This window comes from Cydia amplana, chromosome Z (assembly GCF_948474715.1).
Source record: "Cydia amplana chromosome Z, ilCydAmpl1.1, whole genome shotgun sequence".
NCBI lineage: Eukaryota > Metazoa > Arthropoda > Insecta > Lepidoptera > Tortricidae > Cydia > Cydia amplana.
Genome location: NC_086096.1, coordinates 35,054,308 through 35,176,203, shown reverse-complemented (window position 1 = coordinate 35,176,203; position 121,896 = coordinate 35,054,308). Strand labels below are relative to the sequence as shown.

Below are 121,896 nucleotides of genomic sequence, written 5' to 3'. Positions count from 1 at the left end.
TGAGTCTTATAATTTAAATGACATTTAAGCGATAGTTTTGGTCTCATAAATATTGAGGTTATTATTTTACGTAGGGTGTACTTTTTAAAATTATAGTATATAAATGGATTTAGTTGAAATAATATTAACCGTATTGTAGACTTTTAAGACAGTCACAGACTTTACAAGCTTTAAGCTTGTAAATAGGTAAAGTTTTTACATCTGCAAAAATGTCTGGCTTCTAAATTTTTTAGAATGTTACATATTAATATGCTAATATAAAGTAAACATTGGTAATAAACCACTACAGACATGTAAACATAACTTTGACGTCGACTGTACATGTTTTTTTAGATCAGTATCATTAGTATTGTAAACGACTTTTTGTCAAATTGACTGAGAATTAATAAATTAGAGACCTACGGTGTAAAAAGAATTCATACGTTATGTACATGTGCCTATACTAGATAAAATAATTTATTCAAGAAAAAACTCTAGTTATATATGTAACAAATCCACAACGCAGGCTTCGTCCGGTGGCCACAAATGCAAATCAGCAACATGCTTCGTCCCAAACACAACAAGGATGATATCCGCAACAGGCTTCGTCATTCTAAAATCTAAGTTGCCTATACTTGTATAATCAACAACATTAATATATAAGCATTCGAAAACCGTTTTAATACGAGCAAATCTCTCATCTACACAGAAAACTGTAATGTTTTCATTCAATCATGTGCATAAACAAAAACAGCCTCTTACCTTAAACGGAATAAGTAGGTATGTACAATAAGTATAAGTGTGTATATATTAATGTAGTTAACTTAAGCGTGCAAATAAATAAGTAAATAAACTCTTGGAACACAACCTATATGAAGCAAATTATAAACTATATATTATAAAAATAATCTTTTCTCAAAACTGGACGGCAAAGTCGACGTTGCCGGTTAAAAAATAGGTCGCGAAGTGTGTGGTTTATGGTCAGTCAATTAAAAACATTGCAGTCTCGATTTCGGGACTGGAATGTTGCATAAAAATTCAATTATTTGTCGTAACCTGTGTCTGAAAAATTATGTAGGTTTGGTTTCAATCAAAATTAGAAAACTGTAGAGAACATAATCGAAGTTATTGTATGAACCAAACGTCATCACAATTTCTTTTAACACATCCAGTGCCAGCGCGAGCTACGCGCTATGAGCGTAGCCGATATACGGGAAAAACCGTATGTAGCGAAAAGCGCCTACGAACAGTGAACCCGCCTAGCGGGTCGCTGGCAGTTAATGTGTTAAGCCTACATTCATTATCTCAGCTTAAATAGATTTTACCAAAGTTTCGTTTCACGAAAACCCGTGATTAAATCACATATCACTTCCTCCAGAACATACTTACACTTAGTTTGTTAGTTTTTGGTCACTATGGAAATAAAATATACCAGTAAAGTAAGATTCTACATACAATTTCAAAAGGAAATAATAATAAAATAAGGTAAGGTGGGGTAAGACCATCACCGGGTGAAGACAAACACATGTATGGAATCCTCATACTGTTTGTCCCTCGAGCAAAATAAACTATGTTCGTCTTACCTCACCTTACCTTATCTAAGTACTTAATTTCAATTTGGCAAATTCGTCTGCAGTAAATTCCGTACGCGGCCGCTTTTTGTCCAAACGACAGTAGGTACACTATGTCAGGCGTGTCTCACTCCGCGATTTCGTCGCTTTGCTACAGGTAGCTAAAAGTTCCGGCCCCAATTTTGGGGAAAGGCATAAGCCGCGCGTGGCGCTGTCGCCACCTAGCGGCCATATCTGTGCTGATCGTAACAGACGCGTTTTATTAGAGAGTGAGTCTTCTGTACTTAGTACTACTCGTATTATTTATTCTGTGACTATGTTTAACTTCTTCGATAATAATCGGTTGCTTTTAGTTCCAGCAGTATAAAACATCTGGAGATCTGTAACTGACTGTTGAAAAAAAAACGGACGGAATTTCCCACAGACGGATTTAGCAGTCCAGTCAGTCAGACACTATTGAACGTTTTAATATGTAGTAAATGTAGTAATGGTCCTTCCATAGGCTAAATTAGAGACTAAAATTAAAGCATTGTGAGTTTTTAACTCTGCCAAAACGAACGACGCATTCAGTAATTTATGAAAGGCATACTCGCAAGTCGCTCGCAGACGTAACGTTCAAATTAATATTCTTGACATACAATTAGCATAGCTTCACATAGAAGAGATATTTAACATTTCCAGCGAATGGTATGCACCTAAACCTTCCTCAAAACCGCATGAAATTCCGTTCAGTAGTTTTTGAGTTTATCGCAAACATTGATTGGGGGACATTGTTTTATAAGGTGTAGTGATTGTAAAAAAGTTTTGAACTTCACCGAAGTTACCACTTATCTTTACGTCGCATTCGGACACGCAAGGGATTATAGCCTTTATAGTACGCCGCGGAATGTACCGGATCACGTTCAAGCGTCGGTGAAGCGAGAGCAGCAAGTCGCTCGCAGGTTGGACACGCCGCGGTCGCCATGTAACGTGATGGAGTCAGGGTTCTCAAGCATGCCCATTTCTTTCTCGGCGACTTGCTCGAGCTCCACCCATCTGAAAAGTTATTATTTAAAGTTATAGTAAAGTAAATGTGGGAAAGACCGTCTACAAGCTCTTTCGTCGCTTTAAGGGTCCCCGGAAAGCTCGGTTCTCCATTCGAACCTTAGTTACGCTCTCATTTTAAAACGAGTAGTTAGTTTGCTCTGAAACTTTGTACTCACAATAGGATAAGGTATATCTATGTGTAAAAAATACAGCGAATTTAAAATTTTCATACAAAATTTGTTTTTGCTCTATTTCGTTTATTTATAAACGGGAGCTATATAAACTAATTACAGACCTAGATATACCTCGTGTCATTGTATGTGCAAAGTTTTATTACAATCCAACACGTGACTTTAAAATGATAACGAAATTCCGTTTGTATGGAAAGGTGAAAATCGGCCGAGTTTATTTTATTTGTATACTCCTCACAGTAGTAACTCACAGAAGGTCAGTACAGCAGGAGTGAGTGAATCACTATAGTCGATATACCGCTTGCAGGGAATCACCAGGCGCACGCGCACGCTGTATGTCGTCCAAATTATCAACTTGCGAGTTTCACTAGTCATCGTACTACGGGGAATACCACAAACTAAGCCTCAAATTGTAGTCGGGGAATGAGATGGCATTTGCTGGCTGTGTTAATTAAACGGACGACCTTGGATGGCTATTTCAGCCGTCTAATATAGTGCTTTTGCACAAATGTAGCTACTCATATGTACAAATGTATAAGTTGCGGAAAGTTTCCGAAAAGTTGGAAATTTTCTACGAAATTTCAAGAAAATAAAGGAAACTTTCATAAATAAATGTGAGAAATTTCCGAAACTTACTTTTGTGGAATTCGCAATTTACGAAACTTTCAAACGGCACAGCAGTACTCGCAGGTCACGAACACACTGTTGTAGTACTTGTGTGGTAGACTACCCGTACACCTCATGGCGACCCCGCTTACCTTTGAACAGCCATAGTGAAAGCTTCGACGACATTGTTATCGCTCTTAGCCGAAGTCTCAATGTACGATGCTATCTTGTTGTCTGCGCACAGCTGTTTCAGTTGATCGTACGTCACCTCTCGCTCGCGTGACGTCACATCTGACTGAAAAAAAAAACAAAACTGTTTCAAACATGTCGGGGAACTAAGCTTTGTTTATTTTTTTTAAATTGTCAAGGCAGTGGCGGTTTAGGGACCACATGTGGAACTTTAAAGATTGTGTTCTATATTCAATGAGCTAATTTAAGGCTGATGAGATTTGATTGTTGTGTCTTTTTAAGAAATAACCTACTTAAAGCACATAAATTGGTGCTGTAACTCTTACCATAGGAGATACTACTAGCCAATGTGAAGAAACAATAGTTTTTTAAAAATCTGTTACCTCATTCTAAAAACTTTCAGTACTCACGGGGTAAATTTTCGGAGTAACAACAAAGAGGTTTACTTTATAATAAAACTAGCGACCCACCCCGGCTTCGCACGGGTTAACAAATTATACCTACCTCTTGAATCACTCTACCTATTAAAAATAAAACGCATCAAAATCCGTTGCGTAGTTTTAAAGATCTAAGCATACATACAGACAGACAGCGGGAAGCGACTTTGTTTTATACTATGTAGTGATAAAAACCTAAATAGTAAAAGTACCTTGTTTCCTACAACCATGAAGGGGAACCTTTCGACGCCATTCTTAACTGCCGCATAGTGCAAAAACTCATTCAGCCACATCTTGACATTTTGGAATGAACTTCGGTCGTCCACAGAGTAAGCTAGTATGCATATATCCGAGCCGCGGTAGAACGGCGTCCGGAGGGATTTGAAGCGTTCCTGGCCTGCTGTGTCCCATACCTAGAAAAAAAAAGTATTATTAACTAGACATTTATTACAAACAAATTACCTATGATCTTCTTATTCGATTATTTCTAAATAAATTCATGGCACCTTTACAGCGCCGAGGTTTCCTTGTTTTATGCCCATCTTTAGAGAAATAAATAAGCTTTTATGCGCACGTTATGCGTTTGCTCTATTTCGCGTGTACAGAAAAAAATAAACAAATGCAGTGCAAGTTAAAAAATAGACAGCTAGCTCTAGTGTACAAATAAATATTTCTTATTATTCATGTAGAGATTCGCTCGTTATAAAAACTTTCAGTGTTACCCATATATGTATGTATTACTTCAACATTGTTACTAACAAATATTGTAACTGTGAAAGGAAAACCTCCTTTATGTTAGCACGCAAGGCCGAGCCGGTATCTGTGTGGCAATGAAACATACAATGCGCACCGCGCCTTTACGACTTACGTGACTCTTTATGATTAAAAAACCGGCCAAGTGCGAGTCGGACTCGCGCACGGAGGGTTCCGCACCATCAACAAAAAATAGAGCAAAAAAATCGTGTTTGTTGTATGGGAGCCCCCCTTAAATATTTATTTTATTTTATTTTTAGTATTTGTTGTTATAGCGGCAACAGAGATACATCATTTGTGAAAATTTCAACTGTCTTGCTATCGCGGTTCATGAGATACAGCCTGGTGACAGTGGTGACAGACGGACGGACGGACAGCGAAGTTTTAGTAATAGGGTCCCGTTTTTTACCCTTTGGGTACGGAACCCTAAAAACGGGTGGAGTGTAGAAACTTAAGGGGCCCACTGATTAACAGTCCGCCGGACGGTATCGGCCTGTCAGTTGTTCGGAACTGTCAACTTTTTGTTCTAACTGACAGGCCGATACCGTCCGGCGGACTGTTAATCAGTGGGCCCCTTTACGCACATTGAATTAGATGAGGATCCGCATGCCACTCCGGTGTGTGAACGAGACAGCCTTATGTACGTATTGTACGTATAAGCTCGCACACAGGGGCGGCGAGCGGTCCCGCATACGATGGGGAGACCACTTAAGTCAGAGGTTCCCAAAGTGGAGGGCGCGGGAAATTTGAACACGATTGCCTAATAGTTCTCCGTTTCCATGCATCGAAGCGAAAAGGGGGGCGTGGGAACTTTATTTTAGGCAGCAGGGGGGCGTGCCTAAAAAAAGTTCAGTTTATCACTTAAGTCAGGGGCTTAAGTGATAAACTGATAGATATATGTACGGCTCACGTCACTTTTGCAGTAATTAAGGTACTGTGTACTGTCTAGTCACTAGTGAGACAAGAAATGTGTGATGCATTAGTGACAGACAACATGTTTCACAATGTTCCAGTTAGTTAGACTATGATAATTCTGTATGTAATTTAATGTACTAGTAGTTCGCCCCGAACTGAGAACTCGCGGTTAACAAAAAATTATATAGCGATTGACTTTGATGCACCTACTTAGGTACTCGTATAGTGCGACATAAAATAATAGAAAATAAATGAGGGCGCCACTTTCTACGTAACTGTCACATTTTTGACGTAAAATGCTTACACATGGCAACAATTTAGTATGGACATTTTTGAGTTCCATTTTATTTAATTTCTACTATTTTATGTCGCTCTATAGGCGGCAGTGGATCAAAAATCGCGTGGATTTATTGCAAGGTATATGTGGAGCCCTTAACTGATTGATTTAAGCAAAGAGTAGTATGTATAATATAGTTGGCCAAGCAGATCTTGTCAGTAGAAAAAATGTAGGCGCGAAGGGATATGGTCTCATAGAAAATTTGGGTTTCGCGCCTTTTTCTACTGAGAAGATTTGCTTTTTTGCATCAATTTTGAAGCGCCATTTACAAGTTTAGCGTTAAGTAATATAGATGGCGCTATTTTTTCGAATAAAGGGCTTCGTATACGGCTGTCCCTCCCCTGGATTTAAGTCACCACCATAGAGATTAAAATAAACTGTATCTGTGCTAACCCGAAATATTTCCTGTCAAATGTCAAATACATATATTATGTTTATTCTATTTTATTTTTATCTTGCTAATTATTTCAAAATGGTAAATTTAAAAACGATATTATAAAAGTGTAAGTCGAGCACTTTCATTTGATACTAAACTCGACCATGTTTCTTGCAAAAAAATGACCAGAATAGCAAGACCTCTCACAAACAGCTTTTTGGCCTTCTAAGCTCTTCTAGCTCAATAACCTCTTGATCGGGCCTGCTCATAATTTAATGACTAAAATATAATTCCCTCGACTACACGTTTACCCAATTTCATTTAAATTAGAACAAATTTATGTAAGTTATTGAGTATCAAACTATCTTCTGACAGTTCAGCTTAAAAACATCGAAATGCCGAGACGTGCCGCTAGCCAGCCGCGTGTTCAAAGTCGAATGTAAGAACTTCGCTTCGCTTCGCTCGCTCGTTCGATTAATAGTATTTTTAATGATATTTCAAAGTGGTATTGAAATGTCAGTCTACCCTTAAAAATTATATGAAACGTAGGTATAACAATGTTATTTAGTCTACGGTATGATATGATACATTTTAACCTCACAAGATATCCAAATATGTATGTAATCTGCAACATCATAACATTTTCCTTATCTGGAGCCTCTAATTCACCTTAAATTATATAACCTTCCTAACTAAGGTCAAAGTGCAAACATCAAAAATGGACTCTATCATATTATCGAAAAGTATATTTTTATGTGTCACTACTATTGCAATAATTTTGCTTGTCTCTCTTGCTCATGTCACACTGCGCAACATTCTATCTCTATCATCATTATAATTCCGATGTTAGAACAAATTCGCTTGGCGGCAATAGCATAGGAGCCATTCATAAATTACGTCACTTCAAATTGGGGGGGGGGGGGGTCTGGACATTGGATGATGGTAGCATCACATAGGAGGAAATGAGGTCATTCGAAGCATGATTTTTGGATGATTTTAGGGGGAAGGGTCAAAAATAGATGAATTAGCACCAAGTATTAACTATAGAAGACTGACTATAGCTCAAGAATTACCCCATATGTATTTTTCAGCAAGTGATTCAACTAGTACAATGAAAAAGGTTGCTAGTGCATTGCATCTCAGTGTCATCAGAATTCCTATGAGTAAAATGCTTGCAGATGGTTTACTGTCACTATCCCTATACTCTGTTGTGCCATTTATCTATCAATCTATCTAACACCTCTAAACAAGCAATTCTTGTTTATTTACTTATATATACATATATATATATATATACATATATATATATATATATATATATATATATATATATATATATATATATATATATATATATATATATGTATATTCGGGGATCACATTCACATGACATTGCCAAGCAGAGAGAGAATAATGTTTACAAAAATATTAGTACATATTTACAGGGATTTCCCTGTTATATTGTGGTTTAAACATTTGTATTATACAAATTAGTAGTTTGTAAACTTTATGACACATAGAAACCAATTTATAATATTAATAGCATAACAATTAAGGTCATTCACTCCAAGTTGCAATCAAATTGTCAGTCAGCCAAAGAAAAACAAATAATTTTGATTACTAAATATTCAGCGCTTCACAAGTCACAACTCTGAGGGCCTATACAGACGAACTACAATTTGTATAGGAACTGCACGCCAATTGCAACATCAGCATGCAGTTCCCATACAAGTTACAGTCCATCTGTACCGGCCTTAAAAGACTTTGCTTAGAACATTGCTGTTCAACACCATAGCCACTTTAATCCAGCCTGCACTTAACCAAAGAAACTAAAACTACAAATTCACTTACTTGTAAAGTATAATGCCTCCCATTCACCTCTATGGTCTTATTCATGAACTCCACACCAATAGTATGGAAGCTGTGATCATCGAAATGGTTCGAAATGAATCGGCTCATCAGACAGGACTTGCCTACCCCACCATCACCCAAAATCACGATTTTCAGCAAGCAATTCTTCGGCCCGCTCCTCCCGCAATCACGATCACTTTCCTCGCCCATTTTTAAAATATCACCATTATATTCCAAGCACTGGTTAGGTCTTTTATTGATGCAACCTTGAAAGCAAGTGTTAAATTTACTGGTGTTTGATTAATGACTCAATATGATGGGCGTTGTAATGAGCTTTGATGCGAGCTCTGAGAGTATGCGTTATGGAAAGTTTTACTTGGTTTGCACAGTTTTCTGACTGAAATGTTTTTGTGCTCAGCTGATCGATTTCACGAATTAATTTCGCTACACAAATCAAACACACAGTAATGTGTAATCTTTAAGGAAACGTCAGATTTAATTGTCATGTCAATCTGAAAAAAGTTTGAGCAGAAGTATTTTGACACCATCGTCCAAAGAGTAGTATAATATATATATATATATGCCATCGTCATTGGAACGAAATAGTAGTATTGTTATATTTAAAAAAGTATACAAGCTCTTAGAATAAGAGTTCATTGTATAACTATAATATAATAACAGTAATTACTTAAATTAGTAATTAAAAAAAAGGTTTTGATAGTCTTCTTAAACGTACATAGTAAAAGTGCCATCTATTGAAAAATTCACACATCATGATAAACCTGAGAAAAAAAAGAAAAGTATTAGGTGTAAGTCTCCCTAGATGGCACTACTGGTGTTTTAGTTACAATAAATATTTAGGTTAAAATAAAAGTAATCGTACAATATCATAATAATTCTAAACAAAATCTACACGTTACACGTAACGAATAAACTGCAACAACAAAACAATAATTTCATACAAGTTTAATACTGCCATCTATGGAGTATTGTATTCAACGCGACGGAAATAGTTTTTTGGGATGTCATTCTAGAACACAATTTCACCGCTAGATGGCCAAACCATTCCTTTTCGGAGTGGCGACTCGCGAGATGTCACGTTCGTGCGCTTGACTGAGTTCATTCCGCTTTGTTTTGCGGAGACGGGAGGACGTCGCGTCACAGTCGCTCGCCGCTCGCCGTTCGCCGTATACAATGTTTTCCTTGTTAAATCTATATTTTGTGTGAATACAACTTTCTTTTCCCAAGTTTCGTGTTAACTTTAATATATCGCGTGCGCGTGTGTGACCGGTAAACAACTTTCCGAGTCGAAACTGTCTGGCGTCGATGTCAATATACTTGTCGGTGGCATTTAATGGGAAAGGTGTGCCGCGTCGTGCCGAGACCTGTCGGGTGGGTGCTGGCTAGTAGAGCTCGGCGTTGCGAGTCGGGAGTTTAGCAGCTGGAATGTTAGGAAGCGAGGTGAGTGGTGGCGTTAGACGTGGGGCAGCGGGGCGCGACGGGCGCGGGGAAGTGCATTCACCTCTGACCCGCGGGGCGAGCGCCGCTCAAGGTCGGTGCGCCGACTGAAGGTCGCGTCGTCACATGACAAGGGTAGCACCCCCGTCGCCTGATACACTCGTATGTCTCGTCCACACCCGTTGCGGGGCACTCCTCTTTACACGCACACGAGTAAAGGTAAAAAACACTGAGTGCTTTGTACTTTAATCATGAAACTACTATGTATTAGTTACTTATTACGATTAATTATATGTTTAATAAAGACTGTATAGCATAAGCGCTGACTTCGAAAGTATTTTTTTACCTTTTCTTGTTAGAATTCAATTTGACTTCTATCTGAAAAAAAAAAGAGGAGGTTCGACCAAAATGTACGATTTATTTCGTGTGTTTTATATGCTTTGCATTGCGAATGTTCTCTTACAGGATTTTAATGATTGCTATCTGTATCTGTAATGCAACTCGTATGATGCAATATTTTATATCGTATAGCCTTTAACCAGTTTACTAGCAGAAACGAAGGTAAATAACCTTGCAGAATATAGCGTTCTCTTTGAGTTTAACGATTTAACCAAGTATTTTTGGTCAAGATAAATATCGGTAACAGAATCTACCGTTATGTTATGTACATGCAGTGTAAAAGGTACAGGGTCGCATAAAAATACGTTGTCAAAAAATGTGTAGGAATATTTTTCCTACTTACATCTTTTACAAAATGTCATTTAAAATTAAACTACAATAATTTAACTAAAACAAATATATCTTCAAAATATTCTCCTTTAGCGTTTGTTAAATTGTGTAAAAAAAATTACCCACAATATGCACCTTAAATATATATTTTTTTGCCAGGTTTGGATTAAATTTGGTGAATAGATAAAGTTCCCTATTCTGCACAATTTCTTGTCCTAATACATTCCACTTCACTAATTTACTAAAACGTATGGTAGTGTATTTTTGTAACTCTAAATGTAATTAGGTAAATCAATAGGGATTTCGTATTTATTTCACCCAGAATGACGAGCTCTACAAACTAGCCAAATTGTATCCAAATCTGATGAAAAATAAAATACTTTATGAAAATCGTCCCATTAGCGATTCGCATTTTCAAATCGTATTTCGATGCGATTATCAAATGTCTCCTAATGTTGTTTGTAATTAGTTCTGCACCGTCTAAGCATTTCTAATCAGAACTGGTTATTAAAACCAGTTCTGAATCCGCCGTGACTAATGTAATATAGCCTTTAAAAATATATTAGTCTGTTTACAACAAAAAGTTAAACGAGTAAAACCTCTTCTCGACTAACTATACACTACCATTACATACAAGTTTTCGTACCGTAAAACAATTCTATAGTCTACATTTCTAAAAGCTCCTATGGCATGCTAAAGGTGTGATTATTATTTGGACGTCACATTTTGAAGGCAATGTCATAACTCCTCTCGTTTTTAGGGTTCCGTAGCCAAATGGCAAAAAACGGAACCCTTATAGATTCGTCATGTCTGTCTGTCTGTCCGTCTGTCTGTCCGTCCGTATGTCACAGCCACTTTTCTCCGAAACTATAAGAACTATACTGTTGAAACTTGGTAAGTAGATGTATTCTGTGAACCGCATTAAGATTTTCACACAAAAATAGAAAAAAAAAACAATAAATTTTTGGGGTTCCCCATACTTCGAACTGAAACTCAAAAATTTTTTTTCATCAAACCCATACGTGTGGGGTATCTATGGATAGGTCTTCAAAAATGATATTGAGGTTTCTAATATCATTTTTTTCTAAACTGAATAGTTTGCGCGAGAGACACTTCCAAAGTGGTAAAATGTGTGTCCCCCCCCCCCTGTAACTTCTAAAATAAGAGAATGATAAAACTACAAAAAATATATGATGTAGATTACCATGTAAACTTCCACCGAAAATTGGTTTGAACGAGATCTAGTAAGTAGTTTTTTTTTTATACGTCATAAATCGCCTAAATACGGAACCCTTCATGGGCGAGTCCGACTCGCACTTGGCCGCTTTTTTTTTATTTCTTAGTGATTCGGTTCAAATTGTTTCAAATGTCCTAAAGATCAATCGTACCGATTTTCATACCTTTACCACCATTTGCAGCGTTTTTTGGCGAACCGCTAGCGCTATGAACTTGACGACCATAGTCGTGGGAGTGAACTATGGGGACTATGGAATGGTAGTTGGGTGATTAAAAGGTACCCTTTCAAATGTGCTAACTTGCAAGGAGTTTGACGTGTATCGTGGCACTCACACACTCGTATGGATGTAATCACGTGACTTTTCGTTTGCTGTTGTACGATTGTCTTGATAGCCTCCTAATGAAATATGCCATACAAATGAAAAATCAATGAAAAATCCAATATTTGCCACTGACATTTTAACCTATAGCATCCTATAGTGTAGGAAATAGAGTTAGTTGATTTTGCGTTCTTGGAAAATTGAACGAAACAAAACAAAAGCGACTCATGTTCCAATTGAATAGGATTTCAATTTCATCGAACTGAAGAGGTACTATAGGTAGGACCTTGGGCCTTAGGAGGAAGGCTAATATTAGAACTATCGTATACTAATACGGTACTGTACCGTTAGAGTGGCAACACCGTGCTCGGATAACTTTGTAACATTAGGCGATAGACATGAAAGTTCATTTTGAGGCTTTTGGGTAGACTGTTTACTTTTTAAATTGAACTGACTTACAGGTAAAACCTCGATATGACAACTGGTCGGGATCGAGACTAGTTCGGATAATTGATGTTTTTTTTGCGACGAGGTCGAGCAAAACTATCACCTTTTTACATAACAGTAGAGTGTATAACAATTAAAATATACAAATTGTAAAATACCTACGTGTAAGTAAGAAAAAAATATTCCCAAAAAAAATGTGTCAACGTGTTTTCAGGCCACCCTGTATTTCTGTAACTACAGGTAAAAACCGGTAACAGTGCCTGCAATCGGCAGCTTAATTGCATCATTCTATAGAATAAGGTACATATGAAAGCCGCCTTGGGGCGCATTTCGCATTTTCTAGTTACTGGCGATTCTATTCAGGAATCGGATACCGATATTTTTTGTATGGGAAGGAAAACGGTATTTTTTCGTTCTTTGTTAATTATAATTATATTTCATTTCTAATTGGGCAATCTAATAATAGGAACTCGTTAACTAAAAACACAACTGAGTCCTACATTTCGAGTATAAAATAATTCTAAAAATATGGTTGCGTCGAAGTTTCTAAAAACTCTGACACTCGCCAGTCCCCGCGCAATTCTGACAAAGGATGAAAAGACCTAAAATCCGGACATGTCTATTTGCGGATAATATGTGACGTTGCACGGGAAAAGGTACCTTATGGCGGCTGGCGCTTACGTCGCATAGTATTGGAGCGTGGGACATGTAAGCCTCCGTTGTCCGTCCGTCTATCAGCGCGCTGTATCGACAGATAGAATTTTAACAATCAAACAAGTGTATTTGACATCTGTCAAAATACACTCTGGAGGCAATAGGCTTTAATATCCCCTTTTCATCCCTCTAGAAGACTTCAACCACAGACTATACATACAGGCTGAATCCCAAATGGTACTGTATCATCTTTTTGACGACGTATAATAAAAATAAAAACTGGCCAAGTGCGAGTAGGACTCGCGCACGGAGGGTTCCGCACCATCAATAAAAAATAGAGCAAAACAAGCAAAAAAACGGTCACCCATCCAAGTACTGACCCCGCCCGACGTTGCTTAACTTCGGTCAAAAATCACGTTTGTTGTATGGGAGCCCCAATTAAATCTTTATTTTATTCTGTTTTAGTATTTGTTGGTATAGCGGCAACAGAAATACATCATCTGTGAAAATTTCAACTGTCTAGCTATCACGGTTCGTGAGATACAGCCTGGTGACAGACGGACGGACGGACGGACAGACGGAGGGACGGACGGACGGACGGACAGCGGAGTCTTAGTAATAGGGTCCCGTTTTTACCCTTTGGGTACGGAACCCTAAAAAGGCTTGATTTGTCATCTTTTACGGTATATCCGGGGCGAAACAATTAATTTATTTAAGTTTAATTAATAAATTATTACTTAATAAATTAATTGGTTCATCCCGGAATTTCTTAACAAATTTAAAAGTTCAAAAATTTATAACTCGAAAACTACGAAAAATCGGCTAACATACATGGGGTATATTCTGATAGCACACGATGAAAGAAATCTAAAAAAAAAATTTGGAAGTCGAGGTTTGGACCACCCTGTATGAAACTAAATATTCTTTGTTATTAGGCAACTATGTACATCATAATAGGTTTAGATGTAGGTATATTATTTCAACAACCTTGGTTTCGTATTGATGTAACTACCTACCAGGGATGTTGCGGATGCAGATTTTTTGACATCCGCGGATGCGGATGCGGATATTTAAAGGCTCACATCCGCGGATGCGGATGCGGATGCGGATGTCAAGATTAGGTACATAGAAAACGTCAAATATTACATTTTTAGTATTTTTTTTATTAAAAAAAAACGAAACTTAGTATTTGAGCAAGAATATAGGTGCGTTATATTTAATAAACAGTAACTTGGCCGAATTTTCTGGATCTAGCCGATTTCGTTATAGGTAATGACGAAATTACCTAGCACTTACGCCGCCGCTAAGACGTTCCTGTACCGACTTGTTCGACATCCGCATCCGCATAAGCTCCGCATCGATTTTATGCGGATGCAGATGCGGATGTTGAAAATAATGCGGAAGTTCCGCGGTTGCGGATGCGGATGCGGATGTTCGCAACATCCCTGCTACCTACATACTGAAACTGACGGTTCGATTTTGCTCTAGCTTTGGCCGAAACAATTAAAACCTTCGGTCGAAACATGATTTTTATGCCGCAAGCGGAACCCAAATTTCGGTCGAACACCACCGAAAATGTATACAGTTTCGGCGTGATTGGTAGGCTCAGCAGTTTTTGGCCGAAATGGAACCTTCGGCCGAAGAATGATTTTTGTGCCGAAACTCGCCGAAATCGAAATATATCTGCGTCTTAGTCGCTCTAATATCGCAAGAGCGAAATGGAGGAACGGACATTTCGCTGTATACATGTTTACACAGTAAACCTTCTCCATGTTAGTAGGTACTACCTATAATCTGGTTTAGTGACCACAATTAGTAGTTTAGCTTGGACAGTTAGTTTATGGTATTGAGTTAGTTTTCCAGTTACACCGCTATGTTGAAACAGATTTCGCAAGAGCTGTTTGTTTTGCATGTATTTTGCAATTAAACTACGAGTTAGGGCTTGTCACAAGGAACTTCATAGCACACGAATCCGACGCTAAAAAGCCGCTTGCATACAATCGAAGTTATACTCTCACTAGCTTTTGCCCGCGACTTCGTCTGCGTGGAGTTAGTAATTTGGGTAGCTTATTTTTACCCAATCTGCTTTTTAACGATTCCCCATACAAACTTTCACCCCCTCAAAGGGAGATTTTTAGGATAAAAACTACCCTATGTCCTTCCCCGGGACTCTAAACTATCTCCATACCAAATTTCAACTAAATCGGTTCAGCGGTTATTGATTGCCCATACAAATTTCCACCCCCTTTTCACCCCCTTAAGAGGTGAGTTCTGAGATAATAAGTATCCTATGTCCTTCCTCGGGACTCAAACTATCTTCATACCAAATTTCAACTAAATCGGTTCAGCGGTTTAAGCGTGAAGAGGTAACAGACAGACAGACAGACACACTTTCGCATTTATAATATTAGTATGGATTTTAAAACAATTCATGCATGAAACTTGGCATGAGCATTACATATCTGGGGGCACGGCAGTGCCCCCGCCAAGTCGAGCGCGAAGCAAACACTGCCGTACCATCCTTTACTGGAACCATTTCGCCGCATTTTCAGGCCCCTATTTGAGAACCTCTGGATAAGACCAGAACGCAGAAATTATCGTCATCCAGTAAGCTATAATCACACTTAAAATCCAAAATTTCAAGTCTGTAGGTCATTTAGTTCCGAAGTTAAGCGAAACCAAAGTTTCGCATTTATGACACTCATTCATTCACTCACTCATGATCATCAGAATAGAATTAGTACTTCCCATAAACTCAGAGAGCTGAAATTTGGTACAGAGTTAGGGTTTAATGGCCACATAAAGGGTAAACCTAAAAATATTGCAATTTCAGTCACGTTTTAAAGATCTAAGAACTGCATAAGTAAGTTTGTAATCCCATATAAATATATGAGAATACAAAGTTACTGTTGCAGTTCCTACAAATAGTACGATGTGACTATGAATGAAGATATGTTTAGTTATGATATGTGTATACATAGTATGGGTATGAGTACCCGAAAAGAAGGACTGCCTACAAAAAGAGATGAGATCCCATCAAAAACATTACATGTAAAAAGGTGCAAGTCTCGCAACGCTTTTACTACAAAAAAGTTCTGAGATGTAATGTGAAACCAAGTCGGTTATTTTAATCAGTGCCAGGGGGTGTTAAAACCGTATCAATAAGATATCTTTAATTTGTAATACATATAATGACTTGGCAAAACTTTTTTGTAGTAAAAGCGTTGCGAGACTTGCACCTTTTTACATGTAATACTCGTATCTATGTCTGGTAATGGTAACTCGCACTAATTTTGTTGTATTACAATATCTAGCAATGAGAACTAGTACCAGACAGATTGAATGCTATTTGACTTTATTTGAATGTTTCAACCGACCGGACCACTGATTTTACGCTTACACTTACGCTTTTAACGCTTTTTTTGTACGCTTTTTTTTTCAATACCCACCTATTTTTAAACGAAAATACATGTATTTAATTAATTGCGTTAATTGGACATGAAATGTGTTTTCGTCCGCTGCATCTCCAATAATTTAAATAGGAGGCGGTGCGGCCTCGGGATTTTTTCACCGAAATAGACTTGTTTTGACTGAGTTTTTGATACCTACCGGTCGCTTCTTATACTTAGGTAATTACATACATTAATAAAATGACTTGAGGTAAAACGATGACAGCCCATTGCACGACATGAGAGATGAGAGATAATTATTGACTTTTTGCATTATTTAAAGCGCCGCTTTCCAAAAAATCTGTAAGTACAAATACTTTTAAGTAATAGGTACTCGTACACGGTTATCCTTCATTTCATTCAATTCATTCATTCATTCAATTTAAGAGCTGCCAGCCTATTATGGATAGCTTTATCCATCTTTATCCACGTGATAAAATAACTGTCACTGTTTAACACCGTGGGAAAGAAAGTGACGGACACCGTTTTATCACGCTGTCACGTAGACAAGAACGACCATCATATCCGTACTGCCAGCCTATTATGGATAGCTTTATCCATCTTTATCCACGTGATAAAATAACTGTCACTGTTTAACACCGTGGGAAAGAAAGTGACGGACACCGTTTTATCACGCTGTCACGTAGACAAGAACGACCATCATATCCGTACTGGGCTCTTGTCGGTGCAGCGTGATGAAGTTGCCTCCACCTTGGTCGATCCGAAGCCAGCCCTTTAGTGTCCTGGTACGACACGGCCCCTACATGCTCCTTCACTTGGCTCATATAACTTTTTCTATATCCTGACAAAATTCCCCACAGCCTGAAAAATCTGAAATTACCTGGACTATTCATTCTCCAACCCCCTGCAATAGTCTCTTAACTAGGCCTCAGTATCTCAATGTTTTTTAGGGTTCCGTAATAGCCAAATGGCAAAAAACGGAACCCTTATGGATTCGTCATGTCTGTCTGTCTGTCTGTCTGTCCGTCCGTCTGTCCGTCTGTCTGTCCGTCCGTATGTCACAGCCACTTTTTTCCGAAACTATAAGAACTATACTGTTGAAACTTGGTAAGTAGATGTATTCTCTGAACCGCATTAAGATTTTCACAGAAAAATAGAAAAAAAAACAATAAATTTTGGGGGTTCCCCATACTTAGAACTGAAACTCCAAAATTTTTTTTTCATCAAACGCATACGTGTGGGGTGTCTATGGATAGGTCTTCAAAAATGATATTGAGGTTTCTAATACCATTTTTTTCTAACCTGCATAGTTTGCGCGAGAGACACTTCCAAAGTAGTAAAATGTGTGTCCCCCCCCTGTAACTTCTAAAATAAGAGAATGATAAAACTAAAAAAAATATATGATGTACCATGCAAACTTCCACCGAAAATTGGTTTGAACGAGATCTAGTAAGTAGTTTTTTTTGAATACGTCATAAATCCCCTAAAAATACGGAACCCTTCATGGGCGAGTCCGACTCGCACTTGGCCGCTTTTTTAGTCTTTTAACTTTATAAAACACACTTTTTTGTCAAGGTAACTTTTAGGTATATCTTTTAACCCTCCTCTTCATTTACAAATACTACAGCGTAACCTTCCGTTTCACTGCCCAACTCCCATCTTATACAGCATCTAATGCTAATTTGAGGTTTCTGAAAAATCCTTTGACATTCACCAAGTTCCCTCGCCATCCTGACTAAGGACCAAAAATCCTGACGTATAGCAACCCTATACACGCGGACCCGCGTGCCGCTCCGGTATATAAGCAAGAAAGCGCTATGCAAACATGCAGATTGTCTCGCTCGCACGCACTGCCTCCGGATCCAACTTGAGGACCGCCTAAGCCTAAACCTATCATCGGTGGACCTTATGACTTCCCAATAAGGTTCACAATCAGTTAATATTGTACACTCCCTTATGTCTGTGTGGGTTAGGACGGTGACCTTGCTATCGACGAGACTCTTATAATTTCATTCAAACGTACGTAGAACGGGGAGCGACATTCGAACTTCAGATATTGATCTCTGAGTTTGACGCCAATACTAGCTCGGCTTTCCCGTGCCCCATGCCTACTGAATACTGATGTTGTCGGAATGTTTCCAAACTAGCGAAATTTCCACTTGGAGAAATTTCGGAAATTCTCATATTTTTGTATGGGAATCAAAAATTTCCATTTCCAAAATGAAAGTTTCCTTTGGTGCCTGGGTGCCTGTAAATATTTCCTGAAATGAAAAACCGACCAAGTGCGAGACAGACACGCGCACGAAGTGCTACGGTGTACCATTAGGCAAAATACGGTTTGTTGTATGGGAGGCCCACTTAAATATTTATTAGATTCTGTTATTAGTATTTGTTGTTACCTAAGTAAGTACATCATTGAAAATTTCAACGGTCTAGCAATCACGGTTCATGAGTTACATACAGCCTGGTAACGGACAGACAGACAGCGGAGTCTTAGTAATAGCGTCCAGTTTTTACCCTTTGGGTACGGAACAGAGATGTGACTTATTTGAAATACATACTTGTATTTAAAATGCAAATACAAAATGCAAAATACCTACTACTTCAAAATACCTTTTGAAAAAAAACTATTTTGTATTTTATTTGAAATAGTTTTTGGGACCTATTTTCTATTTTCAAAATATAAAATACTTTTATCACGACGACGTTTTTATCACACTAACGAGAGGCATTATACTAGCTGTAAAACATTACAAATCTAAATTAATGCTTTTAAAATTTGTCCGTTATAAACCATCATCCTTTCGGTTAATATGAGCAAACAACTAGAAATTTGCACTTTAGATAGAGGACTGATTGACACACTGTTTTCAAAGAATAAAGAGTCTTTTCAATTCGGATATTCTGAGTAATACTTTTTAATTCAGACTAGGTATTCACTATTCAGAGTACCTTTTATCGCAAAGTATTTGTATTTTTAAAAAGTATTTTGAAAATACCTATTTCGTATTTTGTATTTTAAATACAAGTTCAAAACCTATTTTGTATTTTGCATTTGAAATAGTATATCAAGGAAGTATTGGGTATTTTGTATTTAAATACTTTTTATAAAGTATTTTTCACATCTCTGGTACGGAACCCTAAAAAGTATTTTTGTTGTAAACGCAATATTTACCACAATTTATGGCCAAAGCCAGCGTAATAGCGTAAATGCCAATTGCCCGTACTTATGAATTATAAGCTCGATTAAAATATTTATAAGTAACTAGCGACTCGCCCCGGCTTCGCACGGGTTAACAAATTATACATAAACCTTCCTCTTGAATCACTCTATCTATAAAAAAAACCGCATCAAAATCCGTTGCGTAGTTTTAAAGATATAAGCATACATATGGACAGACAAGCAGCGGGAAGCGACTTTGTTTTATACTATGTAGTGATTATAACATAACTGACATGTCCCCCAAAAATTCGTTAAACAAGGACAGCCGTATCAACATAAAACAGTTGTTAATAGTTGGTACTCTCACTACTTTCGTGTGCGTGCGGCCGGGCGGTGACCTTGCTATCGGGCGGAAGCGTGACTCAACCTCAGCCGCGTCTGTCGGAGCGGAGCAGGGACCTTACAGTGTTACCAACTTGCAAACGTGCTAAATTTATCAGAAAAAGAAAATTTGTGTCGTTACACGGGAAAAGGTACCTACTTTTATGGCGCTTACGTATTGGAGCACCGTAATTAATATTGGAGCGGCGTTAATAATAGCGTAAGAGCCAACCGCAATAGGGTTCCTTTACCCGCGGGACGTCACATATCTCGACAACACTACGTCGTACTCGTAGAGCGAGTTTTGTGTTCCGACAGACGCAGTGCTTGCGACGAAAGCGCCATCGACAATAAGGTCCCTTTTCATAGAAAATGCCCCAAATGAGATCGTAACTTCGTTTGTATGGGGGCGGATTTTGTGACTTTAAAGTAGACGCGGCGAATTGCATAGTCTGTTGAGTTGAGCTCTATAGTACCTATCTATATGTAATTCTATACCTATCCTAAGACCTAAGTCAAGTAGGTATTAAGTACTTAACCTTGATACGTAGACATGACGCGTATGGAAATGAGGAGAATGTACAACAACCTCGTGCTCATGCTTTAACTAACTTTAGACTTAAGTTTGTTTTAACAAATGCGTATTAAAACAGCGATATTACTTACTTTAAACGAGTAATTCTTGTATATTTATCTATTTTGGGGATCTCGGAAACGGCTTTAAACATTTCGTGAAGATTTGCTATAATAGATAGATTATAGATTTGCGTTTTTCCAGAGATAAGACCTAGCTAGATCGATTTTTCGTCCGCGAAAACCCTCATATGTGATGTTCCACGGAAAAAGGTACCTTATGGCCGCTGGCGCGTACGTCGCATAGCACTGCAATAGTATTGGAGCGGCGTTAATAATAGCGTAAGCGCCAACCGCCATAGGGTACTTTACCTGTGGGACGTCACATATATATTGTATTGCATTTACTGCAACTAAAAGAGAGTGAAGTAAAAATGTTCTCGGAATAAATCTGCGACTGCACTCTTGCATTTGTTATTGCAAACGGCACGGAAACGAACATGTTTAAAATAAACGGTTTTTGCGTTTCGTAAGTTTCGTTTTAGAATATGTGGCTTTTCAACACAGAGGGGTGTATGCTTCAAGTCCAATAAAGGGGCCCACTGATTAACAGTTCGCCGGACGGTATCGGATCGGCCTGTCAGTTGTTCGGAACTGTCAACTTTTTGTTCTAACTGACAGGCCGATACCGTCCGGCGGACTGTTAATCAATTGGCCCCTTAAGGTCCTTTTTATCTGAAAGTCCAACAGAAATTGCGATAGAAAGGTCCTTATTGCACATGAAGCATAAGGACCTTTCTCTGTGGAAAGCCACATATATATAATATTCCTCTTTTACTTTTGAGTATTAAGTTTAAGTTCTCTAAGGGTTAATAAGCTATAAAGATAGCTGTTAAATTTTTCATTGCACGTGTACTTACTTAAACTTAACTACAACTAAAAACACATACCGTAAAAGTATAAAACGTTGCCCTTTAACATAACTTTGCCCATCGCGACACAGTTCACTAAAAGCGAAATAACTTAAAAGTAGTTACAGATTTTACGGTACAACTTTATTAATACAATATAGAATACAATATGTGATGAGATTTGTTTAATTATTTTCATATGCCTTGCTTAACAATTAACTGCGTCGAGCCTTTTACTGTTGCAAAACTATGGCCCTGGGTCAAAAGTAACAGTCCATTATAACCAATTAGTACATATGTGACGTTCCACGGGTAAAGGTACTTTATGGCGCGGTCGGCGCTTACGTCGCGTAGCGTTCGTAAAAGTTTAGCGCATGAATTATTTAATAAATGTAAAATTAAGTAAGAATAGTTCAAAAACATATTTCTGCAATCGCAACCATAAGAGACTAGGGTTGCCAGATGGTCGGGATTTGGCCGGATTCTCCCGATTTTTAGCATGTGTTTCCCGACAAAGTGGAAATTGTCCCGAAAAACAGCTGCACGTTATAAAACAATAATTTCAAGTTCCGAACTGTCGACACTGTCGTCGAGCGAGCGAGCGACCCGTGGCGAGCGCGTTAGCGTTATAAAAACGTCTATGGGCAGAGCAACTGACGTAGTGCCAATAATGTAAAATATCGTTGTTTTTAATACAATTACTTTAATTTGAATGTTTTTTTTTCCCCACGTAAGTCTCAAAATCCCGAAAATTTGATATTTTTTCCCGATAATAGCGCCATCGATCTGGCAACCCTATAAGAGACTCGAAGGAACTGAGGGCCTACCGCGAAAACCGAAAATCGGAAATTGCGGGGATCTTTACCTTTTGCTCCAATGAAGGCGTAATTGGAGTGACAGCAAGATGCCCGCAATTTGCTAACCGATTTTCGCGGATCTGTTATAGGGACCATCATTCGATGCGAGTAGTATAAGGTACCTTTTTAGGGTTCCGTACCCAAAGGGTAAAAACGGGACCCTATTACCAATACTCCGCTGCACGCTGTGATAGCTGACTCATGAACCGCATAGCTAGTTGACATTTTTACAGATGTTTTTTGTGTTCCCGCTATAATAACAAATACTAAAAACAGAATAAAATAAATATTTAACTGAGGCTTCCATACAACATATGATTTTTTGCCGTTTTTTGCGTAATGGCAAGGAACCCTTCATGCGCGCGTCCGATTCGCGCTTGGCCGGTTTTTAAAACAACACATTAAACCAGCCAGTTACAATTTAATTGTGTATTATGCGTTCTTGGTATATATTATGTACAGTAGACTGGTAGAGGCAGACATGTTTTGACGGCCGACGCCTCAAGGCTGCCAGCGCATCGTGGAACGTATGTGTACATACACACATACGTACGTACGTGTACATACACGTCTAGATATTACAAGAACAGGTGCGAGGCTGTATCAGACAATTTTATTTTTAATAATTGCATGGCTAAGACAATAACGCGAGTTATAATGATCACATTGATCGCGTATAATCATTGCCACCTGTTCATGGATTATTTATTTGATATACATTTTTTTTACTTTACTTTCATATGTGTGTGGTGGTCAAACTTCGTGGGTTCAAACCTCGGTTGTGCTGTATATATATATGTAGAGCAGAAAAGATCGATCTCGTGAAAATTCAAAAGTTACCTAGTAAACATTTCGGCAAAATGTTAGCGGTTATTAGGGGACTTTTGCATTTGTTTTTAGTCTTTATATTTGATATTACGCCTTCTTTATTGGCAATAAATTTAGTCTAACGTCACTAGCTAGAGCTAGAGCATCGACAGAATGAATCATGTGAATTATCATCACCCCAAAAAACAGGATGAATATAGTTTTTTTTCTACTGTAAAAGTACTGACAAAAATGGTTCGCCAGACTTATTTATTGCTTATCTGGCACTCAAAATGTTGTAAATACGATAATGACAAGTCTTTAAATCTTGAACCATTTAAATATGGAATGGTTTTCTCACGGATTGTTTTAACTGGCGACCTTTTCAAATTCGCAATGGTACCTGGGCATACTTTCTCAATCCCTGAGCGAGGCCGAGGCCATTGCATTAAAAAAATCATATCTTAATACAAAACACAAGTAGGTATAAGGCTTTTGAAATCGGAACGGTTGTGAATGTTGTGATACATCCTTCCAGGTAATTCACAAAAGAACTTGCGTCGTCTGTTCGTTTAACTCTAGCGTTACTTGACCTCGAGACATAACAAGTGTGTGTAATCGGAAATCGTGCCTGCGTCGGGGCCTCTGAGGCGATGCGCTTGGTGAGCTTTGTGAATCAGCCCTTGAGTTTCGCAACGGCCCGCTCGTTCACGGAACGGTGACTCACGGGTCCAGGGACGTTGGGGAAATTTGAATTTGGAACAGAACGATTAAGATCTTTGGAGCTGATACGACTTATGTTTACGGAGAGCTGTTCGGTTTTGAACTTTCAACCGCAAAGTTAAGGTAAAGTTTGCGTTGGCTACGGTAATTATGAATTTTAGAAAAATATTTAAAGGGCCCATGATTCAAGTTTGCCGAACGAAACTTTGTCAATCCAACTCCAAATGAATCTCAAAACACAACTAAATATGTATTGCCTTTTAAAAATTAAGCCCCAATTCCAAGAGTTCGAAATGAAAATACTTATGTAGGACTAGGACCTACGCTTTTGTTTTGTCAAACATGAGTTTAAATTTTTTCGCAATTTTCGGAATAATATTCCCTACCAAATACTGATCAAGTAAATTCATCACAAGACCATCTTGATGGTGCAATACATTGCATTGCTTTCAATAGGAAACCGGGACGCTTTCACTCTGAGGTCTCTTAGTGAAATGTACTTAATGTCTCATAATCCACTATTAAATTAGAATCTTGTTTCTCAAATTATAGTAAAATGTGACGTTCCACGGAAAAATATATCTTATGGCGGCTGGCGCTTACGTCGCATAGCACCGCAATAGCATTGGAGCGGCGTTAATATAATAGCGCCAACCGCCATAGGGTTCCTTTACCCGTGGGACGCCACAAATCGCCATTCGATGGAATTACTCCAAGATATATGAAATTGAGTGAGTCACTGGCAGGTACGAAACATTTTTTAAGCTGCTGCTGACTCATCAAAAATAAAAACTAACTAATTGTTATGGAAGTATCGCACGTGCGTAAAGATATCTGTTAATGCGACTCTATGGTAAACAAAAAACAACATTGGGCGGTAAAAAATCTCTGTAAGTCATGTTAACTGAAAAATACAAATTGAACACACATATAAGATTCCTTATGGATTTAAAATAAGTGTTTTAATCATCGAGACAAAATACAAGGAACTACAAAAAAATATACATGCTCAAATTTATGTAGGTAAATATAGTTTGTCAAAAGACTCATAAAATACAAATTGAACACACATATAAAATTCCTTACGGATAAAGTCTTTTAATCGTCGAGACAAAATACAACTACAAAAAGAAATACATGCTCAAATTTATGTAAATATAGTTTGTCAAAAGACTGTCTCATTTCAAACAACTCTCATTTGAGACTCAAATTGATATATAAGTATAAGACTGTGTCTGTATGTCCCCGGTGTCGTTAACTTTTATTTTTTTTGTTTTGTCCATGGAAGGGAATTTTCCATAATGTATTTGACCCATTTTAGGCTTGAATAAACCGGTATCCACGAACAACACCCATTCACAAGTAAGGGCCACCCCACATTTGGCGTCTTTCGGGCGTCGGCGTCTGGTCAGCACTATGGAAAATGACGTCGCTGCGCAGTTGCGTCGAGCAGCGGCCATAGCGCTGACCAGAGCGCCTACCGCGAAACACGTTCGACGTGTTGCCTCTCTGTCGCACTTGTAAATTCGTACGTAAGTGTGACAGGGAGGTAACACGTCGAACGTGGTTCGCGGTAGGCCCTCAGACGCCGACGCCCGAAAGACGCCAAATGTGGGTGGCCCTAAGTATGACGCGTACCTCAGCCATCGCCTTTCTCAATCTTCCTTCGGCTAGAGTCGGATTCGACCATGCTAAGTTTTCATTCCAAGTGCTACGTCAAGTATGGAGCTGAACCCCTAGTGTAAATTTAGCGTGACGAGCGTTCGCTTTTGCGTTATGTCTATTTTTTAAAGGGATTTTGAACAGCTCGCCAAGCGGTAGGTTTTAGAAACTCAAAATCCCATACAAATTTACACTTAACGCATACGCATACGTGAAACAGTAGGGGTACTTGTTCGCATTTTTACTGCCAAGTTTGTAGCTAGGTCAGAGTCTACCAAATGAGAAGCTATGATTCAGGATCACAGCTAAGCTATGATTGGTCTTCCGGTGACCAAAATATATTGCCGTAATTGGAAGACTTGCGAGATTGTCAGCCAGTGACTCACGATTTTTTGGCGAATCCTGAGGTTAATATAACAAAATTCCTTTTAATACTGGGTGCTTAGGCCATCAGGGTTTCAGGGAAGTATAGGGGAAGGCCTTTGCCCAGCAGTGGGACAAGTAAAATGCAAATGAAAATATACTTTTTTAGTTTCAAAGTTGAGAAATTAAAGATTTTATTTATGATCACATTTTTAGAAGAATCTGATCTACTATAGAGTATAGACAGGTCTCTCTCGGGCCTCTCGGCCACACTCGTGTTATGTACGAAGCTCATTGTAGTATTTGTAGTATGATCTTATAGATAACCTAGTTTCAAGTGTCTTTTCTTTAAGGAATTTCCTCTCAGCACTTATCATTCCGTTAATGAAAAAGCCTAAGTGATCGTGCCCAATTAAGTATTAAGCCTAAATGACACTTACGTTAAAATTGTCGATGCGATTAAATTAAGCGCCAATCGCCCGGTTTCTTTTGACCGAATATGACACATTTTGTGTTCCAACATAGGTCTTTTTGGTTACCGGCTGCATTGGAATGGCATTATGCAAATAGTAGTGATTCATAGGCCTGTTCAAATTGCAACTAGACTTAATTTTGTATTTAACGGAACCAGTGTGGTTTACCATATTTAATCTCAACATCTACATATCTGGGGGCACGGCAGTGCCCCCGCCAAGTCGAGCGCGAAGTAAACACTGCCGTACCATCCTTTACTGGAACCATTTCGCCGCATTTTCAGGCCCCTATTTGAGAACCTCTGGATAAGACCAGAACGCAGAAATTTTTGTCATCCAGTAAGCTATAATCACATACTTAAAATCTAAAATTTCAAGTCTGTAGGTCAATTAGTTCCGAAGTTAAGCGAAAGCAAAGTTTCGCATTTATGACACTCACTCACTCACTCATGATCATCAGAATAGAACTAGTACTTCCCATAAACTCAGAGAGCTGAAATTTGGTACAGAGTTAGGGTTTAATGGCCACATAAAGGGAAAACCTAAAAATATTGCAATATCAGTCACGTTTTAAAGATCTAAGAACTGCATAAGTAAGTTTGTAATCCCATATAAATATATGATATTACAAAGTTACTGTTGCAGTTCCTACAAATAGTAGGTAAAGTAAAGGTACACTACGATGTACGATGTGAGTATTAATGAAGATATGTTTAGTTATGATATGTGTATACATAGTATGGGTATGAGTACCCGAAAAGGACTGCCTACAAAAAGAGATGAGATCCCATCAAAAACATTACATGTAAAAAGGTGCAAGTCTCGCAACGCTTTTACTACAAAAAAGTTTTGAGATGTAATGTGAAACCAAGTCGGTTATTTTAATCAGTTCCAGGGGGTGTTTAAAACCGTATCAATAAGATATCTTTAATTTGTAATACATATAATGACTCGGCAATCGCACATATATGTAATGCTTTACTCGCACCGTACTCGTAAATATGTGTAATACGTTATGTTCAATTAAAATTATTTTTAATAGGTGACGATGATCCTTTTGTCATTATGCAGCCGTGCGATGGCCAAGTCATTATACGTATTACAAATTAAAGATATCTTATTGATACGGTTTTAAACACCCCCTGGAACTGATTAAAATAACCGACTTGGTTTCACATTACATCTCAAAACTTTTTTGTAGTTAAAGCGTTGCGAGACTTGCACCTTTTTACATGTAATGTTTTTGATGGGATTAGTGGAATTACTGGGATTAGTTGCCAAGCGGACCCCAGGCTCCCATGAGCCGTGGCAAAATGCCGGGACAACGCGAGGAAGATGATCTACATATTAGTGGAACAGTAGGTAGGTAATAATTGTTGCTATTAGGATATAAAATCAGGTTCCTCAGCTCCGTTTTTAGGGTCCCGTACCACAAAAGGAAAAAACGGAACCCTTATAGGATCCCTCGTGCGTCTGTCTATCTGTCCGTCTGTCACAGCATACTTATTTTCTCCGAAACTACCTATTGGTTCTTGAGGAAGGTTTCGGTGTATAATTTGTTAAGGTTTTGTGTAACCCGTGCGAAGGTGATTTTGGATACAAAGGTGATTTTGGAAGATTGTTGGATCGATTTTTTTTTATTATGAGCTCCATTTTAAATTGGAATATACATTATTTTTGTAGCAATAGCCTTAAAATCCCATCTCACCCCCCTTTCATTCCTTCTCCCCCCATTCATAACCCAACTCTCCCCGCGAACCCTACTCACCCCATGTTACGGTACACGAAAAATATCAGATTATAACTTTTCACTAGTTAATCTGAGTAGATTGCATCAACTCACTAACGCTACGTCTTAAGCCCTTGCTACACGGTCGCCGACAAGCCTTCTAACCGTCTGACCTTGGTCAGTTTTGGTCAAATTTTGTTGGAAACAACTGTCTACACGGTCCGTCCAGACCAAGGCCACGCGGTCTGAGGGGCTTGTCGGCGACCGTGTAGCAAGGGCTTTACGTAGGCGAACAACGCGCGAACGCCGCGCGGCCGCCGCGCCGCTTCGCGTCTAAATCGCTCACGTAGAAGTAGGACATACCTATACGTATCAACGGTTTGTTTCATCCTCGCCGCGCCGCGCCGCGTCGCGCCGCCGCCGCCTCGCCGCGCCGCGCCGCGCCGCGCCGCGCCGCGCCGCGTTCGCGCGTTGTCCGCCTACGTAAGCCGTAGCGTAAGGCCATAAGCCCGCATGCCTCTCAATTAGTTAACCAAGGTGTACAACATTTACTTGGGCGTGTTTCAGATATTTCTGCCCGTGGATTTTCATTGGTTACTTGTAGTCGAATACTTGAGGATATTACTATAGTTTGTCAAAGGAGTGTCTCATTTCAAATAGACAGATATAATAATACTATCTTTGTCTTACACTGGTACTAGCACCTAAAAGAAAAGGAGGAGTATAATTTTTTTGGTTCTTATTTACTGACAAATTGGTTTGCCCACTATATATTTATTTTTGTAACGAGGCTCTTAGCCTAATTTGGATTTGATTTGGTTTGATGTTTAACAGTTAGTATTTTCCTCGAGTTGTTTAAGAGGCCGGTATCGATTTTAGTCGCAAAAATGTAAAATTGATAGATTTAGTCGACGAAATTGTACACCTTTTGTTATGTAATAGAAATAACAAGTACTGGTATCTATTAGCACGTCTTCTTATCTTGCACTTTTACAGATCATTTTATTGAAAACAGACTCACTAAATTAGTAAATAATGATTTTTTTTCTGATGGACGTTGAGGTAAACGCGCGTAAACCACTGATTTTGTCGATCTTATTTGTAAATTTCGTAAAGTTTGGACTGCTAAATAAAAATGGTAATTTAGCATTACACATATCCTGTACTTCACCTTTAATAGACTACATTTTTGTTATATGATATCCCACCAAAAACATTTTCATGTAAAATGTTGCCAAGACGAAACCATAAGGCTCGCACTGACAAAAAGTTATCAGATCTCTTGTAGAGCCAAGCTTCTTACTCTACAAGCCCTAACTTCACAGACTCTACACCTTAGTCAAAATATGTGGCTTGACCGTTTCGTCACATGGGCGTGAGGTGAAAAATGTATTCACTATTCATTATATTTATTATAAAATAGTTCTTGTGGTAACGAAACGGCCAAGCCACATATTTTGACTAAGGTGTAGAGTCTGTGAAGTTAGGGCTTGTAGAGTAAGAAGCTTGGCTCTACAAGAGATCTGGTAACTTTTTGTCAGTGCGAGCCTTATGGTTTCGTCTTGGCAACATTTTACATGAAAATGTTTTTGGTGGGATTTCACATCTTTTTGTAAGTTGTTTATGACAATCTTCCATCTCCTAATTTAAAGGGTTGCGGGTGATTTACTACTAAAAATCCTGAAATACGTACCTGGGGGCATCTTTTATACAATCTGCTTTTTACTGGATTCCCCATACAAACTTCAACCCCCTTTTTCCCCTAATGCCTTTTTCCACCCCTTTTCACCCTTACGGGGTGATTTTGGGGTTGAAAACTTATTCTATATCCTTCCCCATAACAATAACTATCTACATACCAAATTTCAACGAACCCGGTTCAGCAGCGGTTATTGATTCCCATACATAATTCCACCCCCTTAGGGGCTAAAAATTTAAATTTTTTGAATTTTATTGTTGTTTGTGGACTAATACTATCTTACATACCAAATTTCAGCTTCCTAGGACATCAGGAAGTACCCTAGAGGTTTTGATGATCAACAGTGAGTGAGTGAGTCAGTGACGAAATCGGGGTTTTTTAGACATGAATAAAATCTAAAGTATAAGAGCTATGCAATTGAACATTTTTATGCTTAATAAGTTTACTATTGACATCATATCCCGAGAGTTTTGTTTATCTGATATAATTCAAACCCAAGTTATGAGGGTTCAAAAAAACGACGAAGCGCTTCGAGAAAAGGTAGGTAGTGCCCTTGCGCTTCGCTTTGCTCGTCTTGGCGGGGGCACTACCGTGCCCCCAGATTGAACAAGAGTTAATGAAAGTTAGACGAAATCAATTTTCACCAGAAATTACTTCAAAACCAGTGACAATTTTTCGTGAACATCGACTTAATTGACCGAAGCGTAGCGAAGGTCTACGTTTTGACTCGGGCATTTTGCTTTTGTATGTCCGGATGTTCTCCTCTACAGGTCACAATTCTCAACCGATTCTTGTGAAATTTTGTGACCAGATTCTATGAGTAAATAATTTTTTTTTCTTGATCCCGTTTTTGGATATTTTCAAAAATGGAGGAGTTGTGATACCTCGCGCTTAAACAAATAGTCGTATCGATATCATAAGAGTATTTTCTTTTTGAGACATATTTACATAGTAAATGGCAAAAAATGCAGAAAAATTGTATTGCTAGTTTAGGCGGTATTTAGATATTAGGTTTTACTCGAGAATGAGTAGCTGAATTTCGTCAGCTCAGTTAAGATCTGTCATGGCGCATTTTGTGAACAATCGCTTTTTTGTTTGCAAACAGAAAGTCTGGGTTCGATCCCCAGTAAGACATAACTTTTTGTATTTTTTTTTACTTAAACTTCGTATTTTTTTTAATAAATTAAAATCTTTGTATTGTTGATTGATCAAACCGCTGTGTGGCGCTGTCATCGTGCACGGTCCCAATAAGCTATGCTCGCGAGGTCTACAGCTCACAGAGCCACTAGTTTATTATTAATATTAAATTATTATTAATAGAAACCAATACTTGTTATTTAGATATTATGTAACAAAATTTTACATTTTGGCTCTAAAATCGTTAACGGGCTCTTAACTGATCGTGCTAATATTTATAATCCAAATTCAAAAACGAATCGAACTAGCGTTCTAAATTTGAAAATTACATAGTTACATACAGGTCGACCTAATAAAAGCTTGTTAAAAAAGCAATTGTTTCAAGTGCACGTGCTGTGTTTGTAGTAGAAAATTCTGTGAATGAAACGAATTTAGCGAGCCCGGGTGCCGTTAGACAGGGCTCGGGGTCGACGACCGGCGTAACTAGTTTGTGAGCCGTCGCGATATGAGCTTCCATCCCTTTCTGCCTGCGTTTATGTTGGTATTGCATGAAAATGTTTATGTATGTAGACTAAATATATAGGTATGTGGGCAAATAGCATGGCAGTCATGGTCATGGCACTGAGCCCTGGGGTTAGGACAACAGTAGATGTTTTTCTAAACTCATTGCAAAAATAAGTAGAATGTACTCTATAAGGCGCAAACAAGACTATGATTAAGCTTGTTTGTAATAAGTAAACGATAATATATGGAAGACCGAAAACATATAAAATTCAAAAATGCGCGTTTTCCTATTAGACATAACACCTAGCTAGATCGATTTTTCGCCCCAGAAACGCCCCATATAGAAAATTACATCGACATCGTTAGAGCCGTTTCCGAGATCCCCGAAATACATAGGTACAGAGTGGAAAAATAAGTCGGGCTCTGGAGGGAAACTACCTTAAATCTTTAAGCTGGCTCATTTTACTTAAAGGAGACATTCCTTTATTTTAAAAAAGAAACAAAACTGCATTTAAAGATTTTCTAAAACTCGCTTGCCTCGCCCGGGACTCGAACCAACTAAAATCAAAAATCAAACACTCGCTATTTTATTATACTAATCGATAGGATTATTATTCAGGATAAAATTTCTCTTACAAACATTTAATTAAGACATCCTTTAAGTAAAATGACCCAACTTAAAGATTTAAGTTTCCATCCAGGGCCCGACTTATTTTTCCACACTGTATACAAGAAATTGCTCGTTTAAAGGTATACGAGTATTAAACAACTAGAGTGTACAGCCACACGCTAAGGCCGAGTACCTGGATTACTCAATGGACTGAACCGTTATGGAATCAAATGGTACTCAGGCGTTGCATGTGCCTGCACAGACTGCATAAAATAAGGTGGGAGGCGATAGCAAGGGATCCTATTGGCCTAAGTCCCTACTTCCCTAGCCCTAACTTATTCTATGACAAGGATGTCTGTACCGGGAGACCTATCGGTAACAGACGGATTCCCTACGGGGGGGGATCAAGGTGGTTTGGATGGATACTTGCTGCCGATCGCCCAGGCTCAAGCGACCGATTAAGGCTGAAGGAGTCTTATGCCACAGCAAGGGTTCCTGTAAAAAGGTGGTGGATGGGAGCCTCTACTCTCAGAGTGTCGCCCTGAGCACGCAGAGGTTTTGGGTATAGGGGTAGTGAAACACCAACGGACAATTGGTATCTGATTTATTTACAATTTGCATTTCTTTATATACACAACTTTACCTATAGCACACATATGTAAATCTTATTTGTATTACATCCGTGTAAAGTGCAACTAAGACAATATGTTTCTGCTGGTTTATGCCCTAGATTGATCTGCGTGGATCAGCGCGATGCGCTGACGCAATCTGTTGCTTAAACATCCTGGCGACTCCCGAAGGCAGCGGGGATGATGGGAAGCTGTTCTATAGCGGCTGTATCGGACGTAACTCTATTTCTTCGAACTGGCTGCTGTTGACCGTTGGGTTTGTTCTGTGGCGCTTGGGTTTCGGTGGAGCCGACCTGGCGGGGGCGGCGGACAGCGAAGCAGACCGCTGGCTGGTTGCGCAGGAACGAATGTGTAACAGGACCTGTGGACCATAACAGACTGTTAGTATCATTAGAATAAAGACTGCTAATGACGAACCGAGACTAATTGCTACTGAGTTACTTTGTATCTGTTTCCAAATTGTATTGTCTAATTGCTTTTGGAGTAAATTCTCGTTGCTAGTGAGATGTTTAAATATGTCTCTGGAGCTGTCAAGAACTTCCTCATCTCTGGTTATATCTTCTATTTGATTGGTTGTTTCGTTTGTATTTAATGAAAAGTTGGCTTGTCTTGAAAACGTTGCTAACACCGATATTGTGTTAGCTCTTCTTGCTGCTAGAATGTTTCTTCTTGTTTTGATAATACAGTTTTCTGCAATGTGGATGACAGTTGTATTTTGGATCATAATTTCTTCCCTTTCTCCATCGCAAATTATTGACGCTTTCACTGATTTTGTTGTCATGATTAGCCAAGTGTTTGGCATATATAATTGTTTCCATACGGTTGTTGTTAGGTTCAGTTCTCTCGTGTTACAGTTGACCATCTCAGTTCCCTTGAATAAAAGATCAATGATGCAATTCTTATTTTCCTGCATATTTTTTACTGATGTCGGGTAACAAATGTATTCGGTATTCTTTCTGAGACATGCTTTGAATTCTTCTGTCTCTAATTCGAAGTAATTTTCATTATTGTAATCAATCGCAATTATGTTGTGATATACTTCGAAACTGTATACTTTTCCTTTTTTATTTTGCTTTGGTACTGGTGTCACGTGAATCAAAGTGTATTTAGTTATATCTTGTAATGCGAAATAACCATATCCTTTTATGTATGTTGAGTTTTCTGTGACCTTCGTATCTATTAGTTGATTTTGCACTATTCTTAGCTTCGTTGGTTGCTTGGTTGGTTGCTTGGTTGGTTGGCGGTGGTTGGGTTGGTTGGTTGGTAGGTTGGTTGGTTGGTAGGTTGGTTGGTTGGTTGTTTGGTTGGTTAGTGGTGGTTGGGTTGGTTGGTTGGTGGATTGGTTGGTTGGTGGCTTGGTTGGTTGGTGGATTGGTTGGTTGGTTGGTTGGTTGGTTGGTTTGTTGGTGGATTGGTGGGTTGGTGAATTGGTTGGTTGGTGGGTTGGTTTGTAGCTTAGCTTGGTTGGGAGGTTGGGTTGGTTGGTTGGTTGAGATGATCATTGGGTGATGGGGTGTGTTGCAAAAATGACAACACTGTACTGTTACATTTCTCTGCCAAGTCATGATTTATGCAATTGTAACATTTTTTCCGGTCTCGAACCACCTTAAGGCGCTCGGGAATACTTAGCAATTTAAACTTTGCGCAAGAATAAGTTGTTGAGTTTAACAGCGTCCATGTTGTAAGTTTGTCAGTCAAACCCTACCAAATTAATTTATACCTAACCGTGGGAGGACAATGTTAACAAGGTCGCGGTGTATAACGTACCTAGTGGTGGAGGGTGAATTTAATAGTCGATACTACTGACTGGTTGGTTGTCAATATCACCGACTCAACAGATACCCCTTAAGTTACCATGTACTCATAGCAATGTTATCCTTAAGGGATATCCGGTTCGAAGGACCAAATGTACAGCCACACGCTAAGGCCGAGTACCTGGATTACTCAATGGACTGAACCGTTATGGAATCAAATGGTACTCAGGCGTTGCATGTGCCTGCACAGACTGCATAAAATAAGGTGGGAGGCGATAGCAAGGGATCCTATTGGCCTAAGTCCCTACTTCCCTAGCCCTAACTTATTCTATGACAAGGATGTCTGTACCGGGAGACCTATCGGTAACAGACGGATTCCCTACGGGGGGGGATCAAGGTGGTTTGGATGGATACTTGCTGCCGATCGCCCAGGCTCAAGCGACCGATTAAGGCTGAAGGAGTCTTATGCCACAGCAAGGGTTCCTGTAAAAAGGTGGTGGATGGGAGCCTCTACTCTCAGAGTGTCGCCCTGAGCACGCAGAGGTTTTGGGTATAGGGGTAGTGAAACACCAACGGACAATTGGTATCTGATTTATTTACAATTTGCATTTCTTTATATACACAACTTTACCTATAGCACACATATGTAAATCTTATTTGTATTACATCCGTGTAAAGTGCAACTAAGACAATATGTTTCTGCTGGTTTATGCCCTAGATTGATCTGCGTGGATCAGCGCGATGCGCTGACGCAATCTGTTGCTTAAACATAGAGCAATAATAGTTTCGGTAGTTGTCCTGCCTGGCTGGTTGCTGGTTGTTTGAACAGCTGCCGGTTGCACGCAAAACAACGTCTACAGAAGTACAGGCTAATTTACGTGCGACGATTGTTTCTTTAATAATATTAAAAAAGCATACTTTCAAACGAGCAATTCTTGTATATTTATATATTTCGGGGATCTCGGAAACGGTTCTAACGATTACCAAATAAAAAAATGGAAATTGGGATTTTCGGGGGCGAAAAATCGAACTAGCTATAGGTCACATCTCTGGGAAAACGCGCATTTTTGAGTTTTTCTGTTTTTCTAGCAAAGCATGTTCTCCCAGATATTGACCTTAAAGCAAAACTGGAAAATTAACTCGAAGAATTTAATGCACATTAAGTCTGCTTTAAACTTTCTGTATTGACTATTCCCGTAACATAAGTCTTTAGTCGGAAAAATTTAGAAACTCGAAAAGTTGGGTACTAAAGTTCTATTCATGGTTATTTGCCAATAACCCGGCGGGCTCAAGATCTGGAACCATTATAAATTTCATTCGACAGCGTGACGTGAGTGACGTGGGATTTTGAGTTTCCATAACTTCCCGCTTGGCGCGCTGTTCGAAATCCCATACAAAAATAGACAACGCACGTCACGCTATCGAATGAAATTTACACTAGGGGCTCAGAAAAGGGATTTTTTTTCATGGCATTGATTAAAAATTCAATAAATTCAATGAAATAAAAGTTTATTAATGAAAAACATATAACACTTAATAAAAATAAAATAAAAAATTTGCCCAGCGGATCAGCATTGCCATCCAGCGGGGCAATGCGGCCAGCCTTCTGGGTACCCTGCCGAGCGACCACGACCTAGGCCAAATGTTTTATTTATAAGTTTTTATTTTATTAAGTATAATATTCAATTATATTATATTACCTATATTATAGGTACCCAAAATCATCAAATTTCGGTTTTTAGACCCCTCAATGTACGATTGTCTCTTGCATATGCCACTTGGGATTAAAAAATTTAAATTTATTTCAACACTTCGAAAACAATACTCACATCAGTACCCTCACTACGTGTTTTACGCGGCCTTAAACGCAAGCGACTGTGTCAACAACGCAGTGCATCTCGTTTGCACCGATGTCAGTTCAGTCCGAGGGAGATGCATTGTGAGTTAGTTTACGCAGTTACTAGCGAATATATCAGTGTCAAACTCTTAGTAATGATAAGATATACTTATCTCGATGGATGGCGTCTAATAGAACTGTTGTTGTTCTAATTTTTTTTTTACCGAATTTCGCCACATGTTCGGCGAGTTCAAAGAAACGAAGTCTGTTCACCTCTTTCGGCCATCTTAGATCCATACCACAGAATAACTAATAGTACTACCGTACAGAAAATTCACTCCTTCACAAAAGTCAGATTTAGGTATAAAATTACACCTATATCGCCGCCTGCAAGCAAAATTGAAACTTATAACCGCGCATGAACCGTGAATCTCCTTTGCGCGCCGCAGTTTTATGACCGAGCTGTAAGTGTCGGCACGGGGTTATCACTTGACAAGTTTTTATACCTATACCCACTGATTTATTATTTTTAAGATAAATATGTAGGAATTACAAACGTTGATTATGTAAACATACATTTTTTATCCGGAGATAGTATGTCTGATTCTCACGGAAGTAAGTTCCGAAGCCATTGTGTATTTTCAATTCTGCGCGAGCGCCGCGTACACGACTATCGTGCACGCCGAGCGGCAGCCCACTGCCATACGCCTGTCTGATGGGCGCGCCGGCCAAATGTACCTAAACTGCGGAGTGACACCCCCCTGTCCATACGTCACATCACGTTTACGGCGACGTTCGCTGATACGAGGCTGATACTATACTCTTTGGCTGATACTAGTCAGAGTAACGTATGAGGTATGGAGGGTATTGATTTTTGACTGTTATTAATTCACTTTTATCTTACTACTTAATATTATAAATGCGCTGGACCGATTAAGATGAAATTTGTTAGGTATGGAGATAGGTAACGGAGTTTATGACCATCAAACCTTATTTTAGTACCGAGTACAGTCGCCGTCAGATATATCGGAGCGGCCAAGGTGCTCACAAATATCCGAACACCCATTGAGGTAGCGCTACGTGGGGTTTGCAATCCGGATCCGGAATGTATGAAATTATCCGGATCTAGATGAGGATCCGCGGATCTTCCCATACATTTCGGATCCGTCGTGCAAACCCTAGCGCAGTGGTTCCTAACCTGGGGGTAATTACCCCTGCGGGGGTAAAACTGGTATTTTACGGGGGTAATAAGCTAACGTAATATAACAATACAACAAACGTACACGGTTTATTTTTTACTACCATTGGGAGGAGGGGTAAAATCAGGTTCCTTAGTCATAGGGGTGACCGGACTGAAAAGGTTAGGAACCACCTGCCCTAGCGCTACGTGTTCAGATAATTATTTTTGAGCACCTCAGCGATTTTGATATATCTGTTGGCGACTGTATATACCATCAAACCATCACTGTCGACTGACAAGAGTGACAATCTGACAATGCATAAACCTTAAGATTAAACATATAAGGTCCACATTCAGTCAGTACTGACTGTCAGTCCGAGTACATAGTCTAGACATCAGTGTCAAGGACGCGTGACGCGAAATCGTTGCGAAATGGCTGAAAATGAGGGGCGTTGACCTTGGGCGCATTCGACTAGTTCTAATGACGATTCGTGACATGGCGGAAAATTTGTAACATGACTGGAAAACAGCGTTAATAAATACATACATACATACTAGTCCATGTAAATAAAGTATTAAAATGGCGATTATTTGGTACGGAAATAGAGATATATTTAAATAGCAACGTTATGTATGCGAATTAGCACTGTACATGTCAATGTTACCAAAGCGATAATCACTTATTCAGTCTCTTATTCAGAATAATAAGGAAATTATTTACAAACCATACGGGATATCCACAGCCGTACCAACTTAACTTTGCGGTTCACCGTGTCGCTACCATAGAATACACTTACAACTTATTACGTGTTTACTGTAGTTACAGATTTAACCACCTGCATAGATAATTTTGCGGTGTTCGATAGTGCCAATTCTAAAACGGCGTAAGTGTCTTTATTTTTGATATTATTTATGATTGTTTAGATATTGAGTGTTTTGAGGCATTTGTGCTTTAAATTTATACCGAACCGTACCCGTTTGAATGCCAAATTTGAAATTCAATCGTTCGACGCTGGTTTTGGTCTTTTGGACATAAAATGTACGAATTGTTTAGCGAAATTGAACCTTAATGCTTCAGACAGAAGATTGAACTCTCGTTATTACATACCTGGATGAATTCTTGTTTGAAACTTGTTTATGTTTCTAAAATGAAAATAGTTAGCGAGAACTGACTAATGTTATTGACCAATGGTAACTATATGTCAGAAAGATCATGAATAATAACTGAAATGAACATTTCACCATAGATGTGCAAGTTCGGAAAGTGTCCAAATAATGCAAATATGTAGTTCGAAAACGTCTCGGTAATTTTAGCAAACAAACTTTTTTTTTGAAAATGGAAAATTTCAATTTTTTCATACAAAAATACGACAAGCACCAATAAGCAAAAAATTAATTTCATTTCGTTTATAAAAACATGATATACATACCTATTTCCAAAATTTTGGAAAGCAACGCAAAAAAGTATTTTTTTTTATTTGACCAAAAACTTATACGAACCAACAAGCAATTGTACAGACGCAGTGCATAATTATTTTCCATCGTATTTTCACGGAAACGTACGAGTGTCTTGCTATTTCAGTCAGTCTCGGTACAAAAAGTACTGATGTGTACTAGGTGGAATGACCTTATAATGCCATACATACATAATATGTAAACTATAAGACCAAGAAAACACTGTTATCGAACGTAGGTAGTAATTGCACAATAATTACGAGAGAAAAGTTGATAAAACAAAGTGGTAACCGATATTACACATTCGTTATCAAACAATTTAGCCTTAGTAAGGTACGGTAAGGTGCCTTAAGGACAGACAACTGCAAAATTCCATAGGTACCCATTTTATGAATGGAAAGAGCCAACAGGAGTGGTCATTTCTCCATACAAACGTACTCAACTGTTTCCTCCGTGGGTTTTGAAGCTATAGAGCAATGTTTTTTCAACACAGATTAATATTGTCAATATCTGTGTTGGACCGTTTTGCTTTTTTTGATATTTTTGTTTTTTTAAGGCGCTAGAGCCCTTCAAAAATGGCCAAAATGGCCTAATTGACTATGCCGCAATGAGAGGCGTGGTATTCAAAACTGATATCAATTAGCCAAAGAAGCAAAACGGTCCGACACAGATAATTTCATAATCATTTAGATTTCCACATTTGGTTACAATTGGCTAAGTTTTGGAGGAGGAAACAGTCGAGTACGAAACCTCGATTTTTGAGATTTTTACGCAGGATTTTTCGCCTTGTCCTTATCGCACTAGTTTTAGGAGCCGCTCCCGTTAGCGAGACGGGTATATTTACCTAAAATATTTAAATCTCAGTTCCTGTTTCGTCTTAAAAGTGATTTATTATACGCTTTTGCAGCTCGCATAATATTTAAGAATTTCTCTCTCATTTTAGCGTTAATCCTGATGGAAAGCCGCGAAAATAGAATAAAAAAGCGGCCAAGTGTGAGTCGGACTCGCCTATGAAGGGTTCCGTATTTAGGGGATTTATGACGTATTAAAAAAACTACTTACTAGATCTCGTTCAAACCAATTTTCGGTGGAAGTTTGCATGGTAATGTACATCATATATTTTTTTTAGTTTTATCATTCTCTTATTTACAAGTTACAGGGGGGGGGGGGGGGGGACGGACACATTTTACCACTTTGGAAGTATCTCGCGCAAACTATTCAGTTTAGAAAAAAATGATATTTTATTTTATTTTATTTATTAGGAGAACAACAGAGTAAAATGTACATAAATTCGATTAAGAACTAACTTACATACTATAACATGCATTTTCCTCCCCAGCAGTTCTCACCGAGATACACAGTTAAATTCAGTTTACAATTATTAATAGACATTTTCTATTGGCACGAACCATTAGTAAAAAACAAACAATTTGTAGTATCTTATATCTTAAGGCTATACTTACCTACTTATACCATTAACTAACAGTCTTCTTGAATTATTCCAAGGATTTGCTTTTTAAATTGAATTTTGCTAGTGTTGAAGATGTCGACGGAGACGAGACTTTTATTGTATGTGTCACAAATGCGACGCAGCGGCGCTCGTACACCAGAGTTGGTGGCGCACAATATTAGAAACCTATCCATAGATACACCACACGTATGGGTTTGATGAAAAAAATTTTTAGAGTTTCAGTTCTAAGTATGGGGAACCCCCAAAATTTACTGTTTTTTTTCTATTTTTGTGTGAAAATCTTGATGCGGTTCACAGAATACATCTACTTATCAAGTTTCAACAGTTTCTAGTTTCGGAAAAAAGTGGCTGTGACATACGGACGGACAGACAGACAGACATGACGAATCCATAAGGGTTCCGTTTTTTGCCATTTGGCTACGAAACCCTAAAAAGCATATTTAATACTCATTAAGCTTGGTATTCCACCGTCCAATGTGCATTGCGTCTGACTCTCTCACTAAGCAAAATGTGAGACGCAAATACACATTGGACAAAGAAATTGAACAGGTGGAATACCACCCTTACTTATTTACTACGGTGACGCAACGACCCAAAGTGAGTCCTGGCTTCCGACACAAGATCACGCCATGCCTCTCGGTCTTGCGATAGCTCTCGCCAGTCGCCATGGCCGAGGTTGATCAGGTCTTGAGCTACTACGAGCTAGTACTCCTTCCAGCTAATCCAGCCGTACCTAGGACGTCCAATCGGGCGTCTCCCATTTGGTTGTCCCAAGTACGCTCTCTTCATTGCACCATCCTTTCTCATCCTTTATTTTAATGCTGACTATCTGAAGGGTACACGGAAAGAACATGTCTAGTCACTCTGACAACATTTTGAGTAATCGTGGTTTGAAAGGAACGATGTATTTAATTAACCATACTATTTTCGTGTATAGGTGTTTTTAAAGAGAGAAAAAAAGTAGTTTTATTTATAATTACAGAGGAAACTCTAACTAATAGTTCATTGACAGCTCTACATTTTGAGATTAAAATCTCATTTTCCAAAAAAAGTTACTAGACATGTTTGTTCCGTGTACCCTTCATCTAGACTATGGCTCGTTTTGAAAAATTCAACATATCCATTCGTGGCAAATTCCCGCAGTGAGAACGTCTATTTGAAATCTAAAAGTTATAATAACCTACCTACTGTAAAATTAATAATCAACCTAAAAACACTTGTAACAATGCACCGGCGAATGCACGGTGTGACGTCACAGATAGTGATGTGACCTTCAATAGTTATCGGTCGTCGCTCCATCGATAACGGCAAGGACGTCACTAATATAGAAATGGATTGTGCGAAATTTCCTTTGTGTCGCGGTCGTCAGGCGGATGGGTGGTAAATAGGGACCCGTGCACGTTGGGTCTGCCATCTTGTGGCCTATATCGGAAACTTAAACTTGACATTGACACTTAACGCCAAAGCTGCCAAAGCAGGTGCTGCGCCCTACAGTGCATGCACGCTCCTTTGCGCGTTGTAGGTCCTGGCATCTTGTGGGCTACATCGGAAACTTAAACTTGACATTGACGCTAAACGCCAAAGCGGGTGCTTGCCACTTCCCACTACTTATACAGTGCACGCACGCTCCCTTGCGCGTTGTAGGTTCTGCCATCTTGAGGTATAAATCGGAAACATAAACTTGACATTCTTTTTCGCTCATAAACAAGGGGCCCCTGTGCTGCTGCCAGACTAACCCCGAAGTCGCGAACAAAAATACTCTCCCATAGAAAATGTCAAGCCAGCCAAAATATATAAAACAGTTTTTTTTTTCATTTATCATATTTTTCAGGTGCTCCATACTGATACACGCTTATAAATAACATAATAAGCCTTTCTTATCGCTAGTTTAGAAGCGTGTTCAAACACTTCAAACTTTATCGTACGTATCAAAGTTATCGTGATAAAACTATTTCAGTGGTTTCGTAATTTTCGCATTAGATTAGAAGATAGGTACAGCTACCAATATTTTAAAATTCGTGAAACTTAAAACCACTCAAAGCTCCCAACTATGATCCAAAACTCACTCGTATCGTTCAGGGATGACTTTTATTTGAACGTCGCAGTTAGGAGGCAAAATATTTATTATGCGTGGTGGAAAAAAACTCAGACAACACGAAAAATAACACTGATATTGATACTTGATTACAGCTCGAACTTGTGGACCATAGTTGTAGAACAGTCAACATTAATAATAGCGGATGGAACAACGCGCCAAAAGTATCTGCCACTCTGGAATACTTTTCCAATTAGAGGTACAGTCACCATCAGATATATCGGAACGGCCGAGGTTGTCAAAATATTAGAACATGCACTCTAACGCCTTGACAATAAAGGCGTGTTCAGATGTTTGCGGGCGCCTTGGCCGCTCCGATATATTTGCGACTGTACATATATATCTACAGTACGTGCTCAAAACTATCAGAGTATGTTCGGAAAGAGAAGAGTAAGAATGTAAGGGAACCAATACTTTCTATGACTCTTCTCTTTCCGCACGGACTCTATATATTCTTGTTAAGCTATTAGATAATGGTAAATTGGTAACTTCAAACATAGGTAAAGATTCGACACACAGTGGCAAAAGTATTATTTACTCCAATTTTGATGCTGATCGACCAGGGGCCCATTTCTCGAACGGTATTAGTCTAATATTATTAGTGTGGTGCCATGGTAACCCATACGTAGGGTTTGAGATCCGGATATCCGGATATCCGAAATATCCGGATATCCGTCAAATCTAAGATCCGGATCCAGCGTCTCATAGGATCCGGATATTTCGGATCTCACGGATCCGTTAAATATTGCATTGGTCGCGTTATTGGTACGCGATAACGTCATAAAATAAATACAAATATTGCTTAAATTAAACAGTAGTAACAGTAACAGTCTTAAAATTAGCTACCTGCATGCCTCCTGACTGGAATAAGGGTAATTATTTGTATGTTTTCGCTCAGTCGCCTTTGGGTCGTTTACCTGGAACATCATTAGTGCGCTTGTGCGTGTTGTTGTGTTATCGTGACTTTTTTGTGTTATCGTGTCGGTTCCCAGTAGGGATTGCAGAACCGGTACTGTTTAAAAGAACCGGGATTTTCGGTACCGGGCAAAAATGGAACCGGGATTTCCCGGTATTTTCGGTACTTTCGGGACTGCCTTCAAAAATTAGTTTTCACATCAATTTTCAGTAAAAAAAAGCGTAAAACGACCACGAATCTTTCTTAAAACAATAAAAAAGTATCACAGTGAAGGTACACACTTCTTTTGTGCCATAATATGTGTCTTTAAGTCACTCAATCATTAATATAATTTGTTTTTTTTTCCTACACTACATGATATTTTTACTATCTTTGTTGATTGGCAAAAACTGAATTGTGGCTCAGTAATATCATCATTTTTTTTAAATATGTAAGACGTTTTGTGAAAAAGGATAAAAAAAATTGATAATTTTCGCATGCGTTCAAAATGGGCTGTGGACCTTCGAACATATAATAATAGAACTATCAATACGACAAATCAAGAAATTATTCAGCCAGAATTATTAATTCATTTAAAATATCATTATCATATGTGAGAGTCTTATACCGTGTTTGAATTTGAATTAAAAGTAGTACATATTTTATTAATTACAAAATTGTCTCTATTTTTGCTTCTAGTTAGTATACAAATATAAAATAACTAATTGTTCGTATAAAATTATTTATCGTACAAACATTTATGCCCTTAAAGTATCAAATTACGCAATTTTATATTGTCGGCATTGTCAAACCCATTGCCTTTTTTTTTAATTTATTTTAATGTAGTGGTCAGCCGTAAAAGTATTACCATCAGCCTTAGATTGATAAAATATATTTATTTTCTTTATAAAACATGATATTTCATGCTAAGTAACAGAAAGCAGTCAAATATTGTACCGGAAATTTTAGTCCCGAAAATCCCGGGAGTACCGGGACTTTAATTTTGAAATCCCGGTTCTTTGCTTGGCTCTAAATCCCGGGAATTCCCGGTACTTTCGGTACCGGTATTTCCCGGGAGCAAACCCTAGTTCCCAGTCTTCTGTTAACATAAATAACATGTGCTTGATGTGCTGCTAACCGAGTAAGTAATGTTGATATTTTTTTCTCGTTATTAAGAAGCTGTAGCCCAAATTTCTTAATTTCGCGAAACTTTTGTAGTAATTTTACATTATTTTGCAGTAAGTAACTGGATTTATATAAGTTTTATATATACCTATAATGGAAGATTGTTGTAATGGGGACTGAATAAATGAGTTAGATACTTTTTCTAAGCCATTTTTCTCAATCTAACGACTGAAGGTATAGCTATTTTACCAAGGTAAAGTAAGTACGTTTTTAATAGTATAATTATATCACATCACACAGGTATAAAATAATAAAAGTACATAAATGTAACTTTTTCTCCATTTTCTATTTTGTGAGCTTATAATGGTAAATTTAAGAAAAAACGCCGAAGTTAAAGCGGTGTTTTTAGGCACCTTTAGAATTAATTCTTCTGAACAGATATATAGAAATAAATTTGCTTTAATTACTTCATTTTTGGCGTTTTCGGTTACAAATCGACTACGCGGCCTCCTAAAAGAAAAATTCATAATATTATTAATAGGAATACCTAATTAAGACTACACTGAATATATTATTATACTTATTTATATCGTTTTGAGATAATAATAATTATAATTAACTAAAATATGAACATTTTACATTTTACTAGCTGTTCGTTGTATGTAAGTTGTAAATTTCGTCAGCTTTCTTTATACAGATCCGTATTATCCGAATTATCCGGATATCCGGATCCGTCAAGTTTTAATATCCGAAATATCCGGATCCGAAAAATTTACGGATCTTGCAAACCCTACCCATACGATTTGACAGTTCGTGGACTAATAATATTAGTCTAATACCTTTCGAGAAATGGGCCCCTGACAAGACGCATGGGTTACTAATTTACTATGGCAACACAGTAATAATTTTAGACTAATACCGTTCGAGAAATAGGCCCCAGAGTTTACAGGGAAGCACCTGAAATGGTTTGCGAAGTTTGGTTCTAAAACCGAAGCCTTTGTGAATTTACTTGTCATAAGTATTTACTTCGAAACTACCTTGGTGAAAATAAATTTTGTTATACAAGTTATATTGACTGCTATTAAAGTAATTAAAAATTTACTTAATATTTAGAATATATTTAGTCTCAAAACTAGGTCTACTTAATTATGAGTTGGTAGACCTAAGAAGTATGAACCACTGTTCTATGAGTATTCCTGGAGATTATTTTAAAATATTGGCTCTTGAGGGTCGAATAGAAATTCTAAATTTCGTTAACTGCATCTCTATCGCTCGAATATGCAAGAGTAATAGAGAATAAGAGAGGGAGACAACGAAATTTCGATTTTCGCGGTTGGACTTCTGTTTCAGGTTTCACTTTGTATACCTACATACAAAGTGCGTGCGGTATGCATCTCCGTATAAATAAATAGCCGATTCTGATTATACATATTAAACAAACTAAATTAAATAAAAAAATCGGCAAACCTTCAAAATTGTACAATCCTGCAAAAGCCGTCCGCCGTTCTATAATTAAATTCCCTAGTCAATATCTCCCGTTCCTCTCGCACCAACGTCGTTTCCTGAAGTATGAACGGGACACCAAAATATTGTCCCAATAAAAGGAGTTCTGCACGTGATGGCGTCATCGTGGCCTAGACAAGGCCGTCCGGTCATTACTACTAACAGTAAAGTAACCGTTTATAGGCCCTATTTCCATGCAATAAGGTATACGACAGGTCAGTTAAGCCGACGATGGTACAGAGTATTCTCATTGCGTTGAGTTAACTACTGAATATACCAGTATAACACCGACTGAGATATAAAACAATTTATATGTATTCGTGAGCGCGTCAATCTTAGATTGAAGCGTTCGTCTCATTAGTCATATAAAGCGGCAATAGGAATGAATGAGAAGTTTAGTCAAATCAGCGTCTTTCTTTTCGAACTGTCAAAACAATAGCCTCGAAATACGACACTTGACGACACGTGTCAGCACGTCAACTTACCGTCTTTTTGAAGTTCTTTCCGATTAATTAATTGTATTATTAAATTATTACTTACATACAAGTTGGGTTCAAAAATGACTGTGGTCTGAGTATTTTCAATAATTTCTACGGGTTTATTTCGTGTATGAAATTCATTTTTACATCGTTAGTCCAATAATCTACCTAATTCAGTTTACAATAAGTATACAGTATACACCCCTCTGATATACAGTCGGACGTACCGTAAACCCACCTAACTATAGATCAAAAGTTCCCCAACCGGATCCCTTTGTTTGACATAATGATTGAAAGTCATAATGTCAAATTGTCAGATTATCATTAATCATCATTCTGAAACCGTTAACTTTTCAAGAATTTCCTAAGGTTATACCAAGAAATTGGTATAGATTAGGTTAGGTTTCTTTTATGGCAATCCTGAAAAGTTACGCGTTTCTGAGAAAAACCAAATTATGACTAACGAAAATGCAGACAAACAATACATTATGACTTGAAACTTTATGGGAAACAATAGAGACCCGTTCCCAACACGATGGTGCAAAATTATTATGGCGGTGGTGACAATATATTTATAAAACCTTAATAATGGAAGAAAATAACTCGGACAAATCCAAAAAGTACACTGGTATTATGCTTAATTGCAATAAACTTGTGGATCATACCATAGTTGTAGTTGTAGTACTATAGGCCCATTTCTCGAACGGTATTAGATTAGCCCACGAACTGTCAAGTCGTATGGGTTACCATGGCAACACACTAATATTAGACTAATACCGTTCGAGAAATAGTCCCCTGGACTCTATAGTCCAGGGGACTATTTCTTGAACGGTATTAACTCGGTATTAACGGTAAAACTCAACTATTTGAGTGGGGTGGTTTAAAGATATAAAATACCTTCTCTAGAATCTAGATTATATTCCAGTAACAATAATTTAGTTTATATCTAAAGAGATTTCCCAGACTATCAAATAGAAAGTAATCTCATAAAAAGGCCTTAATCCATATTGGTTTTTAATATGATTTTATTGGCAATTTAGCGGCGGAGATAATTGCAACTTCAGACTAGCTCGCCTTCAGGGTTCCTTATCCTCTAGTAACTAGTCTAGTCCAGCGGTCGGCAACCTTTTAGCAGCCAAGGGCCACATAGGCATAGTAGTTAACGAAGTTGACGCGGGCCGCACTTTGTTAATATTTATGACTTTATCAGACATTGTCGTTTGTCAATATTACATACAAAATAGCCAGGGAGGCTCGCGGGCCGCAAGTAACAGGTTCACGGGCCGCATGCGGCCCGCGGGCCGCGGGTTGCCGACCGCTGGTCTAGTCCCATGGTCCTAATACTAGTACAAATTACCTCCAATGAAATTTACGGCCGAGCTGACTTGATAGGCGAAATGAAAAAAAAAATGTCTTCGCGCCACTTGCACCGACGCACTAACCCTTAAACGGTTAAACCTGGAGTTACCATGGTTACCAGTACACTTTGACACTGGGTTAACGGTTTAACCGGTTAACCTCGGGTTAGTGGGATGATGCAAGTGGCGCTAAGCCTTAACTACATATAATATGTATAAACATAGTATAAAACAAAGTCGCTTCCCGCTGTCTCTTTGTCCCTATGTATGCTGGGATCTTTAAAACTACAAAACGGATTTTGATGCGTTTTTTTAAATAGAGTCATTCAAGAGGAAGGTTTATGTATAGGTATAAATTGTTAACCCGCGCGAAGCCGGGGCGGGTCGCTAGTAGTTACTAATATAATCGATAAAATCCTTGGTCAGCGCGAAGGGTATTAGGTACGTACGTTAAAAACAGCACGTGTCCTATCGCTATATTTCGAAGTATTTTAAGCCTGGCCGCAAACTCGATATTTTTTACCTCTCGGCCGAGCGGACTCGAAAGGCGAAATGCCTGAACAACCGGATCTCGAAGGCCGACTCCCCACCGCCCCTTACTAGTGACGCGACACCGCAGTATCGATAAAATGTGTGAGCTTCTAGCCGCCCACAAATTAATGGCGTTATTAAACTGTTTATACGACAACGGTTTTACTCACATGAATTTTTAGTCCCTGAGGATGACCCCCGAAGGGCCCGAAACATGTCGCCAATAGCGACTAAAAATTCAAGTGAGTAAAACCGTTGTCGTATAAACAGTTTAAAATATGTCTCACGAAAGTTTAATATCAATGGCGTTATTCATAAATGTCTGTCAAAACTAATATACCGTTGATAATCGTTTGTTCCTAATCCCTATCCGTCATATTCACATTTCTGTTTGTTAGAAAAGGTTTGTAAGAGGTTTGTAGTTAAAATTTGGTAAGACAAATGCATTTTTTTGTCAAAATGAAGATTAAAAATACAAGGGAACGGGAGGGAGTTGTGTGGGCGGTTAGAGGTTAAAATTTTCACCAAAGACGCGGTTTATAAAAGGCCGAGAATAAAAAATATACCAATTTCTTGTTTATGGAATAGAATACTGAGCAAACCGTAATAATAACGTGTCAATAATAGCTTGTTTTTATTTTTTATAATGTTGTATATTATTTGTTGCATGTTTTGCGAATTTATCTAATAAAAAAAAAACAAGCGGAGCAAAAGATACATCATAGACTACACAGTTGATCAAGGGGGCCACAATCTGTAGGTTATAATAACCTGATTTGTAATATTTCTCCAAAGATAAACGTTTTCAAAGAAATATATTTGTGTGACAATTTCTCATTTAAAATAATTAATTTGATTGTGGTGTGTGATAAATTAAGGAGTCTCAACTTGTTGCCCATAGAGAAGAACAGAGTTACCTACTATGTAACAAATTTAGTAAAATTGATGCTAAAATACTTTCTACTAACTTCAGTTAATTTGCTTATGAAAGTTATGAAACAGACTACGTGCTAATACTCTTATTTTCACCGGTATTATCACGGTATCACAATATTAACCTTACCTTATCTATGAAAGTATTTGTAATTAACTCATTAATAGTTGCTTTAATGTTCGTTTACACATTACTCCAGCAAAACAAGCCACTAGGAAACTGCCTCGGCGATAACCGCTATCTCAGTAAACAGTGCCAATGACTTCGGCTATCGGTTATTACGCATAGTGACGATGCGGCCGACAAGGTCGCTTGTAACAAACTTATCGTTTATGTGTTCGAGTACAAGTGGAGGAATAGATGTCTCGCCTCACGTCGGTGTAACGATTAGCTCCGTTAAGTAAATAAAATAAAATTAACCGTGGATTATTTGTGATAATGATCAAACAGCTTGGCTGCTCGCAGGAGTGCGCGTGAAACCAAATATCTAAGTAACATTTGATATATACCCGCATGTGGCATACTTCGGAATGTCAGCTTGCGTGTTTATTATATTTATGGAGAAAGCGTGTAATCTTTCGTCTCGTGGCTTTAAATGCAACTATCGATATGATGAGACAAGGATTTGTGGCGAGTATCGATATCCGATTCGAAAATATCTGAATCACGTCACTGGCTGCCTGCCAGACATCTACCTAACACTTGGCTATGTGTATGAGTGAAATCACTAGGTTTTTTATTTAAATACATTGCTAATATTACCATTCAAGGTTTAACAAGCAACATGACAATGATACCTCAGGCACTGTCAATGTTTTTGTTAACCCACAATAGTTAAATGAGTAATCAATATGTAAATTTTTAACTATACACTCGCATAAAGTATGTCGATATCGATATTTTCAGATGCCCCATACGCTTGTAAGTATCGATGTCTGTCTCGCACCGGCGCGTCACTAGCTGCAAGGTCGCACATACGTGTACAAACAGTGTCGAAAGCTCTGAATACAAACGTGTGACGGGTTGGTAGACGGATATTTCGATATAATCTAAATATACCTACACCCTGAACGGTAATTAGAAAAAACTTTATTGAATATTTGTTTTACAAGGGGGCAAATTTGTTGTTTAACCGCTCGTGTTAATATTGATCGTGCAAGCGAAAGATTCCAAAACCGAACCGTAGCGAGTGTTTCGAAAAGTGGAATCTTGAGCGTTGCGGGGCGGGCTTTCGAGTGGAACACAAAAAAATTCACCTCACTAACGCAACGCAAGGAAAATACTAACCGTAAAATATCAAACAAAATCAAACCAAATTAATTCAAAACCTCAACTAACCACAAGAAGCTAGATAAAAGTTTATAGGGTTATTGGAGAAACGATTGTCTAGGAAATGACAGGAATTCCAAAATGTTGGCAGGATGAATGTTGAAATTCATTGAAAATTAGGGTTGGCATATTAATATTACAAACATTCATGTCTAAATAGGTAAAATCAGTCTTCTTATAGGAATCTTTTAAACTATTTAGAGTATTTAGACCCACATCCCGAATTATGTGAACCTCCTCCTTTTGAAAAGATTAAAATAAATAAGATTCATTCCGATGAGGATGTTAGAGTCGCAATGACATGGTGTGGCTATGTCGTGACATTTCCGCACTTTGTTCTGTACAAATCGGCGCAAAGTTACCTTAGTTTGACTTCTACGCTTGTGCTATGAAAAAGCGGCCAAGTGCGAGTCGGACTCGCCCATGAAGGGTTCCGTATTTAGGCGATTTATGACGTATAAAAAAAAACTACTTACTAGATCTCGTTCAAACCAATTTTCGGTGGAAGTTTACATGGTAATGTACATCATATATTTTTTTTAGTTTTATCATTCTCTTATTTTAGAAGTTACAGAAGTTACACACATTTTACCACTTTGGAAGTGTCTCTCGCGCAAACTATTCAGTTTAGAAAAAAATGATATTAGAAACCTCAATATCATTTTTGAAGACCTATCCATAGATACCCCACACGTATGGGTTTGATGAAAAAAATTTTTTGAGTTTCAGTTCGAAGTATGGGGAACCCCAAAAATTTATTGTTTTTTTTCTATTTTTGTGTGAAAATCTTAATGCGGTTCACAGAATACATCTACTTACCAAGTTTCAACAGTATAGTTCTTATAGTTTCGGAGAAAAGTGGCTGTGACATACGGACGGACAGACAGACGGACAGACAGACAGACAGACATGACGAATCTATAAGGGTTCCGTTTTTTGCCATTTGGCTACGGAACCCTAATAATTACCCATATTACATGCCACACTATTTAGTTTATGTGAGATTCCATGTGACTTAATTAGTTTTTCTCTCTTTCCAGCCTCACAATGCCGACATATAGCCATCCCTCGTGACACCATGTAACAAAACGAAGACTGCAACCTGCCTTACACAGTACAAGAAAGATGCCACGGAGAGATATTTTTCATAGACGTTTTTGAGAGTATTTTTGGAAGATTTTTGTAGTTTGAATAGTGATGGCGACTGAGGGGGAGGCGGTTAAAGTGGAGGGGGGGCATGTGTCTGTGACGACGATCAGTATGTCCGGGCCGGAAACGAGTAATGGTAAGAAAAAAAATGGTGGAAATATTCGCTGTATTGGGTATGGTCTTGGTAGCTCGTCTGAGCTCGTCCGTCTGGAAGAGCACCGGGCTAGTGATCCGGTGGTCGTGGGTTCAAGTGCCACCGACCGAAGACAGTGAACTTTTCCTCTTTTAATTTGTTTCTAAGCTTTAAAAAAAATTAAGTCTGTTCTACACATGTAACAGATGCGTATTTCGTCAAAACTCCGGCACACACCTATGCCTAACTCCCACTATAATACAGCTTATAACTTATAACACAGTTGGCTAACCGTATGTTTTGGTACATTCAAGTGGCCGCTAGCGGACGCTATGAAGCTCAAAAGTGGTCACGTTTTTTTCATCCTCTTTCGCACTCATTAAATGTTCACATACGTGCATGATGGCTTTCCTCTTGCACACTTCTTTTACATTTGGGGGGAAAAGCACGATGTGTGCCATATAACCCGCCTTACATTGACAGATCTGTCTGGCAGACATATCTATATGTCTACGTATACAGCTATTGTCAACCGAACCCGTCTGCGAAGTTAACGAAGTTCGTTTGAGCGGCTAGACGGCCATCAAACTTATTGGCCGGTCGCTTAACGTTTCACGGCACATGTTATTGACTTAACAACTTCACTACGGAACATTAAGCGATCAAAAGTTTACTTAACATATTTGTTTTGTGTGTAAAAATATTTATTAATATCACGCAAACTTTGTAATTGCAGATTTCCAAACGTTTCATCAAGAGAATAGGTTAAAACGTAGCTAAACATTTCGGCTATCAGTAGCCTTACCACGAGCTTGTCACTGACATGACATGACACTGACTTATTCGCTAGCGTGTACTGACATAAGTGCGAGCGAGATGTAGGTATATATAAAGTGAGTTACGCACACGTTAGCGAATATGTCGGCTCGTGCCAAGCTAAGCTCGTGGTAGCCGTATATGTCGTTGTTTTTTATGTTACACATGTCTCTACGTCAACATTTTATTTTGCAGTATGACCTAAAGGGTCTGATTACCAGTCCGCCGGACGATAGCCTGTCAGTTATTCGAAACTGTCACCTTATGCGTTTAACTGACAGGCAGACATCGTCCGGCGAACTGGTAATCTGTGGGCCGCTTAAATATTCACCTTACATTATATATATGACCATGGGTTGAATAAATACCCGTTATTTCACTGTACATTTAACTTAGACAAATTGTTAAGATGTGTGTGTATTTTAAGGTTATGTTATCATCGCAGGTCAATTCTCGTATAGCTCGAGCGGGGTGCGAATCAGCGTATCCTCGGACCCCCACGATGAGGACTCTACAGACGCTGAGATATCGAAGATCGACTTCTCGCAACACCAGTACGAGGTAATATACCTTAGTGTAAGGCTTGAGTGGACGCTCGAAGCGGAGCGTTCGGCGGGGCGTGCAGCGTGGCGTCGAGCTCCCAAGGGATTTGAGCAGCGTGCACTAAGGCCGCTCCTATACGTTTGCATTTGTTTAACATGCACGCCGCACGCCCCGCCCCGCTGCACGCCCAACTCGAGCGTCCACTTACTGAATGTTACGTAGCTTAGCAATGTCGCCAAAATTATCTAAACAATATGACGAGAGTATACGTACGATTTAGGCCAGAGTATAGCTGCGGCAGAAAAGCACATGTCAGGCGTGTCACTTTGCATTAACAAAGCTAGACCAAGACAAGCAGTGCAAGTGTTATTTTAGGCGTCAAACTTCTATAAAATTATGGCCGAAGGTTAGCTTGAAGCGATCCCTTATCGGGATAAGATCGCCTTTGTACTTCCATTACTGTAATTTATTTTCGTAAACCTGTGTTGTGTTGTGTACAATAAAGTGATTAGGTACTACTACTACGTATAAATAACACTTGAACTACGTATGCTATCACTATCAAAATAGTTGCAGAATTTTCTTGGTCTAACGCTACTCATTTGTTCTGAAATCGTAAAAGTATCTACTCATCTCATAACTCATACTAGTCTCAGTATAGTTCGATTGCGCAGAAGTCGTCAACTGACTCAGCCTTTGTACGCGACTTTCGACACTTGTTTCATCTCCTTTATAGATGAATTCCGATATGGGATGTCACTCTAACTGCCGATTTACATTCGCGGCGCGTGGCTCGCCTCGACACACTCGCGTTCGGCTTGTCTTTCGGTTATAAATGTTATGTCGTGCCGTTAGTGTTTAAATTATATTAGCTCGATGAGCTTACGAGCCACGAGCCCACCGCTTACACTCGCGTCTCGTGGCTTGGCTCGCTGCTCGGCTCGTGGCTCGCACGAGAATGTAAATCGGCTATAACCTTTTCGACGCCAACGATGGATTATATCCGAACCGCAGGTCCAACGACAACGACGGAATAATCCGTCACAGACCACAGAGCAACATAGACCTACGTGCATATGTATAAAGCTCAATTTCAGTTTTGACACTTCGGTGTCGTGGCGTCTGAGTGACCGCTTTTGTTTGACACGGCGTCGAAAAGGTTAAAGTTCATATTTGTTTACAGGTAAACATGCGTAACAAGAAGAAGCGGTCGTCCAGCGGACATGAGCCAGGGGACACGGAGAGGCCCATGTCCTGGGAAGGAGAGCTGTCTGACTCCGAAATGGTCATAGACACCAGCGTCAACATGAGTAATTATAGTCACACTCGTACAGTCGCCATTAGATATATCGGAGCGGGCAAGGTGCTCACAAATATATGAACACGCCTCTTTTACCAGGCGGTAGAGTACGTGTTCAGACGTACGTGTTGTATCGTGAACATCTTGGCCGGTACCAACTTGGACCGCAACTTGGAATTTTGCAGCAATGGCTAGTTGTGTCGCTTAACTTCAAACTCGGGTAAACCCATTCGAACCTCTCAGCAAATATCTACCCTATTCAACCTTGACTAAATACCAAAATCGCATACTCTGACAGATGGATTTACTCGAGTTTGAAGTCAAGCGACTCAGTTAAGGTTCATCATTTGTTTTAACCTCTCATGCAAATATTGCAACGTAACAAATGTTGCATCGCTGTTTAGGAGAATTTCACTTCTGCATGTATAATACACCCTTTCCAGGGTCCATGTATGTAACATCTATACAATGGTATGCAAATAAAGATCTCTATCTCTATCTCTATCATGTTTTTGACATAATAAACTAGTACATACTAAATTTTTAACTCGGTTCTAAATATTGTTGAAGGTAAAAGGGAAAATGAACCATATCTGGGTCCTACTTTCCTTTATTTACGAAAATACTCGGAGATATAAACGGGCATGAAACGGGCTTTCCCACAGATTAGGGGATAACGTAATTAACTTGTCAAATCTAACAAACCGTTGACATTTCTGTTTGTTAGAAAATAACAAAATTTAACAGACGTTTGCAAGAGGTTACTAAGTTTTATGAATAAGCGCCACTAACCCGGGGTTAACCGGTTAAACCTGGAGTTACCATGGTTAACAGTACAATTTGACATTGGGTTAACGGTTTAACCTCTTATTCTCGGGTTAGTGGGATGGTGCAAGTGACCCTAAAAGAGTTAGACTTTTATCAATTCCAACGATTCTGAATAACCTCCTACATTATTTCCAGACGACCCATGCAGCTCACCGGACCTACAATCGTCTCGGGACTCCATAGACACCCTCCGCAACGTCACCATAAAGCAGGAGCCTCTCAAAACGGAGCAGTTTCAAAGCCTGGACGACCAACGCGTTCTGGACCTCAAGTACACGCCCATACAGCCACATCAGAGGAGTCTTAGTATGAACCGGGTAAGGAATTCTACTCACCTAAAATCTAGCTCTAGTTTGGAATTTTCTAGTCTTAGGAACTGAAGATAGAGCAGCAAAGCATGAAACACCAACTAAAGGCTCTTTTTGGTTGGAAGGTCAGGTGGTAAGAAAGACAACAAAATCACCATAACCTCTAAAAACGGAGCAGTTCCAAAGCCTGGACGACCAACATGTGTTGGACCTCACACCCATATACACACAGACAGAATTGCAGCACAAATGATTTTTTATTATTTTGCGGTCCATATTTTAATTAATTCGAATGACCGACGGATGGAAATGCTTTCGCGGGTCGGAGTTGGCCCGCGGACCGTACTATGCCCACCACGCGTCTAATAAGACGTTTACACTATGTAATTATGGAAAAAATAGGGACCAGGGAATATCATGTAGACGCCTTTCTACTCATGCCCGGAGTTGCCGTCAAAAACAATTTTTCGGGAGATACCAATTACATCTGAGAAAAAAATTTTATATCTGTGAACACCACAATCTGCATTTGGCAAACCGTCTTGTGATGTCATCAGTGGAACGTTTAGCGATGATGAATAAAGGATGAGTCACGTTAGACCGGGCAATGCCCGGGCCGGAGCCCCCGGAGCTTCGTTTTCTATGGAAAGTATCACCTGTAATTGTTATAGAAAAGTTTTAATAATGAACCTATTTGCTTCAGATATCGGTGGTCACGGAAAGCGCCCCGCTGCGTCGCCCTTCGTCCCCCGTAGCCAAGATGGAGGCCCAGCTGATGCCGCAGCCTCCAGGGGAGATACAGAACCTCACCATCAAGAAGGAGAGTCGAGAGTTGTCAGGTGAGCACCGACTATCCCCGTATCTACACCAAATGTATGGCCAAGCGCGCACTAATTTTAATTTTTGCGACACGATTTTAGAATCGCGCTGTAATACCTACATATATTTTTGTCGTATATGCTGACATATAAACACATACGGTGCATTTCTACGACAAAATTATCGCACGACTAAAAATCGTAGTGCGCGCTTGGCCTGACATTATGATTTCACGTGGAATACGAATTCTAGTAGATACCTACCTCAAAATTTAATGATGTAATTTTTTAAACACTTATTTATGCAGAAAGTGCAGTTTATTGTGCGGTTTCGTAAATGGTCAATATATATTGTTTTGGTTTATAAATTAGCTATCAATATTTTTGACCCCATGAAGAATACCTACAAGTCGTCAATATCATGTCTCCTTTCAGAGCTAAAATGCGAGCCGTCAGTGGGCATGGACAAGTTGCTGGGCGCTCTCCACGGCTCCCCACTGCTGGGCAGACTGCCGCGGGTCCAGTCCAGCGCCAGCACGGACTCCGCCGTCCATTCCATGTACACACACAGGTAAGGCTACCACCATGCCCCATCAACTTTTTCTTGTCACTCGTTGCCATGGTTACGTTCTCCTGGACCACTCTTTAAAACATATACACATAAATATTTATAATATTTTATATAAGTACCTAAATAAACTAAGTAAATAGGAACAAAAAAAACTATACTCATCCTTTTCTTTTGGGTGCTAGAGTCAGACCAAGAATAGTCTGCAGCGGATTTGATAGCCCACGCAGTGCAAGTGTTATTTTAAACGTCAAACTTCTATGAAATTATGACGTATAAATGACACTTGCACTGCGTGGGCTATCAAATCCGCTGCAGACTTTTTTTGGTCCGACTCTAGTACTAGTGTTAGACAAAGATAGTATGACTCTCTGTCTATGTTTGAAATAAGACAGTCCTTTGACGCACTATACCTATTTGACATTCATTTGTTTCCAGTGTCTACAGCAGCCCGTCGGCCAGTCCGCGAGCGTCGCGGCACTACACCCCGTCTCTTTCTCGCAACAACAGCGACGCATCGCACTCTTCCTGTTACTCTTACAGCTCGGAGTTCTCACCCACACACTCACCTGTCCAGGTAATGGAATGTCCAATTTTGCTAGAACCCATAAACTACGAATCCTCTAGACGGAGTTTAGAGCAATTATTTCATGAAACCGATGCTGCCAAAAATACTGGGGTGCGGGGGACGAGGTGAGCGAGTCCCGTGTCGTGATTGGTCCGTTCAAAGACACGGACGTCACACAAAGACACTTTGACTCGAAAATGGAGTAAAACTACCGTATATTTGTGGCAGAGGGGGTAGCGCTACTATGCTCAGTCTGGAGGATGTCTTGTCTGTGGCTAGAACCCATAAATTACTGTACCCATAAATACCTACAGCAAAGCGATTTTTTTACTAACTAACTATGTAGCTATAACACAATGCAAATAAAATTATTATATAATTTTTTATGCAAAATTATGCACCAGCGATTGTAGATTTTGTTCTATGAAATGAAAATGCATACTTTATTACATAATATTATGTGCCAATTTTATTTCTTAATTCATATTTCTCACAAAATAAATGCTTGAGCGATTTAAATACTATTTTATAAATTTGTTATTTATTTTATTTATTACATATTTATTTTAGTTTGTGATAGTGTTGTGTTGTTTATTTTGTGTGTATTTATGTTGCCTATTACGAAATTCGATTATGGACGATAATGTTTCACTGAAATACTAGAATATGTCGTAGACTTTTCACATCTCATCATCTCCCTCGCGTTGTCCCAGCATTTTGCCACGGCTCATGGGAGCCTGGGGTCCGCTTGGCAACTAATCCCAGTAATTGGCGTGGGCACTAGCTTTTACGAAAGCGACTGCCATCTGACCTTCCAACCCAGAGGGTAGACTAGGCCCGTATTGCGATTAGTCCGGTTTCCTCACGATGTTTTCCTTTACCGAAAAGCGACTGGTAAATATCAAATGATATTTTGTACATAAGTACCGAAAAACTCATTGGTACGAGCCGGGGTTCGAACCCGCTACCTCCGGATTGCATGCTCTTACCGCTAGGCCACCAGCGGTTTTTCACATCTCATATTCATTCATTAATGAATCTGGTTAAACTGATAGGTATAAACAGACAGGGTTCGAATGCGCAATTCCGGACTACCGTATCGCTACCCTTAGGGCCCATTTCTCGAATGGTATGAGACTAATTTTATTGGTGTGTTATGGTAACCCATACGGTTAGACAGTTCCTAGACTAAAAACGGGTTGCACTCCGGGAGTGCCGACAGAAGTGAAAACTCAATGACACGTCTTACGCTCTCGCGAGTTTAACATTTTTACCCCATCAAAAAAAAGTGCACAGCGCCGCTAAAGAAGTTTTCACTTCAATAATATTGTATGATGTAAAATATCCTCGTAAGGCCCTCGGTCCTATCCGTAGTATACTTTCCTTCAATGTAATTTAAAACCTTTTTCAATTCGAGCAGAGTTGCGTTTCTTTTGTTTCGTTCGGTCTTGAAACAAAAGGAAGTCATCCATATTTCCTTGGCATTATTTTACATGGTGGACCATAGTAGGATGTACTGATAGGTAGAATACCAACTGTTCGTTTAAATAGTTGGATGTTTCGTCTGTCTGTGAGGTGCCCACGTCCCAGATCATACAACAATGCTTTATTTGGGGTACATTGTTTCCAAGATTTGCTCACTCATTATTAATCAAATATAATTCCTTACACATACTGATAGCTGACCATGCGATTTATAAGTTTCATTCAATCTAAAGCGAAAGACGAACAAAGTATGCCAGGAAGCGAAATTGTTGCAAACGAAACTTTTTATTTATGTATAAACATTCCTTATCCTCCCTAAGTACGCGTACAAATTTTTGTACATATTCCAAAAATATTTTGAACTTTCATTGAGTAACTAAGGATTCCAAATTCAAAAACAAAACAAATGCTTCTGGGTCTCAGGAGGCTAAGCAGTAGCTAAATGCAGCTGTCGGGCTCGGCTAGTATTCGGAGGCTTTTTCTAAAGCTCCGTAAATAAAAAGTTGCGTTCGTCAGGGCTGACCGCATACTTAGTTGACTCTTTGGCTGACCGGATGGCGACGTAAGGTTATGCGACTGTAATAAAAGAGAATATAACCAGTAATACGTACTGTAATAAACAGAAAATAGAAGAACCTACCCTAATTATGATTTATGACGTTTTTAGAAATGACAATTTGAAATAGTGTAACAAATTGAAGCATTATTTCAACATTTGATGATTATTATGGAAGTATCTTTTGGTGCTTCTTATGTATGAGTAAGTATAACCTCTCCATATTAACATCATTGGCTAGTAGCAGTTATATGGTAGGTAATACCTATAATTGTATCAGAGATAGGAAAAAAAACACCAGTAGAAAATTTGTCAGGAAACGCCATAAAATAACACTACATTGAAACCGTTTCAGAGTCGGCATCCGCACGTCCTCTACCGAGAACAGAATCCCGTGTTCCCCGCGTCGCCGGCCGACGACGAGGATACAGGCGAAGACCGTCTACACCACCACCAGGGCATCAGTAGGCAGCAGCTCATTAACAGGTAAAGGGCACGGTCGCCATGTAACGACTCTACCGGGAACAGAACACCGTGTTCCCCGCGTCGCCGGCCAAGACGGGGATACAGGCGAAGACCGTCTACACCACCACCAGGGCATCAGTAGGCAGCAGCTCATTAACAGGTAAAGGGCACGGTCGCCATGTAACGCTTCTACCGAGAACAGAACCCCATGTTCCCCGCGTCGCCGGCCAAGAGGAGGATACAGGCGAAGACCGTCTACACCACCACCAAGGCATTAGCAGGCAGCAGCTCATTAACAGGTAAAGGGCACGGTCGCCATGTAACGCCTCTACCGGGAACAGAACCCCGTGTTCCCCGCGTCGCCGGCCGACGACGAGGATACAGGCGAAGACCGTCTACACCACCACCAGGGCATCAGCAGGCAGCAGCTCATTAACAGGTAAAGGGCAGGGTCGCCATGTAACATGCGTTCAGCTAGTTCTACACAAACTAGCTTCGATGTCTCCATTAAATTCGTTTACCATGGCTCACGCTAGAACGGTCCAGGTTCGGGCCCAGACCGCGACACGTCAGTTTTAGAAAGCATCACTTTGATTTCCATACATCGAAACGGCTTCTAACGTTTCATGGTGACGTCACGATGTATTGCCATTTTCTTAGAAGCGTTTCGCCAGTAAAGTGCGGGTGCCAGACTTTGACCATCATTTGTGACTTTTGTATTGCTTTAAGACAATGGGTCCGATACAGACATTTGATCCTGAAAACAAACCTGATCGACTGATACCACTCATAAAAAAAATTAAATACCCTATTCTGGTTGCTGATGGTTTCTTTCCTTACAGCCCCTGCCCCATATGCGGCGACAAAATCAGCGGTTTCCACTACGGCATATTCTCCTGCGAGTCCTGCAAAGGCTTTTTCAAGCGGACCGTCCAAAACAGAAAGAACTACATGTGTCTGCGCGGCGGCAGCTGTCCGGTCACCGTGGCCACGAGGAAAAAGTGCCCCGCGTGTCGATTCGACAAGTGCCTCGGCACTGGGATGAAGCTGGAAGGTAAGGCACTAAAATTACTCATGCACTTTTATTTTTATCCCAGTGGTTGAATGATGTGTTTTAACTTAATAAATCCAATGATACTCGTACTTTTGGTGTTTGATTCAAATCCCGGTAAGGGTCAGCAGATCTGTAATCTTCAACGAGTAAGTGGATATATGTAGTTAGCTGAAATTTGGATTCTTTACAAAGTATTGCGAAATGATAAAGAAGTAACGACCAACTTGAATAGGTACCTTAACGTCAAAATTAGGCGAGAAAATCTTCTGTACTTCAGTGTTTAACCCTTTCACCGTCAAAGACGTTAACTAACGCGCGCGGATACAGCCCAATATCAATCTTTGTGTATCAGACAACTCCGACAGCAAGGTGTACTAAAACGCGCCGCACACGACAGGCGTGACGCACGGTTAAACTTCAAATTTCTAACAACTTTGTTTGTTTCCAGCCATAAGAGAAGATCGAACACGAGGCGGCCGCTCGACGTACCAATGCTCATACACACTATCAGGAGCAGTGTCGACCGGGTCTCTACTATCCGCACCCGTCCCTCCTACACTACGCCACGCCTCGAGCCTCACTTGCGTAAGTTAATTAACGAGGCATCTCGCGAGTGCCTCACGAGGCATTACGACAGCGTAATGCCTCGTGATTGAGGCCCGCGGGCTATACAGAGAGATTTTTCACGCGGAATTTCCTCGTGATCGCGCTAACCTTACATTATTTACTTATTTCAAGACCATAAAAGGCACCAAGAAAGATGCATGCTTGAATCTGGAGCTCAAATGGACAAACATCTTTACAGAAGACCATAGTTGTAATGACACTGCTATGCTACTACGTGGGATTTTGTGTCCTAATGGTAAGGTCGATGTACCAATGCTCGTTCACATACTCGGGAGCAGTATCGATAGGGTCACTGTGACTGGTCACTACTATCCGAGCCCTTGCCCGTATAAAAAATACTTACATGTAGAAAGTCAGGACACTAAGCGAGTTCGCACAGACTGAGACGCCTCGCAGGAAATTGCCGCGCGAGGCAGCGCGCTCAGTCAAAACGTGTCTTGTCCGAGGCATCGTGGCCGCGCGTGCAGACTGCACTCGGTGGACCTTATGCGTTTTGTAATAAGGTCCAACGATGTACAGTTACGAGTGTTGCTGTTTGTACATCGACACGAACGGCCAGGTTGGAATAAATAAGCATTATTTACTCCTTAGAGATTTTTTAAATTATGTTTTATAGTAATAGTGTTTTTTGTTGACAGGTCAACGGCCCCGGGTCGTACAGTCGAGGGGAGTCCAGCAACAGCCGGCTCACACCAGACATTCCCCCGTTATTGCAGGTAACTTTTGGTTTATTTACTACAACTATAGGGGAAAGGTGGCTAAGATGAACTAAAGTCTAAACTAAAGTATTAACTGTCTTGTTAGGGTTACTGAATAAAACTTAATATGAAAGCGTTGCCGCTTAGTATTCTTGATATTACGTACAGTAATGAATGGCAGCAGAATATTAGAATATGTAAGATAAGATAAGATAGTTTATTCAAGTGGGCATATTACAATGCGCTTATGAACGTCAAATAAAGCTGCACCGGCTACAACCCTGCCTCGAGAAGATTTAATTCCCCCTTCAATTGGAGGAGGGTATCCCAACATTGGACCGGCAACAAACTCGGTCATTGTAAACCGCCGTGCCGGTCATTGTAATTCACGATATTCAATATCATTTCTTTTGAAAATAAATCAAATTTGTTTATAAAACATTACCTTCTGAGCGTGTAACCACAAAATTTATTGAATATAAAGCAAATCAAAAAACAAAATATCCCATACACGTGAAAAAAATCCGTATTTCTGTGCCATGGTTAATCCAGAAAAAGTAAAGCTTGTAAACATACGTATTATTACTAAATACAAGTTTATTTACCCCAGGAAATAATGGATGTGGAGCATCTCTGGCAATACAACGAGTCGGAGCTGAACCGCCTGGGCAAGTCTACGGGTAGCCCCTCGGCTAACCCCCTACTAGCCGCGTCAGGGATCACGGCCCAGAACTCGAGCCCCGACTTCCTGGCAGACTTGTGCAACATAGCCGACCACAGGCTGTACAAGATCGTCAAGTGGTGCAAGAGCCTGCCGCTGTTTAAGAATATTTCGGTAATTTGCACTACAATGGTGCAAGATTTTATGTAATATACCGCCGAGACGTCTATTAGGTTAAGTAAAGGTGACAGTCCATTTCCAACCGCAGCTGCACTACTGTTAATTTTACTATGGAAATTGACAGTAACAGCGACGCATTCAGTACCAGTAGTGCAGCTGCGGTCAGAAATGGAATGTTACCCTAAGACTCACATTCATCACTACATAGTATAAAACAAAGTCGCTTCCCTGTCTGTCTGCTTGTATGTATGCTTAGATCTTTAAAATTAAGCAACGGATTTTGATGCGGTTTTTTTAATAGATAGAGTGATTCAAGAGGAAGGTTTTTGGACAATTTGTTAACCCGCGCGGGGCGGGTCGCTAGTATACAATACAATCCAACCCATCAAGTGATGTAAGAGTGGTTCATATATTTATGTCGAATCACGGAATGGTTTTTTAACTAGTTTTATAAAGCAGGGTTTGAATCTCACGGCACCAAAAGAGTCTAAAATGGGTTGTAGAATTCCTTGAAATCTCTGTCAAATACAATCTACGCTATGTTTTGAATGGAAGAAACAGACACGAAATAACACTCCATTAAATAATAAAATTCATAGGTTAAAAAATGAGGTTTATTAGCATTTATAGTACATTCCGCAGCAGAAGTGGCTAAAGATCGGTTTTCCTAGGATAGCGGCACGGTCATATAGCGGCCGTCTCCATACTAAATAATACGGCTAAATATGGATGTCGTAGTATTTGTATGGAGACGGCCGTTATATGACGGCACCGCTTTCGGAGGAAACCAAAGCTTAAGCGGGCGAGTGTTCATAATTATTATTCTCAACAATAAAGTCGCGTCAAGATTATTTTGAACACCTCGCCCGCTTAGCAACTATTGCTGCTGACTGTATCCATTCCTTTGCAGATCGACGACCAGATCTGCTTGCTGATCAACAGTTGGTGCGAGCTGCTAGTACTGTCTTGCTGCTATCGCGGCGTGGGGACCCCGGGGGAAGTGCGGGTAGGGGGAGGGAGGGGCATCACGCTACACCAGGCTGCCAAGTAAGTCACTACATCTTATAAAACAAGTCACCCGCCGCTTCTGTCTCTTTGAGTGTTTGTTTGCGATAAACTCAAGAAATACTGAACGGATATTCATGCGGTTTTCACCTATCGATAGAGTGATTCTTTAGGAAGGTTTGTGTGTAATTTGTTAACCCGTACGAAGCTGGGACGAGACGCTAGTATAGTCTAAGTTTACACGTCTGTTACTGATCAATAGTGCGAGCTACTGGTACCTATTGTAGTATCATAGAGAAAAAAATACATAAAGTGCTCACTCCATACATCAGTTTTGGTACCAAAAAGACGTTTATTTTCATAGTCGACATCTAGCATCGAGTAGCGGAATTATCAGTACTGCTACTTGACAATAGATGTTGCACCGACCCAAAAGTGTAATGCTCAACAATTTTCAGCTAATAATATTTATAACCGGATTAGCCGGAACTCTATTTTCAACTCCTGCTTTAATATTAGTTGTAAATTGTTGTTCAATACAATTTTCGTGAGTACTGATAATTCCGCTTACTCGATGCAAGGTGTCTCGGCTACGAAAATAATAGTCTTTTTCATACCAAAACTGATGTATGGAGTGAGCACTCTATTCTTACTATATTTTTCTATGGTACTGTAGTACTGCTAGAAAGTGGGTACTTCATACGATTCCTTTATTGTAGACATGAGGTTGAGGCTGACCTTCGACATCTGTTCCCAGATTGGGTCTGACTCCGTGCATAGAGCGTATGCTGAGCTTCACGGACCACCTGCGGCGGTTAAGGGTCGATAGGTACGAGTATGTGGCCCTCAAGGTCATCGTGTTACTCACTTCAGGTAAGAGAGTTCATGAGAGTAAAGACTCATTTAGACGGTGCGAGAACTCGCATGCGAGTTTCATTACATTGCGTTATTTGATCGGTCGGCTGAATTGATGTAACCTCAATGGTCCGCAATGTAAACTAAAATCGTATACGAGTTCGCGCGCCGTCTAAATGAGCCCTATAGTACATTGTTGCCGAGGGATGAAGAAAAGTCATTTTCTGACGAGGTACCTAGATGCCAGGCCGAGGCAAAAGCTCCGAGTTCGACTGCTGCCGGTGCGTAACTACGCGGAACGAATGTGTACATAACGTATGCTAAATATATTTCAGTATGTCCTTACATGTTTGAGAAAAGCACTATGTATACCTCGGTGGAAACAGGCATTTTCCAACACAATCAACAATGTACTAAAACTTGAATAGTACGCGTGTAAGTCGCGTGACACGATACAAAACAGTTTCAACAATGACTTGTCTTTTCAGATGCCCCAGAGCTAAGAGAAGCGGAGAAAGTCCGCGCTTCGCAAGAGAAGGCGCTGGGTGCGCTCCAGGCGTACACAGCATCCCATTCGCCCGACACGCCAGCCAAGTTCGGAGAGCTGTTGCTGCGTATACCGGAGCTGCAGCGCACCTGCCAGGTAACACACACACACACACATACACGCCACACTCGCCCGACACGCCCGCCAAGTTCGGCGAGCTGCCACACACACATACACGCCACACTCGCCCAACACGTCCGCCAAATTCGGCGAGCTGCTGCTGCGTATACTGGAGCTGCAGCGCACCTGCCAGGTAACACACACACACATACACGCCACACTCGCCCGCCAAGTTCGGCGAGCTGCTGCTGCGTATACCGGAGCTGCAGCGCACCTGCCAGGTAACACACACACATACACGACACACTCGCCCGCCAAGTTCGGCGAGCTGCTGCTGCGTATACCGGAGCTGCAGCGCACCTGCCAGGTAACACACACACATACACGCCACACTCGCCCGACATGCCCGCCAAGTTCGGCGATGTGCTGCTGCGTATACCGGAGCTGCAGCGCACCTGCCAGGTAACACACACACACACACGCCACACTCGCCCGACACGCCCGCCAAGTTCGGCGAGCTGCTGCTGCGTATACCGGAGCTGTAGCGCACCTGCCAGGTAACACACACACATACACGACACACTCGCCCGTCACGCCCGCCAAGTTCGGAGAGCTGTTGCTGCGTATACCGGAGCTGCAGCGCACCTGCCAGGTAACACACACACATACACGCCACACTCGCCCGACAGGCCCGCCAAGTTCGGCGAGCTGCCACACACACATACACGCCACACTCGCCCAACACGTCCGCCAAGTTCGGCGAGCTGCTGCTGCGTATACCGGAGCTGCAGCGCACCTGCCAGGTAACACACACATACACGCCACACTCGCCCGACACGCCCGCCAAGTTCGGCGAGCTGCCACACACACATACACGCCACACTCGCCCAACACGTCCGCCAAGTTCGGCGAGCTGCTGCTGCGTATACCGGAGCTGCAGCGCACCTGCCAGGTAACACACACACATACACGCCACACTCGCCCGACAGGCCCGCCAAGTTCGGCGAGCTGCCACACACACATACACGCCACACTCGCCCAACACGTCCGCCAAGTTCGGCGAGCTGCTGCTGCGTATACCGGAGCTGCAGCGCACCTGCCAGGTAACACACACACATACACGCACACACACGCCACACTCGCCCGACATGCACGCCAAGTTCGTGCATCAAAGTCAAAGTTATGTCGGTAAGCGGAGAAACCGGCGGCACATTCTGTTGCTGCATATACCAGAGCTGCAGTGCACTTGGCAGGTAACATATACATACACGCCACACTCGCCCGACATTTTTTTTTAAATCTGATTTTTATTGAGGCTTTGGACTCGCCCGACATGCACGCCAAGTTCGCGCTTCAAAGTCAAAGTTATGTATGTAAGCTAAGAAAGTCCGCGCCTCACAAGAAAAGGGACTAGATGTTTATATAATCACCGTTACAAGACATATTAAAAATTTAAAATAGCTGATTTTCTAAAGGATATCTAATTTATTTCCACTCCAGTAAATTAATCCAAACTCTCCTATTTCAGTTCTTCATGCAAGTCGGCAAAGAAATGTTGAACCCGGCAAACAAAAGCAAAGATGGCGATGGTCCCAGCTTCAACCTGCTGATGGAGCTGCTGAGGGGAGACCACTGACACTACACTCTGGTATTTGCTCAATATCGGACCTTAAAGGTGTACACATGTACGAGTTTTGGGGCGAGAATCGTATGCGATTATTTCGAGTGTAAGTTTATACTTTACGGTTTTACTCACGTTTCGTGCGACAGATTTCGGAGAGAGCGGAGGGCCTACCGCGATAAACGAAAATTGGAATTAGGCGGATAAAGAAATGTAGATTTTCATGGTAGGTTTGCCAAAATTATACATGAAATGAAAAGTAAAAATGACAGAGACGATGTTAAAGTGGCGTCATAATTTCCATACATTATTTAAGTTTCGGCTAGGTCCATAGGTCTCCATTTTTAAGCACGGAGAGTATTGGGAGTATTGGGACCCGTTAGTTTTGACAACCAGTAATACTTGAGTAAAACCGTAAAATTATGAAAGTATGACTCATGAAAGTTACAAGTCGATTGTAGTTCATATACTTTCTATAATCGTAGCTTAGTGGCAAGAAACTCGTACTATGTATGTAAAATCGTTCGTTGCCATTCGAAAACCATTTAGAAATTCTAGCGCTTTTACAATTACGTAGGTACTTATTGTAAGTATCCGATGGATGTTTTGTAATTGTAAAAGTATAGGTCCAAATGCTCATAACAGAAACTCGCAAGCTGTTTTAGAAGTACTTTCTATAACGTTTAAAATACACAGGTCTTGTAACACATAGTTTCCTATTCCTAGTTCGGACACACATGGGGCATTATCTATGAAAAGGGACCTTATTGTCGATGGCGCTTACGCCGCACAGCGTCGCGCGGCATTGTATTTATATCGGAGCATCGTTAATAATGGCGTAACCGCCATCGACAATAAGGTCCCTTTTCATAGATAACGTCACATATGCTGTTAACTGCCTTTTCGTGAACGGACGGATTTTTATTTAGTTATCGAATTTTTTTTCATTAGTTCCATATAATTTGGTGGATATGAAATAACATAAGTAACTGTCACCCCTGAATACTTTTCCGAGTAGAAATATTATTTCTACTCGGAAAAGTATTCTAGGTTGATTGCTCTATAGAGTCGTGACTTTTATGTTAAGGTATGAGAGAATGGTAGATATTTTTGATACGCTACTTTTGATTCCGACTGTCTTAATCCAACGCGAATGTACAATAAGTCAACGAAAAGACAGTTCACACGTATACTGCATAAGCCACCAATTTACTGGTGTTAATTTATAAATTATATTTCATTACTGTTGGGACTAAATGCAGTTCCAATCAACATTTTTTTGTTGTTATTTTTCCCGTCAGCCAGGAGACAATAGTTACTCGTTTGTTAGAAAAGATATATTACGCGATAATAATAACATGATTAGTAATTTATTATACCTTGTGGTTTTAAAGTGTGACTCAGGAGACGAAATTATGGCAACGAGTAACAAAAAAAGTTAACTGCCCCAACTTATTACTTGAGATTGCCATTGACAATCGCATCTCACGGAATATGTGAATTTAGATTTAGCCATTTTGTAAAATAAATATATGGCGCTATGTATATATATGTGAAAATAAACTAATAATATTTTGGTAAACTTTAAATAGATACTCGTATGTTTTGATACGTATTTAATATTAAGCGATCTGCTGCAATATGTCTGGTGAAATTGAATATTTACATATATCTATTTATTAAGTGCCATACGTCTAAGAATATATTTGCCAAAACCGTAAAGAATTCTGGCGTGTATAATGACTTGTATGACAGTATAGATGATAGTTTTATTAATAACTACGTGTTGTTTACTTGTTTTTTTTTAACTATGTTTTTTTTTTCAAGTCGATAATCACATTCAATTTTACTTAAAATAACTCCGTTTTTTTTTTCAAGCATTCCTACAAAAACAAATTATCGTATCAAAAATTACCTTACGTGGCCAGCGTATACCTACTTTTAATTAGAATTGCAGTCATGTATTACTTAATTTTTAAGTTCTAATGATGCTTTTCGAACTAAAGTCTCCGTCAATAGAACTTGCTAACTATGTAAACAAACAACGTAACTTTGTTTTATCACTGTTTCTCTTTGAATTTTCACACCACCTCATCAAACACCATTGAAACTATACACATATACACTATTGAAACGGTCCGTTCCGTAAAATACATAAATATATAACTGTATCTTGGATATTTAATTAAAAGTTTAAAGTGGTTTCATAAGTTAGGTTATTAGGACCTGATGCAATGACGTTTTTGTTTCTTTTAAATTCTACAATTGTCTATGATGGGTAGTGTTGTGACTAAAGTTTATGATATAAACCCGCTACACACTACCCAACTCACGCCCTGTACAGTGGGCCAAGAAAATTTTGACAAAAGTTTCTGCGAGATCTAACGATCGCTAAGGTTGACAATGACGTACAGTTGACGTACGTGTGTCGACCTTGTTGTCTCATGACGTTCAAACGAACCTCAACCGTAGAGTGGTAGACCACTTTCTTGGCCCACTGTACCTACCGCCGCGGTTGTAAAATACATCAATACATCATTCTTAAGTACCAATGTGTCTTCGGATCGTGATTTAACGAATTAAAAATAAGTAACTACTTGTTTTTTACTTTTGGTATTTTATTATTTGATCTGGTTTGACATTAGTAAAGTAGTAAGTAAGAGTCTTGCCCATCACTAGTAAATTCATCATTCAGAGACAATTTCAATATGGCGCTTTGTTTACATAGCAAGTTCTATTGACGGAGACTTTAAATATTTTTTACCTTTCCTTGAGGTATAACACTATTTACTATCACGTATGTCATATGACTTTCATCAAATCAATTATATAATAAAAACTCGTATTATGTATCTAAGTATTAACTAAAATTTATATTTATTTCAGTATTATTTCCTAATGCAAAGTTTTTAAAATAAAATCTTGTTACATTATATTTTTGCATTATAGATTTTTTCTATACATTTGTTATAACGAAATTTGGCCAAACAAGGTATTTTTTGGTATTATCATTGAGCTTATCTTTATTATTAGGACCAAATTGATATTTGAGATGAAATTAAATGAAAATCTTTCACCTGTTATGAAATATTTTAAAAATTTCGTTAGTCTTTCAATTTAATGCAACGACAACAATAAACGATTACCTATGTTTTTATTCGATTCATCTTGTATGAGTACAAGGTCGAAAAAATCTAAAAATTGTGAATTTCTGGAACTCATACACCAAACTTTTGTTTAATATGTATGTTAGGAATACGCCCAACTTCTATATTGTGTATATACAGTAGGTAAGTAATATGTTCTAAATAATTTACGTGTTTTCTTCCGGTAGGTAAAAGACATTAGTAGTCAACACTTCAACAGGAGTTATTCCGCTATACTGCCGATTATTAATAAACATTTAAGTTATAGTCATTGGTTTATAATATATAAAAAGTGGTAGCTATTACGTGTCTACATAAGTGTATAACTAAAAGTATTTGGTTATTCAGTCTAATGAAATGTATGTTTTTGTAAAGAAGGACTAGTAGTAAAACGCCTTGCTTTTTGTATGGCTTTAGTTAAATGCTTAAACGGGCACACTCTATGTATGCATTTTATACGGAAATTAAGTACTTTAGGCAATATGTCTATCTAACTTAAAAGCATCTTGCCCTCGCATTTTTAAAGTAATACTAGACTAAGTATAAATGGTATAACATAGCATATATTTTTGCAATAATGGCACGATAACCTAATCATATCATACAGCAATATCTATATTATCTATGTGCATTATCTTTATCATAATAGTAGACATTGACTGAAAATAGATGAAAACATTCATATAACTATTGTAGCTATATTTTTGTAGGTCAATATTTATATAGATTTTTTATAGTATCAGTACCTATGCTAATTGCCTAGACATAAATCCTTCCCTAACTCCTATCAGGAACATATTACATTTCCTATATATATCCTATTTATTTCTCTTAGAAACAAAAACTCTGTTCTTGTTCTAACCCTATGACCGCTTTATGTCATATTAAATATGTTAGCACGCGTTAAAATGATGTGTGCAAGTCATGTTACATTGAGATTACGCGTGATATTTATAAGCGTTCTGGGCTCAGTGAGCAAGTTGGTGCCTAAGGCGCCTAAAAAGTTAACCATTTACGTCAGTCTTCTGGTTTAGCAACCGCCTCGTCTCTCCATATAATCTTAGTACCTTTTTCCTTTTAAAGCATTTTTCCCATTTTCTTAGCTCTTGACATGGCATTCTTCTTGTCATTATAGATCAAGATAACATCTTGAAGGTTTGTTCCTGGTTCGTCGTATTCCTGTTTCGTCGGAATTATATACATATAATTAAATATGTCTTGCAGTAAACCAGTATTTACTAAGTATTTACTGGTTTACTGCACGACATATTTAATTATATACATGTATATAATTCCGACGAAACATGAATACGACGAAACAGGAATACGACGAACCAGGAACAAACCATCTTGAATTTATTTTACACTGGTAAATCAGCACTAAATATCTGAAATCCATAGCTAGTAAGCGACCACTGTACCAGTGGTTATCGTGTTTCCCTGTAGTGACTTAAAATCAATAGTGATTATGGTCAATCGCTGGTCTGTTGTAATAAAAAAAAGGCGCTAACTTAGCCAATAATCTAAAATCATACTAATTAAGAACATGCGAATATTCTGGCTTATACTGGGTGGATCGACTATTTCTTAGTGATATTTTTCCGTCAGCCAAGGGACAGTAGTGACATAGCATGTTAGAAGGAACATCGTACCACCTTCTAGTTAAATGTTTGTTGATTGCATATTATGGAAGTTTATAACTACCACAGTGTATTATTTGTTGAAGAACGCGTGACAAGAAGTAGTTGATACATCCACCTGTGTCTGCAAGTGTGACTTTCTAATATTTTCTACTATGCTTTATGTACACACCATTGTATCATACGTACTTAGTATAGTATAGATATGTCATGTGTTAACCCAGGCATAAGGCTAGCCGGCTTGTGCCTTCACAGTAGCTATACATAGTAACTCATATACTTAATGTAATCTGTACGCTTTCTGTAGTTCTATTAGGCTGCCGTTTAGTACTAATGCTAACTAACTTAGTGCTAATTAAAAAAAAAACATTCGTCCCATATACACTAACATTTAACAAATAATAAGTGGAATGTATGGGAATCAATACATTCTATGACGCTCCTCTTTCCGCACGGAGTCAAAAAGAGATTTAAGACATGCAACAAACCAACAAATAGTAACAAAATTATCATACCTACGTACGGAACCCAAGGAATACAGTTCGCATAAACCAGCTTTATCCCACAGACGTATGTGCGCATTACAAAAGATAAATTCTTGTTTTTACGCAAACTTTCTAAATCTATTTTACACGTTGAATACATCCGAATTGAAGCGATATCTGCAGGTACTGAGCAGTTAATATTTTTTATAAACATTCACCCTCGAATTGATTTAAGGTGGATAAAAAAAATGTAGTTATTCTGGCACGTCAACTAGGAGACAACAGTAACACAGAAAAAATGCTAAAATCAACGATTATCCTTAAAATAAGCCGTACGAAATCCTATAAACCCATGACTTTGAATAGTGACCCAGGAGACATATCTAATTCTAATGGTGCTCCCACCATAGGTTGTCATATAATATAACAGGAAGAAAATAATAAATCTGTCCTTGTCACACGATGTTATATAACATTTTATAACAGCCAATGAGGGAGAAAAGTTGATCAAAGTCAAATTCAAAGTCAAACAAAATATAATTTATTCATGTAGGCCAAGCAACAAGAACTCACCCCAACGCATTATTATTTATATTATGTAATATTATATTTTATTTACAATGTTTATGCTTTAGGCAGCTTAATATCTTTTACATAAAGACAATAGTTAAGCAGGTCCTTTATAATAGTTAGTTACATATGTATTTTGTGTATAACGACATATATTACCCAACACATGTTTTACGAAGTTTACATTTTTATGTTTTTTTTCTATAGTAAATCATATCTGGAGATTAATTTTCAGGTTTCCGTTGTTTGTAGGAATAACCACACAAGGCCAGGGTTATTACGACACTTAAAAAAATATTCATCTCAAAAACAATACTTGCCCGTTCAGTTTGAATACTTTGAACTAGTTTGTACCACACTTAGAGGGCACTGTATGCTTTTTGTAGCTGCTTATTTGAGTTATACTTTTAAATATATTCGCTGTGCAATTCTATTCGGGCATTTGTCCAATTTATAAATTATGTGTAATATAATTCGGTGTGTAACACTATTGGTGCAATATGATTTATTTTTCGAATTTGCATACTTTTATGTGCTATTCACAGATGTTTCCACCAAGTTGTTACCATTGCAAAACCATTGCACACAGGCATTGGGAACAGCTGGGAAAATAGGTGTTACCACTAAAGTGAATTAATTGGTGACAATTTGGCGGTAACAGGTGGAATTAATTTTTTTATGCCCCTAACCCGAAGGGTAACCGGGACAATATTTTTACGCTTCCGCTGTCTGTCTGTCTATTAGCTTTTTGTGTATTAATAAAAAGAGGTCCTCGTGTGAATTTTAGCTTTTCTATCTGTATGTCATGAACCAAAATGGACATTTAAAATTTAAACAGAGTGTAACAGTCAACTTTTTTTGTTGTTTTTTGTTCCGTGAGCCGGGCGACAATAGTAGCAATGTTTGTTAGAAGAAAATGTTATGCTATGTTCTACTAATATGCTAATTAAACCAATGGGGCTTATAACTGCCATAAAAATGTATTTTATATTTAAAATATCATAATTCATAAATTCATAAAACAAGGGTTTTACGAGTGAGTCAGGCGACCGTAACTATTGTAACGAGCGACAAGAAAAAGTTGATTTACCCTGGCGTTTCTTTGCCCTAATCTATGAAGGTACGGAACCCTTTCCTTTTGCGTGGGCCGACACGCGCTTGGCCTGTTTTATAGTGCTTGTATTATTTTTAGTATTAAGTATTTTAAGGATGTATCTAAGAACATATATAAACCAGTCAACACTGCCGACTATTTAGAATTGCTATGAGCAAACTGTTGCAATACTTATTTAAAATAATATTCTCATACAAGTAATAGTGTATGTAATAGATGTAAATTTGGTGTAAGCGCTTGCATTTGATCATTTCCAATAAATTTAGTTTATGTTTATGTAATGTAAAGGTGCGTCCAGACCTGGCGAATGTCGAATAGTGAATAGCTCGCATGCGCGACGCGTTCGCCAGGTCTGGACGCACCTTAAGGGCACAAGTACTTCAATTTAGTAATGCTCATGTAAGTTTAGTGTTAAGACCTTAAATGTGCCACTTCATGCCTCTACTGAGGTCTAATTATAGGTGTATAGAACTGCCGATGGCAAAGAGAGATGCATGACATTTTGTCTCTTTTTTACTTAGGGCTTTTGTCGTTGAGATTTTTATGTGTATCACGAAACAATAAGACATTTAGCTGTAATGACTTATGAACTGATAAGTTAAGTTAGACGTAATACTACGACGTTTTAATAATATTTTTGTATTCTTTAATAAAATGTAAGTAGATTTAGCATGGGATGATTGACTCCTAAGATTTTTATATTAAAAATTTAAGGAAGAAGAAAGAATGGTAACGTCCAATTATTTTTTAGCTTAAAATGTTATTCTTAAGTTTAGTATTGTATTGATATTCTATTATTTTGTAACGTTTAGTTATGGAAATATTTTTTTATATATAGAGAAAAAAGGTAATTACAATTTTTGGATTATATTTTGATTTTTATTACATTTGTATAGGACCCATATTCCCTAAAACCCAATTAGTCTTATTGGCTTGGTCTTTACAATTTCATATTATCTTTATACGATTGAAATTAAGTAAATAAATACTTTTTTTAATTAAGTTACTAAGTAAAAAAAAATTTTTTTTTTTTCATAGGATTAGTTGCAAAGTGGATCTCAAGCTCCCATTAGCCGTGGAAAAAGCTGGTACAAGGTTTCGCCTTCGCAAGATAATGTTTCTTTTCTATCTTAAATGTAAAAAAAATCCTACATATATTATCTTATCTTATAACTTTAAACAAGCAATTCTTGTATATATATCTATATATATATATATATATATATTTATCTCTCTCTCAGATTTCAGAAACGAAGAAATATGCTATAGGTATGGGGGTTTTTGGGGGCGAAAAATCGATCTATTAGTCTTATCTCTGGGAAAACGCGCATTTTTGAGTTTTTTTTTTGTCTCCCAGATATTTTTTTTATACCACTTCGGTGGCAAACAAGCATACGGGCCGCCTGATGGTAAGCAGTCACCGTAACCTATGGACGCCTGCAACTCCAGAGGTGTTACATGCGCGTTGCCGACCTTTTTAAAAACCTGTACGGATATGATGGTCGTTCTTGTCTACGTGACAGCGTGATAAAACGGTGTCCGTCACTTTCTTTCCCACGGTGTTAAACAGTGACAGTTTTTTTATCACGTGGATAAAGATGGATAAAGCTATCCATAATAGGCTGGCTGTACTCTCCTTCTTTGAAGAACCCCAAATAAAAATAAAAATAAATATAAATAAAAAATAAAATATTAAACTGAATAAAAACACATGCATATCTACTTATTCTAGAATTGCATTATCACTAAAAGCAGGGCTAATGCACCTTAACGATAGATCGATTTGATAAGGCCTTATTCATCATCTTCAATCACACATTTTATCATCATCACTTTATCTTGAGTAATGAGTTAATCACTGATTTGAACACTCACTATTTTTACACATTATCATTTATGAAAACGGGATTTAATCGTTTATAATTTGGTTTTAAAGTTATCTCCGACGTCTTATTCATTTAATAAATGATTATTGGACAAAAGAAAAAGTTAATTTAACAAAAATAATAGTAGGTACAGGTGAAACAAGTGTGCTACGCATTGAGGTATATACAAGAGACGACATCTCGAACAAAATGTTTCCGCGCCTCAGAAAAGTGCATGCATGCATGCGAAGCCGAAAATTGTTAATAAAGACGCCACGAGTATTTTTTGACTCAGTTAAACAACGTTGCGTACAATACTTTTTCTACGACCAAACATTTACTTTGAAAACTAAATAATAGTAAATCAACAGTTATTCCATTGCTTACCGGTGAAATGTTATTCCATCCCTTTTATTGTATTTTCTTGTGCTATTGTTGCAACTTTTTAACACTCACGAAGGCATTTTTTAATTTTTTTTTGTTTAATTTTCTGTACATGTGTGGCATCTCATCAGTGGTCGGTGTCGTACTAAAAGCAAAGAAGTGCATGCACTTCTCTGAGGTGCGGAAACATTTTGTTCGAGATGTACAATCTCTTGTATATACCTCAATGGTGCTAAGTTGGTCATTACAGATGAAGCGATATTGTGCAAACCAATGTGTGTAATGGCCAATGCACACGTGTTTCATATGAACTTTTTCAACACACTTGCGAAGAAGTACCTACCGTAAAATGTGCCTACTTTGGTCCCCACTGGGTAATTAATAATTATGCTCCAACCGTTGTTATACCTACATAAAAACTATATCACAACCTCATTTAACACCTCACTATAGTACAACATGATAGTAGACTTACCTACTTAACTTTAAAGCGGAATATAACATAATACCTACCACAATATAATTATTTTAGAATTTAAATGTTGTTATTTTGTAGTAATGAAGGCATATTTTACGGCAGCTACAGTCAATGCGGCCAATTTCGTCATAGGGACAATTCCGTACACGAGCGTAAAGTCATGATCATGACCGTATGGTCATGCCATAGGCACTATAAACATATAAATATACATTTACCTATGGCATATTTAGATAGTATTATATAACTATTACTCTTTGAACATACCTACATCATGTGTCCTCCTAGCTTACGTGGGCAGTCACAAAAATTGTAGGAATCGTAATTTTTCATACGATAAATAAATGTAGCTACACATAGGTGAGGGTGGGGAGGGTCGATCCCTAGGGGACACTTGGTAAACTTCATTTTTAATCAAACCAAACGAGATACAATTTTTTGCGCTGGTAACACTCATTCATTCGTTCCTAACTTCACGTTCTGTCATGGCACTGTATCGGAAAAGTCAGTGGTTCAAAAATGACGGACGGTGAAAGATTTTCTGCGTACTATATTCAATTTTCGGTAAGCTTTAACTGGATTTATTTTATAATATGAGATGGAAATGATGTTAGTGAGTGTGCTTATTTTATTTGTTGTTTATTGAAGTGATGATTAACTTGGATTACATTGATATACGCGAACACATGTTTCGAGTACGGCACGTTTTATAATCTTACTATGTATGGGGAGACTTTGTCTTTTTCTTCAGGGGAGATATGATTCCGGGATCATGTCACCCCCAAAGCGATCAAGTATACATTGTAATAAATTTACTTACAAAATGATTCATAGAGCTATCATAAATATTTTCTTTTCTTTAGTAAATCATGCCGCGAAAGTACGACCAGAGAAACACTGATTTAAACTTTCAAGGTTTTTGACTCATTATTGTTTATTAAAACGGAATTTAATGGCGTATAATTCAGTTTTTAATTATACAACCGACTCCGAAAACGTAATTATCCCTGTGGCCTTTGAAAAGACTGACTAAAGTTGACATCAACATTTTACGAACTCCCGTACTTGGTCTTATTTATCAAGTTAAACGTTTTACACACAGGGGATGTTACTTGGTCGACAAAAAACACTTATTTATTTATTTGGTTTTCAACCGACGATATTTGTTTTTATGGATGAAATGCTATTTCAATGGCTTTCCGACCTTATGTACTATAGAACCGACGGTCCATAGAAAGGATTTTAGGATTATGCAGCTCAAACACCGTCCTCGAAACGTGAGCAGTAAATTTCTAAACTTAGTTATTATACTAAACAATAACGACCAGTGATGGGTAAAAAAATTAAAATTGCTGTAGGTATCTGACGCTAAAAATACCTTCATAAGAACTTTAAAAAAATTAGCTTGTTACAAGAAATTTTATGTTAATAACTTAGATTTTTGTTTTTTTTTTGGTACAAAAATTGATTCCCTATTTTATGTTGTTTTATGGATGATACGATTACATTGTTTTTTAAAAGTATAAGATTATGGATTAATATGTGTAATCTTCATATATTAATTTTCTGTAGATAAAGTGAATAAATTAATGTAGATACTACCCTCGAAATATGACATTACCACTTAAAATCTTTTTACCAAGTGTCCCCAAATCTGGAAGACTTGATCCCTTCGGCTTAGACATCTGATTACCGGAAATACAACTTCAAAGCATGGAAGATGCAATATATATATGTTTGCTGTGTATTTTACAAATTATAGATGCATTGCTAATAGCGATCCGAGTTATATAATCAATGAGAATCTGGTATGGGGAGACATGGTAAAAATATGTTTACCATGTGTCCCAAGAACCAGGGTCACTTGATCCCCCTAGGATCAAGGCTCCCGACCAGGGGTAAACAAGTCTCCCTTACATAGGGGACACATGGTAAAAGTCAACAGTATGGGTTTTCATTAAATAATGATCTAATTTATTGCACAAATCTGTTCTAATTCAAACTATTAATGAAGAGATAAATTCTGAGTCGTATGGTCTATAAAGTTTTTCAATACTACAAATAGTTAAGAAAATGTATGCTAAAAACAAAAGGGGTGATCAACCCTCCCCAGTTTCCCCTAAGTATAAAACAAATTTAGGGTTGTTAATATTAGCATTCCAGAGGCAAAGTCAGAAGAAGGTATGAGTGAATTCACAATCAAAATAATGTTTATTTGTAACAAATCCGATACAGTTAATCACATTATCTTTAAATCAATCACACGACAACATATGTATATAAACGGGTGTTGCATATGCGTAGTTGTTAATCCGGTGCGATGTTGCGCTTTGGTGTGTTGCTTCTGGTGGTTGCCGCGACAGCGGTCCCGCCCGTGACGAAGTCTCGAGATGAGATTGAGGCGTTCAGGAGTTTTTTGGAAAGCGGCAAGACTGGTAGGTTGATCAATTAACTAAGGCGGCTATGAAAGGTGACTACATTTTAAAGTTTAATGCGGCCAAATCCGTCTGTGCTAAATTCTGTATATGAGCGCTTTTTACAAACAATTACAGGATTGTTATCTTCATCGACAAAGCAGCGATTGCTTTTAGTTTCAATAGTCAAAATTAGGTGTACTCTATTGCCTGCTATACAAAAAAAAAGAAAAATACGGTCGTGCAGGTACGGAATTTCCCGCAGACGGATTTGGCCGCATTGACCCCTATTAAATAACAAACCTTTAACTCGACAACGTTCAAATATTGGACGTAACCTGTGACGCCCTTTTTGCATTTTTTCCTAACTAAATATTAAACGCCGGGCAGGTTCCGTGTCTCGTGTGAATTTAACCCTTGGACCCCCAAAAACGTCAAATGACGCTCGCAGCTACAGCCCAATATCAACCTTTGTGCATTCAGACAAGGTTCACGATGACGCGCCGCCGCCGCGCACGATAGGCGTAGCCTTCAAAGGTTAAATTTAATTGCCCAGCTAGGTATGTTGATTACATTTAAAGTATAATACTATTGTTTAATTCCCGCACGTCTCCTTTCATCTCCGCCTCAGTGCGGAAGCTTCAGTACCTATTTTAAAAATTACGCAAAGGAAGCTTACACAACTTTGGGAACAAATCAAGTTATTTTGTTAAATAAGTTGATTTGTGTTTTGTAAGTAGTCAGTGTGTGTAGTATGATTTATATGAATTATAAACTGAAATAGATGTCATATATTAAAGAAAAAGTGACGAAGCCCTTCAGTGGTGAATGCCGGATTCGAACGTCTTTAGCAATCTGGGCTAACGCCTTGAACCCCTTGGCCACCCCGCCATCGCACGCACGCGGTTTTTTTTTAATATATGACATCTAACTATTTCAGTTCAAAAATCTTTAAAATCATTTATTTACGAACAAGATATATACAGTGGTATTACTGAAAGAAATTAAAATCTTTTGAATATATTTCAACATCGTACCTAATCAATCCAGACTCCGGTTTCCGCATCCAAGACCGCCAAGCGGCCAACCCGCACGCCAAGGTGTGGGAGAACAGCGGCAAGTACCAGGGCGACATACTGCTGGACGAGGTGCAGGTGCAGGGCATGCTGGAGGCCTTCGCCAGCGGCCGCAACGCGTACATCTGGCCGAACACCAAGTGGCCGGACAATGTCGTGGTCTACGAGTTCGCGCAGGGGCACTTCAGTAAGTACCCTTTTTTAAAGTGACACTTTAGCGGGGCTGTGCACTTTTTGAGGTGGGGAAAAAATGTTAAACTCGCGAGAGATGACGTGACCGTCTTACGGTCACGTGATCATCTAATAATATTACTAAATAAATATGCGTTTATTGCAGCCCAGGCCGCCCAAAACGCCATCTTGAACGGCATGGCGGCCATCGAGAGGAACAGCTGTGTCCGCTTCAGACTCAGGACTAACAACGACAGAAACTACGTCCGTATTACCGTAAGTATCACTGCACCTTATAAAACAATCCCCCGCCGCTTCTGTCTGTTTCTGTGAATGTACGTTCGCGATGAACTCCAAAACTACTGAACGGATTTCATGCGGTTTTCACCTATCAATAGAGTGATTCTTGAGGAAGGGATAGGTTTTGTGTAACGCGCGAAGCCAGGGCGGGTCGCTAGTATATTTATTTATTTAAGGCCATGAGTTCAGATTCTTCTCTCACTCTTACTGAGCGTGAGCGAGACGGCTGTGCGTGGCCAGTATCGCTAATTTTGCTAATTAAAGCCCCCGTAAAATCGTATTTCCATCTGCTCCAGAATTACAACGACGGTTGCTACGCGCACGTGGGCTACTGGTCCACGCGCGGCATCCACATCCTCAACCTGACCTGGCCAAGCTGCTCCCTGCACACCACCATCGTGCACGAGTGGCTGCACAGCCTAGGCTTCGTGCACATGCAGTCCACACACAACAGGGACGATTACGTCAGGATTATGTGGGAGAACATCTGGCCCGGTTAGTTAGACCCTGAACCTGTAACTCCTGGGAAGCCGTGGGCTACTGGTCCACCCGCGGCATCCACATCCTCAACCTGACCTGGCCAAGCTGCTCCCTGCACACCACCATCGTGCACGAGTGGCTGCACAGCCTGGGCTTCGTGCACATGCAGTCCACACACAACAGGGACGATTACGTCAGGATTATGTGGGAGAACATCTGGCCCGGTTAGTTAGACCCTGAACCTGTAACTCCTGGGAAGCCGTGGGCTACTGGTCCACCCGCGGCATCCACATCCTCAACCTGACTTTGCCAAGCTGCTCCCTGCACACCACTATCGTGCACGAGTGGCTGCATATCCTGGGCTTCGGTCTACTTAAGACAGGGATGAATTATGTAGGAGAACATCTGGCCTGGTTAGTTTACACAACCTGTGTCCCGCCAGTTTCTGCGCAGACAGAGACAGACAGACAGTTAAAACGAATAGGCAATATCAAGGACGAAGCCCGTCTGGTAGTGTCCAATCACAGACTGGCTGTTCGGTCTTCAACCATTAACGTAAGTGCTCTGCATTTATAAGTGCCAGTTGCACCATCCGCAGTTGACAGACTGATCAACGTCAACCGGCGCGCCGCGGCGCTTTATTATGAAACTTTCCATATAATAAAATTTAGCGAACTCTTTAACGGCGACAGACGGTTTGGTGCAACCAATCCTAAGGGCTCATTAAGAGGGCGCGCGAACTCGTATACGATTTTAGTTACATTGCGGACCATTGAGGTTACATTACTTCAGCCGACCGATCAAACGACGCAATGTAATCAAACTCGCATGCGAGTTCTCGGCTCGTCTAAATGAGCCCTAAGTCTGGCAGTCCTCAACTGCGTGTTTTCCAGAAATTTCCTGCCTCTCACAGCTAAACTGTGGAATGAACTGTTGCCCGCGTATTTCCGGGCCGATACGAGTGATACAACCTTTAAGAAAAGGAGCGTAGGTACTCCCATCTTAATTGCCAGCAACGCATTTGCAACTCCTGGTGTTGCAGGTGTCCATGGGCGACGGTAACCTTTTATCTTCTCATATCTGTGCTCTTATACTCGTAGTAATTGTACTTGTTGAATAACTTGAATAACTTTCATCAACATGTTGAATAACTTTGAATATTTTCTTCAGGCATGGAATATAATTTCGACAAGTACGCTACGAACATAGTCAACAACATGGGGTTACCATACGAATACGCCAGCTCTATGCACTACGGAGGCTATGGGTTCAGCATCAACGGACGCCCCGCCATGGTGGCATTGTATGTAAGTAATCTATTCCTCATATTAACATGTTATCGCTATTCTTTTTTTCATGTCACCAATTCAAAAAGGGGTTTTTCTACCCTGCTAGGAGGCATCAAAGTGGCACTTTTCCTCCCTGCTAGGATAACAAAGTAACACACGAAGGGTGGGCGGTCAAGCCCTAACTCAAGAAAAAGGGTTTTTGAAATAAATAAAAATCGTTTATTCAATAAAAGTCAAAATACAAATACAAAAAAGAGTAACAACTTAAGACTAGCTTAAGCCTAGTCAAAAAGAAATTGGAACTATAAATATGTGACACATGTGGAGTTCTAATTTGAATGAAAAAATATTTTGATTTATCGGGTTTGACCTCCCAGTCTTGCACTGTTCTGTTTTATGACACTATTTTTACATATTTTTTACAATTTTTTTTTAGCTTAAATAATATTTTTAAACATCATAATTATCTCATATGTGATGTAAAAAACAGTATGTGTCATATGATAGCAAAATAATTTCCAGCTGCGTAACAAACTTGAATCCACACTACGCTCAGGATTCCTTTAGAATCCCTCCCTCGCTACTTTCGGGATTCTATTATTAAATCCTTCGCTTCGTTTAGGATTCAATGTATATACAGTACGCCCTCGCTGTAAATATGTAATTTTGCTCCCTTGTGAAACAATCTACTATCCCATTTCATTACCTTACATTACTAACCCGTGTTTCAGGATTGGCACGGACTCATGGGCCAGCAGGACTACGTGACCTACTGGGACTACCTGCGCGTGCGACGCCACTACGACTGCCCTGGAGCGTGGAGCGAGCAACTTCAGGGCGAGACCCAGGAACCGTCGGCTGAACCCTTGGCTCAGGAGGCTTAAGATATTAACAATAGGGAGTATTACTGCATTTTTTTGCCGCCAGAGTGCAGCACTAGCGCCTTTAGTAAACCATAGGGTAAATTATACATACTGTACCTTAAACTGTTTTTGGACAAGTTTTCACAGACAGTCAAATATGACATTGATACATCAAGGCGGTTTGTTTACAAAGGGCCTACCGGGAAACGCGACATCGAAACTCGGCTAACTGCCTCTTTATTGCTCGAATATGCAAGAGTGATAGAGAGGTTAGATAACAAAATTTCGTCTCTCGCTTGCAGTAGACCCTTAGACTTATTGTGGGAGTGGCGCCCCCTACGCGTAATATTCCCTATTAGGAGAATTATTTGACGACCGGTCTGGCCTAGTGGGTAGTGACCCTGCCTATGAAGCAGATGGTGCTGGGTTCGAATCCTGGTAAGGGCATTTATTTGTGTGATGAGCACAGATAATTTGTTCCTGAGTCATGGATGTTTTTTATGTATTTAAGTATTGGTTTAAATAAATATACCTGTTAGTAAATCCACTGTTTTATTTTATATTTATTGTTTACTCTTATGAGTACCACGTGACTACAGTGCCAAGCCCTGGCAGTTTGAAACTAGTAATAGTAGTATTAGTAAACTCTTTATTGTACAAAAATACATATTAAAAATAGTAAGTACAAAGGCGAACTTATCCCTTTGAGGGGTCTCTTCCAGTTAACCTTTGAGTAGATGAGAGGAGAGAGTGAAAAGAGGCAAACTGAAACTTTCGATGGCATCGATCGATTGGTACACCCAAGTGTAAGGCCTGAGTGGACGCTTGAAGCGGAGCGCTCGGCGGGGCGTGCAGCGTGGCGTCGGGCTCACAAGTAATTTGAGCAGCGTGCACTAAGGCCGCTCCTATACGTTTGCATTTGTTTAACATGCACGCCGCACGCCCCGCCCCGCTGCACGCCCAACTCGAGCGTCCACTCAGGCCTTACACAGAGCAGGAACGAATAAAAGTGATTTTAGAACAAGAATAAAAATATATCTAGGTCACTGAACTAGTATAGAAATCATAAGTATCATAACAAAGTATGACGATAATATATGTATGACCTATCCTTAATGCATCAAGATAATCTGAAACAATTACTTGACAACATTTTCTTTCTTTATAGAAAAAATATATTATTATTTAATTGCAATAAATCAGATATTTCCTGATAAAATTGTAATCTGTGTATATTTAACACGGTCAACTACATAATCAAGTAATCATACATATTAAACCAATTCAACGCCACGCCTATCGTGTGCGGCGTGTCATCTTGAACCTTGTCGCAATGCACTAAGATTGATATTGAGACTAGCCGCACGCCATCTTTGGCGGTCAAAGGGATAATGACAGTAGTGTACATGCATAATTTAATTTGATAAGTTTTAACCTGGTTTGAACCTTCTGAGATAAATATTTAGAGTAGGACAGGGTGAAATGATTAGTTGGAACTAGGGTTTGCACGACAGATCCAAAATATATGGGAATATCCGCGGATCCGGATAATTCATACATTTAGGATCCGGATTACAAACCCTAGGTGGAACAAAACAAGTAGTTTTACTAAATCCACGGGCCACAGAAGTTTGTAGAGCCTAATAGACGGTCTGTGCAAACTTCACCGATATCGCGTGCGAAGCCGCAAATAGGGATGATGACACATGTTAAATTTTATAACAAAATCTAGTAAAATGGATAGCAAATGAGCAATTTATCACAATATTCTGGATATTAAAAAAATATATGGAAATAATACAATAATACAGCACCTGAAAGTTTCAAAATTTAAGTTTTTTTTAACTTTCAAGAACGAAATAAGTAAGGATACCATTCGATTACTCACATTTTATCCAATAAAAGATTGTATAGCAACTATATACATAAACGCAATATTTGACCGACAAAAATGCAATTTTCTTCTTTTGTTCATACTTCAAGATACGATCTCAGTGACCTTGACGTCACGTTCACATAACGATTTCTTAGAGGCGTTTCGCGAGTGAAGTACTACTGTCGGAATTTGACTATCATTTCTGACTTTTGTATTGCTTTAATGCAATGGGTCCCATATAGACATTTGATCCTAAAAACAAACCTGATTGATTGATACAAATGAAAATTTGTCATCTAGCCTATTACACAGCTGAAGTGGCTGCATGATGTTGTACAGTGCTGCACCTACTTATAAATTGTGATTAGTACAAGAGGTCAGTCAGTACCTACTCGCAAAAATTTAATTTACGAGTGTTAATCTCAGTAGTACCTACGTGAAGACATCACCCTGTTTCTCGCCAGTCTGTTCAAACCCTAACGAAATCTGTTCCAATTTTCATCAAATAATCTCAACACTTAATAAATCTAATCAAATCAGCTTAACTGTAAACTTGATGATTCCCAGCGTTCGAAATTTGTCTCGACAATATTTACTGACCAGCTGTTACAAACCGTCCTAAGTTATAGCAAAAACCATGCGAGTTTGAGCTTTATAACTTGTTTAATAGAGTTGAGGGTTGAGTGTGGGGTGGGTAGGAGATATGCTGTTATTGATTCAATGCGCCGATTTACGAGTGAAGTGCTCGCGTAGAGATCAAAGCGACGCGCGCGCAATGCGCATACGCATGTGTGGGTCGCGTCTCCGGGGAGTCTTTCGAAAAAATGTTTGTTTTGCAAACGATACTTTATTGCTATATTGGGGTTATTGGGTGTATTTATTAGTGTGTTTAGTTTTTGCCCTTGTTGAACTTTGGAGTTTCGGGAGCTTTGATATTTCGTTACCTGCTTTACACTTGTGTGGTATGGTTTTAAATGTTGCGAGCAGACATCAACTGATTTTTATTAGCTGGACAGTCAAAGAACGAAAGTCGCTAGAAACCTCATATAAGTACTGTCACTGTGACAAGGTACGAAATGGGTAGAAAATTTAATTCTTTGACTGTATTGAGTCTATTTGTAAAAAAAGCAATGTCACGAGCCGTAAAACAGCAAAATCGAATCGCACCCATACCACTCCCCGTTTGAATACAGAAGCCGTTCTGTTCGAAGTCGTGGGCGGCAGAAAAAATAAAAAAATAAAAATTACCCGTATTATGTAGCTACCTACCGCGTCAGAGTCTGACAGAAAAGATGACAGCCGGAACGTAGCGTTGAAACCGATACCGTTGTCCAAGCCGTTCAAGGAAACACCCTCCCCCTCCCCGATTTCAATATTTAGAACGTGGGCTTTACCGCGAATATCGAAAAATCGAAAAACGTTAAGTACCTATCTGCCTCTCGCGAGAACATTTTCGATTTGATATTTTTTTTAACTTATTACTTTATTACATGACTAGGCATACCTTGTAATTGTATACTGTGCAGAGTTTCAATACAATCCAACTCGTAGTTTTAAAATGAGAACGAAACTCCGTTTGTATGGGACGGTGAAATTCGGCCGAGTTTGCTGCGGACTCTTACGAGTAACAATCAGGGGCCCGTTTCTCGATAGCTTGTAACTTGTAATACATGTGGAAGTCCCATTCTAACAAAATCTGTCAAAAAGTGACATCCGCTTGTATTACAAGTTACAAGCTTTTGAGAAACGGGCCCCTGGTCTGGCGTGATGAAAAGGTTTTATTCACACAAAACGCTGCACGTGACAAATCTCTCACCGTCTGGAATTGATAAAGAATTATTAAAAAACATAAAATTACTAAACATACAAACAAGCCAGATACCGATAAAATACGAATATCCTGAGGAAACCAGCAATTTGTGCGTAATTGGAAGCAGTCGGTCGCCGCTTTGATTTTACACTTTTTAAAACTTTGACACTTTTTTAAATACCGCTTATCTTTGGAGATCTATATGCGGTTATTTTAGTTTTTGGGGTTCCGTTAGCCAAGGCCTAAAATCCCACGGAGTTAGCAACTTTTTAAAATTAACCTGTAGCCGCCCATTATTTCGTTCAATAATATCTCCACTACTAGGCATTTATATTCTAATATATACTACCTAATAGAATTGAAAACGAGTGGTCAATACCACTAGATCCCGATTTCTATCGCTCGTATTTCGAAAAAAAAAAAAATAGCATATCGCCTTTTTCCATCGACTTTCTATGATGAAATCGAGCGATTGAAATTCAAAAATCGCCCCCAGAATTGATGTCTGTCAAGACAGTAAATGCAATGTCCCCTATTGTAGTTTCCACGTATAAATATGTGCGTAGATGTATCATCATTACTCGCGAAAATTTAAGTTTTTGGATACTCACTTACCGACGTGCTGGGGCCCGTTTCTCAAAAGCGGATGTCACTTTTTAACAGCTTTTGTTAGAAAGGGACTTCCACTTGTATTACAAGTTACAACTGTTACAAGCTTTTCAGAAACAGGCCCCTGGTGGGTTAAATCCCAGCAACGCCTTCAGTCCGACTCGGGAAATATTAGGCGCGGAACCCATTTTACACTTTTACAAAAGATACGATCTCTCGCTACCGTGTCTCTAGGGACGTCAAGGGTTCTGACATGACCGTGATCTCGTTTTAAGTTTTTTCCCACTTATCTACTAAGTACCGTTAATGGAACCCGACATGATTGGCATATCCATTCTAGGACCGAATCGACTAAAAATGTATTTTTTACACGCGGTTTTAGCGTTTATTGATAGAGTCTTAAAACCCAAAAAGGTATGCTGCTTGCTGAGCTGTCAATGCCAAAATATTTTCTTTAAAATGGGCAAAACACATGCCTCTTGGAGCCTGTGCGGAAAGAAAAGAGTCGTGGAATGTATTGGTCCCCATACATTCCACGATTCTTCTCTTTCCGCACAGACTATATGCCCGTTTGAAGCAAGCAATGATTTCAGAGGGCCTACCGCGAACCACGTTCGACGTGTTGCCTCCCTGTCACACTTACGTACGAATTTACAAGTGCGACAGAGAGACAACACGTCGAACGTGGTTCGCGGTAGGCCCTCAGGCCCATTTTTTCGGAAGCATTTTTGCCGACGGCTTGCATTGTTTTTATGTTTACACATTTAAATGGGTTGTATGTTTTTTTTAACTATCTAGTTCGGTCTTTTAAGTGGGTCACGAATAGTTTACAAAAAAATGTTTATTTTAATGTTTTCAAAAGTTAATGAGACTAATTTTATTAGCCGTAGTATGTGTCACCCAAGCCGAAGTTTTTTCCTTTCTCATCTTACTGGTTTTTTGGTTGCATCGTAATGGATTCCGGTGTCCGTTTCATAATAGGGCTCATTACATAATAATGTACTACAAGCTAATACAATTAGTGATTCTACACACAAAATCGCTAATAGTATTGGCTTGTATTTTATTATGCAATAGGCACCTAATCTAAAGATTTAGTTAAAGCACTAATTTGTATCTTACTTATAATTTCGAAAACCACACTCCAGATGGAAACCTAAGCATTGCCTATATAAAACGATTCTTTACTTAGTTTTAATTTAGAAGTTAGTTCGCATTTACGGAATATGTCCCAATACTACTAATCGTTGTACCGGTAGTCCGGTACGGAATACAAATTAATTCACCAATATTAGAAACCTCTATTTGCACATTTTTTACATACATACATTGGGGGGGGGGGGTCATCCATTAATTACATCACATGTTTAGGGGGAGGGAGGGGGTTAAGAAAATGTGACATATTGTGACATGGGGGAGGGGGGAGACACAAACTTTGTGACGTCACTTTAACTGCATCAGAAACCGAAAATTTATTTAAATTATTTTATTCGCTGTACATTTAAACAACAAGTTTTTAAAACGATAATCTTTTTTATTCGTTTAATTTTCTTTCCTAAGCAGTTTTGGGTTATAATTTTACTAATATTTATATCGTCAAAAATATTTTGATAAAATATTAATAATACTTAGGTACTTACTTAATTCGATTTGGCGATTTCGTAAAAAAATGTGACGTCACACTAGGGGGGAGGGGTTTGCCAAATGTGACCAAGTGTGACAAGGAGGCGGGGAGGATTCAAAAAACCTAGAAATTCGTGTGACGTAATTAATGGATGACCCCTTGCTGATTTAAAAGTTGGAGAGTGGAGAATACAAACGCGCTAAATAAGCATACCACCAAAGCCCAACCCCAGTTTGTGAGAATTTGTTCTATGTGACAGTTCCTTGAACGGCGCACGCGCAAACGGTATCGGTTTCAGCGGTTTCAGCGTAACGTTCTGGCTAGCTCATATGGCTGTCATCGTGGTTTGTCAGACGGGAAATAATGAAGCAATTTTTGTTAATATGCCCATGCATTTTATCCGGAAATGTAATAAAAAAAATACTGTATATTCGAATTTCGGATACCGTAATATGGATGGGGAAACCACTAGGCGCATTATCGCTAAAGAGTGATCGAAGGATAGCGTGTACATTTTACAATAATTTTCGTGAGAACTTTAAATGACTCCTAACCATCTTTAGAAAACAGCAACGCGGGTCTTCACACAAGTAAGATGGGTACCTGTCGGGCTAGCACATGATTGGCGCGACAGTATCTCGCGGCGAGATAAACTACCCGTCCCTCTTTTATTAACACAGTTAGAATAAGTTTTTGGCAAAAATTTCATTTTTGGTACAAGCTTTTATCGCTTACGACTACTTTTCTTACGACAGACAACTAAATACTCATCGAGACAATTCTAAAAACCCTTAACACAATTAGGTTGCGTTGTTTCATCACAGAGTTCCTATGGCCACCTCCTGTCTCCATCATCAGATCAGCTCGATGGTACCATAATATTGCATTGTCACCCGACTTACATGTGTATGCAAAATTTCAGCTCAATCGGAAACCGGGAAGTGGATCAAATTTAACTTGCAAGATTCCATTACATAGTTACATACAGGTCGACCTAATAAAAAGATTATTGTTAAAAAGACGGGTAGTCTATGTCGCCGCGAGATACTGTCGCCCCAATCATGTGCTAGGGGTGCTGGGTACATTCTTGATAATGCCATTCTTAAAACCTTCCACTTTCAAACATCGGTTTTGAAGGTAGTGAGAACCGTATCATGTTATCAGTAATGGGACACACTTTTCAGTTTTCACAGATTTTTCATGAGAAGTCAAAGGATTATTTACCACTTTTTCAACAACCTGTTGCCATTCATAAATCCATGCGCCATTCTTATTTTAAATATTAAACGGACATACTAATTCTTGATATTTCGCTGTTAAACATCGGTTGTGCTACACAGCACAGTGAGAATTCTGTACATGTGACGCACAATTTTCACAAATTTTTCGTGAGAATTTAAACGATTACTTACCAATTACATCGCTAATAGGGATGATGACACATGTTGAATTTTATAACAAAATCTAGTAAAAATGAGCAATTTATCATAATATTGTGGATATTAAAAAAATACTTTACTTTTACTTTCAAAAACGAAATAAGTAATGATACCATTCGATTCCTCACATTTTATCCAAAAAAAGATTGTATGGCAACTATATACATAAACGCAATATTTCACCGACAAAAATGCAATTTTCTTGTTTTGTTCATACTTCAAGATGCGATCTCAGTGACCTTGACGTCACGTTCATATATAGCGAATTGTTAGAGGCGTTTCGCGAGTGAAGTACGACTGTCGGACTTTGACTATCATTTCTGACTTTTGTATTGCTTTAATGCAATGGGTCCCATATAGACATTTGGTCCTAAAACAAACCTGATTGATTGATACCATAATTGAAAATTTGTCATCTAGCCTATTCTTAAAGCATAGGCGCCCGTTCGGAATTCAAAAATCCGCACTCCACAAGTCGGGGGTTAACATTCTTAATTTAAATATTTGTCATGCCGTTCCGGCTCATCGCGCGCGCGTTGACGGCCGTTATTAATGTGCGCGCGCACCCGGATGTGTCCGGATTGTTAGGCGCCACCGGGGTAGCACGACGAAAAAAGCATGTATGGCGGATTTTTTATAGGAAGTAGAATTTATACATAAAACAATGGTGAAGTGGGGCATAATGCCGAAAAGTATAGGTAGGAACTTGACTATTTTGAGTAGGTGCTGATAGTACCGTGACAGTGAGACAGAATGGGAAGGCCCTTACCCCTTATATTGCCCTTACTTGTCTCTTATCTATCCTTTTTCAGGACTCTTTGGTGAGGGGTTTGTTTAGAAAATGTTGTAAAATGATCTGAAAAAGGCTCCTAACCCGTAGGCATATTTATAAAAAAAACACTGCCATCTTGTTCAATTGCGTCGAAAACGAAATTGATATCTATGAAATGAATCCACTCTGCCTAATTCTGTAGTCAAAAGCTAGGTATTACAATTGCACTTTTTTGAATCGCGAATTCACAGTTCGAAGTAGGTACACTTTCTAATGGTAAAAAATACGAAGTAGGTACCTACTTTCAAAAAGTGCAATTACTTAATTATTTCCGATCCAAAAGCAGCAATATTTTCGTATAATTACTTTTCCGTGTTAAAAGAAACATTAATAACCGCACACTATTTTAAAATCATAATAATGACGTTACATATCGATCCATCATTTCGCGTAACGGTTAATTGTGGCGTTTGGTTCTAAATTCGAACGGTAATCGAGCGGCGCGGCGCGCGCGCTGATGGATGGAGTGGTTGAGTGGGGGTAATTGCGCAGGCGCCTCGCTTGAGGCGGGAGAGGTCCTTTTAGAGGTAACGATCGGTAGTAAAGAGCTGGTCCACACAACCAGATCGTCCACAAAATGACGAAGAATGACCTCCCCCCTCGGTGGGGAGCAACCCGCTACAGCCGTCGCAGCCGACAGGCGGCCACGGCCTCTCATACCTCCCTTCAGGGAGGTATCGAAAGATATTCGATCGATCGGTCCTTTTGGATTGCACTAGGCTTTGGTGCTGGGGCCCGTTTTTCGAAAGCTTGTAACTTTTAATCCAAGTGGACGTCCCTTTCTAACAAAAGCTGTCAAAGAGTGACATCCGCTTGTATTATAAGTTACAAGCTTATGAGAAACGGGCCCCTGCTCCGAGCATCCTGGTACGTGGTTCCTAAGAAGGTCACTCATCGCCAAGAAACGGGCGTAGGCGTGCAAATATATACCTTACTCGAAAGTATGATGATTATGATTACATTGAAGCGACTACGCAAGATGGATTTACGTGTCCTTGGCATCCAACAATTTAAATTTTCAAAGATTTTACGTAAAATATACTTATGACATTTCTTACCGGCCCCTGTTCACAAGTTCTTTAAGTAGTTAAACTTGTACCTGTCTATATTTTACGAGATCTTTTGTTTTGGTGTTTTCTGAGTTTTTCTTCCATTTATGTAAATAGTTTGCCTTCAAAATGCGACATCTAAATAATAACCGCACCTAAAGGCAGATATTCAGATTAGATTTTGACTTTAGTTGGGAACTTTTGAACTGAGAGAGGCTGGTTTGACGGTACCTAGAGAGGCGTTTTTTGCTCAATAATCATAACTAAAGCAACTACCTAATTTCACTACAGTTTGGTTACCCTTCAGTCGGAAGTGATGACAAATGTCCCTGTTCACGCATTATTGGGCGCATCCTACACTACAAGACCACACGGTGACAGCGAAAAAAGTCGACGCAGGAATTCCTTTTTTACGTACCTACTGGAAAAAATGTGTTGACGTTCTGCAAAAGTATATCCTTCCTTAGATTTAAATGGTAAGTCATTAGTTAAGAATTCAGAGTAAGTAGATATACTTAGGTAAAAACCACACAGCAACAACCAGCGGAATTTCGTAATATATATCTTCAAGTAACATATTATATCTATCTCTGATAAAAGTCATCTTATTAAAGTTATTGGCTAACTATACAAGCAAAACAAAACCTCACTAACACGTCGACCAACTCTACAGAACATCTTAATTTAACGTCCAAAACCGCCTTTGAAAACATTAAAGCCAAACAAAAAACTGGAAAAAAAACGCAGTTCTATATTCAAATTAAAGCAAGCGCGCAAAAGTGTCATGGCGGCGAGGGCGGCCATAATTGAAGCTGACAGTCGCCGGTGTGTCAGCTCGTTTGCGGCTGCGCGTGCGATGCTACAGTTGGGATTGCTTAACGAGAAAGGGCGAGTGTTTTTTGGGAACAAAGGTAACGTCCAGGCCCCGTAGACAACATGCCAATCGCTAACGCTCCGTAGCGAACGAAGCGCAACTGTCACTGTCACACTAATTAATATGGAACAGTGATAGAGAGACACAAAGCGATTCGATGGCGAAGCGCAAGCGATCGTCACCTTGGCTATTTAGGCCGCCAGTTACGCCAACCTCAATTAGCAGATTGATCACTCGGCAATGAACTATTGAACTTCCCATAACGTAAAATTTTGCAAATGCTTTGACCCATTTAGCGCTAAGCACGACGACACATTATCGTTTTGCCTCGAAGAAGACGAATTTTATGTGCATAAGAACTGAAAATAGTAGATTGTACAACAAGGGCATAAAGTAACCCATTTTTACCCGAGGCAATTTTTTGGTCTGAGCGAAGCGAAGACGACGTAAAAATAGTAGACGAGGATAAAAATGGACATTTATGCCCTTGTTGTACACTCTGCTTTTCACTTCGATTGCGAGGAAAATATACATACAAAAATATCCAATATTTTAGGTTATTTTCCCGTATTTATTCAAGAAAATTTTATTCGGGCCGGTCGGGGGCGCGATGCACGCACGCCGGCAAGGCTGGCAGTTTGTATGGCAGATTTTGGACTTTATTGCTAGGTCAATAAGGGTCGCAATAGATGATTTTACTTTATACTCTAGAACATAATAAGCAACTTTATGTCGTCTACGCACGACATAAAGGTGCACTTTTTGAGCATGAGAAATGAAAACTTTTTTTTACTGTTGCTATCGATCAATAAGCAATCGGAATAGCACCCAGGGAAGATGTTTTAACACACCTAACCTGCGATTAACGGCTCTATGTCCACGGAATAAGAACACACGTAGCAAATCATTTTGTAAATCTTGCCGTTTAATAATAGGTAATACGAATAGACGTCGTAATTTAATTTGGAACTTGTAATGCTGATGGAATTAGAGGATGGACTAGGATTTACCAGCAGCTTTTAATTTAACACATTCAGTGGCGAAAACCCGACCGGGTATTTTATGATTTCGTTCCCAGGCAGAACGACCCGATAGTCGGGATCGTGGTACTTGAGCTTTATATGCAGTGAACTTTATTATGACGATTTTTGGGGCCTGTTCATAAATTACGTCATCTTATTTTATGAAGATTTTTGACCCCCCCCCCCCAAATTCATCCAAAAATCATGCTTCGAATGACCCCGTTTCCTCCTACATCATGCTACCATCATCCGATGTCCAGAATATGAATATTTAAATGAATAGGTACCTATGAATTATGAAATTTATGAATAGCCCCCTGGCGGATGACTTGTTTGGCTAGGTGGCAATGAAAGTGTTCATTGCCACCTAGTCAAACAAGGTTCCATGCGCAAAGTGGGCATTCCAGAAAAGTGTCGGGTACGTGAGGCTATTTTTTAAGTAAGCGGTGGTGGCCGAGTGGATATGACGCCCGACTTTCAATCCGGAGGTCGCGGGTTCAAATCCTGGCTCGTACCAATGAGTTTTCGGAACTTATGTACGAAATATCGTTTGATATTTACCACTAGCTTTTCGGTGAAGGAAAACATCGTGAGGAAACCTGCATACATTTGCGAAGAAATTCAAAGGTGTATGTGAAGTCCCCAATCCGCATTGGGCTAGCGTGGGGACTATAGCCCGAGCCCTCTCGCGCATGAGAGGAGGCCTGTGCCCAGCAGTGGGACGTATATAGGCTCAAATTATTATATTATTATAATAATGCGGTGTCTGTGGGGGATTCCATTCGGGGATGTGTAGAGCGTGTCCTGTATAAAATACTATTTTATAAATTACTTATTTACCTACTTATTCTGTGCTTATGTAGCTACAAAGTTTGAGTCGACGTTCAGGGTGCGTAGCGTCGTTAACGCTCCGTATGGAACGAAACACACAACTGTCATTGTCGCACTAGTGGGGAACAACGATGGAGTGTGATGACTACGATACGTTACGTAACGTTAACGATTGACACGTTGGCTACGCCCCCTGATCACGTTTCATTAAAAAGTTTGGTATGTATTTACGACTTAGGTAACATCAAGGTTAAAAACTACCGTGGCTTGCACGGAAACCTATGAAATGCTCGAGTTGTAAAAACAAAACATAATTCTTATATAAGTACTACTTAGTGTAAGGCCTGAGTACACGCTCGAAGCGGAGCGTTTGGCGGGGCGTGCAATCGTGCATCGTGGCGTCGGGCTCACAAGTGATTTGAGCAGTGTGCACTAAGGCCGCTCCTATACGCTTGCATTTGTTTAACATGCACGCTGCATGCCCCGCCGAACGCTCCGCTTCGAGCGTCCACTCAGGCCTTACACTAAAGGTGGCATTCCATTTCCAACTGCAGCTGCACTACTGCTCCGGCATTACTGCGGCGGCCTGAACGCGTCGGTGTGATTGTCAATTTCCATAGTAAATTGAATGACAATACCGACTGCATGTAATATGGTCATTTTAACGTATTTCCGACCGCAGCTGCACTACTGCTCCGACACTACTGCGGCGGCCTGAACGCGTCGGTGTGATTGTCAATTTCCATAGTAAATTGAATGACAATACCGACTGCATGTAATATGGTAATTTTAACGTATTTCCGACCGCAGCTGCACTACTGCTCCGACACTACTGCAGCGGCCTGAACGCGTCGGTCTAACTGTCAAATTCCATAGTAAAATGAATGACAAGCCGGACTGCACGCAGCATGGTGATTTTCGCGCATTTGGTGTATTCTTGCAACTGCGACTGCAGACCGCACGTCAAATCTGTCACTGCACTGAAATGTCTTGGTCACAGATATCAGTAGTTCTAAGCAAAGAGGATATAACCAACTACATTCTAAGGAGTTTATAACACCCAAGGATAAACAATCCCGATAGTAGAGTCTGTTCGGAAAGAGAAGAGTCGTGGAATGTATTGGGCGACATACATTTCACGACTTCTCATTCCGCACAGATTCTACCTACTGTTAATTTTTTGCTAATCTATATTAAGCCATATCATAAAGCAAGGTAGGAAACCAGAAAGAGAGCATCAAATCCGGAGAGTTAACTATAGTCTGGCAAACCCAATTTGCCAGTAAATATGAACAAAGATGACTCTACTCATCGATTTCTTTTCGGTGTTAGTACTAGCCTAAGACAAATATATAATATGCTTCTCTCTGTCTATGTTTGAAATGAGACAGTCCCTGGCCAAACTATATTTTCCTAGGTATTAGGGGTAAAGCTTTGTTTAAAACCAAATTGAATCACGAGATAAGCAAATGGTTGAAAAAATTAAAATATTGACAGTTGCGGTGGTTTCAAGGCTTGAAAGTTAAATAAACTTTGCAGAGTACCTACAACACGGATCATCACACCAACACGTGGAAATATTTATTATTCAGATTAATTTATTAAAAGTTATTTATATTAGCCAAAGTCAACGAAATAGCTTTCTTCATAAAGGATTTCTTGTCTGGCCCGTCAAGTTTTACATGGTCTGGTCATTAACTGTTACTGTCAAGAGCGCCGTCTCCCATGGTCACCTGCAACACAAGAGCAATTATAAGATTTCAATTTGCGACTGGACTATAAAATATGAAGTGTAAATTGCTCAATTATAGCACTTACAAATGCATTTATTCATTTATACCTTTATACCTTTAGGTACCTGAAGAAAGTAAAATTGCTTTAATATTGAACCTCAGAAAGATAAATCTGTAATATTTTGCTAATACCGAACGACGTGTCACATCGCCTTCTCCGGAACCCACGAATCACTTTGCAGAAACCAATGAAAGACCTGATAAAAGAACCTACCTGGGGACGTTTATCGCAGACTTCTAAATCCAGCCGGCAGTGTCCGCACGTTTCTGACGGCCGAGTACCTACTCTCCACTGACTGACACTGCCGGCTGGATTTGGTTGGATCACGTACCTACGTGATGCGGGTGGATCAAGTGCACACCCCGTATACTTCACAAGCTACATGAGTCCCGCTCACGTCGGGTTGCTGTGTGCTGTTGCGATCGTCACGCATTTAGCCAACGGGGGAAGATAATTTCAAAATGTTAGCTTACCTTAAGTAATTTTTCTTCTGCAGTAATTTCATTTGGGTAATTTGGGTGTATTTAGTCAATTATTAAGCCTCAAATAACGTTGAATTGCTTTTCATTTAATCGGTAATATTCCCTGAATCGCAACGACAATTCAATATCAGATTTTATTGGTAGCTGTCTTCGACTGCCTCTGACTCCCGTAGAAAAGCAATCTGGTCTTCTTTTTCGTTAGCATGTAGCATTATTGTAACTTGCTTTTTCTTGTAAAATATACGAAAGTAAATTAATATTTTTATTTATACGTCTGACACTGACATTGACAAGCAACTAACGAACGCTGCTGCGACTGCACGACGCAACAGCAGCAGTCGCCGCCGCTATCGCCGCTGCAGTAATGTCGCACCAGTAACGCCGCAGCGGTAGTGCAGCTGCAGTTGGACGTGTTGGCTTCGGCTCCGCGCTCGCCTCCCAAATGTCCGGAACATTGTTCCGTGATGGGTAAAGAAGTAATAATGATGTGATGGAAATAGGCTAAGAAGAAGAAATATTAGTTCCAATTTACCGTGGGGTGTGCGACTGTGCGTTCGTTTTTACGGCGCGCGTAATTCGCTGCGACAGCGCTATTCTCGGCGCGCGTACATTGCCGCTGTTTGTTTCATTATTTCAATATTCTAGTCATACTAACAAGTAGAGTGTGTGCGGAAAGAGAAGAGTCGTAGAATGTATTGGGTCCCATACATTTCACGACTCTTCTCTTTCCGCACACACTCTAGGTGCCTATAAATTCGAAGCAGGACAAAACATTTTATAGTCAAGCTAGCAAGTTCTGTCATAAACAAAAGATAATGCGCCCTAAGTACTTGTACCTATGTACACTGGCAATAAAGTTCCTAGTCTGGCAAGATTGAAATTGAGATTGAGATATTTATTCATAAAATCATAAATAATTTTACACGTCACAAAGCTATACGGGGTGGCCCATTTAGATTGGTCAGTATCACAGACATACAATTCCCGCTCGCGCTTGACAGACAGCTTAAGTGTGCGAAAGGGAAGCCATCACGTATATGAACATCCCATGAGTGCGAAAAAGTCAGACTACCAATGAGAAAACGTAACCACTTTTGACTTTGGCGACGGCCGCGGACGGCCAAGAGCGTATCACGGTAATTTTCTAATTGAAAAATATACACGGATTAGGACGAAAAGTATTAAATAAAGTAATTCAGTGAAGATGGTGTCTTGTAGTGTGCCGGATTTCAGTATTACAGTGCCAAATAATCCAAGCAAATACTCATTTCAGAGGATTTATGATATTCCGAGCGAAATTTTCATAACGATATTTTGTCAAATTAACAGCGTAAAAGGTGTAAGAAGCCGGTTTATAAAGTTCATTATAAGTTTTTCTTCCTGTGTATGCTAATATTTTATCATATTAGTCTATAATTTAAAATATTTTGTGTAAAAACATAACCTGTTACTTTACGCTAGGGCTTGACAAAATGTTCATATGACAGTATCGATAACTTGTCGGTATATTAATAGCTATGTAATTATTTCTTCACAAGACATCATTAAGATATTAGCTTTTATAACCGACTTCAAATAATAACGCATGTTATACCTTTTTGAAGGTGCTCATGTTTAGCGGTAAATTTAAACTTCACTTTCCAACACAGTAAGAGTTACATTAAGATAAGTCTGCAACGATTTTGATAGCACACGCAGTGCAAGTGTTATTTATACGTCATAATGTCGTAGAATTGTAACGTTTCAAATAACACATTTGAAAAAGTAGTCGATAAAGCAATCAAACATCGACGGATTATTAATATGTTGTAACATGACATCACTATTTTTGATCTCACATAGACAATTTACGCACACACTTGCATTTCATTTTTGGTCGCACTTTTGAAGATTGACAGTTGTTCTAGTCATATTAATTCTATGGTCAGTATGGGAAAATCTGAAACTATAAGACATACGACGATCTCTTCTTAGGAACCATGTCATCGATTTTAATAACAAGAAAAACTGCATTCATACATTGCACGGGACGCAGCCATGCGGTAGAATGAGATAGCAATATCACTTGCTCCCTCTAACGCATAAATGCGTCCCTTGGAGTGGCCGACGTTGGCCCATCGTGTAGAGGAGCCAATAAACACACAGTACGTACATCACCTGATAATGATTTCTATTTATCACATCTAATTCAATAAAGTTTGGCAATGTACGGAGCATTGCAGTCAGTATCGTTCGCGAGTGACGGGACAGGCCGCGTAGCCAAGATGCCGATCGCTTACGCTCCGTAGCGATCGAAACGCAACTGTCACTGTCGCACTAATATGGAAGAGTGATAGAGAGACATAATGCTTTTCGTTGTCGAAGCGATAGCGATTGTAACCTTGGCTAGGCCGGCAGTTTGGCATAGCTAGTAACTACCGCGAGGTTCTACGAATAGATGCTACGCTACGCATGCTACGCGGCGTTGAAATAAAGGCGTTTCTGCCGTACAACTGTTGAAAAACTTAGTTTAAATATGGAATTATTATTTAAATAAATACGTTGATATCGTTTTAATAATGAATAGAAATTTAAATTTCGAACATCTCCGAAAAACAAAGGAATGCGATTTGATAAACCTCATTTCTAGTATCAGTTGAGTTGACATTTTATTGAGTGTGTGGTCGTAACATACGGTTCCTGGACCAATAAAATTCAATATGACGTGTCTGTACATCTCGACAAGAAATGTCTTGGTGTGAGAAAGATGGGCTGCGAATGATATCAATTTAAAGTTCGAATACAGCCTCAGGTTTTCGAAACGCGCCGTCTTTTATGCCTACGGTCCGTCTGTCGCATTGAATGACATTGATGGAATGCTCACACTCATCATCATTTTCACTCAGTAATTACAGTAGTTGGACACTTTATGATAATTCGAGCAAAACATTTCGAAAACAAATGAAAACGACGGAAACCAGAAGCAGACCAGTTTTTACGCACCATTGACTTGCATCTAATTTAAAGACACTCGTAAAAATCAATTTCCACATCCGCGCTAGAAAAACATAAACTTTTCAGAACCAATCACATAACAACTTAATTTAAATTAACTGTTCAGCACCCATAAATAATAGACGTTGACGCGTCAATTATTACTCCAAATCGCTTCCCGCTCAAAATTAAAAAAAACATGGGCGGGTCTATTGCAAGCCACGCCTTGAAATTTAAACCGATTTCGAAATAAGCATGGCGCGCGGCGGCGTTCTAAAACCAATTTAAATTAAGAAGTCAATACGGTTGGTTCTCCGATTACTGAACGAAAATTAGAAGTGTTTAATAATGGGGCTTATTGCTTTGACTTAAGGTGTAAGTGGTTTTCGAATGGTGCTTGTGGGAGTGTACAGGTTGACGTTCGCGGGATATTTTTTCTCCCGCACATGTTTTGGCTTGGGCGTCCAACGCTAACAGCCAGAACGGAGCAAGGACTCAATTAGTTCACACATTTAGAAAGTTAGAATAATTAAATTATTTAAAGTAATTCGATAAGCTAGTGGATTAATAACTATTTGCGAGTTGGAGCGGTGGAGTAAATTTAACTAGAGTTGACAGTGCGCGTTCAAGATACTGAACTTCTTGGCTAGATTTATTTAAATTTGTGATTTTCGACGTGATTGAAATGGACCAGAACAAAGGTGGGTGTTTAATTTGACATAATTTTTATTTATTCATTGTATTGTGATAATACGATTACATTTTGAGCGTCTGTTTCCTTTTATAATTGTTTTTTGTTTAAATTATGTTATACGATTTCTTTTTCGTCTAATATTATATCGGATATATATAATGTTGATTGTTAGGTAACTTATTGTAATTTTTTATCCGCCTCACTGGACTATAATATACCTACATATGTATAAAAACGGTAAATTATTTTAAAAATAAAGTGGACAGGTATAATAGTATTTTGTCATGTGTCCACGTACTTATCTACGTTAGTTACCGTTAACCCGTGGAGCGCCCTACCAAGACATCGTAACTCCATACTATTCTTGGTTCTGGGCGCTCCACGGGTTAAATAAATACAAAGGTGAAAGGACTCTAAAAAATCGGATTTTTAGGATCGATTTACAAATACTAGGGTCATTTGCGCTAGTTTTAGTAGCTCTTTTCGTCCACCTGACGGAGTAGCAGCTATATATTTTATTTTTAACTCGCTACTTGCAAAATATCGTTTTTATGTAGATAGATCTATGGTTTAATTAGATTATTTTAGGAGATTGCAGTTAGTCAAAATTTGTGCGGCTAGGTAGGCTTGTATTTAAATTCCGTCAAGTGGTAGAAAAGTAGAGCTTTCCGGAAACTAGCACATTGAAGTTCGTGTTTTATTTACCTATTTAGATACCTAAATATTATCATGATTCATTTTACTTTGTGTTATGTACCTATTCTCATTTTTATAAAAATTGCTTAGCTGCTTTGCGAATTATTCTATTTTTATTTACTTAGTAATTTATTTACCTACGGCGGAAATTTCTAGTTTGATTTATTTTATACGCCCGCAACGCTCAGGTTTCCACAATTTAAATCTTGGAATAATTTTAATACTTTTTAATCAATAAACAGATCATTTACTATAATATTTTAATACATCGCAACTAGCAACTCTGGCCGCGGTTTTTGCGGTTTGTTTTAGGGTTCCGTAGCCAAATGGCAAAAAACGGAACCCTTATAGATTCGTCATGTCTGTCTGTCTGTCCGTCCGTCTGTCCGTCCGTATGTCACAGCTACTTTTTTCCGAAACTATAAGAACTATACTGTTGAAACTTGGTAAGTAGATGTATTCTGTGAACCGCATTAAGATTTTCACACAAAAATAGAAAAATAACAATAAATTTTGGGGGTTCCCCGGGTTCCCCATACTTAGAACTGAAACACGAAAAAATTTTTTTGACCAGCTATATTTAATAAATCGGATAGAAATATAAAAAGTAGGTGAGTTGACCGTGACGTCACGATGTAATGTTTCATAATGGTTTCATATAAATTCCATATTAGCAAATCGTTTTGACAGTTCTAAAAAAGATACTGATTTGACTAGTAGGAAAATACCCTATTTGGCATTTATCCCTTTTCTTGGCAAAATATAAAATAAAGATACTTAGAGAAAAAATGTTCTTAGAAAAAAATACAAAAAGGGGGCGTAACATTGTAGGTATTTTGTAAGATAATAAATATTGCCATGAAATTGGTTATACCGAGCAAAATATGTATACTACACACAAGATGATTAGTTTGATAATTGAAAACATACTTGTCTTACAATTCGGATAAAAAGTATCAAAAATACAAACAAAAAAATATTGATTTCATAGGTTCCGTCTCAATTCTTCATAGAAAATTGCTGTTTTTTTTTTTGCTTTTACCCGGTTCATTCGCCAATTTCTACAAATTTTTGAGTAACGAAATCGAGCGCTCGCCCCGCTTGCCAGGGTATAATTTATAAAAAATACAATCTTTATTTAAACATTTTGTAAGTATACTATTAAGGTTTCGTATCTCAAACGGGAAAAACGTAGCCCTTATAGGATCACTCTTGTGTCCGCCTGTCACAACCAATTTGCTCTGAAACTACTGGACCGATTTAGCTGATATTTTGTAATTTGGTGACCCAAGGACGGACTAGTAACATTGAATAAATTAAAGTCGCCGGCCATTTTTGGAAAATAACTTAAGGAAAAAATATGTGATTACCGAACCCTAAAGCCGCGAGACTGACTGGCACTTGACCGGTTTTTAAACATTCATACGGTGTAGATTATCTGGGTTCCGTAAGTACCTCAATAGAAAAAAAAAACGGAATCCTTATAGGATCACTGTGTTGTCCGTCTGTCTGTCGGTCTTATCCCAGGAACGCGTATATCAAGTTGAAATTAAAACCAAACAAACTTCAAACTTCTAAGTTATTACGTTATATAAAGATATACTTACGGCCGTTTATGTCGCAAAAAATAGTATGCAGTTGCAGCTGCGATACCTTCATACTCGTACGCGCCCCAGCCGCCGCGGCCCGGCGGGTTGGTCAACGACACGTTCTCGTAACTCATGAGGCCCTGGTACTTGCTCCGAACTAAATTCAATTTCTAGAGAGTTCTTTTCTCGATTTTGGCCACCGTAGCCTATGGAGACTAACGCAACGCTAAGTGGTTTTCGTAGTCTATGGATGTTGCTGTATTAAGGGTGTCACATGCGCGTTTCTGACTTATGTCGCAATTGTTTCTACTATACAACCTAAGATAAATAATTAATTTGAGCTACATATATAGTTTTGTTTCACCCTCTTGACGGCGGCGAGCTTGTAGGTGATTGGTCAATTTCATTATACTAAACCGTTTTGAAATGAATATTATAGTTGAGTTGGGAGCCCATATATTAAAAGTACCCAATTGCAGTTTGGTATACGAAATCTTAATTCAAGAATTACAGTCGACGAGTATAAAAACTATTTTTTCTACTCGTCGACTGCAATGCTTGAATTAAGACTTCGTATACCAAAGTGAAATCGCATACTTTTTTCACTATGGGACCCCAACTCAACTATAATATTCATTTCGATACAGTTTAGTCAACTATAATGAAATTGACCAATCGAAAGCGCGCAGCAAGTACCAGGGCCTCATGAGTTACGAGAAGGTGTCGTTATAGCTCTAAGAATGAAACCATTGCACTTGTTTAAAAATGACCTGAATAATTTATTAATTTCTAAGTGCTATTATTCGTTGCCAGAGTTTCTTGGTGACACTTTAAATTAGCTTGTAAGTAATTGGTGAATGGAAGTATTGTATATATGCATGACTTTTTTGACATAAAAATATGAATAGATTTTAATAAATAATTATGAATTTATAATACGCGCAATTATGATTAAGTTATTGTATAATTGATTAATTTCTTTAGTTAAGTATATTTGCTTGTAATAATGTAATTTAATTGGTATGTGTATACCTAATTTCAAATTTGTATGCCGGCCGGCGAAACATAGCGTTCTCAAATACTTTTTGTACCTATCCAACACTGTTACCTATGTTTACAAATAAATAATTTGTCTTGTCTTGTCTTGTCTTGTCTTGTTGACTAACCGGCCAGGGGCGCGGGGCGCGGGGGCCGGGTCGCGTACGAGTATGAAGGTATCGCGGCTGCTCGCGCATCTTAGCTGTATACTTTTGGTTTTTTTACCTACATATAATATGATTCTTCTACTAGTTTTAAGTTTTTTTTTGTTGACTCATAGAAAAAGTATTGTATACAATAGTGATATAATCAAGCTTTTCAATCACGTACCTTACTTAGGCAACTCAGCAAGCTTCGTTGCCTTAACACGGTACTCGACTGAAAAGCTCTCCATTATATCACGATTGTATAAAATACTATATACATAATTATTATTGTATGGGTGACCAAATCTTATAGTGAGTATGTAGGTACCTACAAATTTGTACGGGACCCTCGGTGGGCGAGTCCGACTCGCACTTGACCGGTTTTTTTAACAAACTGCATGACTTTTGACTGCACGAAAACTTATTAAGTTTTCACTTTTATAACTTTTATCTTAATATTTTCTTACCGCGTAATTATTGTAGACGTAAGTATATAAGTGGTCTTAATTTCAACTCGATACCTCGCGTTCCCGAGATAAAGGGTCTTGACAGACAGACAGACAGACGGACGGACAACAAAATGATCCTATAAGTAATCCGCTTTTCCTTCTGAGGTACGGAACCCTAAAAAATATAAAACTGAAAACTAGGCACAAAGTAACAGCACTATTGGGGCATTATCTATGAAAAGGGACCTTATTGTCGATGGCGCTTACGCCGCACGGCATTGTATTTATATCGGAGCATCGTTAATAATGGCGTAAGCGCCATCGACAATACGGTCCCTTTTCATAGATAACGTCACAACTAATCTCTCTCCTTCCTCAGCATTATTAATCCCATCTGATTCTGGGGTCTGCTTTTCTGGTTTTTAGGGTTCCGTACCCAAAGGGTAAAAACGGGACCCTATTACTAAGACTCCGCTGTCCTTCCGTCCGTCCGTCCGTCTGTCACCACGCTGTATCTCACGAACCGTGATAGCTAGACAGTTGAAATTTTCACAGATGATGTATTTCTGTTGCCGCTATAACAACAAATACTAAAAACAGAATAAAATAAAGACTTAAGTGGGGCTCCCATAAAACAAACGTGATTTTTGACCGAAGTTAAGCAACGTCGGGCGGGGTCAGTACTTGGATGGGTGACCGATTTTTTGCTTGTTTTGCTCTATTTTTTGTTGATGGTGCGGAACCCTCCGTGCGCGAGTCCGACTCGCACTTGGCCGGTTTTTTCTCTCCACTAGGCGCGATCGGACGTGCGTGTCGTCTACTGAAATGTCGCAGGCCCTCATGTCTTTTGCTATGGTGTCTGCCCATCTCATCTGGTAAAAGCACAATTAAAATGAAGGTTGGAAAATTATAAGAAAAACCAAGTCGTAAACTATACAAAGTATTAAAAGTAATTATAACGAAATGTTTCTACGATTTCAAGCCTTAGTATTTTTTTTTTTAATTTTGGTTGCGTAACAATTACGTAAACCTAGAAAAGTTGCCAACAAAAAGACTCCGATGTCTTTGTGAAGTAAAACTTTACATTTGATAGGCTTCTTACTTTTATTATCATTTGAACAAGTTATTTAAATTATTCTCAGACTAAAAGTTAAAGTTACGTAGTTACCCGACGGATTATAGTAAATTATACAAGAAATGGGGCAATTATGCCCGAGTTATATAATTTTTTTTAAATTTATTGCTAATAAACAAAAAACACATAACTATTACAAAACTTCGCCAAACTGCGAAACAGTTTGTTGGCGAAATGTATGCTTAATACTATGCTAAATTTATAATGCACAATGAAAACGGGTCTCCCTGTATGGATATTCATATGACCCATCTTAACTGCTCCAGAGTGCATAATAATTAAGTACTAAAAATAAATATGACTAACTTGCATTAGCGTAAGAGCGGTTTCGCACTACGTCCGATCCAAATCCGATCCGAACACGTGAAATTATGGGTCTAGAAAACTCGGACCGAATTCGGATGTTCGCTTACGCACTTGTCCTATCCGAACCCGTTAAAATATGTCTAACTCGGACCGAATTCGGATATTCGCTTACGCACTAGTCCTATCCGAACCCGTTGGTTGTATATTAGTGGCTCCCTGCCGCTTCACGTCACCCAGCCGCATACCCCGCCCGCCTAGGGTTGCCAGATCGAAAGGCGCTAATATCGGGAAAAAATATCAATTTGTCGGGATTTTGGGCCTTAAGTCGGGAAAATGAACCATTCAAATTAAATTAATTGTATTAAAAACAACGATATTTTACATTATTGGCACTACGTCAGCTGCTCTGCCCAATCTCACCACGCGCGCCCCGCGCGCGCGCTGACGGGATCGACGCGGGTCGCTGGTTCGCTCGACGACAGTTCAGAACTTGATATTATTGTTTTATAACGTGTTGCTGTTTTTCGGGACCATTTTCACTTTGTCGGGAATCGGGAACACATGCAAAAAATCGGGAGAATCCCGCCGAATCCCGACCATCTGGCAACCCTACGCCCGCCCCACTGCCCCTCTGCTCGTACGCAGCTCGGCTTTAACTCGGACGCAGTTCGCGAGCGTTCATACAAATAATACTAAGGCTACTTTCGGTCCGTCAAAAATCTTCTCCGGAATGGAGATTCTAGAATGACGGAAAGAAATCGGATGACGGATATCGGATGTAGTGCGTAACTTACCATAGAAATAGTTCTACGGCTACAACGGATCATATTTTCACGGGTTCGGATCGGATTCGGATCGGACGTAGTGCGAAACCGCCCTAACTATTTAATAACAAACTTCTACTCGCTTCGATTACGTGGAAAATATACGGAAATATCCAAAATTTCAGGTTATCTAGGTTGGATGGTTAGATGAGAGACCGAAAATCAACCAATAGCATTGTGTATACTATACGTAATCCAGCGGAGCGGAGAAGAGCTGTGGAACCACTGCTATTGGTTGAGTCCCGCGTCTTAGTGGAAAGGCAGCCTAAACTACATTTTCATCGTGAAATATATTTGCAAAAACGCACGGATCGCTCAGAACACAAACAGTATAGTGTTCGTATGCGCACACGCACCGCCGCTGCTCTGAAGTATCGGTTACACACGTGGTATCGCTTTTACGGTGGCTGCGCCCGACAGGCGCGGATTCCGATTACTAAATATCATACCGACATGATACTTGTATCGTTCATCGCACGTATAATAGGTATCGTTTATTCCACGTTTGTAATTCGAAGTTCAAAGACGTATTCTTTAACCCGAAGCTAAACAATTTCATTTCCAATCTCGTCGCCCTGGGTGTACCTACCTAACACGCACATCTCCCGAGATATTCAAATAAGGCGCCCTATCTTTGTGTTTCTTTGGCGCTAGAAACCACCTTTTCGGTGCTCGCACATACCCAGCGATTGATTTCGTGTTTGTATCAGAAATTTATAATTTGAATATGCCTCCATCTGGAGGCACAGATAGATATCAGAATAAGGGCGGTTACACACGTGAGGGTTGGGGCTTTATACACGTAACATGTGATGTTCACAGAACTTCATTTTTACTCATTTTATGAAGGGAGGGGAATTTTTTCGAGTCCTTGAGTAAATATGTCGTAGCATTTTCTATCATCGATCATTATTATGATGACTCACGTTAGACCGGGCCGGGACGGGCCGGCGTTTTCGGCGCCTCGTTTTCTATGGAAAGCACCACGTGATCACCGATTAGCCGTCATAGAAAATGACATGTCGGACGCCACGGTACGGGCCCGGCTCGGTCCAGCGTGAGTCATCCTTAACAAGCCAAAGTTCCAAAAATCTATTTACACGCTTCCAAGACACTGACAATAAGGTCGTGCAAAATATATTTTTGGAACATGTACTGAGAGCTGCGTCTATATATTCCGTCGTTGGCCTTGTGTGATTACTTCTAGCTAGTTCTAAAATTTCCGTTTTTTTGTCAGCAGACACCCCACGTCAGGATGGGGCAAAGTTGTATGAGTACAAACCAGCGCAGAACTACACAAACTCCAACATTACCTACCCGGATAGCAGCCACAACCTGTTCCAAATGATCAAGTGCCACGAGGACAGCTTACTGCGCTTGCATCACTTGACAGGTAATAATAAAACTTCATGCTGTGGTGTGGTGGTGCTTCAAACTTCAGTCTATATTTGAAGAATTCAACGCTTTCTTTCGAGGCAGTGCTGTTAAAAAACTTCCGTGTCTTTTAAGTCCAGCGGTGGCAGCATGATTCCATCTTTATCCTGTTAGTATGCCTGTCATTTTCGTACTTATGTAAGTACAAGTATGTACTTGTAAGAACATGACAGGAATAACGGTGAAAGGTGATAAAAATGCGACCGTGCTACGGCCGCTGAGTCGTTTTGTTGAGTTTAGAATGTACAAGATAGCCTGTCAATTGTCCAAAGTGGGACCAAAATTGGAATTCTTGTCAAGTGTCATTCGAAGTATGTATTGAATTCAGAAACAATACAAGGTATTTGATTGTTTTTATGTCATGATTTCGTAAATTGTTCGCATTTGTTCTTACAAACTCTTGTATATTCCAAGATATAGTTACCCACCGTATCTCCTGAACAGCTATTCGTGTTTTCCAGTCCGTAGGTACGTATATACGTACGTTTTCGTACACTCAAGCGGCTTCTAGTCACACACTCATGTCCATACCATTGAACTATTATTATTACTAACGTATAGAACCGGCACAGAAAACCAGTATTTTGCGCCATAAGTTGATGCTGTTTTGACATCAAACCATAGAAGCGGAGCGTGAGTCTCGCGACCTAGACGCGTAAGCGCCATGAATATTACAGCGCTTACGACGTTTTGGTCGCGTGGTACAGTCGACGTCAAAGATATATTTACAATAGGGATGTTGACATGAATCGCGAATATATAGCATGTTATGTTTTTACCATAGCAGGGAATATTAGAACGCGGAAAATCATATTTTGCAAGTGTAAATATGCGTAATAAATTAATTAAAAATAATCAAAAGTATTTAAAATAATGCCCAGTATCACGTGACTACAAACGCCATTCGGAGCGCGTGACGTAATCACAGTGGAATCACCAAAGACAAGTTATAAAACCTGCCTAAGTGTCTACAGATTATCGTACCGAAACGCGATCTTGGTGCGGTGCGGCGCACGAATCGATAGTGTGTAAGGTGGTGCGTTAAGGACGCAGCTATAAGTTAGAGCGAGAAAGAAGGTCGCTGTCCGATGCGGTAGTGTGTTAAGGCTTTAAAAAAAATTTGTCTATTGCCATATAAAGAATTTAAAAAATGACTGACAGCAGTTTGTTTAAAACGCCGTTACGTCATCAAGGTCACGTGACAGTTTGGAGCGTTTAGGCGCGAAATTTAAACACGAAACTTATTATACATGTTTTTTTATTCAAAATTAATGAATATATTTTTTTAATATTTTTTTCTGTAATTATTACGTGTCTATCTACAAAATGAAACCAGTTCCAAAAAATTGTCAACATCCCTATTGAAAGTTACAAAAAAATCTTTACATTAAAATAAGTTGCCATGTAATGTGACAAGTACTTGTTTACCTGATATATTACAGTTTTATATTTTCACACAATGTGCCCAAAATATGTTTACACTATTTAATCCATGTAGTTTGCCCCTTTTTCTGACGTATGTTCATTTACATGACAAGTTACAGAATAATATTTACTCTTAATGTACCAAATTAAATTGCATGTAAAGATCTAATGTAATATTTACAATCAACCATACATAAACAGTTTTATACCTCCTGCTAAATAAATATCTTTACAAACATTTGAAAGCTGCATTCTAATTTCAAATAATGACAATCGTCGAAAAGAGTACCATACTGTCAAATGGTCTGTTTGTCTCTTGGAGGATACAACTAAACGGAGTAGCCATTAACAGGCTTTCCCCTCTGTCGAAAATAGGCGGCCAACGGTCATACACAATGTATGGACTGACGTTCATCTGACATGGCTATTTTTACGTTACGCATACATTTGACGTTCCCCTCCCCCGCAAAAATCGGCAGACTGTTTTGTACAGAAAATTACAGACATGGCGTCTCCGTTTGATTATATCCTCCAAGGTTTGTCTCGTTCGTTTAGATGACGTCAATGCTATGTCGAGTATGCTCGGAATAATAAACCAATAGGAACCGCCATTAACAGGCGTTCCCCTCTGCCAATAGTCGGCGGCCGCTGGTCAAGGAGGTTATATAAAACTAGTTGCCATACGTCATACGCCATTCAGCAAACGTCAGTCTAAGCGGAATGTTAGGAGCAGAAAATGCCGAATTGTAGCGTTTTCTCCTGTAAAAACCGATCGGACACATCTAGCGTACTTAAAGAACACGTTTCTTTTCATATGTAAGTACTATTACATGTAAATATTATCAAATAGTGCACTAATTCAGGAAAAAACTAAAAAACATTGTCAATCTGAAAGTGATACCACTTCATGGTACTAGATCTAATTTAGGGTAATATTTAAAGAAGACTTTCTAAATATTCATTAGGTATACCTAACTTCTAATTTGCGTTGCTTATTATTATATAATTTATATAACACATTATTTTTATATAACACCTTATTTTTATATCAACATAACCCATTCAATGAAATAAATAGTATAAATCATAAATAACGTGATATTACCGATATGGAGTCATTGTGCTAGTTTCCGTCCATGCTCTAGTCTCTAGTTTTCGTCCACATGACAGATTAGCAAATAACATATTTGATATTTAATTTGCTACTTGCCAAATACATTTTTTATGTAGATAGATATATTGTCTCGACATTAAGGATTGCATTAAGTCCAAATTTGTGCAGCAATGTACATTTATATTCAATTTCGTCAAGTGGACGAAAACTAGAGCTGGGCGAAAACTAACGCACCTACCCTACTACTGTTTGAAAATTCATTTTTCTCTTAGTTTCTATCGTATATTTTTTATTTGACATGTCCAATATTTGTATTGTATTTTATTTATTTTAAGGTATTTACTGCCGTCATTTTCCATAAATAGGCACTTTTAATTTATTACTCTGGTATCACTCTACCATAGTTAGCGATGGGACACCATAAAAACCAATATCGATAAAATCTATATGAACATTATAAATATATTGTTATTTTGATTTATTTATTTTAGATTTCCAAAAGATGCAATAAATTTTAAACATAAGTAGTTTTCAGCTTATCAAGCCATCGAAAACCTAAAAATATTGCAATATCAGTCACGTTTTAAAGATCTTAGAACTGCATAAGTAAGTTTGTAATTCCATATAAATATATGCTATTACAAAGTTACTGTTGCAGTTCCTACAAATAGTAGGTAAAGGTAAGTACACCACGATGTATGTACGATGTGAGTATGAATAAAGATGTGTTTAGTTATGATATGTGTATACATAGTATGGGTATGAGTACCCGAAAAGAAGGACTGTCTACAAAAAGAGATGAGATCCCATCAAAAACATTACATGTAAAAAGGTGCAAGTCTCGCAACGCTTTTATTACAAAAAGTTCTGAGATGTAACGTGAAACCAAGTCGGTTATTTTAATCAGTGCCAGGGGGTGTTAAAACCGTATCAATAAGATATCTTTAATTTGTAATACATATAATGACTTGGCAATCGCACGTAATGCTTTACTCGTACCGTACTCGTAAATATGTGTAATGCTCAAACTTCAATTAGTGCTAGCGTTATGTTCAATTAGAATTATTTTTAATAGGTGTCGATGATCCTTATGTCATTATGCAGCCGTGCGATAGCCAAGTCATTATACGTATTACAAATTAAAGATATCTTATTGATACGGTTTTAACACCCCCTGGCACTGATTAAAATAAACGACTTGTTTTCACATTAGCATTACATCTCAAAACTTTTTTGTAGTAGAAGCGTTGCGAGACTTGCACCTTTTTACATGTAATGTTTTTGATGGTTATAATTATTGACTAAAACAGACAGTTAACATTCAGTCAATAAAATATCGACAATATTATCGACAAGGCCCTCGCACTTCTACGTTTACTTAGAACTGACATCATGTCGTTCACGGACAGTGTTGTCTGTGTTTGTTCTTGTATTTGTGTGAATATAGTTTATGCTAGTGTTTGATAATTTTGTTGTGTGCGTGTGTAGCGACGCATGCAAAAAATGCATTAGTGTTTACATTATTTGTGTGCGTTCCTCGCCCCCCGCGCCGAAAACGGCAGAATTTTTCACATAGAAATTAGTGCGTGTCACCACTCCATATGATTATTCCTCCGAGCGAGTATGTAATTCCGATGTTTACATTTAAACCATTTTCAGTATTTTTGATTTTCAGGGTTTCGTACCCAAAGGTTATAAAATCGACCCAATTACTAAACCTCTACTGTCTGTTCGTCTGTCTGTCTGTCACCAGACTGCATCTATCTCACAAATAGTTAAAACTTTCAGACGATGTATTTCTGTGCCGTTAAGTTTAATAACAAATACTAAAATCAGAATAAAATAAATATTTAAGTGGAGCTCCCATACAACAAACGTGATTTTTTGCCAATTGTACAGAACCCTTAATGGACGAATCTGACTCGCCCTTGGCCGGTTATTTTGTAAATGCATAGATACTGAAGAATTATAAGTTAACCCTTTTCAGCGCCATGTCAAACCCAAAAGCTAATATGAATATTCTTAATATGAATTAATAAAAATAAGTAAGAAGGTAAAGAAAATTATAGCAAGGAGGTTTTATAAATAAAAAGTAGGCCAGAATGAAATAGGTGAATTATAAAGAAATTAGTAAATAAACAGGTGAATTGTGTAAATATGTTTTTGTAGCAGAATGCGTAAAACTTTTTATGCATCATGAAACGTAAAAACAGAAATGTTGCTCTTGACGTGTATCACGTTTGACACATTGGGTGTAAATATTATTCTGTAACTTGTCATGTAAATGAACATACGTCAGAAAAAGGGGCAAACTACATGGATTAAATAGTGTAAACATATTTTGGGCACATTGTGTGAAAATATAAAACTGTAATATATCACGTAAACAAGTACTTGTCACATTACATGGCAACTTATTTTAATGTAAAGATTTTTTTGCAACTTTCAATTGTAAATATATCTTTGACGTCGACTGTACAGGTTGCGATTGCGACAATTTCATTGTATGGCTTCTCTAAGACAGTAATAATAACTCAATGGTTCATAAAATCATAATACACGTGACGACTCCCATTTGCACACTTCAATTATCTTTCATTCATTCAAACCTTAAGCCCTTGCTACACGGTCGCCGACAAGCCCCTCAGACCGCGTGGCCTTGGTCTGGACGGACCGTGTAGACAGTTGTTTCCAACAAAATTTGACCAAAACTGACCAAGGACAGACCAAGGTCAGACGGTTAGAAGGCTTGTCGGCGACCGTGTAGCAAGGGCTTTAACACAACGCCTCCCACAGCAGCCGGCCGCCACAACACCTACGAGCAGAACTACCAAAACGAGCTCCCCTGGTACTCTAAACAGCAGTACATAAAGCCGGCCGAATACCTGGCTTACGAGGACACGCTTCGTAAAAAGTTCGACGAGAAAGAGAAGGAAGACGAGAAAGATAAGTTTGAGAGAAAGAAACCGAGGAGGAACAGAACCACGTTTTCGAGTCAGCAGCTTGCGGCGCTTGAGAAGGTGATTTAGCCAGAATATTCAGAATTATCGGGTTATTCCCGCTAGTTACCACCAAGTTGTTACCAGTGGTCTGGTAACCAAACCGAGTTGGTGGTAACTACTGGGAATTTTTTGCCCAGCTTTTGCCACTGGTAACTACTGGGAAAAATAATTCCCAGTCGTTACCACCAAAATTTTGTTAGAGTTAAATACTAATAAAAACAGTATAAATATTATTATATTATAGTAACAGCACCAGTCATGGGACATTTAAGAGGAAATTTGGAGTATTTGTGATATTTCCCTGATACCGGCAAAAGTTCTACCGCTTAGCGTGTTTAAAGATGAAAATCCTATCCATCTTTTATGTTTCAGGCGTGTTATATCAAAGATACTGCAATTAGTTTCCACATAATTTACAAATTAAAACTATGCCTTTTTTCTCCAGTCATGGACACCAAAGCTCCAGTAATGGTACCCCGGTAATGGACGTGGATCCAGTAATGGGCCCCCTATAATGGACATACCCTATCAGTATAAGATATTGGAACAGGGAATAAATTTTTGGCAAAAAACTAGTTATTAGTCATATTTGGTATAAGCTTTTATGTAAGAATGTATTTTTCTTTTCACAGCCAACTAATACTCATCAAGACAATTCTAACAAACCCAAACACAATAAGGTTGCGTTTATTACAGAGTTCCCATGGCCACCTCCTATCTCCATCATGAGATCAGGTCCATGTTATCATAATATTGCATTGTCATCCGATTTGCTTACGTATCCAAAATTTCAACTCAATCGGAAATCCGAAAGTGGCTCAAATTCAACTTCCAAGATTTGAACCACACTAACTAACAGGCATGTTAAATAAAATTTTGTAAAAACGATATTAATTTTTTCTACTCCCATTTGTCATTTAAAGGGTCGTGCACACACCTTTAAACCCCTCTCTTATAGTTGTCAAGACAAGTCTTTAGTCTATTCCCCAAAAAAGTATTTGTGCATACACGCAGTATCTTTTTGGCACTTTTACGATACTTCGTGTAATCACCACTTAAAAAATATTGTATGGAATACATTGTTGCCAACCTAATTTTAATTGTCATTTCTGCCAGATGAGTGAACCATAGACATGTTTTGGTCACATCATCATCATCATCATCAGTTTTCATCTTTATAGGGCTGTATCTCCTAAACCGTGCGTCGTAGCGCAAAAATAATCAAATTTTCGTTCCCCTTTGAATCCCGTAAGTAATATTTAAAAAACACGAAAAACAAAAAAAAAATATAAAAAAGAAAGAAAAATGTTTATGGGTTGTATCTCCTAAACCGTGCGTCGTAGCGCAAAAATAATAAAATGTTCATTCCTCTGTAAGAAACTCCTAATTAATATTAAAAAAAACACAAAAGAGAAATAAATAAAAAACAAAAAAATAAACTTTATAATGCTGTATCTCCTAAACCGTGCGTCGTAGCGCAAAAATAATAAAATGTTCATTCCTCTGTAAGAAACCCCTAATTAATATTATAAAAAAAATAAAAAAAAAACAAAACAAAACTTTATAATACTGTATCTCCTAAACCGTGCGTCGTAGCGCAAAAATAATCAAATTTTCGTTTCCCTTTGAAACCCCAAAGTAATATTTAAAAAAACACGAAAAACAAAACAAAATAAAAAAAAAGAAAGAAAAATGTTTATGGGTTGTATCTCCTAAACCGTGCGTCGTAGCGCAAAAATAATAAAATGTTCATTCCTCTGTAAGAAACTCCTAATTAATATTAAAAAAAACACAAAAGAGAAATAAATAAAAAACAAAAAAATAAACTTTATAATGCTGTATCTCCTAAACCGTGCGTCGTAGCGCAAAAATAATAAAATGTTCATTCCTCTGTAAGAAACCCCTAATTAATATTATAAAAAAAATAAAAAAAAAACAAAACAAAACTTTATAATACTGTATCTCCTAAACCGTGCGTCGTAGCGCAAAAATAATCAAATTTTCGTTTCCCTTTGAAACCCCAAAGTAATATTTAAAAAAACACGAAAAACAAAACAAAATAAAAAAAAAGAAAGAAAAATGTTTATGGGTTACATCTCCTAAACCGTGCGTCGTAGCGCAAAAATAATAAAATGTTCATTCCTCTGTAAGAAACCCCTAATTAATATTAAAAAAACAAAAAAAATATATATATATTTATAAGGCTGTATCTCCTAAACCGTGCGTCGTGGCGCAAAAATAATAAAATTTTCGTTCCCCTTAAGAATCCCACGCACTGAACAACCTATCACATTAGGACATTAAACAATCATCATCATCTATTCTTATTATTATTTCATTGCATTTCAAAGTAAGTGCTTGGTCGTAGAAAAAGTATTGTATGCAACGTTGTTTAACTGAGTCAAAAAATACTCGTGGCGTCTTTATTAACAATTTTCGGCTTCACGCCACTCGCCTTTTTTGACCCCTCTTAAACAACGGTTGCATAAAATACTATATCCGAAGTCCGAGAAGACTTCCTGACATAGTTCGTAACTACATTATACCTACTTCTGTATTATTTAAACATGAAATTACGCCATGGCAAGCATCATTATGTAAATTGTAAGTTATCCCATCATAGGAGGTATGCAGTTTTAGAGCTCCTATAATGGGATTGGGCAAAATACCATTATTTTTTATACATCTCTAGAGACACAAAATAGTGTGTTGTATACCTTATTTCATGGTAAATGCAATTAACAAAACACATTCTAGTTTACACCAAGTTATAATTAATTACAATTTAATATATGAACTCACCTCTCTTAGCGAAGTTGTTAAGAATTCTTACTAGTTATATTTTTCGGTGACACGACAACTTTTGGGTTGACGCCAATTTCTTAAAAAGTAACCGAAATTAATAAAAATTCAAACTTAAACAGCTCTATGACTCTTATTTATGGTAAAATATTGCCAGTGTTCATAAACTACTTTTAGATACTTATTTTAGAGGATTTGTGGTTTTATGTCTCATTACCGGTTCCACGTCCATTATAGGGTCCATTACATTATAGGTGGGAAAAAAAATCCCAGTAGTTACCACTGGTAACAACTTGGTGGTAATTAGTGGGAATATTGAGAATTATCGACATTGACGTGGTTTTTATTGCTTTTTATTTTTGGCGTTTCTATTAGTTTACGAATTAATTAGTCGCGGGTTTGTGTAGAAAACGTCAGCCAAAACTTACATAGGTACCTATAGCTTTACGGCTACCATCAGTTTGGCACTGACATAAACGCCGTCGAGAACGTAATTTACTTTCTATATATCTCGCTCGTACTCACATATTTGTGCAAACGAGATGTATAGAAAGTAAATTACGTTCTGGATAGCGTAAACGTCAGTTTTGACACTGTCATTGTCAGTGACTCATGGTACGGGCTCTTATGTCGCTTAAATATTATGCGGACAGATCTCCGATAAACACTTTAGTTAGTGCATGCCCCGATCTGATGAGGGCATAAATCCACAAGTACTAGCATAGAGAAAAAAATACATAGATACAGAAATATAGTAAGACAAGAGTGCTCACTCCATACATCAGTTAGACTATTAATTTCAGTGTCTACATCTAGCATCGAGTAGCGAAACTATCAGTACTGCTACTTGACAATAGATGTAGCACCGACCGGAAAGTCTTATCTGAACAGCATAAGAATAGTCTAACTGATGTATGGAGTGAGCACTCTCGTCTTACTATATTTCTCTATGGTACTAGTTAGTATGGACTCCAATATTATCGATATCATCGATACAAAGCAATTTCTAAATCATAATTATAACAAATGTGACTACTACTTAAATTAAGAGAGTCCGCTCTTTCATGACCTACTTTCAAACCGTTACCAGGGAATTCTTATATCCCTAGTTTTATACGCCGAATAGTTTTATCGGTCCGACATATCTGATGGACGCCGATGCACGTGTAAGGATAGCTAGGGAGCTATTAAAACTCATGGTGGTTTGTGACGCATTAAATTGCAGGTATTCGAAAAGACACATTATCCCGACGCGTTCGTGAGAGAAGACTTGGCAGCGAGGGTCAATCTTACAGAAGCCAGGGTTCAGGTTAGTAAAGGTTTTGTAAGATTTGACGCTTTTTTTTTTAGTTAAAGGAAAAATTAAAAAATTCACCGCTGCGGGCAAAACTTCAAATTGCGACCTTTTAGGACATTCAATTGATCTTAATCAACTAAGTTACCGAAGCTTAACAGAAGCATGCCAATTTTTCATTCCTTTCTTTTGTTTTCATGCCTTAGAGAGCAGCATAGTTGCGACGGATGTAGATAGTCTAATCATACGACTATATTTTGTTAATAATTGCATGGCTCCAAGTGGTTATTATAAAAATACTAATAAGGTCTTAATATTCATTACAAATTCCTCCTTATTTATATAACTTAAGATAGGTACCTTTATGTACGGTCGAGTTCACAAACATCTTTACAACCCAAACGTTCCATAAAAAATATATAATTACACGACCTTATTGTCAATGTCTTAGATGTGTGTAAATATTTTTGGAACGTTGGCTTGTAAAGATATTTGTGAAGTCGACTGTACACATTTTGCCATTCCCATTCCAAGTAACGATCCAATATAACATGTTACATTTGACAAACGTCCACGAATAACCCCATTTCTCCCACAGGTATGGTTCCAAAATCGTCGCGCCAAATTCCGCCGAAACGAGCGCTCAGCGCTCTCCGGCCGCACCCTGGTGTCCTCATCCGAGCCCGTCCCCGTCCCCATCGGCCAGCCCGACCGACCCGAGCTCAGAAACAAAGACTGGCTACACTTCCAACCCACCTTCAACGTGCCAATCGTCAACCCCGTGTACCAAAACGAGTACCTAATGATGCAGAATAATAGACAGTACGTGCAGAACTCGCAGCTCATGGGGTACAACGAGGGATACTCGTGCGGGCTGATGGGGTACACCGCGCCGCTGCAGTCGCACGCGCCGTACAACCTGAACCTGAGGCACCGCGATTTTTCTATTAATAATATTACTTTATAAGATGTTTCAGTAATAAATGTTTGTCTATATGTATTTATTGCGTTTTTGTTTACCGATAAATCATCGCTTTTCTGAAGTTCTAGTCGGACTATGGACACCCTGATATGAGGTTACACAACCGCACTGCTCGTTGTCGGCAGGGCCTCCTCACACCCTGGACCGTAAGCGTCGCGCGTTGTGTGAAAGCTCCGGCTGTAGAATGAAAATGTTTTGTTTTTGACATGTAAATTTAATAATCATAATCTTTAATAGAAAAAAACCGACTTCTCTAACTACTAGCCTAACCCACTTAACGGTGCTTATACTTTATTTGGTAATATGTATACATTTTATGGTAATCATAGTGGTTGATTTAGTTTAGGTATCATAGTGGTTTTCCGGGTCAAGGTCCGGGTCTGGGTCCGAGTCCGAGTACGGGTCCGAGTCCGGAGTCCGGGGCCCAATCAAAGTCAAAATCGAAATTGTAAATCACAAAACGTGTACTATGCGTCGTTGAGGAGTTCTGTTCTGATCATCATCAGCAGTTCCACTTCATCATGTGCCACAGTTTTTAATGTAAATGCTTGATTTTCTGATGAAAATATATAAAATTCTATACGGATGCCTTTAAGATTTGAGAAGTTCCCTCGATTCCTCATGGATACCATGTTCAGGACTTGAGATTGACATAAATGTGCCTAAAAACCTAACTTGCTTAACAAACATAACGAAAAGGACAAATCGCCAAATGCGAGCTATGCGTCGTTGAAGAGTTCCGTTATGATCATCATCAGCAGTTCCACTTCATCAAATGCGACAGTTTTTAATGAAAATGCTCGATTTTCTGATGAAAATACAAAAATCTCTATACGCATGCCTTTAAGATTGGAGGAGTTCCCTCGATTCCTCGTGGATCCCATCATCAGAACTCGAGCATGACACAATTGTGGCTTAAAAACTTAACTTGCTTAACAAACATAACGAAGAGGACAAATCGCCAAACGTGAACTATGCGTCGTTGAAGAGTTCTGTTCTGATCATCATCAGCAGTTCCACTTCATCAAATGTCACTTTTTTTTATGTATATGCTTGATTTGTTGATGAAAATACAAAAATCTCTATACGCATGCCTTTAAGATTTGAGGAGTTCCCTCGATTCCTCATGGATCCCATCATCAGCACTCGAGCTTGACAAAAATGTAGCTTAAAAACTTAACTTGCTTAACAAACATAACGAAGAGGACAAATCGTCAGACGTGTGCTATGCATCGTTGAAGAGTTCCGTTCTGATCATCATCAGCAGTTCCACTTCATCAAATGTCACTTTTTTGAATGTATATGCTTGATTTGTTGATAAAAATACAAAAATCGCTATATGTGTGCCTTTAAGATTTGAGGAGTTCCCTCGATTCCTCATGGATCCCATCATCAGAACTGGGTTTTGACAAAAACGGGACCAATCTGTATGCATATACATACAATCAAAAAAAAAATTTTCAAAATCGGTCCAGTAATGACGGAGATATGGAGTAACAAACATAAAAAAAATAAAAAAAATAAAAAAAAACATACAACCGAATTGATAACCTCTTCCTTTTTAACCGACTTCCAAATCTAAAAGGAGGAGGTTATCAATTCGGTTGTATGTTTTTTTTAATTTTTTTTATAGATTTGGAAGTCGGTTAAAAAGGACACATGAAAGCATCTTATCACAAAGGTGAGGCAGTTGTCCCACCAAGAGCGAGTAAGCGATTAGCTATCGGCGATTTTCTCGCCCAAGAAACGAACAAAAGATAGGGATCCTGTGTTAGTAAAAGAGATACATATATTTATAGTTCATCGCTGGCTGTTCACACTGCCGGCGAGAACACTCGCTCTACTAGTTTGTCGCCGAGATAAGAGCGATGAGATAAAACTAGCTCAGCGGTACTCGCTCGGCGATGCTCGCTTGGTAGTTGAACTCAAGCTGCGAGACCAATAGCCCGTCGCACTCGAACACTCGCCTATAGCCGAGC

General features: G+C 38.9%; 4 protein-coding genes across 4 annotated transcripts; 3 read left to right on the top strand and 1 right to left on the bottom strand.

The window, feature by feature from the left end:
- Window positions 1-2,390: 2,390 nt before the first annotated feature.
- On the bottom strand, window positions 2,391-8,730 carry LOC134661931 (ras-related protein Rab-9B). The gene is made up of 4 exons (XM_063518184.1): window positions 8,232-8,730; window positions 4,212-4,412; window positions 3,526-3,668; window positions 2,391-2,585 (listed from the first exon to the last, which is right to left on the bottom strand). Exons 1-4 carry the CDS (start codon window positions 8,439-8,441, stop codon window positions 2,453-2,455), a joined length of 687 nt encoding a protein of 228 aa, XP_063374254.1. The 5' UTR covers window positions 8,442-8,730; the 3' UTR covers window positions 2,391-2,452.
- Window positions 8,731-9,264: 534 nt separating this feature from the next.
- LOC134661251 (nuclear hormone receptor FTZ-F1 beta) lies at window positions 9,265-67,550 on the top strand. The gene is made up of 17 exons (XM_063517237.1): window positions 9,265-9,692; window positions 51,693-51,937; window positions 53,196-53,311; window positions 54,477-54,603; window positions 55,557-55,738; window positions 56,433-56,568; window positions 56,983-57,118; window positions 57,554-57,692; window positions 60,080-60,210; window positions 61,032-61,243; window positions 61,692-61,828; window positions 62,509-62,586; window positions 63,179-63,403; window positions 64,320-64,456; window positions 65,172-65,287; window positions 65,758-65,912; window positions 67,405-67,550. Exons 2-17 carry the CDS (start codon window positions 51,850-51,852, stop codon window positions 67,510-67,512), a joined length of 2,223 nt encoding a protein of 740 aa, XP_063373307.1. The 5' UTR covers window positions 9,265-9,692; window positions 51,693-51,849; the 3' UTR covers window positions 67,513-67,550.
- An 11,924-nt stretch (window positions 67,551-79,474) lies between these two features.
- Window positions 79,475-83,793, top strand: LOC134660694 (astacin-like). Its single transcript, XM_063516474.1, has 6 exons — window positions 79,475-79,614; window positions 80,644-80,856; window positions 81,007-81,116; window positions 81,437-81,635; window positions 82,791-82,927; window positions 83,641-83,793. The coding sequence occupies exons 1-6, from the start codon at window positions 79,500-79,502 to the stop codon at window positions 83,791-83,793; spliced, it is 927 nt and encodes a 308-aa protein (XP_063372544.1). The 5' UTR covers window positions 79,475-79,499.
- Window positions 83,794-108,878: 25,085 nt separating this feature from the next.
- Window positions 108,879-119,902, top strand: LOC134661665 (homeobox protein aristaless-like 4). Its single transcript, XM_063517817.1, has 5 exons — window positions 108,879-108,921; window positions 109,102-109,257; window positions 114,634-114,857; window positions 118,867-118,950; window positions 119,534-119,902. The coding sequence occupies exons 1-5, from the start codon at window positions 108,879-108,881 to the stop codon at window positions 119,900-119,902; spliced, it is 876 nt and encodes a 291-aa protein (XP_063373887.1).
- The last annotated feature ends 1,994 nt before the right edge of the window (window positions 119,903-121,896 follow it).

Bases quoted from the DNA above. Each gene is read 5' to 3' on its own strand.
- LOC134661931 (XM_063518184.1), bottom strand. From the start codon at position 8,441: ATGGGCGAGGAAAGTGATCGTGATTGCGGGAGGAGCGGGCCGAAGAAT. The intron at 4,413-8,231 runs GTAAGTGAATTT...TTTTTTTTCTAG, and splicing joins GGAGGCATTATACTTTACAA to GTATGGGACACAGCAGGCCA. The intron at 3,669-4,211 runs GTACTTTTACTA...TTTTTTTTTCAG, and splicing joins TCATGGTTGTAGGAAACAAG to TCAGATGTGACGTCACGCGA.
- LOC134661251 (XM_063517237.1), top strand. From the start codon at position 51,850: ATGGCGACTGAGGGGGAGGCGGTTAAAGTGGAGGGGGGGCATGTGTCT. The intron at 57,119-57,553 runs GTAAGGCTACCA...ATTTGTTTCCAG, and splicing joins CATTCCATGTACACACACAG to TGTCTACAGCAGCCCGTCGG. The intron at 63,404-64,319 runs GTAATTTGCACT...ATTCCTTTGCAG, and splicing joins CGCTGTTTAAGAATATTTCG to ATCGACGACCAGATCTGCTT.
- LOC134660694 (XM_063516474.1), top strand. From the start codon at position 79,500: ATGTTGCGCTTTGGTGTGTTGCTTCTGGTGGTTGCCGCGACAGCGGTC. The intron at 79,615-80,643 runs GTAGGTTGATCA...TAATCAATCCAG, and splicing joins TTTGGAAAGCGGCAAGACTG to ACTCCGGTTTCCGCATCCAA. The intron at 81,117-81,436 runs GTAAGTATCACT...CATCTGCTCCAG, and splicing joins GAAACTACGTCCGTATTACC to AATTACAACGACGGTTGCTA.
- LOC134661665 (XM_063517817.1), top strand. From the start codon at position 108,879: ATGACATGTCGGACGCCACGGTACGGGCCCGGCTCGGTCCAGC. The intron at 108,922-109,101 runs GTGAGTCATCCT...TTTTTTTGTCAG, and splicing joins CGGGCCCGGCTCGGTCCAGC to CAGACACCCCACGTCAGGAT. The intron at 109,258-114,633 runs GTAATAATAAAA...CGCCTCCCACAG, and splicing joins GCGCTTGCATCACTTGACAG to CAGCCGGCCGCCACAACACC.